This window comes from Chiloscyllium plagiosum, unplaced genomic scaffold (assembly GCF_037043375.1).
Source record: "Chiloscyllium plagiosum isolate Xiang-an unplaced genomic scaffold, Cpla_swu_hap1 HiC_scaffold_7, whole genome shotgun sequence".
Taxonomy (NCBI): Eukaryota; Metazoa; Chordata; class Chondrichthyes; order Orectolobiformes; family Hemiscylliidae; genus Chiloscyllium; species Chiloscyllium plagiosum.
The window spans coordinates 41072784-41214007 of record NW_028270145.1 but is presented as its reverse complement, the minus strand read 5'-3'; the positions used below and the strand labels follow the sequence as shown (position 1 = coordinate 41214007).

The 141224-nt window shown below is 42.4% G+C and overlaps 1 long non-coding RNA gene across 4 annotated transcripts; it reads right to left on the bottom strand.

Annotated features, from left to right (window-relative positions):
• Window positions 1–31376: 31376 nt before the first annotated feature.
• Window positions 31377–98220, bottom strand: LOC148149596 (uncharacterized). 4 transcript variants are annotated; one of them, XR_015757642.1, is made up of 7 exons: window positions 97050–98220; window positions 95685–95752; window positions 74276–74454; window positions 69283–69417; window positions 61651–61793; window positions 45587–45677; window positions 31377–31860 (listed from the first exon to the last, which is right to left on the bottom strand). It is a non-coding gene; the product is annotated as an uncharacterized LOC148149596 (long non-coding RNA). The 4 variants fall into 4 exon arrangements; XR_015757643.1 differs by lacking the exon at window positions 45587–45677; XR_015757641.1 differs by lacking the exon at window positions 31377–31860 and having other exon boundaries at window positions 43926–45677.
• Window positions 98221–141224: the final 43004 nt, after the last annotated feature.

The following is a 141224-nucleotide window of genomic DNA, read 5'->3' as shown; positions in this document are numbered from 1 at the left end:
AAGCTAAAACGTGGACTAAAAAGATGTTTTTTTTAAAGAAATCAATCATTTTGGGAGGGCGGTTGAAGTCCAATAATTGTAAACTCTTTTAGTGTTTTCTAACCTTTTGCAAGAAGACTACTTTAAGGGATATATTGAGGGGAAAATCCAACCTGTTCCAAACTGGGAATCACACACCAAACTCCAATTCGATATTAGCGAGAATACTCGGTTAATATTTAACTGAGATGTGGAAGGGCCGGTGTTGGACTGTGTGACATTGAGTGAGAGTCAAAACAGGTTTATGTGAAACCGCAAGTTTTGGGAGACCCCGCTCCTTCCTCAGGCAGATGTGATTATTATGAGAGTTAGTGTCGGGAAGCTCCGAGGAGGCTCTCCCATCTGTCGGTCACAAGCTTGATGGTTGTCATAATGTGGAAGTGCCGGTGTTGGACTGGGCTGGACAAAGTTACAAATCACACAACGCCAGGTTATAGTCCAGCGGGTTTATTTAGAAGCTAATGCTTAACACGGTCACTGGCGGTTTAACAATACGGTGACTGGATCCAGCTGACTGATCCGAGACCCGGAGCCCAGTGGAGAGACTGACTGCTCACCCTGAACACATGGTCAGAACTCCACTAAAGAAAACCATCTCTCACTGAACAGCGACAGAAATTCTAGCAAAGCAAAAAGAAAGTATTTCAGTATCCCATCTCACCCATCATCCATCTCCCCAGTATCCCATCTCCCAAAGTATCCATCTCTCCCAGTATCCCATCTCCGACAATGTCCATCTCTCCCAGTATCCCATCTCCCACAGTGTCCATCTCCTCCAGTATCCATCTCTCTCAGTGCCCATCTCCCCAGTATCATCTTCCCCATCGCCCCCAGTATCCTATGTCCCCCAGTATACATCTTCCGCAGTGTCCATCACCCCCAGTATCAGTCTCTCCCAGTGTCCATCTCCCCCAGTATCCGTCTCACCCAATATCCATCTCCTGCAGTGTCCATCTCCCCCAGTATCCATGTCTCCCAGTGTCCAACTCTCCCAGTGTCCTCTCCCTCAGTGTCCGTCTCCCCAGTATCCCATCTTACCAGTATCCATCTCTCCCAGTATCCCATCTCCCACAGTGTCCATCTCCCCCAGTATCCATGTCTCCCAGTGTCCAACTCTCCCAGTGTCCTCTCCCTCAGTGTCCGTCTCCCCAGTATCCCATCTTCCCCAGTATCCATCTCTCCCAGTATCCCATCTCCCACAGTGTCCATCTCCTCCAGTATCCATCTCTCTCAGTGCCCATCTCCCCAGTATCATCTTCCCCATCGCCTCCAGTATCCTATGCCCCCCAGTATACATCTTCTGCAGTGTCCATCACCCCCAGTATCAGTCTCTCCCAGTGTCCATCTCCCCCAGTATCCATCTCCTGCAGTGTCCATCTCCCCCAGTATCCATGTCTCCCAGTGTCCAACTCTCCCAGTGTCCTCTCCCCCAGTGTCCATCTCCCCCAGTGTCCCATCTTCCCCAGTATCCATATCTCCCAGTGTCCCTCTCGCTGATGTCCGTCTCGCCAGCGTCCCTCTCTATTTTTGCACATCTCTCTCAATGTTCATTTCTCTCGACATCCATCTTCAAAAATCCGTCTATTTCGATGTCCATCTCTCTCAATGTCCATCTCTCCCTCTCTTTCTCCCAGTGTATTCCCCCCGCCCCCGCTATCCCCCTAGTATCCATGCAGTGGCTACAACCCCCCCCCCCCCTCCCCCCACCATGTCTATGCTGCCTATCCTCCTGGTATCCATGTCTCCTGCATTCACTCGCGCCAGTCTCTGTCCCTTTGGCTTATGAATTTTGAATTCGTATTTTGAATTTTGAATTTGAATTTTGAACTCGTATTGAACTCGCTGGTTCGCTGTTTCCAGTCGGATCTTTCTGAGCATCCAATTCAATTCCACTAAGAACGTCCAAGAGAATGTTGACTAAAGTTGGAAAACGTTGCTGTTCCTGAACCTCGCGTTCTTGAGGTCACCGTGGTTTTCGACTTGGGTCAGGAGTGGCGATCGATCAGACAAACAGTGGCATGATTATGGCTGGAATTTAAGGAGACGCTCAGGAAAATGGCCTGCACCATTTGAAAACAGACCGAAAAGGAGCCCATTCAGATATGACAGCACAGAAACAGGACCAGGGACAATATCAAAAGGTCACAACCTAAAAGGTTCCCACATTTACAGTGTGTGCCACCGAACAGTTTGAAGTTTATCTGAGTTACTTTCAGATGTTGTCTCCATGCTAAACTACATTTCAGTGTAAAAATCGAGTATGTGAAGCAATATGACGTGTCCGTACATTTCCCTCTCCTCCAGATTATTAAAACGAAGGTTGTCACTGAGAGAAAGCCTGTTGTTTTCCATGGCTCTCCACTTGCGGTACTGTCTGTATGGGTTCACATACCAGTGGCTTAAAGGATGCTAAGTTCAGCTCGATACATTTGCGGTCTGATTGAACCACAATTTAGTGCTAGCTCACCAGCGTCTCCCGGGTCGCTGTTCTCAAACATTCCCTCGCCTTTTACAAACAAGCGGGAGCAGTTCTGCAGCAACACTGATTGAAAAAAATGTCAAACAACATTTTGGACTATGCTAAAGTGAATGAATGCAAATCTATAAATCCTTCACTGGGGCATTTTTTAAAAAATTAAAAGTACTGTACTTTTTAAGTAAACGGGTGAAACGTTAAATAACATCTAATATGGGAAAGCTAACACATTTCAGAATAATCCAATCAGAAAGTGACGATTTTGTAGTTTTGTTAAGAAGTCGGAAAATCACAAAACTGCTGGGATCCGTTCTGGGCTGAGGATTTATAGTACAGGTAACTAGCGCCTCCTACTGTTCCCCTCAATAAACGCGAGAAGTCAGACTGATTTGCTGATTTATTCTTGGAAGCTGAATCCGTTTGTGAACAGCATGCTTATTTCTTTTTTTCCAAAAAAAAATTCTCTAGCACTTGAATATCAAATTTACTAAGTTGTTCTTCACTTCTTTAACTTTGTCATGGGAATTCCAGTTTCTCCTGTAGATTCTAAATACCACTTGCTAAGTTATATCAAAGTAATTTGTTGTTTTTGGTGTGTTTTATAAATAGGACAAGAATTGAGAAAAGTAAATGAAGTATGAAAAGTTGTTATATTCATTTACATTCATTTTCATTTCTAAAAGAAAATCAAGCAAAGGAAAAGGAACATGAGTGAGAAAATGCCAAGAAACACTAACCAAAAAGGTGATCAACTCCATTTTGATCTAGGTTTTCCCAGCACTAAGTCTCTTTAAAGAATCCTATGCATATTCAATTTCTACGCTTTCTGCCATAAGTGCAGTGTTTTACAAAGTACCTTCCATCCTGGTCTTTGCTGACAGCTGGAACTCTATAAGGTATGGTTGACTTAGAGTCATAGTCATAGTTCAACATTTCATAGTATCAAACGGATCCTCTCTCCCTTTTTAATTGCTGGACAAATGTTTGGTAGGCAATTAATCATCTCCATGAAGCGGCTGTAAAATCCGTGGGATGGATCATTGATTAATTTTTATTTATAGGTAGATGCCACTGACGACAATATGCAAAGATATTAAACTATTTGCATATTATAAACTTGGGTAGAATGCAAAACTCGACATCAAAGTTTGTGAGAAGATTTGTAGCTCGGATGGCTGTTGGTTTGTGTGCTGTTAGGCATCAACAGACGCCTAAGGGAAAGACAACGGAACAAGGACATGCCGCAACCCAAAGGACTAGCCACACTACCATACATCAAGAGCATTTCCGAACTGACAGCCAGACTACTGCGACCACTAGGACTCATAACAGCGCACAAACCAACAGCCACTCTCAGACAACAACTGACCAGAACGAAGGACCCGATACCCAGCATGAGCAAAACCAATGTAGTGTACAAAATCCCATGCAAGGACTGCACAAAACACTACATAGGACAAACAGGAAGACAGCTAACGATCCGCATCCATGAACACCAACTAGCCACGAAACGACACGACCAGCTATCCTTAGTAGCCACATAGGCAGATGACAAGCAACATGAATTCGACTGGGACAACACTACTATTATAGGATAAGCCAAACAGAGAACAGCCAGGGAATTCCTAGAGGCATGGCACTCATCCACAGATTCAATCAATAGGCACATCGACCTGGACCCAATATACCGACTACTGCAACGTACAGCTGGAACTGACAATCGGAAGTGGCAGATTCAAGCCACTATAATTGCCGGAGGAAACTTCACAGAAGCGCTTCACAGGAGGCTCCCAAGCACTGAGGATGTCACCTAGACAGGGGACAAAACGTCAGCAACACAAATTCCCAGCTCGGCAAACAGAACCACAACAACTGGACATCATTTATTTGAAATTTATTTTTTAATAACTTCATCTATACTTAATACAAGGTCTTTCATATTCTAATAACCACCACCCGTGCAATCTTCCATAGAGAAGCTTACAATATATTTACTTCATTGTCCCTTGTCAGTTAAAGATTTGTTCCAGTTTAACTTGTTTAATGGAGACATTTTGCCAAATTTTATCTCAAGACACCCATGCACTATAAGAAACTCAGAGTAATAGAGTTATTAGGTTAGATTACATTACAGTGTGGAAACAGGCCCTTCAGCCCAACAAGTCCACACCGACCCACCGAAGCGCAACCCCCTACATTTACCCCTTACCTAACACTGCAGGCAATTTAGCATGGCCAATTCACCTGACCTGCACATCTTTGGACTGTGGGAGGAAACCCGAGCAAATCCACGCAGACACGGGGAGAACGTGCAAACTCCACACAGTCAGTCGCCTGAGGCGGGAATTGAACCCAGGTCTCCGGCGCTGTGAGGCAGCAGTGCTAACCACTGTGCCACCGTGCCACCCATAATGTTATAGAGATATACAGCATGGAAACAGACCTTTCAGTCCAACTCGTCAATGCTGACCAGATATCCTAATCTAATCTAGTCCCATTTGCCAGCACTTGGCCCATATCCCTCTAAACCCTTTCTATTCATGTACCCATCCAGATGCCTTTTGATTGCTGCAATTGTACTAACGTCCATAATTCCCTCTGGCAGCTCATTCCATACACGCATCACCCTCACTGTGAAAAAGTTGCCTCTTGGGTCCCTTTTATATCTTTCCCCTCTCACCCTAAACCTATGGCCTCTAGTTCTGGACTCCCTCAGCCTAGGGAAAAGACTTTGTCTATTTATCCTATTCAAATCCCTCATGACTTTATAAACCTCTATAAGGTCATCCCTCAGCCTCCTACACTCCAGGGAAAACAGCCCAATCTGTTCAGCCTCTCCCTATAGCTCAAATCCTCCAGCCCTAGCAACATCCTCATAAATCCTTTCTGAACCCTTTCAAGTTTCACAACATCCTTCCAATAGGAAGGAGACCAGAGTTGCATGCAATATTCCAAAAATGGCCTATCCAATGTCATGTACAGCCACAACATTACCTCCGAACTCCTATAGTCACTGCTGTGACCAATAAAGAAAAGCATACCAAAAACTTTCGTCACTATCCTACCTACCTGCGACTCTACTTTGAAGGATCTATAGACTTACATTCCAAGGTGTCTTTGTTCAGTGATATTCTCTAGGAACTTACCATTAAGTGTATAAATCCAGGTCTGATTTGCTTTCCTAAAATGCAGCACCTTGCATTTGTCTAAATTAAACTCATCTGCCACTCCTCAGCCCATTGGCCCATCCGATCAAGATCCCATTGTATTCTGAGATAACCGTCTTCGCTGTCCACTACTCCTCCAATTTTAGTGTCATCTGAAAATCTGCTAATTATTCCTCTTATTTTCACATAGAAATAATTTATATAAATGATGACAAGTGGTGGATCCAGCACCAACCCTTGTGACTGGTCACAGGCCTCCAGTCTGAAAAACAAGTCTCCACCATCACCCACCGTCTTCTACCTTTGAGCCAGTTCTGTATCCAAATGGCTAGCTCTTCCTGTATTCCATGAAATCTAACCTTGCTAATCAGTCTCCCATGGGGAAACTTGTCAAGCATGTTACTGAAGTCCATATAGATCACATCTACCATGCTACCCTCATCAATCCTCTTTGTTACTTCTTATCCAAAGACATTTGCATCTCCCAGTCTTACTGTCCCAACACAAACCTTGCCCCAAATATATTTGCCATTATTCTCATCTTGACAGCAAAAGCTAACTAATTAACTGTAAGTGACATTAATTGATTACCTCTTCTGCGATTCAAAGAATTTTGTACTCTTGATTGAGGTTTTGACCCCACTGTGTGTTCATAGTGGAGATCCATTCATCACAGCTTGTCACCAGTTAGTTCTCTTCCCAAAAAATGGCAATCTTTATTTCAGCAAAAAGATGATGAAATTTTGACTTATATGCATGAATATAGGAAATGTTATTATAACTAGACTAGTAATCCAGAAACCCAGATTCCATTCCCATCACAGCAAATCATGGAATTTCAATCCAATAAAAATCTAGAATTAAAAATCTAATAACAATTGCAGTAAAAACCCATTCACTTCACTCACATTCTTCAGGGAAGGAAAACTGCCATTCTTACCTGATCTGGACTACACGTGACTCCAGACACATAGGAATGTGATTGATTCTTAACTACTGTCTGAAATAGCCTAGCAGATCATTGAATCAACCCTAAACAACCCCAGTGGAATGAAATGAAGTGAACCACCAAGGCGCCAAAAATGACAACAGCAAACGCAACTCCGTCAACCTTCTTCCCTCCAAATCTCTGGGATTAGCACTAAAAATTGGGTGAGAAGTCTCACAGACTAGTCAGGCAACAGCCTGATACAGTCATAACCACAAAGTCATTCCTTACGCGGAATGTGTAAACAACATCATCATCATGCCCATGTGTGTCCAGTCCCACAGGATTGGTAACACAATGGTATATAGTTTGGAGGGAGTTGCCCTGGGAATCCTCAACATTGACACCCTGGCCCATAGAGTCTCATGGCATCAAATTAAACATGGGGATGGCAAGGGCACAGTGTATTCTGGGTGGATGATTTCAATGTCCATTTAATTTTATTTTAATTTATTTTCCATAATAAACTTCTATTTTGTTGATAAAACCAAATCTTCAGCATTTTGCACCTGTATTTCAGTGAAAGACTGCCTTGTTAAATTAAATTTTTAAAAAATCAAAATGAGATCTATGAAGCTAGACTTCAGTCTATGATTGAACTTGTTGTGTAAGAATATCAGCTGGGAATATAACAAGAGAAAATGATACAACTATATCGTTCATCTTTTACACTATCCTCAGATCATCTTCTGCTGCAATATTAATCCATGCTTTTATTACACACAGCCTCACCAATGCAGTGCTGCCAGGCCTGGACTCTAGCCACCTTAAGTAAACTTGAGCTCATCCAAACCTCTAATTTCAGAATGCTAACTTGCGTCTTTCTGTTCACCTTCTACACCCATGTGTACTGACCCACATAGACTCCAGGAATTGCAAACATTCAATTTTAGGTTTCATAACTCTGTGTTTCAATCCCACATTGCACAATTCCCAATTTTGTTACCTCCATCAATCCTACAAGCCTCAAAGAATTTACCCCATTTCTGGGCTCTTCTGCATCCCTGATTTCCTTTCTCCCATTATTGACAGCCACATCTTCAGCTCTCTAAACCCTAAGCTTTGAAATTCTATCCCTCAACTTCACTATTCTGCCAAATCAGATGGTCTTTATGGAGGGAACTAAGCCAGGGCCCAGTATTATCCATATGTGTGCAGCTTCTTTGATCCTTCTTCAATCTGTGTATATACATTATCTCCAATCTTTTTGTTTTCTGTTTATCAACCAACAGTTTTTGTTGTTTATTCCATTCGCATAAATTTTCTTAACATATCATCAATCAACTTTTAAAACTCATATACAATAGTTGTGTTTTAAATTTATAAATTATTCAGTCATCAAAATACTGTATTGAATTTATCAAATGAAATTGCCTTTAATAAATATTTATGAGAGTAGCTCTAAATGAACGCCAATTTGCAAAGAAAACTAGAAACTATGAGCAGGACTAGGCTAATTGGCTCTTCAAGGCTGCTTTGCCATTCAATATGATCATAGCTGATCATCCAATTGACCCTGAATGATGTATTTCAAGAGTTTACTCTTCCACTAATTGATCAGCTTTTCTTTGATCTTTCTTTGAACTTGAAGTAATTGAGACCATCATATATTTCTCTATGGTAATTTGAATATAGATCTGAAAACACAGAAGTTTAAATTCATTCATTAGCATCCTTGTCTCTTTTCCAACTCAGTAAAATGATACAATTACCTGATGCTACTGCACCGCTGTAAGGGATAATTGAAACCCATCCTAGAATTTATAAACAATAAGTTCTGATATGTTTAATGTGTGGCACTCTTGGAAAATGTAAATATGGCTAGACTTTCAATTGTATGTTATGGTGTAAAAGTGAACTCCACTTAAGTATGTGCAAGAATGAGATGAAAGTGCAGAAAGGTTGTATGAGGGCAGTAATGGTGGGATGAGTTGAGAAGCCAATTTGGGAGCCCTGTGAATACTGGATACCAGGAATGATGCAAATCCAGTAAAGAACATCAGTGGAAGGCTCACAGCAACTTGCAACATTTTAGTTTTATTGAAGCTAATAGCAGAATGGTATAAATCATTCAACAACTTATGGAAACTCAGAACCAGTTGCACAACTCTCCACTGCCCAAATTGATGTTATTCTTTATGAGCTAGCATCATAAATGCCATTAATTCACCCAGCACTTTCTGTGCTTAACGTTTATTACCTTATAGCTCCGCCATACAACTTTTATTCATTACAATATGTAGAAGGTAATGGTTTTATTTATTTTGTTTGCCTCAGTTGCTTGCTGCTTTATTTGCATTGTATTGGTCTTCAACCATGAGGCAAGCAATTTATAAAGGACACAGCTAATCAGATTATATGATGAGAATAATATCAGATTTTAGCATATATCACATCAGTTAATGATAATGCAACCGTACTGATTTGTTTGTGATATATGAATAATATACAAATATATGTAGATAATAGAATGCATTGCAAATTGAATTCTGACACATGCATATTACTAATCCATATTATTAAAATTGGTGTAGTAGGTAAAAGTGTTGAAGCTGTTTGGAGAGAATTATTTACAAGCGGGAGCCTTAACCTTATTCCAAAATATTATTGCTCTCACAGTAGATTTGGAAATGTATTAATTTAAATAACTGAACATATGCATGCACTGTTTAAAATCTAATGTTGCTTGACTATCCCTAGATTCTGTCTAATTTTCACTTCACGTATTGCTGAATTTCAAGCTGAGAGCATTATTTAATTTTCCAACGTTTGTTTCCTAATTTTTCTGCACTCAGTCCTTTTCCCTTTGCATGTTTGGAACTGTATCTAACATTCAAACCTTTTTCCACACATAAACCCTAAGTCACAAGATAGTTCTGTGCACAAATCCATCTCCTTGCAACAGAATGTTGAACAAAATAAACAAATGTTATTTTAAAAGCATCCATTTTCCTCACGTCAGTTCTCTGACTATTTTTGCTACATCTTTTTATTTTTCCTTGTTTTCATATTCTCTTCCTCAGTTCTCTAAGTTCCGCAAATCCAATGAGGAGAAAGTGAGGTCTGCAGATGCTGGAGATCAGAGCTGAAAATGTGTTGCTGGAAAAGCGCAGCAGGTCAGGCAGCATCCAGGGAACAGGAGAATCGACGTTTCGGGCATAAGCCCTTCTTCAGGAATGAGGAAAGTTTGTCCAGCAGGCTAAGATAAAAGGTAGGGAGGAGAGACTTGGGGGAGGGGAGTCGGAAATGTGATAGGTGGAAAGAGGTCAAGGTGAGGGTGTTAGGTCAGACTGGGGTGGGGGCGGAGAGGTCGGGAAGAAGATTGCAGGTTCGCACCGCCTTCCCTGGAAAGTCGACCAACAGTTAAATTGCTTAACAACATCCAAATTAGAAAATAAACATCTGGTTAAATGGTCACACAGTTTTAATGGAGGTCAATACCAGTGCGACTGTTGCAGTGATCACAGAACCAGTCTTCAACAAAATTTGATCCAAACTCCAACCCTTAAGTTTGTGCAAGACCTTGGCTAGCCTGAGAACCTATACTGGAGAACCTTTATAAATTAAGGGTACAACTTTGGTTTCAGTCTCTTACGTGAAGCAGCTGATTCAGTTTCCACTAACTGTAGTAAAAGACTTGGGCCCAAGATTGATGGAGTGGAATTGTTTGAGAAAGATTCATCTAGATTGGCTGAACATTCTTCAATTACAAAATGGCTGCCTGAATGAAGTCCTCTTTAAATACCTGGATGTTTTTCAGGAAGGTCTAAGGATTATCAAAGGAGCCAAGGCCACGTTGCATGTTGACCAGGAAGCAACTCCACGATTCTGCAAGGCCTGCCCAGTGCCATTTGCCTTACGGGCAAAAGTAGAAGCAGAAATCAGAAGGCAGTAAAGCAAAGGAATAATCAAACCAGTCCAGTTTATGGAATGGATAGCACTGGTCATATCGATTGTGAAGCCCAACAGTTCAGTTTGCTTTTGTGGGGATTTTAAACCAACAGTAAGTCACTTTTCGCAGCTGGGTAAATACCAATTCCTTGCATAGAGGATTTATATGCTGTTGTGGGGCTGTCCTTCACGAAACTGGACATGAGCCATGTGTACTTCCAATTGCAGTTAGATGAGGATTCCTAGAAGCATCCTACAAAGTAGTTTGTACCAATATACAAGACTATCATTTGGAGTGTCATCAGCCTGTGCAATGTTTCAATGGACGATGGAAAATATTTTACAAAGTCTACCCCAGGTCACCATTTATCTCGATGACATTCAAACAACAGGGAAGATCAATAAGGAGTACTTAGAGAACTTGGACATAGTCCTTAGATATTTTTCCCACATTGGTCATGGAATCATAGAATCCCTATAGTGTGGAAACAGGCCCTTCAGCCCAACCAGTCCACACCAACCCTCCAAAAAGTAACCCACTCAGACCTTATGCATCTAACCTACACATCCCTGAACACTGAGGGCAATTTAGCATGGCTAATTCACCTAACCTACACATCTTTGGATTGTGAGAAGAAACTGGAGCACCCAGAGGAAACCCACGTAGCCACAGGGAGAATGTGCAGACTCCACACAGACGTTTGCCCGAGGTTGGAATTGAACCCGGGTCCCTGGTGCTACGAGGCAGCAGTTCTAACCACTGAGCTACCATGTGACCTTCTAAGGTGTACACCTTAGAAGGGAAAAACGTGTCTTCCAGGCACCCCAATTGACTTACATGGGCTACAGCGTTGACAAGACTGGGCTACACCTATTGGAAGATAAAGTGAAGGTGATCAAAGGTGCCTCAGCTCCCACATCTGTACGGGAGCTAAGATCTTTCCTCGGGCTAGTGAATTTAACAGAAACTTCAGACATAACCTGGCCTCTATCCTGGCACCTTTGCATCAACTTTTAAAGAAGGGTCAGCCTTGGAAATGGTCATGAAGCCAAGCCACAGCTATCAGGTAAGTGAAGGAACAGCTCTCATCCTCTCAGGTGTTGGCACTCTACGGTTCCAAGCAAGATCTGGTATTGACATACAATGCCTCCCTGTAAAGCATCGGGATAGTATTGGCTCATAGATGGCCCAATGGAGAGGAACGCTCAATAGCGTATGTGAACCATAAGTATGCCCAGAAAGAGGAGGAAAGTTTGGTGGCCACATTTGGGGTTAGGATGTTCCACTAATACCTATACAGGCCTAGATTTATAATAATAATGGACCACAAATTCTTGCTCGGTCTATGTAAAGAGGACAAACAGTATCACCAATAGTTTCAGGCTGGGTTCTAACACTAATTATAAGTTGGAACATCTCCCGGGAGACCATGTAGCAGATACAGATGCCTCAAGGTGCCACCTAGTGGCAGATACACTACCAGTGGTACCTCCATTGGAAGAGTCCATAATGGTTTTTAATTTTCTGTACACACTTCCAGTCACAGCTGACAATACCAGACATTGGACACAGAAAGATCCGGTCTTGGCAAAACTGAAACAGCTGCTGGTGATGGGGGAAACCAAACGGCTGTCACAATGAGAATTCACATCAGTTTGAATCCAGAGAGACCCAGGTCACAGTAATGGATGGCATATTATTATGGGGAACATGTGATTGTTATTGAAAATGTGTTGATGGAAAGGTGCAGCAGGTCAGGCAGCATCCAAGGAGCAGGCGAATCAACGTTTTGGGCATGAGCCCTTCTTCAGGAATCTGGGAACATGTGATTGTTCCCAGCAAAAACCGCTGCCAGATACTGAACACCACCAGGGTCATCCAAGGGCTTCTACAATGAAGAATTTGGCAAGACGTTATGTCTGGCAGCTAGGATTGGATGGAAACATAGCTGCATTGGTGACACAGTACCCAAAGTGTCAACAAGAACTAAAATTACCACCAGCAGCTCCCTCACATTCATTGGAATGGCTAGGTAAACTCTGGAACTATTGGTAAACATCAACTGTGCAGGACCTTTCATAGGCTCATATGTTCTTAATCATTGTAGATGTCCACTCAAAGTGGGGACAATGATTGAAAAACTGCATGCATCTTTTGCCATACACAGATTCCCAGAAGTGTTGGTTACATAATGGGCCATTGTTTACCAGCAGGTAATTTAAGTATTTCCTAAAGTTGAAAGGTATTCAACATATAAGGACAGGTCCATACCATCCATCATCTGGCTGAAACACCATAAGTTGAAGAAGATTTACAGAAACAGCCTACACCTTCATTTGATATCAACCTGTCTTGGTTCCTATTTGATTATAGGTCCATTCTTCATGCAATTACAGGGACAGCTCCAACTTCTCCAGTAGCTAATGGGGAGAAGACTCCACACCAGATTACTTCAGATCTTCCTGAACGTGGAGGGAAAGGTTAAATGCCATCGGGAACTCCAGTACTTGACACAAGACTCCGCTATGCGAGAGAGACAGTTTACTTCAGAGGATGGTTTGGTGTAGGAACCATGGGAATGGCCCTGCATGGGTAAGAGGCAGGGTCGATGAGAGATCAGGTCCAGTGATGTTCAAAGTTTGTGTAGGTGCGATAGTCCTGAACACGCACAAGGATCATATGAAAGCTGCAAACTCACAAACGGTACAGGAGCAAAATGTACCCGGCTCTTCGACTGCCTTTCCGACTGCTCTGGAACCTCTGTCTTCTCTCTCATGCCTTGAAGATATCTCAGAAACTGAGATGGACATGGCAAATGTCAATGCCTTGATGCCTTTACCACCTGAAGAGGAGAATGAATGACTTCCGAGATGCTCCAGGCGCAAGAGGTGAGCTACTATGCGTTACACGGCGCTGTACTGGGGCAGGGTTGGAGGAACCTGACCCGGTCTAAATGCCCCAGGAGAGATTACAGGAAAAAGAACTGGCCCACATCCAGGTGGACCACATAGAATATGAGATCTGTGATTGAGACTGTTCATCTGGTCCAATCAGGGAGCTCAAACTGACAGAAATAAACAGGAGTGTTAAAAAAATAAGCACTACCGCAGTTCGGCGGATGTCAGACATCCTGTTGACTCTGAGAGCTGGCTCTGACGGAGGTGGATCAGTGTCAAGGCCTCGCCACGTGTAAATAAAGGGTGTCTTCGTTTCGGGATATTGGCCTCTGTGAAATTATTTCATCAACGATTTTTGTTTTCTCTCTGCAAGCCTTCTGCGAGTGATTGTGTAACTATGTACAAACAGGAGTATATTCAGTGTCTTATCAGAGCATACTTAATGGGCATTTTGTTTTACTTACATTTATTATAGTCAAACATTCATGATAGAGAGCACCCTCTGCTGTCTAACTGCACACTTAACATTTAACAGGAAATGTAAAATATCCCTGGATTTAGTAAGCAAGAGTTTTTAATCCAACAAGTTTAGAACATGTGCATAAGAAGCTACCAGAGCGTAAACATTTTGGTATTAGCATGGAATTTTTGTTCATTTCAATGTCGTAACATTCAGAACGGGGCGGCATGGTGGCTCAGTGGTTAGCACTGCTGCCTCACAATGCCAGGGTCCTGAGTTTGATTCCAGCCTTGGGTGACTGTCTGTGTGGAGTTTGCACGTTGTCTGTGTGGGTTTCCTCCCACAGTTCAAAGATGAATTGGTCATGCTAAATTGCCTGTAGTGTTCGGTGCATTAGTTAGGGGGAATGCGTCTGGGTGGGTTACTCTTTGGAGGGTTGGTGTGGACTGGTTGGGCCAAAGGGCCTGTTTCCACACTGTAGGGAATCTAATTTAATCAAATCTTAGTGAAACATAATTAAGTTGCAAAAAATCGATACAGTACTTTGAAGTTAATATTTCTTTCTGATTTGTAATTATTTTATCTCACTAGTGCACAGGCTTAGTGAGCATATTTCAACATTTTACATCCTTCTGTTGAGGCTTGCATTCAAATCATTGTAAAAAATCACATTTTATTTGTGATGTTTATTTTTAAAAGCTTAACTTGATCAGCTGTTTTCATTGATGAGATATAAATTCCTATTAAGAGAGGTGTTTTCTTTATTAACTTGTTGTGATGTGGCATAGATAAACCAGTCTTTGTTTAGTCAGTAGAAAGGGAAACAAGCTATCAGGTATGAGAGATCAGGATTTGAATCTTCTCGTTTAACTCATTAAATTCACTGAAAAGAGAACTTGCAATTAGGGAAGGTGCAATGACAGAAGGTGCAATTATTCTGGTGTGTACATTGAGACTATTACAGTTGCAACCACATTTGTACAATTCTTTACAGCTACAAGCAGCAATGACAAAATTGTTTGTATTTTTAGAGAAATAGTTTGTTGAGTGGAGAAATAATTATGGAGTCTGCTGAGTGCACAGAAAAGAGGTCAATGTAAGTGGCCATTCTTGTGTCTATGTGACTTAGTGACTGGTATGAATGGCATCTTTCCCCCAAGTTAGGAAAGCTGATGCTAAGGTATGAGTATGGTTCTGAATGGGGAATAGTAGCTCATTAACAAGGGTTACAAATAACACAGATTCTGGACCTGGTACAGAGGATTCTGGGTAATCCAAGATGGAGGACAGGAAAAGATTCTGGCTGTAACAGCTGCTCCTATTGTTTTTGAGGTATTTTAGGTGCTGGAGGTGATTTCCTCAAATTCCAGGAGCAGCAATTACTGTTTTATACGCTGTTGCATTGTTTTGGAACTTTGGAAAATAAATGTCAAATCAACAGCAGTTTTAAAAGGGAGAAGAACAGACAAAGGAAGCACATGGTGAGGACAGTGCGAGAGAGAGTGAGAGTGAACATCTGTACAGTTACTGCCTTTGCTGTTTTGAATTTATGTATCGCTGGACATTGGAGTACATCTGGGAAAATTAACAAACAGTGAATTTCACAACTAATCTTGGAGGAACCTGGTTGGGCGAAGTTCACAACACAGAATCAGATAAGTTAATCGTTGTTTTTAAGTGTGTCCAATAGAAAGGCAGAGGTAGTGAATAGAGTGGGTTCTTTCTTGATTATATGTTTTTGGAAATATGTCTCTTGATTAAACTTAAAATATAAGCCATAACTATTAACTTAACCTGGGGCAGTGTTTTGTAGAGGAATAAGACAGTGTTATTTTCTGGGTCTGTAGATTGTGAAGGAGCAAAAATGGCCTTTGCAGTGATATGTACTTCTTGTCAGATGTGGGAGTTGAAAGAGTTTAAGGGTTACTGCGGATTATATCTGCCATAAATGCTGTTGGATGCGAATCTTATTCGATCGAATGGATCAGTTGGAGAGACAGTTAGAAGCGAAGAGGAATTTGAAACAACAACAGATGGATGGCAGTTATAGGAGGGGGGTGAAGTCTCATACAGACACATAGATGGGTTAACTCCAGGAAGGGTAAGAGAGGTAGGCAACTAGTGCAAGAGTCTTTTGTGAATATACCCATTTCAAACAAGTATGCTGTTTTGGAAAATGTAGGGGGTGATGGATTCTCAGGGGAACGTAGCACAAACAGCCAAGTTTCTGGTATTGAGACTGGCTCTAATGCAACGAGAGGTACGTCAGCTTCCAAGAGATCAATTGTGTTAGGGGATTCTGTAGTCCGAGGTACAGACAGACGTTTCTGTGGCCAGCAAAGAAAAAGCAGAATGGTGTGTTGTTTCCCTGGTGCCAGGATCAAGGATGTCTCAGAGAAGGTGCAGAATGTTCTCACGGGGGAAGAGGGGCCAGCAAGAGGTCATTGACCACATTGGAACCAATGATATAGGAATGAAAAAGGTTGAGATTCTGAAGGGAGATTACAGAGAGTTAGGCAGAAATTTAAAAAGGAGGTCCTCAAGGGTAGTAATTGCTCCCAGAGCTATGAGCTAGTGAGGGCAGGAATAGGAAGATAGAGCAGATGACTGCATGCCTGAGGAGCTGGTGTATGGGAGAAGGGTTCACATTTTTGGATCATTGGAATGTCTTTTGGGGTACAAGTGCCTGTACAAGAAGGACGGATTGCACCTAAATTGGAAGGGGACTAATATACTGTCAGGGAAATTTGCTAGAACTGCTCAGGAGGATTTAAACTAGTAAGGAGGGATGTGACCCAGGGAGATAGTGAGGAAAGAGCTCAATCTGAGACTGGTACAGTTGAGAACAGAAGCAAGTCAAACAGTCAGGGCAGGCAGGGACAAGGTAGGACGAATAAATTAAACTGCATTTATTTCAATGCAAGGGAAGGCAGATGAACTCAGGGCATGGTTAGGAACATGGGACTGGGATATCATAGCAATTACAGAAACATGGCTCAGGGATGGGCAGGATTGGCAATTTAATGTTCCAGGATACAAATGCTACAGGAAGGATAGAAAGGGAGGTAAGAGAGGAGGGGGAGTAGCCTTGTTGATAAGGGATAGCATTACAGCTGGGCTGAGGGAGGATATTCCCGGAAATACATCCAGGGAAATTATTTGGATTGAACTGAGAAATAAGAAAGGGATGATCACCTTATTGGGATTGTATTGTAGACCCCCCTAATAGTCAGAGGGAAATTGAGAAACAAACTTGTAAGGAGATCTCAGCTATATGTAAGAATAATAGGGTGGTTATAGTAGGGGATTTTAACTTTCCAAACATAGACTGGGACTGCCATAGTGTTAAAGGTTTAGATGAAGAGGAATTTAAGTGCGTACAAGACAATTTTCTGATTCAGTATGTGGATGTACCTACTAGAGAAGGTGCAAAACCTGACCTACTCTTGGGAAGTAAGGCAGGGCAGGTGACTGAGGTGTCAGTGAGGGAGCACTTTGGGGCCAATGACCATAATTCTATTAGATTTAAAATAGTGATGGAAAAGGATAGACCAGATCTAAAACTTGAAGTTCTAAATTGGAGAAAGGCCAATTTTGATGGTATTAGGCAGGAACTTTCGAAAGCTGATTGCAGGCAGATGTTCGCAGGTAAAGGGATGGCTGGAAAAATGGGAAGCCTTCAGAAATGAGAGAATGAGAATCCAGCAAAAGTATATTCCTGTTAGGGTGAAAGGAAAGGCTGGTAAGTATAGGGATTGCTGGCTGACGAAAGAAATTGAGGGTTTGGTTAAGAAAAAGAAGGAAGCATACGTAAGATATAGACAGGATAGATCGAGTGAATCCTTAGAGTATAAAGGAAGTAGGAGTATACTTAAGAGGGAAATCAGGAGGGCAAAAAGGGGACATGAGATAGCTTTGGCAAATAGAATTAAGGATAATCCAAAGAGTTTTTACAAATACATTAAGGACAAAAGGGTAACTAGGGAGAGAATAGGGCCCCTCAAAGATCAGCAAGGCGGCCTTTGTGTGGAGCCGCAAAAATTGGGGGAGATACTAAATGAATATTTTGCATCAATATTTACTGTGGAAAAGGATATGGAAGATTTAGACTGTAGGGAAAGAGATGGTGACATCTTGCAAAATGTCCATATTACAGAGGAGGAAGTGCTGGCTGTCTTGAAATGGGTAAAGATGGATACATCCCCAAGACCTGATCAGGTGTACCCGAGAACTCTGTGGGAAACTAGAGAAGTGATTGCTGGGCTTCTTGCTGAGATATTTGTATCATCGATAGTCACAGGTGAGGTGCTAGAAGACTGGAGGTCGGCAAACGTGGTGGCACTGTTTAAAAAGGGTGGTAAGAACAAGCCAGGGAATTATAGACCGGTGAGCCTCATGTCGGTGGTGGGCAAGTTGATGGAGGGAATCCTGAGGTACATGTATTTGGAAAGGCAAGGACTGATTAGGGATAGTCAACATGGCTTTGTGCGTGGGAAATCATGTCTCACAAACTTGATTGAGATTTTTGAAAAAGTAACAAAGAGGATTGATGAGGGCAGAGCAGTAGATGTGATCTGTATGGACTTCAGTAACATGTTTGACAAGGTTCCCCATGGGAGACTGATTAGCAAGGTTAGATCTCATGGAATACAGGAAGAACTAGCCATTTGGATACAGAACTGGCTCAAAGGTAGAAGACAGGGGGTGGTGGTGGAGGGTTGTTTTTCAGACTGGAGGCCTGTGACCAGTGGAGTGCCACAAGGATTGGTGCTGGTTCTCTACTTTTTGTCATTTACGTAAATGATTTGGATGCGAGCATAAGAGGTACAGTTAGTAAGTTTGCAGATGACACCAAAATTGGAGGTGTAGTGGACAGCGAAGAGCTTTACCTTAGATTACAACAGGATCTTGACCAGATGGGCCAATGGGCTAAGAAGTGGCAGACGGAGTTTAATTCAGATAAATGCGAGGTGCTGCATTTTGGGAAAGCAAATCTTAGCAGGACTTATACACTTAATGGTAAGGTCCTAGGCAGTGTTGCTGAACAAAGAGACCTTGGAGTGCAGGTTCATAGCTCCTTGAAAGTGGAGTCGCAGATAGATAGGATAGTGAAGGCGGCGATTGGTATGCTTTCTTTTATTGGTCAGAGTATTGAGTACATGTTGCAGCTGTCACAACATTGGTTAGGCCATTGTTGGAATATTGCATGCAATTCTGGTCTCCTTTCTATTGGAAAGGATGTTGTGAAACTTGAAAGGGTTCAGAAATGATTTACAAGGATGTTGCCAGGATTGGAGGATTTGAGCTAAAGGCAGAGGCTGATCAGACTGGGGCTGTTTTCCCTGGAGCGTCAGAGGCTGAGAAGTGACCTTATAGAGGTTTACAAAATTATGAGGGGCATGGATAGGATAAATAGACAAAGTCTTTTCCCTGGGGTCGGGGAGTTCAGAACTAGAGGGCATAGGTTTAGGGTGAGAGGGGAAAGATAAAAAAGAGACCTAAGGGGCAACTTTTTCACACAGAGGGTGGTATGTGTATGGAATGAGCTGCCAGAGGAAGTGGTGGAGGCTGGTACAATTGCAACATTTAAGAGGCATTTGGATGGGTATATGAATAGGAAGGGTTTAGAGGGATATGGGCCAGGTGCTGGCAGGTGGGAATGGATTGGGTTGGGATATCTGCTTGGCATGGACATGTTGGACTGAAGGTGTCCATGCTGTACACCTCTTTGACTCTATGACCTCCTCGTGGGTCTGCTCCTGGGCCTGGCCAAACTGAGCCCAGGTGTCTGTGGAGAAGGAGCACATGATGTCCACCAACACCCTTGAGCTGTTCAGGGAGAGGTGGGCACCACAAGGAGTGGATTGTATTTCAATTCTATTTTAATTTAATTTGATTTAATCCCTGCTCTCCCCTTCACTGTTTGATCACGCAGCATTGCCCTTTGATGTGATGGGCACTGCTTGTCATTGACCACTTGAGTGTTTCTTTTCTTCCTGGTGGTGGAAACTGAATAAAGATTTGTACACTTTGTTTCTTTCACTGTGTGTCACACCTGCACACACACAACATGGGTGCTGGGGAAAAAATTAACACTACCGCAGTTAGGCGATAGTGTGTGGGTTTTAAAAAAAAAAAGAAATACAGATTCTGCCCAGTTCCACTTATAGTTTGTATTACACTCCTTGCTTAACAAATACACAGCAGGGACTTTACTCTTGCATATTTCCTTTCTGACAGGAGCACTGGCCTACAATACATTATATTAAAAATCTAGTAGAAAGGGAATATATTTTCATTTTCACATCCCCACTTCTTGCACTACTCCTGCCACATCTATGAGATTCTGACCACGATCAATACATCAGAGACATTTCCAGTCTTTTAGCCATATACAGATCGTTCTCCTAGAAGGCTGTAGTTGCATTCCAGCAAAACTTTGCTTAATAGAAAATTACTTGATATAAATAATTCGGCCAATGGGAAAAGTGATGTTAGGGGCAGACCAACAACAAAAAATCACTCAGAATCACTTAAAAATCACCCAGAAGTTTAACACAAAGTTTTGCGCAACCTGAATGAAGGTATCAATTATATTTATCATTGAAACAAACATAAAATTAACACAGCACATTTAGAGAATATTGTTAATGCTGGGATAGAGGGTCATCATGGTGTGTAAGGTTGACTCCCTCATTCCTGTTAAGCGAGCTATGTCACATATTCTCTCCTTACACTCAAAACACTTCTCTTCACTTGTTATAGCCTTTCTTTTGTGTTCACCACCTACAATTTTATCACCAGGATGCTTCCTGCGAATACTCTTGTCACTGTGCCCCTCCGTTTTATCAAAGCAAAAAGATAATATCGGAGTAGCGTACCTTTCACAGGAAGCTGCTGAATATATCTCTCTCAGAAAGCTGCTCTCTGTACAATACCTCTCACAGGAAGCTGCTGTGTTGGTAGCTGACACCAGCGCATGTGCAGAGCAGCATGTAGATCACTAACTGACATCGGCACATACATAAAACGAAGCGTGTGAACCGATCACCGCTGGAATTGCACTATTGCCAACAGAGGCAAGCATTCTCAAAAATAACATTCCTTAATTCCGCAGCGACATTTAAGCAAATTACATTGCCAGAACACACATTATCCAAGACTGATGAGCCTGACATTGGTGGTGGGCAGGTTGGAGGGAATCCTGAGGGATAGGATTTACATGTATTTTGAAACACAAGGACTGATGAGGGATAGTCAGCATAGCTTTGTGCGTGGGAAATCATGTCTCACAAACTTGATTGAGTTTTTGAAGAAGTAACAAAGAGGATTGATGAGGGCAGAGCAGTAGATGTAATCTATATGGACTTCAGTTACGTGTTCGACAAGGTTCCCCATGATGGACTTGTTAGGAAGGTTAGGCCTCATGGAATACAGGGAGAACTAGCCATTTGGATACAGATCTGGCTCGAAAGTGGAAGACGGAGGATAATGGTGGAAGATTGCTTTTCAGACTGGAGGCCTGTAACCAGTGGAGTACCACAAGGAGCAATGCTGGGTCCACTATGTTTTGTCATTTATATAAATAATTTGGATTGAACAAAGGCGGTATAGTTAGTAAGTTTGCAAATGACACCAAAATTGGAGGTGTAGTGGACAGTGAATAAGGATATGGGCCAATGGGCTGAGGAGTGGCAGATGGAGTTTAATTTAGATAAATGCGAGGTGCTGCATTTTGGAAAAGCAAAACTTAGCAGGACCTGTACAATAAATGGTAAGGTCCTAGGGAGTATTGCTGAACAAAGAGCCCTTGGAGTGCAGGTTCATACTTCCTTGAAAGTAGAGTCGAAGGTCGATAGGATACTGAAGAAGGCATTTGGTATGCTTTCCTTTATTGTTCAGAGCAGTGAGTATAGGGGTTGAAAGGTCATGTTGCAGCTGTACAGGACATTGGTTAGGCCACTTTTGGAATATTGAGTGCAATTCTGGTCTCCTTCTATCGGAAGGATGTTGCACAACTTTAAAGGGCTCAGAAAAGATTTACAAGGATGTTGCCAGGGTTGGAGGATTTGAGCGATAGGGAGAGGCTGAATAGGCTGGTGTTGTTTTTCCTGGAGCATCAGAGGCTGAGGCCTGACCTTATAGAGGTTTATAAAGTCATGGGGAGGGCATGGATAGGATTAGATTAGATTAGATTACTTACAGTGTGGAAATAGGCCCTTTGGCCCAACAAGTCCACACCGACCCGCCGCAGCGCAACCCACCGATACCCCTACATTTACCCCTTACCTAACACCACGGGCAATTTAGCATAGCCAATTCACCTGACCTGCACATCTTTTGGACTGTGGTAGGAAACCGGAGCACCCGGAGGAAACCCACGCAGACACGGGGAAAACGTGCAAACTCCACACAGTAAGTCGCCTGAGGCGGGAATTGAACCTGGGTCTCTGGCCCTGTGAGGCAGCAGTGCTAACTACTGTGCCACCGTGCCGCCCTCTACAATGTTTTTCCCTGGGGTGGGGGAATCCAGAACTAGAGGGCATAGGTTCAGGGTGAGAGGGGAAAAGTATAAAAACGACCTAAGGGGAAATGTTTTCAGAGGGTGGTACATGTATGGAATGAGCTGCCAGAGGAAGTAGTGGAGGCTGGTACAATTACAACATTTAAAAAGGATCTGTATGGGTATGTGAACAGGAAGGGTTTAGGGGGATATGAGCTAAGTGCTGGCAAATGGGACTAGATTAATTTAGGATATCTGGTCGGCGTGGACGAGTTGGACCGAAGGGTCTGTTTCTGTGCTGTACATCTCTATGATTCTATAACTACTTGTACAGTAAGAGACTAGCCAAACATTGGATTTATGCCAACTTTCATTCCGAAGTTAGGGCTGATGTTGCTGAAGCGAAATTTACATTTAAACTGGGAGTTTATTTAGTGCAACTACAATTATCCAACATCACAATCTTGCCCTTCTCTTCAACTGAAGTACACCTTAATACTATAATTTTATCAGTTAAAGCATTATTCTCAATCTCACCATCATCTCAGTCCTTTTTATACCTATATTTTACAGCTAGTGTTGTTTTAATTGCCCATTTAGTTTCTATTGGGGAATTATTTCATCAATATATTTCTAAACTGCTCAGAATTTAAGATTCATTTTCTATTCAGTTTAGAGTATGTCATCATAACCACTTGTGTTCAAGTTAGTGACTTGAAAATTATTCTCTGTGAAGAAACCCACTATGAATATTAGCCTAGAATTTGCATTCAGTGACAAAGGAATGATGCTTGTCAATCACTATGTTGACAATCAGCTAACCACAGAATTGATTCAGGTTCTTGAGTGGACAAATCTCAGTGGACATACAAACATTCAAACTTACGAAACAGATGTAGAAGTAGACCATTCAGCCCCTTGAGCCTATCCCACCATTCAATAAAATCATTCAATAAAAATTTGTGTTTTGAATTTTGCATTCGCCTTTTGCAGACCCCTTGGCAACATGGTAGCGCACAAACCCATCAACACACTAAAACAGCAGCTAACAAACTTGAAAGACCCTATACAGACAACAAGCAAAACTAATGTCATTTACAAAATACCATGCAAGAACTGTAACAAACACTACATTGGACAAACAGGTAGAAACCTAGCCACCAGGATACATGAACACCAACTAGCCACAAAAAGACATGACTCTCTCTCACTAGTATCTTTACATACAGATAAGGAAGGACACCACTTCGAATGGGGCAACACATCCATCTTAGGACAGGCCAAACAGAGACATGCACAAGAATTCCTAGAAGTGTGGCATTCCAACTGGAACTCTATCAACAAACACATCGAGATAGGCCCCATCTACCACGCCCTGAGAAAAAGAACTGGAAATGACATCACCAACCCAAAGAAACCCAAACATATAAATAGAAAGCAGGAATCCTGTACACTGCTTCACCTGATGAAACATCTGGAAATAAACCTCCCAGTTCAGTGAGCAAATCTACCCCCAGTATTTTAGTGTGTGTATATGTGAGAGAGAGAGAGAGAGAGCTATGTGTGTCTCCGTTTGCCTCTGTGTGTATACACACTGGAAAATATTTAATTATTTTTCTTGTATCGGATTAAATTTAGTAGCGCTAAACTCTTTCTTTGTTAAACTCAAGGAAAGCTGTCTGATTGGTCCTTTAAAAATCACAGTGTGTTAACATTTAAGCACTCACTAAATTGGCAAGTATATTCTTTGAGAAGTAAAATAACCTGTTGTTGTCAGACAAGAAGAGAGAAACATTGGAGTGATTCATCCTCTCCACATCTTGTTGTAACACACACACCCTTACTTGGCAGATGTACCCATTCCTCATGTTTATGAACTTTCTCACATTCCATCCATACATTGAACACTCCCACTTACTCTCATTCTTGTAATTTCATGCCTTTCCCAATGGTCAAGGAGAAAGTGAGGACTGCAGATGCTGGAGATCAGAGCTGAAAATGTGTTGCTGGAAAAGCGCAGCAGGTCAGGCAGCAACCAAGGAACAGGAGAATCGACGTTTCGGGCATAAGCCCTTCTTCATTCCTGAAGAAGGGCTTATGCCCGAAACGTTGATTCTCCTTTCCCAATGGTCACCCTCAGCATCTATCAGATGAATCATTTACACTTACACATATATCTCTCCTTTCCCTCCTTGTTGCAGGGAACAGCAGGAAGAAGGAGCAAACTGGAGGTGACCATAAGAACATAAGATATATGAGCACAATTAGGGCATTTGACTAATTGAATCTACTCCACCAGAGGATCATGGCTGATATAATTCTCAACCCCATTTCACTGCCTTCTCCTTGTAACCCTTGATTCCCTTATTAATCAAGAACCTGTAATACACTCAATGCCTTGGCCTCCACAGTCCTCTGCGGCCATTAGAACTGTATGCAATACTCCAAATATGGCCACACCAGAGTTTTGTCAGCTACAGCATAACCTCGTGGCTCCAAAACTCAAACCCTCTACCTAGTAGCATGACGAAACAAAACTCAATCCCTCTACCAATAAAAGCTAACACACTGTATGCCTTCTTAACAACATTATTAACCTGGGTGGCAACTTTCAAGGATCTATGTGTGTGGACACCGAGATCTCTCTGTTCATCTACACTACCAAGAATATTATCATTAGCTCAGTACTCTTTATTGCTGTTGCTCCTTCCAAAGTGAATCACTTCACAATTTTTCACATTAAACTCCATTTGCCACCTCTCAGCCCAGCCTTGCAGCTTATCTATATCTCTATATAACCTGCAACATCCTTCAACACTATCCACAACTCCATCAACCTTAGTGTCATCAAAACAATTTACAAGACCATCCTTCTCCACCCTCATCTAGGTCATTTATATGAATGATAAACAGCAGTGGCACCAAAACAGATCCTTGTGGTACACCACAAGTAACTAAACTCCAGGATGAACATTTCCCATCAAGCACCACCCTCTATCTCCTTTCAGCTAGCCAATTTCTGATCTAAACCGTTAAATCACCCTCAATCCCATGTCTCCATATTTTGTGCAATTGGGGAACATTATCAAATGCCTTACTGAAATCCATATACACCACATCAACCAGTTTACTCTCATCCACATGTTTGGTCATCACCTCAAAGAATTCAATAAGGTTTGTGAGGCATGACCTATCCTTCACAAAACAGTGTTGACTATCCCGAATCAACTTATTCTTCTCTAGAAGATTATAAATCTTATCTCTTATAACCTTTTACAACACTTTATCCACATCCGAAGTAAGGCTCATTGGTTTATGATTGCCAGGGTTGTCTCTACTCCCCTTCTTGAACAAGGGGACAACATTTGCTATCCCACCATTCTTCTGGCACTATTCCTGTAGGCAATGATGACATAAAGATCAAAGTCAAAGGCTCTGCAATCTCCTCCCGGCTTCCCAGAGAATCCTGGGAAAAATCCCATCAGCTCAGGGGGCTTATCTTTTCTTACACTTTCCAGAATTGCTATCATCTCTTCCTTGTGAACCTCAATCCCATCTAGTCTAGTAGCCTGTATCTCAGTATTTTCCTCAACAACATTGTCTTTTTCCAGTGTGAATACTGATGAAAAATATTTATTTAGCATTTCCCCTATCTCCTCAGACTCCACGCACAACTTCCCACTGCTATCCTTGATTGGCCCTAATCTTTCTCTAGTTTCTTTTATTCCTGATATACCTACAGAAAGCCTTAGGGTTTTCCTGGATCCTATCTGCCAATGATTTCTCATGTCCCCTCCTGGCTGTTCTTAGTTCTCTCTTTAGGTCTTTCCTGGTTAACTTGTAACTTTCATGCGCCCTAACTGAGCCTTCACATCTCATCCTAACACAAGTCTTCTTCTTCCTCTTGACATGAGATTCAACTTCTTTAATAAACCAAAGTTCTCTCACTCAACTACTGCCTGACAGATATATACTTATCAAGGACACGCAGTATCTGTTCCTTGAATAAGCTCCACATTTCAATTGTGCCCATCCCCTGCAGTTTCCTTCCCAGTCCTATGCGTCCTAAATCTTGCCTAATTGCATCTTGCCTTTCTCCCAGCAATAAATCTTGCCCTACATTATATATCTATCTCTTTTCATCGCTAAAGTAAACATAACGAAACTGTGGTCACTATCACCAAAGTGCTCACCTACCTCTAAATCTAACACCTGGCCAGGTTTATTACCCAATACTAAATCTACTGTGGCCTCTCCTCTTGTTGGCTTGTCTACATACTAAGTCAAGAAACCATCCTGTATACATTGGACAAAAACTGACCCATCTAAAGTACTCAAACTATAGTATTTCCAGTCGATATTTGGAAAGTTAAAGGCTCCAATAACAACTACTTTGCTACTCTTGCTCCTATCCAGAATTATCTTTGCTCTCCTTTCCTCTACATCTCTGGAACAATTCAGAGGCCTATGGAAAACTCCCAACAGGATCACCTCTCCTTTCCTGTTTCTAACCTCAGCCCATACTACCTCAGTAGACGAGTCCTCAAACGCCCTTTCTGCTACTGTACTACTGTCCTTGATTAACAATGCCACACAACCCACTCTTTTACCATCTTCTCTGTTCTTACTGAAACATCTAAATCCCAGAACATGCAACAACCATTCCTGTCCCTGCTCTAACCACGCCTCTGAAATGACCAAAATATCAAAATCCCAGGTACCAACCCATGCTGCAAGTTATTCCGGATGCTCCTGGCATTGAAGTAGACGCACTTCAACCCACTTTTCTGTTTGCCAGTGCACTCTTGTCACCTTGAAACCTCATTTCTGACCTCACTACTCTCAACCTCCTGGACACTGGAACTACAATTAAGGTTCCCATCCTGCTGAATTAGTTTAAACCCTCCTGAGGAGCGTTAGCAAATATCCCCCCCAGGATATTGGTACTCCTCTGGTTCAGGTACAGACCACCCTGTTTGTAGAGGTCCCATCTACCGTAGAAAGAGCCCCAATTTTCCAGATATCCAAAGCCCTCCCTCCTGTACTATCCCGGTAGCCATGTGTTCAACTCCTCTCTCTCCCTATTCCACACCTCGCTAGCATATGGCACAGGCAGCAAACCAGAGACCGGAGTACTACCTCTAAGCTTCCACCCTAGCTCCCTGAATTTTTGCCTTAAATCCCCATCCCTTTTACTACCTATGTTGTTGGTGCCTATGTGAACAACGACTTGGGGCTGTTTCGCCTCCCCCTCCAGGATCCCAAAAGCACGATCCAACTCAACACAATCCCTGGCACTTGGAAAGCAACACACCAACCGTGAATCTCTTTCGTTCCTACAGAACCTCCTATCTGTCCCCTAACTATGCAGTCCCCAATGACTCATGTTCTGCTCATCTCCCCGTTCCCTTCTGAGCAACAGGGACACACTCTGTGCTAGAGACCTGCACCCCATGGCTGACCCCTGGTAAGTTGTCCCCCCTACCAATATCCAAAATGGTATACTTGTTATTGAGGGGTTCCCTTTCCATGCCCTGTCTGTAACCCATCTGCCTCTTTCTTGCACCTGAGTGTGACTACTGCCCTGTAACTCCCCTCAATAAACCCCACCCCTACCTCCTGAATGATCCAAAGTTCATCCAATGTTGGCTACAATGCCAAATATAATCTTTTTAATGGTTGTATAGATGCTGATTAACAGAGTAACAGATTAACATGCTGATTGACACTTCACCCCCTTTAATATAAAGGGGGTGAAGTGTCATGTATGTAGTTCGTGTGCTGTCCCTTCAAGAGAGCTGGTCAGGTGACCCATGAGGAGAGGTTGGGGCTGAGTGAAGGGATGAGTGTGGAGGTGTGACCACTTAAAATGAAGTGTTCCCGTTCAGGGTTTTTGCCTGTGCCTCTCTTGTGCATAATTCCCGACAACTTACAAACTTAACACAAACATAAAATACGTATTTTCAAATTCACGAGCAGTTAATGGTGTGTGTAATGGATGAGGTAGTCTTTCTGCTAAGATTTGGAATAAATGGGAGCTGCTTTTCTTGTGTCGGGAATTATATTTGCGACAGAGAGGAGCAACTGAGCTGTTGCATTGTACTGAGTTGTTGGATGTCTTGGGAGGTCAGTATCAGTGTGAAAGAGGCATTTATCTAGACTATGCCCCAGGATTTCACTCTGTGTATTGAGGGGCTGAGTTGTGTGTATGTTGGATGGGGACGAGGTGCTAATAGTTGTACTGAATATGGTTGGGGGAGAGGGGCTGGTTCCAGTGTGTGGGGGTAACGGATAGTATTTCCCTAATAACCCAATTGTTGGAAGGTTTGGAAGACACACCCACTCCCTGTCTCTCTCTGTCCCTCACACTGCCAGGACCCACTCTCCCTCACACTGCTGGGTTACACTCACTCTCTCCCTTACACTGCCCGCTCCCACTCCCTCTCTCTCCTACACACTGCCAGGTCCCACTCTCTCCCTCACACTGCCAGCTCCCACTCCCTCTCTCCCTCATACTGCCCGGTCCCTCTCTCTTTCTCTCCTTCATACTACCAGGTTCCACTCTCTCTCCCTCACACTGCCCGCTCCCTGTCTCTCTCTCTCTCCCTCACACTGCCAGGTCCCACTCTCCCTCACACTGCCCGCTCCAACTCACTCTCTCCCTCACACTGCCCGGTCCCTCTCTCTCTCCTTCACACTGCCAGGTTCCACTCTCTCTCCCTCACACTGCCGGCTCCCACTCTCTCTCTCCCTCACACTACCCGCTCCCAATCTCTCTCTCCCTCACACTGCTGGGTCCCACTCTCTCTCCCTCACACTGCCGGGTCCCACTCTCTCTCTCCCTCACACTGCCAGGTCCCACTCTCCCTCACACTGCCCGCTGCCACTCTCACTCTCCCTCACACTGCCCGCTCCCACTCTCTCTCTCCCTCACTCTGCCGGCTCCCACTCTCACTACCTCACACTGCCCGCTCCCACTCTCTCTCTCCCTCACACTGCAGGGTCCCACTCTCTCTCCCCCACACTGCCCACTCCAACTCTCTCTCCCTTACACTGCCCGCTGCCACTCTCTCTCTCCCTCACACTGCCCGCTCCCACTCTCTGTCCCTCACACTGCCAGCTCCCACTCTCTCCCTCACACTGCCCGCTGCCACTCTCTCTTCCTCACATTGCCCACTCCCCGACTCTCTCTGTCCCTCACACTGCCAGATCCCACTCTCCCTCACACTGCTGGGTCACACTCACTCTCTCCCTTACACTGCCCGCTCCCACTCCCTCTCTCTCCTTCACACTGCCAGGTCCCACTCTCTCCCTCTCACTGCCGGGTCCCACTCACTCTCTCCCTCACACTGCTCAATCCAACTCTCTCTCCCTTACACTGCCCGCTGCCACTCTCTCTCCCTCACACTACACGCTGCCACTCTCTCTCTCCCTCACACTGCCCGCTCCCATTCTCTCACTCCCTCACACTGCCGGGTCCCACTCTCTTTCTCTCACACTGTCGGCTCCCACTCTCTCTCCGTCATACTGCCCGCTCCCACTCTCTCTCCCTCACATTGCCCGCTCCCACTCTCTCTGCCTCACACTGCCCGCTCCCACTCACTCTCTCCCTCACAAATGCCCGTTCCCACTCTCTCTCCCTCACACTGCCCGTTCCCACTCACTCTCTCCCTCACACTGCCCGCTCCCACTCTCTCTCCCTCACACTGCCCGTTGCCACTCTCTCTCCCTCACACTGCCGGGTCCCACTCTCTCTCTCCCTCACACCGCCCATTCCCACTCTCTGCCCCTCACAGTTCCAGCTCCCACTCTCTCTCTCCCTCACACTGCCTGCTCCCACACTCTCTCCCTCACACTGCCGGCTCCCACTCTCTCTCTCCCTCACACTGCCTATTCCCACTCACTCTCTCCCTCACACTGCCCACTCCCACTCTCTGCCCCTCACAGTTCCGGCTCCCACTCTCTCTCTCCCTCACACTGCCTGCTCCCACTCTCTCTCTCCCTCACACTGTCGGCTCCCACTCTCTCTTCCTCACACTGCCCGCTCCAATTCCCTCTCCCTCACACTGGCCGCTGTCACTCTCTCTCTACCTCTCACTGCCCACTCCCACTCTCTGTCCCTCACACTGCCAGCTCACACTCTCTCTCTCCCTCACATTGCCCACTCCCACTCTCTCTCTCCCTCACACTGCCTGCTCCCACTCTCTCTCTCTCCCCCTCACACTGAGTGGGAACTGAGAGCAAAACATTCATTGTATCATATTTAACGAACCTCTTTAGCACACAAGAACCCAGTGAGAGGAAGAGCAAATCAGGAATTGATGTTCTGAAATGAAGCTGGTCTTCTGGATGAACTGAGAGAGAGGGCCTCTTTATGAGCTGCTGACATTAATACATTTACATTTAGCATAAATATGGAACAAGGCAAAGTAAACAAGTCTAAAACATGATGTCTGGTGTGAATAAATCTTATTATCTCAGAGATTATCTGGCGAAGTTGGACTGGATGCAGATATTTGACAAATCAGTGTGAGGATTTCAAAAGTGAGATTCTAGACACACAGTGTAAACATGATCCAACAACAGAAATAATTATCCTTCCAGACCTAGGCTCCCATTGGTGTCCCCAAGCAAACAGGGTGACAGGAAACAGTAAAAGAAAGATACTGATCCTGACAAAACAATTCAAAAACTGTGGGAAGCTTAGCTTAGAATCTAAATGGGTGAACTGTAAACTAAAACAAACTTGGAAAGGGCAAGGAAGCACAGGGCAATGTTAGTGGGTAAGATCAACAAGAAAAACATGTTTATCAGGAGATTAAGAGCAAAAAGATAACTATGAAAATTATAGAACTGTCAAGTGCAAGATGATTAATGTTGTCACTGCACATTCACACACTAATGCACACATACAAATGATAATCCAATGCATTGTTTCGTATTTTATTACTTTAATCACAGTGAATCATGTAACTATGTGATTTATTCCATGTTAATGAATATAAACCTGATGTGGCGAAGATCTGTGGGAAAGATTTGTCTGAGGCATCATCTCATGAATTGGTTTTGAAGTAGAAATGTTTCCCTGACCAAGGAACTGCATCAAAGATAGTCAAGACATAACCACTGTATTGGAGAACTGTGTCCCATTGTTACAATGACGATGAAGATACGGCAGTTGGAAATAACATCCCAGACAGCTGCACATATTTCTTCAACCGTAATCTTGACGAGAGGAGCAGAGAGATGACATCTGGGGATGGGCTTGAAACAGGACAGAGATGTCATTGAAACCAATTAAATGGCCAATACCAGGACATCCCGAGCATGACAGTCACAGCAGGAGAAAGGGGAATGAAGAAATAACTTGGAATTTGACTTGCTGCTGAAGCTGGGTAAACCACAACTGCTGGAGAAATTCAGCAGGTCTGGCAACACCTGTGGAGAGAAAATAGTTAACACTTCAAGTCAGTGACCCTTCATCAGAAGTAGTAAGATCGGGTGCTCCAAAATTGAGCTCAAATGAACTGTTCATAGGAAGGATTAAAGGGGAGGCAACAAGGGAGGGGGGGGGGCTATTTTGATTAGGGAAAAATCACAGCAGTACGTAGATTAGATTACATTTCAGTGTGGAAACAGGCCCTTCGGCCCAACAAGTCCACACCGACCCGCCGAAGCGCAACCCACCCATACTCCTACATTTACCCCTTACCTAACACTACAGGCAATTTAGCATGGCCAATTCACCTGACCTGCACATCTTTGGACTGTGGGAGGAAACCGGAGTACCCGGAGGAAACCCACGCAGACACGGGGACAATGTGCAAACCCACACGGTCAGTCGCCTGAGGTGGGAATTGGGTCTCTGGCGCTGTGAGGCAGCAGTACTAACCACTGTGCCACCGTGCCGCCCACTAGAGAAGATATTCCTGATGGATTGTCCATGAAGCGATACGAATTGTGAAAAAAGGGTGTTATTACTTTGATGGGATTCTACTATAGATTTCCCAGTAGTCAGCGGGATATTGAGGAGCAAATATGTAGGGAGGTCACTGATAGCTGTAAGAATAATAAGGGGATCTTAACTTTCCAAACACAGATTGGTAATGGCTGGGAGGAATTTGTTAAGTGTATTCAATAAATCTTTCTCAATCAATATGTAGACGGCCCTCTGAGAGAAGGGTCAAAATCCAACCTTCTCTTGGGAAATAAGGCAGGGCAAGTCACTGAGGTATTAGTGGGGAAACACTTACCACAATTCTATCAGTTTTAAAATAGCTATGGAAAAGGATTGGCCTGATCCAAAGGTTAAAAACTTTGGAACTGACAGTGGGATTAATTCAGTTTCTGGATATTACAGCCTGTAAGGATGATTTGTAGAGTTTGTTTCCCAACCTTTGATATTGTACATAGGAGTGAGGTCACTCAGCACTCAGATCTGTTATTCTTTATATGTCTGATAGACTATGATCACATATTTAATGTTTATCTCCATATTTTTGTTTGTAATTATATCTTTAATATTGTAATGTACAAATAGTTTTCTATGTGGTATATCAATTATAAATAACCTGAACTCTATGGGAATATCTGTTTTAATTAAATAACTTGTGTGCCTTCTGAACATGGAGTAAACTTACATAATGTAAACAGAAAGTGCTGTAAATACTCAGCAGATCAGACAGCATCTGTGGAGAGGCAAACATAATGAATGTTTCTGGTCAATGACCTTTCATCAGAGAAAGTGACTGAGTATTTCCAATAGTCTCTGTTTTTATTTAATGTTCACAGCATCTGGAGTATATAGTTTTTCAAATTATAAATCTGCTTAAACATACTCTTCAATTGGTTGTTGTAGGTTACTATTGAGAGATTAACACAGTTCTTATTGATCTTATAGTCGCTGTGATTTGGAGGCTGGGATTTGTTTCCAGACCAATTAGGAGAGAAATATAAATCATTTCTTTCTCTCTCACTCTGTTTGAGTGTTAGAATAAAAATATATCACCAGAACATGGGATCAGCGTGAGACTGAACATTGTCTCTGTCTGAGCCTGTGGAATTGATGACCCTTCTTTGTCACTGTATCTCTGTCAGTGATCATGTGAGTGTGTGTGAGAGGGAACTACATGCATTGTTACTTGAGTCTCAGCTGGAAGGTGGGAAGAAGAGCAGAAGGGAAAGGCTGTGATGGGCTGGAGGGCAGGAGAGGCTGAAATGACAGAGTAACAATATTGACCAAAATGGTACAAGGAACAGGTGGAATGGGAAAAGAGAAAAAGCAGAAGATGGGGATGTAAATTACAGGATCCTTACCAACTGTCATCTGAAAGGAATCAAAACAAAAGAAAACTGTGACAGCGATAACAAAGGGAGGTACTCTGTCATGTCCCCTTCACTGTTTACAGGATGCATGATTACTGTCAGATTCTGAATAAATTCTCATTGTTAACTCAAATATGGCCATTTACTCTCAGTTTTCAGGAAACGGACCTGTAGTCAAGTGACCAATTCATTGGTTTTACAGAAAGTCTGTTCCAACCCAGTTTCAGTGGGAGGACACAGGGAAATGTCCTCTGGCTGTTGGTGCAATGGGCCTGTCTTCTCAGGGCACTGTTACATCCTGAGAATTCTGTATTAACCAAAAACCCACTCTGTCACTGATGAGCAATCTTTGTTGACATGACATATCTCCGACATATGCACTGGACAATACAGATATAGCTGGTTGTGAATAAAGAACAAAGAAAATTTACAGCCCAGGAACAGGCCCTTCAGCCCTCCAAGCCTGAGCCGATCCAAATCAACTGTCTAAACCTGTCGCCCAATTCCTAAGTATCCCTCTGCTTCCCATCTACTCATGCATCTGTCAGGACGCATCTTAAATTGATCTCCTTTACCTGCCTCCACTACCTCTGCTGGCAACATGTTCCAGGCACCTACCACCCTCTGTGTAAAGTACTTACTGTGTGCACCCCCCTTTGTGTGGGCGGCACGGTGGCACAGTGGTTAGCACTGCTGCCTCACAGCGCCAGAGACCCAGGTTCATTTCCCGACTCAGGCGACTGACTGTGTGGAGTTTGCACATTCTCCCCGTGTCTGCGTGGGTTTCCTCCGGGTGCTCCGGTTTCCTCCCACAGTCCAAAGATGTGCAGGTCAGGTGAATTGGCCATGCTAAATTGACCGTAGTGTTAGGTTAAAGGGGTAAATGTAGGGGTATGGGTGGGTTGCGCTTCGGCGGGTCGGTGTGTGGACTTGTTGGGCCGAAGGGCCTGTTTCCACACTGTAAGTAATCTAATCTAATCTAAACTTTTCACCTCTCATCTTGAAAGCATGACCTCTCGTTAATGAATCCTTCACCCTGTGAAAAAGCTTATCTCTATCCACCGTGTCTATACTCTTCATGATTTTGTAAACCTCAATCAGATTCCCCCCGCAATCTCCTTTTTTCAAATGAAAACAAACGTAACCTATTCAACCTCTCTTCATAGCTAGCACCTTCCATACCATACAACATCCTCATAAACCTTCTCTGTACCCTCTCCAAAGTGTCCACATCCTTTTGGTCATGTGGTGACCAGAAATATATGCAGTATTCCAAATATGGCCAAACGTAAGTCCTGTGCAACTGTAACATGATCTGCCAGCTCTTATAGTCAATACCCCGTCCGATTAAGGCCTTCTCGACCACTCTATCTACCTATGCAGCAAACTTCAGGGTACAATGGACCTGCACTCCCAGGTCTCTCTGCTCATCAACTTTCCGCGAGGCTCTTCAATTAATTGTATAATTCACTCTAGAATCAGACTTCCCAAAATGCATCACCTCACATTTACCTGGATTGAACTCTATCTGCCACTTCTCCACCCAACTCTCCAGTCTATCTATATTCTCATGTATTCTTTGACAATCCGCTATGCTTTCTGCTACTCCACCAATCTTCGTGTCATCTGCAAACTTGCTGATCATACCAACAGTGCCCTCTTCCAGATCATTTATGTATATCACAAACAACACTGATCCCTGTGGAACACCACTGGTCACCTTTCTCCATTTCAAGAAACTCCCTTCAACTACTACTCTCTGTCTCCTGTTGCTCAACCAGTTCTTTATCCACACACATCATATGACTTCATTTTCTCTATTGATTTGCCATGGGGAACCTTATCAAATGCCTTACTAAAGTTCATGTGTAAGACATCTTCCTTCATCTATCAACTTAGTCACTTCCTCAAAGAACTCTACTAAGTTGGTAAGGCACGATCTCCCCCGCACAAAACCATGATGCCTATCACTAATAAGCGCATTCTTTTCTAAATATAAATAGATTCTATCCTCAGTACCTTCTCCTACAAATTTCCCAACACTGACATCAGACTCACTGGTCTGTAGTTACCCAGAATATCCCCAATAACCTCTTGACAGGGGGACAACATGAGCAACCCTCCAGTCGTCTGGCACCTCACCTGTGTTTAAGGATGCCACAACGATATCTGCCAGGGCACCAGCTATTTCCTCTCTCGCCTCTCTCAGCAACCTGGGATAGATCCCGTCCGGTTCTGGGGATTTGTCCACCTTAATAACCTCTAGCCTACCCAACACATCTTCCCAACTGATGTTAACGTGATCCAGACTAATCAAACGTATATCTCTAATCTCAACATACATCATGTCCCTCTCCTCAGTGAATACTGATGTAAAGGACTCATTCAGAATCTCACCCATTCTCTCAGGTTTGACACTCAGCCTTCCTTCATTATCCTTTAGTGGACCAATCCTTTCTCTAGTTATCCTCTTGCTTCTTATATAAGAATAAAATGCTTTGGGATTCTCCTTAATTCTGCTCATTAAAGCTATTTCATGACTCCTTTTAGCCCGCTTGATTCCTTGTTTAAGACTGGTCCTACTCTCCCAATATTCCTCCAGGGCCTGTTCTGTTCTTAGCTGCCTGGACCTTATGTATGCTTCCCTTTTCCTCTTGGCTAGTCATACAATTTCTCCTGTCATCCACAGTTCACGAATCTTACCCTTCCTATCCTTTGCCTTCAACAGGACATGCCTATTCTGCACTATCTTTAACCTATCTTTGAAAGCCTCCCACATATCAAATGTGGACTTCCTTTCAAATAGCTGTGTCCAATCCACATTCCCAGCTCCTGCCTAATTTTGATATAATTGGCCTTGGCCTAGTTTAGTACTCTTCCCTTCGGATCACTCTCATCTTTGTCTATAAGTATTCTAAAGCTTACGGAATTGTGGTCACTGTTCCCAAAGAAATCCCCCACTGCAACTTCCACCACCTGGCCTGGCTCATTCTCCAACACCAGGTGCAATACGGCCCCATCCCTCATCGGACTATTGAGATTCTGCTCTAGAAAACTCTCCTGGATGCTTTTTACAAGTTATGCCCCATCCAGACCTCTGACCATATGTGTATCCCAGTCAGTGTTGGGAAAAATAAAATCTCCCATCATCTCTACCCTTTGACAAAGGGTCCGTTAGACTCGAAACGTCAGCTCTTTTCTCTCCTTACAGATGCTGCCAGACCTGCTGAGATTTTCCAGCATTTTCTCTTTTGGTTTCAGATTCCAGCATCCGCAGTAATTTGCTTTTATCATCTCTACCCTGCATCTACATCATTCCATAATCTGTTTACCTATTCATTTTTCTACCTCACGCTCACTGTTGGGAGGCCTGTAATACAGCCCCAACAACGTAACTGCGCCCTTCTTTGTTCTCAGCTCCACCCATAATGCCTCACTATTCAAGCCCTCCATAGTGCCTCCTTCAGCACAGCCGTGCTATCATCCCTGACCAGCAATGCAACTCCTCTCCCCCTTTTACTTCCCTCCCTGTCCTGTCTGAAGCGTCTATGTCCTGTAGGGATAGTGAAGGGGCTGGAGGAAGATAAGGAGATAAGGAGGGTTTAGGTGCTGGAGGAGATTACAGAGATAACGGGGGGTAGTGGAGCTGGAGGGGTTTACAGAGGTAGGGAGTGGTATAGGGGTTGGAGGCTGTTGGAGAGATATGGAATAATGTCAATAGTCAAGATGGCTTCTCATACAGGGAGGGATGTAACCGCTGGATGGTGACACAGAAAGAGGAAGGGATGTTGGGGCTGGAACAGATAGGGATAGGTACAGATACAGTGTCTGGAAGATGTTACAAAGATAGGGATGAGTTTTGATGGATGGTGGAAGATTGACAGAGATAGGAAGGTTTGTAGTTTCTCAAGGACATTAGAGATGAGGGGTGTATGGATGGAGCAGGTTTACAGATATAGGGAGGCTTGTTGTGGCTAAAGGAGGTAACAGAGATGGGAGGGTTGTAGGTGCTCTGGGAGGTGACTGACCTAGGGAGGTGTGCAGGAGCTGGAGCATGTTATAAAGGTAGGGAGGAGTTTAGGGGCTGGCAGAATTTACAGAGATAGGGAGGTTTATAGAGATTAATGAAAGTGACAGAGATGGAAGGATTCTAGGTGCTATAGGAGGGGACAGAGATAGGGAGGGGTGCTGGGGCTGAGGGATGTTATAGTGAGGGTTTCAGTAACTCCCTGTTTGATCGCAGTGAGGCCTCTTGAACTGGACAGGTCAAAGTGTGACCTCACTGTGTACATCACAGAGAGAGCTCAGACATCACAATTGATTTGTAGACTGGCTTCATTTGAGACATGAGGTTGCTCCAGTAAACACAGGGAAGGCTAGATCACTGCACTGACCATGTCTCTGGCTGATCTGTCTGAGAGTGAATGTGATCAGCAAGAAGATCAAAACAGCTTCACAGAGACCACATTGTGTTGTGTAAATCCCATTAGCGAGGTGATCAGACAGAAGGTAGTGAGATTTGAAAGGTCCCTCAAAAAAATCTTTCTCTTGCACTGACTGAGGTTTTGGTGGGAATGGGGATTAAATGCTCAGAGATTTATTCTGAGGAATTTTAGAACTTAGTTAAACTGGTTAAAATATCCAGAATTGATTCTTAACATGGGTCAGAAACTTAAATTCCAAATATTATTCCTCTCCTCTGACCGAACCAATCCTGACATCACTGGTGGAAATCACGGTTTTAGGGAGGGATGCACTTGCTGTGATAGGTTACAGCGACAGGGAGCAGTGCATGGGCTGGAGGATGACACAGCGTTAGGAAGAGTTGGAGGGACTGGAGGAAATAACAATGATAGGAAAGAGTATAGGGGCTGGAGCAAGTTCCAGAGATATCGAGAAGTGCAGGGTTGAGTGGAGGTTACAGAGATAGAGAGAGCTGTATGGTCTGGAGGAGATAACAGAGATAGGGAGATGTGTAGCAGCTGCAGGAGTTTTCAGAGATAGCGAGGTTTGTAAGTGTTGGAGGAGGTAACAGAAACAGGAAGTTGTGTAGAGGCTGGAGGAGGCAACAGTGATAGGGAGGGCTGCAGAGACTGGAGGGGCTGACGGAGATAGAGCACAGTTTAGGGGATGGAGGATGTTACAGCAATAGGGAGGGATGTCAGGGCTGGAGCAGATTTCAGAGATAGGGAGGGTGTAGATCTGAAGGAGCTTAGAGTACTCGGGAACGGTGTCGATTCTTGAGGAAGTTAGAGAGATATGCCGAGTGTATGTGCTTGAAGGGGCTCTGAGACAGGATGGTGAGTTGGGGGTGGATGAAGTTATAGACAAATGGAAAGATACTGGTTTTACAGAGATATGGAAGTCTGTAAGGGTTGGAGAAGGTTACTGAGATTGGGACGAGTGGAGGGGCTGGAGGATTTTAGAGAGTGGGGACATTCTGTCGACCCATGGAGAATATTACAGACAAGGAGGAGAGTCGGGGCTGACAGAGATAGGGATGTGTGTTGGGCTGGAGCTCATTACAGATCTGGGAGGCAAGTAGATGCTGGAGGATATTATAGAGATAGTTGGAGGGATTGGAGGAGATTACAGAGATAGTAGTGTAGGGGCTGGAGGAAGTTACAGAGATATTGAGGGGTGTAAGGCCTGGAGTCATTTAGAGGCAAGGAGGGGTGTAGGGGCTGGAGGAGTTTACATGCTGTTAGAGTTTATCAAATTGGGGGAGGGGTGTGGGGGGGGGGGGGGGGGTGTCGTGGGGGCTCAGGGGGCTGGATTGCAGATTAATCCAGAACCTCAGCAAATGCTCTGCGACTCAGGTACAAATCCCATCACAGCAGCTGGTGAAATCTGAATTCATTAATAAAGATTTGGAATTAAGAATGTACTAATGGCCATTAAACCATTGTTAATTGTCAGAAAAATCCATCTGGCTCACTGATCTCCTTTAAGAAAGGAAATCTACCATTCTCACCTAGTCTGGCCTACATGTGGCTCCACACTCACAGCAACACAATTGACTCTTAGCTACTCTCTGAAATAGCAAGTTGTATCAATGGCTAACAAGGTCTCAATGAAGAAATGAAACCACATAAATAACCTGGCATGGTCTCGGCACCAGAAAAGACAATGCCAGAATCAGCCTTGTGGACCCTGCAAATCTCCTGGGGCTTGTGCCAAAGTCAGGAGTATGGTCTCACAGACTTATCAAGTAAGTCTCTATCTCTCTCTCTCTCTGTGCCCGCCCTCCTCTCACTGTGTTTCTGTCTGTCCTTATCTTTGTTTCCTCTCTCTTGACCTCGATGTAAGAACGTTTGACTTCATCTGTCTCTTCGTCCTTGTACCTGACTTTACCCTTTATCTCTTTCTCCCTCTTTCTCTAGCTGTCTCTCTCTCTCTCTAGCTGTCTCTATTTCTCTGCTTGTCTCTGTCTATTATACACAGTGCCTGCCCAAAAATCATCTTGCACTGCCCCACGATGTTGTGCTTTGCTGTTCTTGCACAGGCTCAACATTCCCTTCCCAAACAAATGACTTCACCCTTCTTCAGTTTGAGTTTGATTTGTCACTTTTCTGCCCAACTGAGCACTTTGTAGAACCATAGACTCCCGAAAGTGTGGAAGCAGGCCATTCGGCCCATCGGGTCCTTGCTGACCTTCCGAAAAGTATCAAGCCAGACCCACCTTCTTGCAATATCCCTGTAACCCAGCATTTCCCATGTCTAATCCACCGAGCCTGCACATTCCTGGGTACTCTGCAATAATCAGAGAGCTCTGTCACTATTGATCCTCTGATTGTATCCCACACCCTCAATGCCACTCCCTGAATTGTAAGTTTGCATAAATTGTGCAATGTTGCTGAGTTACAAAGGTGGAGATCCTGCACAAATTCACAAAGATCATACCCAGTTATATATCACGTTGACCATCAGATCATGTTGTATTAAAATGTCTCAAGTTTTGACGAGAATTGAGAATCAAGAAGTTATTAATTAGATTTGTAGGTGCCAGTGTTGGACTGGGGTGTACAAAGGTAAAAATCACACAACACCAGGTTATAGTCCAACAGGTTTATTTGGAAGCACTAGCTTTTGGAGTGACACTCCTTCAACCACCTGATGAAGGAGCAGCGCTCTGAAAGCTAGTGTTTCCAAATAAACCTGTTGGACCAAAATCTGGTAATATGTGATTTTTACCTTATTGAGGTATCAAGATCATCCAAGTGATTTGGAAGTGCAGGTAGTGAACAATCAATCTGCAGTGAGTGTTCAGAAACAAGTTGGGGTGGTGATGGCAATGAAATTGGAGAGGTTTTTAAGTATTCTTTGTTACAGGTTTGAGCAGGGACACATATTGTATACAACACTTCCCAATAAAGCAATCTTACATCAGGTAGAGTATAGTCTGGTTACAGAATAAAAACCCCTGCACTATCACTATCAGACATTCCCAGGACAGGTACAACACAGGGTTGCATAAAGTGTCAGACTCTTCTGGTTTGAAATCTCCAACCTTCCCAAGGCAGGCACCTGCATTCAACTTTCCAAATTTCAAGCAGTGTATGTTTCTGAAGCAAAATGAAGCCTGTACACTGTGTCATTGAAGCAGTTACAATGTAGGGACAGTAAGAGATTGACAGAGCTCAAAGCTGTGATCTCACAGAGAGTGAATTTGGTGAATGATGGATTGGGTGAAAAAGGGAACAGAATACTCTTCTCCACTTTTCATTTGCTTTCATTGAGAAGCAATGCCAAGTGCTTGGTTCCTCATACAGTGCAGAGGAAGGAAATTTTTGGGACTAACTGGTAAGCCATTTAACATGTTATAACTGGTCAGTAACTACAAAATAAGATTAGACAGCTCTGCTGCAAGGAAATGGTAGACAAGCAGGAAGCTAGAAGAACACAACAAGCCAGGCAGCATCAGGAGGTGGAGAAGGCAATGTTTCGGGTGTAACCCTCCTTCAGGACTGGGGGTGGGTGTAAGGGGACTGCAGATAAAGAGGGTGGGGGGAGCAGGGTGGTGAGGTGGGGATAGGTCAAGCTGTTTGGTCGATGGGAGGAATGAATACAGTTGGTGGCTAGAAGGGAGAGGGGAGAGGGGAAAGGCTGGGAATGGAGTCAGGGGAAGGAAAGGGAGGCTGTTTGAAATTGGAGAACTCAATGTTGAGTACTCCGGACTGCAGGCTGCCCAGGCGGAAGATGAAGTGTTGTTCCTCCAATTTGTAGTGGCAATGGAGGAGGCCGAGGATGGTCATGTCAGAAAGGAAGTGGGAAGTGGAATTAAAATGGGCTGTGACTGGGAGGTCCGCTTGGCCTCTGTGAGCCTGGCCGAGATGCTCAGCAAACTGTTCACTAAGTTTATGTTTGGTCTCCCTGTTGTAGAAAAGACCACACCGGGAGCACCGGATACAGTAAATTAGGTTGGAGGAGAGGCATGTGAACCTCTGTCTCACCAATGATGCAAAATCTACCAGCACACCACCCCCTTCACCTCCATCCAGTGCCCCAAACAGTCCTTACAGGTGAGACAATTTCAAATAATCCCCTTTCCCATCCCCTGATTCCCTTCCTAGACCCTCCCCCTCCCTTCCATTCTTCTCATCGACCCTTCCTCCCAGCCACCAACCGGATTCACTCCTCCCATTGACCAACCAGGTCATACCCTCTACCTGTCTTCACCTATCCCCACCCACACCCTGCCCCTGCCACCCCCTTTATCTGCAGCTCCCCACAAACACATCCCCAGTCCTGAAGAAGAGTTACCCCCAAAATATTGCCTTCTCCACCTCCTGATGCTGCCTGGCTTGCTGTGTTCTTCCAGCCTCCTGCTTGTTTCCCTTGGAATTCAACATCTGCAGTTTTTTTTGTCTCTGAGCAAGGAAATGGTCAGCATGTGGAATGTGGGATTCTGGGAGGTTCGATATGTCAGAGATAAACATATCTCCTGGAAATGTCACAGTGTGCATAAACTGAAGCTCTGTTTTCCAGAATGAGAGTAACTGTGGGCCATCCACGGGGCTGAGGATTAGGGGGATAATACATTTATGGAGATGGCTCCACCACAGTTTAGTGTGTATGGGTAAATAAGGAATGAGTGACAATCAGGTATCTCAGGGGTCCCCTGAGATGATCAAGATCACACACCAGTTTCCTGCTTTGGAAGCTTGTGATGGAAAGGATTCATTAGAGGAATGCAGACAGAGTCATGTCAGGAAGGTAGGAACAGTGGGTACATAGTACTGATAATGAGCTCTTTAGTTAGAGGAACAGAGTGGAGTTTCTACAGCTATAAACATACCTTCAGCATGCGATAACCTCCCTCCAACAGGGATATCACAGAACTGCAGGAAATTCTGCTGCTGCAGGAGGATCAAACGACAGAGGTAGTGCTCCATGTTGGTGACAAAGACCTCGGTGGGAATGCAGGGATGTAGCCCATATAACAGATTTGAAGCAGCAAGGAATGAGATTGAAAAGCAGGATGTGGAACACAGTATTCTCAGAATCACTGCCAGTCCCACGTGTTGATCAGAATCCGAGCAGAATAATTGGATGGTTGAATATGTGTCTGGAAAACGGGTTCAGAAGGTCAGGCAGCATGTTTCAAGGCATTAGGACCAGCTCTGGAGCAGGCTAGAACTCAATAAGATGGACAGTTTACATCTTGGTAGAACTGGAATGAACATCCATACAATTCCTCCAAATAGGTTTGTGAGTGCTGTTGGGAGGTGATAATCGAGATTAGAAATGGCTTGGGAATGTAAGTGGCATCTTGGCTTCAAGGGAAGGCTGCATTCATATTCTGTCCCTCCCCGACCAGTCTCTTGGTCATGTGCTGCAGGATCCTAAATTGCTCCCAATCATCAGACTTACTATTGTTTCTGGGATTGTTATCCGCCATTTCATTTGATTTTCTGCAACAAAACCTGTAATTTTTTTTAAGCCATCACACCAGCTGGTAACATTTACAGCATAGCAGAACATCGAACACTTTCATATTGAGTTTATGCAACAAGACTCTCACAATCCAAAAAAAAAAATGAAATCAGTGGAAGAACATGGAACATTTTGAATACACGAGTGAGAATATAAAATCGAGAATTTGGAGGACAATATGCCTGTGTTGGTTTTTGCAGTCACTGGATGATCAGGGAATATTGGGATTTGCTGGAATTTGCAAGGATGGCGGAAGACACTTGGACAAAGTAAAGGTATGGAGTTTCTAATCTGGTCTCCAGCCAATATGGTGCATGTAACAAAGGTCCAGATATAACAACGAAATACATTACGGGTTTCACCAAATATGAACTGAGGCAGGGATATAGGAGCTGTTCTGCAGATGGAAACAATTCTTCATGATGATGTAAATATCATTTTGAATTTATCACACCCTTCAATATGAAGCCACAAGCAAACAGGGTTCATCCAGAGTCAGTTCACAGTGAGCTAAATGGAGACAGTGAGAGCCACAAAATGTTTTCATGATGAGATGTTGCCTCATTTGCCATATCCGCCCCCATTCCCAAGTTTCGGATCACATCTGCCACCAAGCCCTCTAATTGGGCCTTGGAGTTTCCCAACGACTTTCCCAAAGACTGTGTAAAGAAATGCATAATGAAATGGAGTGATATCAGTCTCAGAGCAGGGCAGACAGTGTGGAAATGGGCAAAGTAAATTATCGCTAAAAATATATTTGCAATAAAAAGACAGACTTTTTTTCTGTTTACACATCTCATTGTTTAGTTTTTATAACAGGAACTTTTCTTTCACCTTTTCCAGATGTATATATCAGAGACTTCAGTGCGGAAGAAGATTTAATTCCTTTTTTGGTTTGGCTTTTGTTGCTCCACTTCCTACTAACTGTTGCTGATTGCTAACAGCACTTTACACTGGCTTTACACCTCCAATCTCATTCACTTTGCCCCTCAGATGGAGTCATTCCTTGCCCATTAGGAAAGGAGTGTTATCATGTCGCTGCTCCTCCTTCTCCTTTCAGTCCATCCCTCACTTGGACTCCTCGTTCTTTTATCTGCCGCATCCAATGTTGACTCTCAGCTCCGTGGATTTATTCATCAATTTAATTATTTTTATAAGGGGATATTTCACTGCATACTTTAACTGGTCTCTGAAACTATTCTGCATCACCACATAAATAAATGCATTTGTGCAGCAACTTAAGTCCCGCAGCATAAATGTGATTAGTTCGAAGAGATAAAAATCATCCAAATAATAACCAACATTGAAGAAATATAAAATATACCCCAACCAGAGAAGTATGAAGCTGGCAGATACAGCAAAGAGTAAAGTCACAGATTTCTTTCTGCTCTCTATCTCGGGGTCATTCTCTGTTTTCCTTTGACCCCTCAGTCCCTTACGTGTCTTAACTGCTTCGAAAATGTGTCTGACAGTCAGGATGTTCAGAAAGAGAATAAAAGTGAATGTGAGAAGTGGTGTTAAAAATGTTTCAATATATCTATAACTCAGCCAATGAGCATCATTATAATATCTGTAGGTGGTGTAACAGTACCATGGAACATTGTTAATGATCCTTCCGGCTTCAAATCGAAAATAGTTGGGAATACTCTTTAAAGAAAGGAAAATGCAGATTGTTGCTAGAACCCTCATTGCAGTTTTCTCTGTGCAATACTGAGATTTCATCTGATGAATACAAATGGCAACAAATCGATCAAAAGAAAAAACGACAGTGAACCAGACAGAACAATCAACGGTCAAGCGGTTCAGGGCATAGATGGCTCTACAAACAGGAGTGATGTCCAGGAAACACCATGGATAATAATAGTAAGTAAACTTATGAAGCATGATATCAAAAGTAACGTACAGTAGATCAGACACTGCCATGGTTACCAGATAACGAGTGGTGCATGTCGAAAGACCACACTTGCCCAAGAATAGAATTGCTGTTAGACTAACTATAAGAGAGAGAGAGAGAAAAAAAGACAAAGTTACTGATCAAATATTCTCTGTGCATGATGGATTTTAGCACAAACGTATTTGTTGTCTGTGTCTTATCATCAGAACCACTATAGTAACACCTCTCAAATGAATCAATTGCACTTTTAGAGACACAAAGGGAATCACATGATTAGCAAATTACTCCCAGAAAGACATTAATGTACTCAATATTTTTGGGGGAAGGCAGAAGTTGTTTCTTCTCCTTTATAGGTTACTGTGACTGGCAGGAGTTTCCCATAAGACCAGAACATCCCCAAGAAGACGCCTGGGATCAAGAAAATAAAGAATAGGAGACACCTGACATGGACATTGACTGCAAAATGTTTGCATTCAGCTTTGGAGTTTCCGTAGCTCAGATTGCCTCCAGAATTGTATGTCCACACTATATGACAGATAGTGCAAGATATTGAATCACTCCACAGTATCTAGGAATGGATGCCCTCCACAATATGGACAAATGAAAGATTGGACATTGAGTCACTCCCTCATGCACAGGACTGAACATACTGACAATCTGAATTATGAAGGTATTCAGCAGTGAATCCAACCATCATGTCCCAGGTTAGATAGCATCATATACAAGAGTTTTTTTTTAATCTGTACAGTGTGGAAACAAGCTCTTTAGCCCAACAGGTCTGCACCAACTATCTGAAGAGCATCCCACTCAAACAGCTGCCTACCCAATCCCAGTAACCGTGTGTTTCCCATGGCCAATCCACCGACCCTGCACATTTTTGGACTGTGTAAGGAGACCAGAGTACCCAGAACAGACTGAGAGAAAATATATAAATGGCACACAGTCACCAGAGGCTGGGAATGAAACTGTCTTCCTGGTGCTACGAGACAGCAGTGCTAATCACCGAGCAACCATGCCATCCAGCTTCCAATATTTGTGATGGAATTCCCCCACACATTCAAGCCTGTAAACCATAGTCTTCACATAAATAAAATCTGAATCCATGCAGCATCATTCATTGCATCTTTAGAAATCAGACACTTTATGTGGGATTAAGCAAAGCTTCTTGCCTGATGTCTAGGCTCACGCTCCAAAACCCCTCTCCTAGGCTCTCTCCTTGTGAATGGAGATCCCCCTCCCAGATTTGGAGCATACACTAGGGCTAGGAATCTTCACGGTTTAACCAGCACTCTCTGTGGAGATCACCAGAATTGCATCACAACTTGTTCGAGGAGACCAAACACAGAATAGCCTTTATTGTCCCATAAACTCAATGAGTACAGTGAGAAGTTTATACCTCACCAATTACAGTGCCAACTGAGATACAAAAGTAAAAATTCAGGACAGCAGACCATGCTGGAAGCTAGTTTTCAGTCTGCGCCAATGACACACCATGCCAAGAAGCCGCTATGCAAGGAAGCTGCTACACTAGACTAGGACATTGCCATGTCACCCTGGGAGACTGCTGCACCAGGCGGGGAGGTCACTGTGCTGTAAGGCCACTGTACCAGGTCAGGAGGTTGCCACACTGGGAGGTCACTGCGGCAAGAATAGAGGATGGTACACCACACTGGAAAGCTGCTGTGCTAGGCTGGGAGACCCCTACAACAGGCCAGGAGGATACCGTGCCTCACCGGAATGCTGCTATGGGAAGCTAGAAGGCTGCCACAACATGCCAGGAATCTGTTGTGCCAGGCCAGGAGACCGTGAGCGGAGGCTGCTGTGCTAGGCCAGGAGTCATCACCAAAGGCCGGGAATCATCTCTGCAGGCAAAGAATCGTCGCTTCCCAGAGGCCAGGAGTCGTCACCAAAGGCTGGGAATCATCTCTGCAGGCAAGGAATCATTGCTCACCAGCGGCCAGGAAGAAAAAGAGCAGGAAAAGAGAAAGAAGAACACGTGGAGTGGATGAGTTCTGGCTGGAACATCCTACTCCGCTGCCTTCTTGGAGCTTGGTATCAGGAACTGCTGCTGTGGATCCAGTCCAATGTCAAAGATTAGGGGAGATGATGGCGTTTTGGTCTTATGAGATAATGATTTCAGAGATCAAGGGGAGCTGGGTTCGATATCCACAACGGCAGATGGTGAATTCTATACAAATCTATACTTAACAGGTGACCACCAAACTGTTATCAGTTGTCAGGAAAATGAATCCCATCTCCTCAGAGGAGGTAAGCTTTCATTCTAACATGGTCTGGGCCACATGGGGCTTCAGTGTGACGGAAATATGCCTTTAAGAGGGATTTATTTTGTCCTGTTCTCTTGAAGAGAGCTATTGTCAACTAATGGTGAGGAGTCTGCTCATGGAAAGCAGATTAAATAGCTTTGTTATTTTTTAATTTTACATGAAAAACACCTGAGTGGATGGAGTTAGGCTCACGAACTCCCAGGGTTTTAGTTTCTGCTTTCTGTTGTTGAACTTCGTGTTTTGGAGTTGAAACTGGTCAATACAGCTCTCTCTCTGCTGCTGCAGAAAATCTTGAGGGCTCTCTCAGTTGTTGAAAGGGTTCTTTCAGTATTTTATTCTGCCGCGTTAGAATGAGAAGACTGCAATGAGAATCACACTATTTTGTTGAATTTGCTTTCGCCAAGGGTGTGTTTATGGATGAGGTTAAAATACAAATTACTTTGTCTCTGGTCAATAATATAGAATAGAATGTATCTGCAAATACAATTCTGCAAATGCAAATTCACCTCATTGACATATGTGTGTGTGTGCATGCATGTGGGAAGGAGAGAGAGAGAGAGAGTGCGTGTGTTGGGGCGGTGGGGGAGAGGGACAGAGTGTGAGTGTGTGCATGCTTAGTGGAGTGCGTATAGGTGGAGTGGTCAATAGCCACATTTGATACCCAGAGGATGGCCTCAACTGGGATCTGGGGTTTATGTCACACTACAGTTGACTCCACTACACCATACACACTCACACACACATATATGCTCATACACTCACACTGATTCTTTCACATACATATTCTCTCAGCCACACACACACACAACCCTCACAAGCACACCCTCTCACAGGCTTATACTCCATCACACTCACACTCTACCAAGCACATGGTCTCGCTCGCACGCACACTCCTCTCCCTCACATGCACACACACAGACATTTAAGTCAAGTTCTGAATTTGCATTGGCAGAATTGTATTTATAGATACAATCTATTTTGCTCAAGAAGCACACAATCTGCAGGCAGTGAATGCAGGCAGTCAATCCATGTAACATTTTATAAATTCCTACGTTGGAACTAGAACCAGTCTGACTCAAGGATGGAATAGATACAGTCTCTCACCTCACACATTTAATGCATTGTCTGAGCAGGAATGTCACTTGTTTTTATAAAACCTTAAGTTATCTCGGGAATATGACTTGAAAGAAATTCTGGGATTCACATATTAGTGAATCAAAACCCGCAACCAATTCTAAAAGAAAGACTTAACAACAATCTAGATTTCTTCAATATATTGTATCAGTTGCATGACACTATGCTCTTGTGCTCTCAATTCAGTGTCTTATGAATCTGCCCCACCAGCTACCTGACGAAGGAGCAGTGCTCCGAAAGCTACTACAGGTACACAATCCTTTATCTGAACCCTTGGGAACAGTTGGTTTTTGAAATTCTGAAGTTTTCGCATTTCAGAATAAGTGACAGTTTAATGGTGATTTTTAAAAAAATTGTACCGAACAGCGGACTCATTGGTGAGTATTACAGGCCCTGAGACAGAATTGCTGGGTGCTGGGTCATGCCCCCATCGTCACATCTGATGTGAGTCGAGTGGGTGTGGAGTTGGGTTAACTGTTTGCACGCCAAACAACTTTGTGAATGAGAAAAAACTTCACAAAAGGAACTTCAGATTTGGGAGCTTTTCAGATTTCAGGATTTTGAATAAAGGATTGACTGCCTGTACTTCCAAATAAACCTGTTGAACTATAACTTGGTGTTCTATGATGTGATTAAGATCTGATTAAGGAACAGATATTCTGTAAATGCAAGTCAAACAGTCCTGAGTTTGTCACACTTTAGAGTTAACACTTGCTTCTTTGGAAGATCAGCGGCTGGGAATAAAAAATGGGCAATGTGTGACAGTCTGGACACCCAGCAGAGTCAGAATATTTGTCATTATCATATGAAAAGAAGAGAAATGCCCACAACTCGAGAAATTGGATTTGTGAGCTCTGTTCGTGACATTAAATGTGGTGGGCAGGATTGAGTTGTAAAGTCTTAAGTCAAATGTCTCATTCATGATTTTCTCTACTTAATGGCCTAGATTCTGCATTCTGTACTGTTAATTCTCTGTAATGCTCTCAAACTCAATTCTTAATCAGAGTCACAATATTGCAGATACTAAAGTCAGTTATTTGTTGAAACAGACACTTTTATTCCAAATAATTTTAATATTCCTGTATGACCATCCTCCTATTCACCTGTCCACTCCACCCCTCCCCATGAACCAATCACGATTACCTCCTACCTGCATCCACCTATCACCATCCTACCTGCCCTTCCCCCAGCCCTATCCACTTCCCTCTATTTATTTCTTTGCTCCCCTCCCGTCCCCTGCCTTGATGAAGGATCCCAGCCCCAAACATCATTGACTTCCCTGCTCCTCCAATGCAGACTGACCTGCTGTGCTTCTCCAGCTCCACATCTATTGACTTATATTTGTTTATCTCCAACGGATCATTTAACTTTGGAAACTTTGGACTAAACATCTTCACCCAACTGAGAAGATTTTCCCACATGCAATCCATCATATTTCCAAGCTACATTCACAGCTCCATTTGTGAACAGATCAGAAATGAGAAATGTAATACAAATAAAGCATCACATGGTTTCAATCAAGTTATCATTCTATTTCCCACTGCAGTCAGATATTCCATTGCATTCAATTCCTCACAAACAATTAAAGTTTGTAGTCTGGGTTACTCCTCCCTGCGCAAAACTACAGGGGTAAGTTGTTCCCCTCCAGTCAGTAACCCCTACTCAGTGTAATTTTACTCTGAGAGATTCTCCCAGTAACACTTGGACACTGGGGTTAGTTGTTCCCCTTTGGCTAGGAACCCACGCTCGGTAAAATTCTAACTGAAAGATGCTGACTGAATCACATTGCCACTGGAACCTGGTGTTCCTATTAACCCACATGTAATACAGTTCCACAGTTAAAGACGTTCCCTGTAACACTTGCAATTGAGGTCACAGGTATTCTGCTATTTGTGCTCCCCATTTACTCCAATGCTGCGTTTACAGATACCCATAGAAAAGCAAGAATACTGGCTCAGAAGTTCATATCTGAGCAATTACCCCACTCTGTACAATTCTACAATGACACATCCTCCCAGCAACATGAGGGTCCAGCCTGAGGTTTGTGATCCCCATTCAGTACAATTCCATGATCAGGAATACCTTCATTCAGAGTGATTCCTGGAGATCTGGATCAACAGTACACAACATTCCAATCAATCTCTGGATAATGCAGAATGTCTGTGAGCTACAGATAGAGTTTCTTTCCTCAGCTGAGGAATTACACCACATAGTAAGTTTGGAAATGTTAACTGCAGAAGTTGATCTCACAGTGGAAACTTGCATTAACCCAGTGATCTGTCCTCACCAACGTCATGACCCCACACATCCACTGACTGATAAAAACCCACAAGATGGTCAAAGCCATCTCTGCTGACCCTCACTTTTTACTCCATAATAACCTGCTGAACCCACCCATTGCCCTGTTTTATCTAGGCTCCCATTTGGAGCAAGCTGACTGAGCAAGGTCCACCAACACAATCCCTTTCCATCAAGGAATGGGAAAAACCAGGTGTCACTGAGAGGTGGGTTGTTACAAAACCCATCTGACCGATAGCAGGCTGTGAACTACCACAGAGAGAGGGTGGTCTTCCAAAACACTTTCTAGACCAGCCAGGGCCAGTGCTCAGCCAAACTCCATCAATATGGCCTCAGTGTAAACCCATTCTGCACAGTATAGGGAAACACACAATGCCGAACATTACTGAGGAACCTCCGAACTGACAAACTATTCGCTTTAAACTCAATAAGTGAGGACACTACTGTCTGACATCAGGATTTGCTTTGCTAAATGGAAATATAACAATTATCAGTTGTAAGTAGAAATAACTATGTTTCAATGCAGCGATTTATACAACTTAAAGTGATAACAATGCCTACCAGGAACACCAGCAAGGGTGGTGTAGTATACTGTAGTCTTAGAAAATACATTCTGTTGTCTGTGAAACAACCTCTCCCTTCCTGCTGCTGACAATCTGTCCAAATTGGAGAATCCTCTCAGAATTGGAGATGAGACATTTATTTTATCCAGAGACTTTATTTTATATTGTGTTGCATCTCCACTGGGAAACTGTGATTGCACCTTCAGGCTTCTTATAATTTTGAACAATAGCTTTATTTTAATGATGTGATGTCATTGAGATTTAATCTGTAATTGAATACCCCAAAGACTGCACTAATCTGATCCTGGTCTCAACCGTTAATTCCAATTTGTCTTCAAACAACAATACTTAAATTATTTCAAGCACTATTAGCCACATCAATATCTCAATACCTTTTGATATCCTTTTCAGTGATGACCTTCATTCTGCTGAGGCTATTCAGACATTCAATACCTCATGTTGGAGAGCTCCTTGAGAGCTGTTCTACTGCACGCTGTTATCCCCCAGCTTTCCTTGTTCATTCAGTTTTATAACTCATTTGGAAAATTCTATCTTGCCTAATACTGTCAAAATTTGCCTTCCTTAACTTTGAGATCAGGTTTATCCTTTTCCATCACTACTTTAAAACTACAAAGGACAAAGACAAAGAAAATCACAGCACAAAAACAGGCCTTTCAGCCCTCCAAGCCTGCGCCGATCCAGATCCTCTATCTAAACCTGTCGCCTATTTTCTAAGGATCTGTATCCCTCTGCTCCCTGCCCATTCATGTATCTGTCTAGATACATCTTAAATGATGCTATTGTGCCCACCTTCGCTGGCAACTCTTTCCAGGCATCAACCATCCTCTGCATAAATAACTTTCCACGCATACCTCCCTTAAACATTTCCCCTCTTACCTTGAACTCGTTACCCCTAGTAATTGAGACCCCCACTCTGGGAAAAAGCTTCTTGCTATTCATCCTATCAATACCTTTCATGATTTTGTAGACCTCAATCAGGTAACTCCTCAACCTCCATCTTTCTGATGAAAATAATCCTAATCTACTCAACCTTCCTTCATCGCGAGTGCCCTCCATACCAGGCAACATCCTGGTGAACCTCCTTTGCACACTCTCCAAACCATCCACATGCTTTTGGTAATGTGGCAATCAGAACTGTACGCAACATTCCAAATGTAGCTGAACCAAAGTCTTACATAACTGTAACATGACTTGCCAATTCTTGTACTCAATACGCCGTCCAATGAAGGAAAGCATGCCGTATGCCTTCTTGACCATTCTATAGACCTGCATTGCCACCTCCAGGGTACAATGGACCTGAACACCCTGATCTCTCTGCACATCAATTTTCCCCAGGGCTTTTCCATTCACTGTAAAGTTGACTCTAGAATTGGATTTTCTAAAATGCATCACCTCGGATTTTCCCAGATTGAACTCCATCTGTCATTTCTCTGCCCAACTGTCCAATCTATCTATATTCTGCTGCATTCTCTAACAGTCCCTTTCACTATCTGCTACTTCACCAATCTTAGTGTCATCTGCAAACTTGCTAATCAGACAATCCATACCTTTGTCCAGATCATTTATGTATATCACAAACAATAGTGGTCCCAACACCGATCCCTGTGGAACACCACTGACCACAGTTCTCCATTTTGAGAAACTTCCTTCCACCACTACTCTATCTCCTGCTGCCCAGCCAATTCTCTATCCATCTAGTTTACACACCCTGGACCACATGCGACCTACCATTGGGAACCTTACCAAACGTCTGACTGAAGTCCATGTATATGACAGCTACAGCCCTTTCCTCATCAATCAACGTTGTGACTTTCTCAAGGAATGCTATTAAGTCATGCTGGTAAGGCATGACTTTCCCTGCAAAAAGACATGATACCTATCACTGATAAACCAATTTTCTTCCAAATGGGTATATATCCTATCCCTCAGTATCTTCTCCAGCAGCTTCCCAATCACTGATGTCAGGCTCTTTGGTCTATAATTATGTGGATAATCCCTGCTACCCTTCTTAAACAAGGGGACAACATTTGCAATTCTCCAGTTCTCTGGGACCTCATCCATGTTCAAGGATGCTGCAAAGATATTTGTTAAGGCCCCAGTTATTTCCTCTCTCACATCCCTCAGTAACCTGGGATAGATCCCATCCAGACCTGGGGACTTGTCCACCTTAATTCCTTTTAGAATATCCAACACTTGCTCCCTCCTTCTGCCAACTTGACGGGGAGTAATCAAGCATCTATTTCTAACCTCAACATCTGTCATGTCACTCTCCTTGGTGAATACTGACGTAAAGTACCCATAGAGTCATAGAGATGTACAGCATGGAAACAGACCCTTCGGTCCAACCCATCCATGCCGACCAGATATCCCAACCCAATCTAGTCCCACCTGCCAGCACCCGGCCCATATCCCTCCAAACCCTTTCTGTTCATATACCCATCCAAATGCCTCTTAAATGTTGCAATTTTACCAGCCTTCACCACATCCTCTGGCAGCTCATTCCATACATGTACCACCCTCTGTGTGAAAACGTTGCCCCTTAGGTCTCTTTTATATCTTTCCCCTCTCACCCTAAACCTATGCCCTCTAGTTCTGGACTCCCTGATCCCAGGGAAAAGACTTTGTCTATTTATCCTATCCATGCCCCTCATAATTTTGTAAACTTCTATAAGGTCTCCCTTCAGGCTCCGATGCTCCAGGAAAAACAGCCCCAGCCTGTTCAGCCTCTCCCTGTAGCTCAGATCCTCCAACCCTGGCAACATCCTTGTAAATCTTTTCTGAACCCTTTCAAGTTTCACAACATCTTTCTGATAGGAAGGAGACCAGAATTGCACGCAATATTCCAACAGTGGTCGAACCAATGTCCTGTACAGCCGCAACATGACCTCCCAACTCCTGTACTCAATACTCTGATCAATAAAGGAAAGCATACCAAACCCCTTCTTCACTATCCTATCTACCTGCGAGTCCACTTTGAAGGAGCTATGAACCTGCACTCCAAGGTCTCTTTGTTCAGAAACACTCCCTAGGACCTTACCATTAAGTGTATAAGTCCTGCTAAGATTTGCTTTCCCAAAATGGAGCACCTCGCATTTATCTGAATTAAACTCCACCTGCCACTTCTCAGCCCATTGGCCCATCTGGCCCAGATCCTGTTGTAATCTGAAGTAACCCTCTTCACTGTCCACTACACCTCCAATTTTGGTGTCATTTGCAGACTTACTAACTGTATCTCTAATGCTCGCATCCAAATCATTTATGGAAATGACAAAAAGTAGAGGACCCAGCACCAATCCTTGTGGCACTCCACTGGCCACAGGCCTCCAGTCTGAAAAACAACCCTCCACCACCACCCTCTGTCTTCTACCTTTGAGTCAGTTCTGTATCCAAATAGCTAGTTCTCCCTGTATTCCATGAGATCTAACCTTGCGAATCAATCTCCCATGGGGAACCTTGTTGAATGCTTTACTGAAGTCCATATAGATCACATCTACTGATCTGCCCTCATCAATCTTCTTTGTTACTTCTTCAAAAAACTCAATCAAGTTTGTGAGACATGATTTCCCACGCACAAAGCTATGTTGACTATCCCGAATCAGTCCTTGCCTTTCCAAATACATGTACATCCTATCCCTCAGGATTCCCTCCAACAACTTGCCCACCACTGAGGTCAGGCTCACTGGTCTATAATTCCCTGGCTTGTCTTTACCGCCCTTCTTAAACAGTGGCACCATGTTTGCCAACCTCCAGTCTTCCGGCACTTCACCTGTGACTATTGATAATACAAATATCTCAGCAAGAGACCAAGCAATCACTTCTCTAGCTTCCCACAGAGTTCTCGGGTATACCTGATCAAGTTCTGGGGATTTATCCACTTTTAACCATTTCAAGACATCCAGCACTTCCTCCTCTGTAATATGGACATTTTGCAAGATGTCACCATCTATTTCCCTATAGTCTCTATCTTCCACATCCTTTTCCACAGTAAATACTGATGCAAAATATTCATTTAGTATCTCCCCCATTTTCTGTGGCTCCACACAAAGGCCGCCTTGCTGATCTTTGAGGGACCCTATTCTCTCCCTAGTTACCCTTTTGTCCTTAATATATTTGTAAAAACTCTTTGGATTCTTCTTAATTCTATTTGCCAAAGCTATCTCATGTCCCCTTTTTGCCCTCCTGATTTCCCTCTTAAGTGTACTCCTACTTCCTTTATACTCTTCTAAGGATTCACTCGATCTACCTGACATATGCTTCCTTCTTTTTCTTAACCAAACTCTCAATTTCTTTAGTCATCCAGCATTCCTTATACCTACCAGCCTTCCCTTTCACCCTGACAAGAATATATTTTCTCTGGAAACTTGTTATCTCATTTCTGAAGGCTTCCCATTTTCCAGCTGTCCCTTTACCTGAGAATATCTGCCTGCAATCAGCTTTCGATAGTTCTTGCCTAAAACCATCAAAATTGGCCTTTCCCCAATTTAGAACTTCAACTTTTAGATCTGGTCTATTCTTTTCCACCACTATTTTAAAACAAATAAAACTATGGTCGCTGGCCCCAAAGTGCTCCCTCACTGACACCTCAATCACCTGCCCTGCCTTATTTCCCAAGAGCAGGTCAAGTTTTCACCTTCTCTAATAGGTGCATCTACATACTGAATTAGAAAATTGTCTTGTACGCACTTAAGAAATTCCTCTCCATCTAAACCTTTCACACTATGGCAGTCCTAGTCGATGTTTGGAAAGTTCAAATCCCCTATTTTTCTTACAGATTTGAAGCTGAGATATCTTTACAAGTTTGATTCTCAATTTCCCTCTGACTATTAGGGGGTCTATATACAATCCCAATAAAGTGATCATCCCTTTCTTATTTCTCAGTTCCACCCAAATAACTTCCCTGGATGTATTTCTGGGAATATCCTCCCTCAGCACAACTTTAATGCTATCCCTTATCAAAAATGTCTCTCCCCCTCTTCTCTTGCCTCCCTTTCTACCCTTCCTGTAGCATTTGTATCCTGAAACATTAAGCTGCCAGTCCTGCCCATCGCTGAGCCATGTGTCTGTAATTGCTATGATATCCCAGTCCCATGTTCCTAACGATGCCCTGAGTTCATCTGCCTTCCCTGTTAGGCCCCTTGCATTGAAATAGTTTGATTTATTAGTCCTACCTTGTCCCTGCCTGCCCTGAGTGTTTGACTCACTTCTGTTCTCAACTGTACCAGTCTCAGATTGATCTGTTTCCTCATTATCTCCCTGGGCTCTCCCACTCCCACCCCCACCCCACCTTACTAGTTTAAATTCTCCCAAGCAGTTCTAGCAAATTTCCCTGCCAGTTTATTAGTCCCCTTCCAATTTAGGTGCAATCCGTCCTTCTTGTACAGGTCACTTCTACCCCAAAACAGATTCTAATGATCCAAAAATGTGAATCCTTCTCCCATATATCAGCTCCTCAGCCATGCATTCATCTGCTCTATCCTCCTATTCCTGCCCTCACTAGCTAGTAGCACTGGGAGTAATCCAGATATTGCAACCCCTGAGGACCTCCTTTTTAAATTTCTGCCTAACTCTCTGTAATCTCCCTTCAGAATCTCAACCTTTTCCCTTCCTATATCATTGGTTTCAATGTGGACAATGACCTCTTGCTGGTCCATCTCCCCTGTGAGAACATTCTGCACCTTCTCTGAGACATCCTTGATCCTGGCACCAGGGAAACAACACACCATTCTGCTTTTTCTTTGCTGGCCACAGAAACGTCTGTCTGTACCTCGGACTACAGAATCCCCTAATACAATTGATCTCTTGGAAGCCGACGTACCCCTCCTTGCATTAGAGCCAGTCTCAATACCAGAAACTTGGCTGTTCATGCTACGTTCCCCTGAGAATCCATCGCCCCCTACATTTTCCAAAACAGCATACCTGTTTGAAATGGGTATATCCACAAAAGACTCCTGCCCTAGGTGCCTACCTCTCTTACCCTTCCTGGAGTTAACCTATCTATGTGACTGTATCTGAGACTTTCCCCCCTTCCTATAACTGCCATCCATCACATACTGTTGCTGTTGCAAATTCCTCATCGCTTCTATCTGTCTCTCCAACCAATCCACTCAATCTGGTAAGATTCGCATCCAACTGCATTTATGGCAGATGTAATCCGCAGTAACCCTTAAACTTTCAATAAACTCCCACATCTGACAAGAAGTACATATCATTGCAAAGGCTATTTTTGCTCCATCGCAATCTACAGACCCAGAAAATAACACCGTCATATTCCTGTGCAAAACACTGCACCAGGTTGAATAGCTATGGCTTATATTTTAAGTTTAATCAAGAGACTTATCTCCAAAAAACATACAATCAAGAAATAATCCACTGTACTCACTAATACAGCCTTTCTCTTGGACAGACTTAAAACAACAATTAACTTATCTGATTCTGTGTTGTGAACTTCACCCAATCCAGTTCCTCCAAGATTAGTTGTGAAATTCACTGTTTGTTAATTTTCCCAGATGCACTCCGATGTCCAGCGACACATGAATTCAAAAACAGCAAAGGCAGTAACTGTGCAGGTTCTCTCTCTCTCTCTTTCTCTCCTGCACAGCCCTCACAATGTGCTTCCTTTGTCTGTTCTTCTCCCTTTCAAAACTGCTGTTGTTTTGACTTTTTTTTCCAAAGTTCCAAAACAATGCAACAGCATATAAAACAGTAATTGCTGCTCCTGGAATTCGAGGAAATCACCTCCAGCACTTAAAATACCTCAAAAAAAGGAGCAGCTGTTACAGCCAGAAATTTTTCCCATCCTCCATCTTGGATTACCCAGAATGCTGGATGACGGGAGAAATTGAGATTTTAGTTAAGGAAAAGAAGGAAGCATATGCCAGGTACAGACAGCAGAGAGTGAGTGAATCACGAGAAGAGTATAAATGCAGTAGATTAGATTTCCTACAGTGTGGAAACAGGCTCTTTGGCCCAACAAGTCCACACCGACTCTCCGAAGAGCAACCCACCCAGACCCATTCCCCTATATTTACCCCTGACTAATGCATCTAACACTACGGGCAATTTAGCATGGCCAATTCACCTGACCTGCACATCTTTGGACTGTGGGAGGAAACCGGAGCATCCGGAGAAAACCCACGCAGACACAGGGAGAATGTGCAAACTCCACACAGACAGTTGCCCGAGGTGGAAATTAAGCCCGGGTCCCTGGTGCTGTGAGGCAGCAGTGCTAACCACTGAGCCACCGTGCCACCCCGGTGAATACTTAAGAGGCCCGGTAGGAGTATACTTAAAAGGGAAATCAGGAGGGCTGAAAGGGGACATGATGTAACACTGGCAAATAAGATTAGGGAAGATCCAAAGGGATTTTATAAATAGATTAAGGACAAAAGGGTAACTGGGGAGAGAATAGGGCACCTCAAAGATCAGCAAGGCAGCCTATGTTTAAAACCACAGGAGACTGGGGAGATACTAAATGAATATTTCGCATCAATGTTTACTGTGGAGAAGGACATGAAAGACAATACAATGTGGGGAAAGAAATGGTGACATCTTAAAAATATTCATATTACGGAGGAGGAGGAGCTGGGCTTAAAATGTATAAAGGTGGATAAATGCCCAGAATGTGATCAAGTGTACCCTCAAGCTCTGTGGGAAACTCGGGAAGTGATTGCTGGGCCCCTTGCTGAGACATTTATGTCATTGATAGTCACAGGTGAAGTGCTGGAAGACTGAGGGTTGGCTAATGTAATGGCACTATTTAGGAAAGATGGTAAGGAAAAGCCAGGAAACTATAGACCGGTGAACCTGACATCGATGACGGGCAGGTTGTTGGAGGGAATATATTTGAAAAGACAAGGATTGTTTAGGGATAGTCAGCATGACTTTGTGCTTGTGAAGAAGATTGATGAGGGCAGAGTAGTGGGTGTGATCTACATGAACATCAGTAAGGCGTTCAACATGGTTGGCTGGTGAGCAAGATTAGATATCGTGGAATTCAGGGAAAACCAGCCACTTGGATACAGTATTGGCTCAAAAGGTAGAAGACAGAGGGTATTGGTGGAGGGTTGCTTTTCAGACTGGAGGCCTTTGATCAGTGGTGTGCCACAAGAATTGGTGCTGGGTCCATTTCTTTTCGTCATGTATATAAATGATTTAGATGTGAACACCGGAGGTATAGTTCAGAGGTTTTCAGATGACATCAAAATGGAGGTTACCTCAGAATATACAGGATCATGTCCAGATGGGCCAGTGGGCCGAAGAGTGGCAGATGGAGTTTAATTTAAAGAAATGTGAGGTGCTGCATTTTGGAAAGGCAAATCAGAGCAGGACTTATACACTAATGGTAAATCTTGGGGAGTGTTGCTGAACAAAGAGACCTTGGAGTGCAGGTTCATAGTTCCTTGAAAGTCGAGTCGCAGGTAGATAGGATAGTGAAGAAGGCGTTTGGTATACTTTCTTTTATTGGTCAATGAATTGAGTAAAGTAGTTGGGAGGTCATGTTACGGCTGTACAGGACATTGTTTAGGCCACTTTTGGAATACTGTGTGCAAATCTGGTCTCCCTCCTATCGGAAGGATGTTGTGAAACTTGAAAGTGTTCAGAAAAGATTTACAAGAATGTTGCCAGGGTTGGAGGATTTGAGTTGTAGAGAGAGGCTGAAAAGTCTGAGGTTGTTTTTCCTGGAGCTTTGGGGGCTGAGTGGTGACCTTATAGAGGTTTATATGGAGGGGCATGGATAGGATAAGTAGACAAGGATTTTTTCCTGGGGTGGGGAAGAAAGTTAAAAGGGACCTAAGGGGCAACTTTTCATGCAGAGGGTGGTGCGTGTGTGGAATAAACAGAGGAAGTGGTGGAGGCTGGTACAATTACAACATTTAAAAGGCATCTGGATGGATATGTGAACAATGAGGGTTTAGAGGGATATTAGCCAAATGCTGGCAAATGGGACGAGATTAATTTAGGATATCTGGATGAAATTGACCAAATGGTCTGTTCCTGTGTTGTACATCTCTACGATTCTATCTCTCTCTCTCTGTCTCTCTCTCTCTCACTCACACACACACGATATACAGCACACACAATCACGTAATACCTTCCTTTCCATGGAAAACCAACTCACTCTGCTCACCTATAGTGCATTTAAACTTTGTACTGAGTGAATTCATTAACCGATTTCAACTTTGGTCATCTCACAATTGTTCAGATAGGATTCAAGTTCATGTAGTTGACAGCCCTCACTCACTCTGTCTGTATTCCCATTTTCAAGGGACCAAATAGAGACAAAATAATATTACACTCAATGAGAAATAATAAAACTTGAACTTTTATTTTGTAATTGGGACAGAAATGTCAAGTTGGATTCTAAATCAGCCAGGAAGCCAGCCATCGAATTGACTCATATTCAGATACCTCCCAACTATTATCCTGAACCTGGGTCAAATCCTGTCAATGACAGATGTCAGAAATTCAATTTAATAAACATGTGGAATTACGACTCTAATGTTGACCACAAAACCCTTGTCAATTGTTGTTAAAGCCCATCTAGTTCTCTAATGCCTTTAGGGATTAGGGCTGTCCTTGTCTTGTCTGGGCTACATGTGACTCCAGACCCACAGCAATTGGTGCGGTTGGTGGAAGTCAGCCATCTCAGCTCCAGGCCCTCACAGCAGGAGGTCCTCAAGATTGTGTCCTAGCCCTAACTATTTTCAGTGACTGTATAACTGACCTTCCCTCAGGCAGAATGTCATGGGTCCGAGGGTTTGCTAATACTCACACAACGTTAAGCAGCATTCTTCCCTCCTCAGATATTGAAGCACTCCACGTGGCTCTGCAGCAAGATCCTGGCAACTTCAGCTCCTCAGAAATGGCGTTTGGGTACTGGAGTCAGAGTGGATGAACTTCGGATCATTCAGGAGGCTGAGGGAGTAATTGAGAGGAGTTACAGGGAGGTAGTCACATCTCAGGTACAGGGGAAAGGTGGATGGATTACAGTCAGGAGACAGAAAGGGAACCGGCAGACAGTGCAGGGACCCCCTGTAGCCGTTCCCCTCAGTTTTGGATACTATTGAGGAGGTTGACTTATCAGTGATAAGCCATCGGGTACAGGTCTCTGGCACAGAGTATGTCCCTGGTGCTCAGAAGGGAAGGGGGAAGAGGAGCAGAACATTAGTCACTGGGGACTCCATAGTTAGGGGGACAGATAGAAGGTTCTGTGGGAACGAGAGAGACTCACGGTTGATGTGTTGCCTCCCAGGTGCCAGGGTTCATGACGTTTCTGATTGTGTTTTCGGTATCCTTAAGGGGGAGGGGTGTAGTCCCAAGTAATGTTCCACATAGGCACCAACGACATAGGTAGGAAAAGGGCTGGGGATTTAAGGCAGAAATTTAGGGAGCTAGGGTGAAAACTTAAGAGTGGGGGTAAAAGGTGGGGGTAAAAGAGGGGGAGGTGTGGCATTGCTTGTCAAAGATAGTATTACAGTGGTGGAAAGGACGATGGATGAGGACTTGCCATCTGAGGTAGTTTGGGCTGAGGTTCGGAATAGGAAAGGTGAGGTCACCCTGTTAGGAGTCTTTTACAAGCCTCCCAATAGTCCTAGAAACGTAGAAGAAAGGATAGGGAAGGTGATTCAGGAGATGAGTGACAGTAATAGGGTGGTTGTGATGGGGGACTTTAACTTTCCTGATATTGATTGGGAAAGCTATAGCTCAAGTTCGTTAGATGGGTCAGTGTTTGTTCAATGTGTGCAGGAGAGTTTCCTGACACAATATGTCGACAGGCCAACAAGAGGTGAGGCCATACTGGATTTGGTTCTGGGTAACGAACCAGGCCAGGTGTTAGAATTAGAGGTAGGTGAGCACTTTGGGGATAGTGACCATAATTCGGTGATTTTTACTCTCGTGATGGAGAGGGATAAGTGTGTACTACAGGGCAAGAGATATAGCTGGGGTCAGGGAAATTATGATGCGGTGAGGCATGACTTAGGATGTGTGGCTTGGAAAAGTAGACTCCAAGGCAAGAGTGTAAATGATATGTGGAGCTTGTTCAAGGAGCAACTATTGAGTGTCCTTGATAATTATGTACCTGTCAGGCAGGGAGGAAAGGGTCGTGCGAGGGAGCCGTGGTTTAATAAGGAATTGGAATCCCTTGTTAAATGGAAGAGGGCGGCCTATCTCAAGATGAGACGTGAAGGTTCAATTGGGGCGATTGAGGGTTATAGGGTAGCCAGGAAGGACCTGAAGAGAGAGCTAAGAGCAGCAAGGAGGGGACATGAAAGGTCCTTAGTCGGTAGGATTAGGGAAAACCCTAAGGCTTTCTATAGGTATGTTAGGAATAAAAGAATGACTAGGGTAGGAATAGGTCCAGTCAAGGATAGTAGTGGGAAGTTGCGTGTGGAGGCGGAAGAGATTGGGGAGACACTGAATGAATACTTTTCTTCAGTATTTACTCAGGAACAGGGCATTGTCGTCGATGTGAATACTGAGTCACAAATAAGTAGAATGGATGGCTTTGAGGTATGTAGAGAAGAGGTGTTGGAAATCCTGGAAAAGGTGAAAATAGATAAGTCCCCTGGGCCTGATGGCATTTGTCCTAGGATTCTCTGGGAAGCAAGGGAGGAGATTGCAGAGCCATTGGCCTTGATTTTTATGTCCTCTTTGTCTACAGGAGTAGTGCCAGAAGACTGGAGGATAGCAAATGTGGTTCCCTTGTTCAAAAAGGGGAGTAGGGATAACCCTAGTAACTATAGGCCGGTGAGTCTCACTTCTGTTGTGGGCAAAGTCTTAGAGAGAATTGTAAGGGATAGGATTTATGCACATCTGGATAGGAATAATGTGATCAAGGATAGTCAGCATGGTTTTGTGAAGGGCAGGTCGTGCCTCACAAACCTTATTGAATTCTTTGAAAAGGTGACGAAGGAGGTTGATGAGGGGAAAGCGGTAGATGTGGTATATATGGATTTTAGTAAGGCGTTTGATAAGGTTCCCCATGGTAGGCTACTGCAGAAAATACGGAGATATGGCATTGAGGGTGAGTTGGAGGTTTGGATTAGGAATTAGCTGGATGGAAGAAGACAGAGGGTAGTAGTTGATGGCAAAGTTTCTTCATGGAGTGCCGTCACTAGTGGTGTTCCGCAAGGATCTGTTTTGGGACCATTGCTGTTTGTCATTTTTATAAATGACCTGGAAGAGGGGTTAGAAGGTTGGGTGAGCAAGTTTGCGGATGATACGAAAGTCGGAGGAGTTGTTGACAGTGAGGAAGGATGTGGCAGGTTACAGCAGGATATAGAGCTGGGCAGAAAGGTGGGCAGAAAGGTGGCAAATGGAATTCAATGTAGCTAAGTGTGAGGTGATTCACTTTGGGAAGAATAACAAAAAGATGGGGTACTGGGCTAATGGTCGGATACTTGGTAGTGTGGATGAGCAGAGGGATCTTGGTGTCCATGTACACAGATCTCTGAAAGTTGCCACCCAGGTAAATAGTGCGGTGAGGAAGGCCTATGGCGTACTGGCTTTTATTGGTAGAGGAATTGAGTTCCGGAGTCCTGAGGTCATGATGCAGTTGTATAAGACTCTGGTGCGGCCGCATCTGGAATATTGTGTGCAGTTTTGGTCGCCATACTATAGGAAGGATGTGGAGGCACTGGAACGGGTGCAGAGGAGGTTTACCAGGATGTTGCCTGGTATGGAAGGAAGATCGTATGAGGAAAGACTGAGACACTTGGGGCTGTTTTCATTAGAGAAAAGAAGGTTTAGGGGTGACTTGATTGAGGTGTACAAGATGATTAGGGGGTTAGATAGGGTTGACAGTGTGAACCTTTTCCCGCGTATGGAGTCGGGTATTACAAGGGGGCATAGCTTTAAATTAAGGGGGGGTAGATATAGGACTGAAGTTAGGGGTAGGTTCTTCACTCAGCGAGTCGTAAGTTCATGGAATGCCCTGCCAGCAGCAGTGGTGGACTCTCCCTCTTTATGGGCATTTAAGCGGGCATTGGATAGGTATATGGAGGATAGTGGGTTAGTATAGGTTAGGTGGGCTTGGATCGGCGCAACATCGAGGGCCAAAGGGCCTGTACTGCGCTGTATTCTTCTATGTTCTATGTTCTAGTTGTTATCTCTGGTTTGTTACTCATGTCACTTGCTAGCGAGGTGAGGAATAGGGAGAGAGAGCAGTTGAACACGTGGCTACAGGAATGATTCAGATATCTGGATAATTGGAGCTCATTCTGGGGTAGATGGGTCCACTACAAACAGGATGGTCGACACTGAACCAGAGGGGTATCAATATCCTTGGGAGGCAATTTGTTTATGCTCTTCAGGAATGTTGAAGTTAATTCAACAAAAGATGGGAACCTGAATTGTAGCTCCAATGTACAGAAGGTTGAGAGTAGTGAGGTCATAAATAAGGTTTCAAGGTCACAGGAGTGTAGCGGCAGGCAAGAAGGTGGTTTGAAGTGTGTCTACTTCAATGCCAGGAGATTCTGGAATAAGGTGAGTGAACTTGCAGCATGGGTTGGTACCTAAGACTTCAATGTTCTGGCCATTTAAGAGACATGCAGAGAGCAGGGACAGGAACGATTGTTGCAGGTTCCGGGGTTTAGATTTTTCGGTATGAACACAGAAGGGAGTAAAAGAGGGGGAGGTGTGGCATTGTTAGTCAAGGAGCCGTGAGGACTGCAGATGCTGGAGATCAGAGCTGAAAATGTGTTGCTGGAAAAGCGCAGCAGGCCAGGCAGCATCCAAGGAGCAGGGGAATCGACGTTTCGGACATGAGCCCTTCTTCAGGAGAAGGGCTCATGCCCGAAACATCGATTCTCCTGCTCCTTGGATGCTGCCTGACCTGCTGCGCTTTTCCAGCAACACATTTTCAGCATTGTTAGTCAAGGACTGTATTACAGGTGGCAGAAAGGATGTTTGATGAGGACTCATCTCCTGAGGTAGAACAGGCGAAGTTTAGAAACAGGAAAGGAGAGGTTACCCTGTTGGGAGTTTTGTATAGGCTTCCAAAAAGTTCCAGAGATGTAGTGTAAAGGATTGCAAGAATTATTCTGGATAGGAGAGAAAGTAACTGGGTAATAGTTATGATGTCTTTCACTTTCCAAATATTGAGTGGAAACGCTATAGCTTGTGTACTTTAGATGGATCAGTTTTTGTCCAATGTCTGCAGGACGGTTTCCTGACACATTATGCAAATTGGTCAACAAGAGGCAAGGACAATTGGATTTGGTACTGGCTAATGAACTGGGTAAGGTGTTAGATTTAGAGGTAGGTGAGCACTTTGGTGATAGTGACCACAATTCAGTTACATTCACTTCAGTGATGGAAATGGAAAAGTATATCCTGCAGGGCAAGAGATATAGTTGGGAGAAAGGCAATTATGATGCGATTAGGCAAAAGTTAAGATGCATAGGATGGGAAGAAAACTGCAGGGAATGGGCACAATTGAAATGTGGAGCTTGTTCAAGGAACAGCTACTGTATGTCCTTGATAAGTATGTACCTGTCAGGCAGGGAGGGAAGGGAACCGTGGTTTACTAAAGAAGTTGTGTCTCTTGTCCAGAACAAGAAGAACGCTTAAGATGAGATGTGAAGGCTCAGTTGGAGTGCTTGAGATTTAAAAATTATCCAGGAAAGATCGAAAGAGAAAGCTAATAAGAGCCAGGAGAGGACATGAGAAGGCTTTGGCAGGTGGGAACAAGGCAACCCGAAAGCTTTTGGAGGGATGTTAGGAACAAAAAATACTGGAATAAGATTAGGACCAGTCAAGGACAGTAACGGGAAGTTGTGTGTGGAGTCCGAGGAAGTGGGAAAAGTACAAAATGAATATTTTTCATCAGTATTCACACAGGAAAAATACAATGTTGTTAAGGAGAATACTGAGGTACAAACTATTAGACTAGATAGTGGGCGGCACGGTGGTACAGTGGTTAGCACTGCTGCCTCACAGCGCCTGAGACCCGGGTTCAATTCCCGCCTCAGGCGACTTACTGTGTGGAGTTTGCACGTTCTCCCCGTGTCTGCGTGGGTTTCCTCCGGGTGCTCCGGTTTCCTCCCACAATCCAAAGATGTGCAGGGTCAGGTGAATTGGCCATACTAAATTACCTGTAGTGTTAGGTAAGGGGTAAATGTAGGGGTATGGGTGGGTTTCGCTTCGGCGGGGCAGTGTGGACTTGTTGGGCCGAAGGGCCTGTTTCCACACTGTAATCTAATCTAATCTAATCTAATCTAGATGGGATTGAGGTTCATAAGGAGAAACTGTTAGCAATTCTGGAAAGTGTGAAAATAGATATGTCCCCTGGGCAAGATGGGATTTATCCGAGGACTCTATGGAAAGTTAGGGAGGAGATTGCAGTGCCTTTGACTTTGATCTTTATTTTGTCATTGTCTACAGGAATAGTGCTAGAAGACTGGAGGATAGTAAATGTTGTTCCCTTGTTCAAGAAGGGGAGTAGAGACAACCCTGTAATTATAGGCCAGTGAGCCTTACTTCAATTGTGGGTAAAGTGTTGGCAAAGGCTAGAAGAGTTAGAATTTATAATCATCTAGAAAGGACCAAGTTGATTAGGGATAGTCAACATGGTTTTGTGAAGGGTAGGTCGTGCCTGATTAACCTAATTGAGAAGGTGACCAAGCAGGTGGATGAGGGTAAAGCTGTTGATGTGGTGTATATGAATTTCAGTCAAATATTTGATAAGGGTCTCCACGGTAGGCCATTGCACAAAATAAGGAGGCATGGGTTTGAGGGTGTTTTTATGGTTTGGATCAGAAATTCGCTAGGTCTAAGAAGACAGAGGGTGGTGGTTGATGGGAAATGTTTATCCTGGAGTTCAGTTACTAGTGGTGTACAGCAAGGATCTGTTTTGGGTCCACTGCTGTTTGTCATTTTTATAAATGACTTGGTTGAGTGTGTAGAACGATAGATTCATTAAATGTGCAGATAATACTAAGATTGGTGGAGTTTTGGATAGTGTGGAAAGATGCTGCAGGTTACAGAGGGACATAGATAAGCTGCAGAACTGGGCTGAGAGGTGGCAAATGGAGTTTAACACAAAAAGTATGAGGTGATTCACTTTGAAAGGTGCAACAAGAACACAGAGTACTGGATTAATGGGAAGATTCTTGGTAGTGTGGATGAGCAGAGAGATATCTGTGTCCATGTGCATTGATCCCTGAAAGTTGCCACCTCGGCTAATAGGGTCGTTAAGAAGGCGTACAGTTCCTTAGCTTTTATTGGGAGAGGGACTGAGTTTCAGAGCCATGTGGCCATGTTGCAGCTGTACAAAACTCTAGTGAGGCCGCAGTTGAAGTGTTGCGTACAGTTCTAGTCGCTGTATTATGGGAAGGACATGGAAGCATTGGAAAGGATGCAGACGAGATTTCCCAGGATGTTGCCTGGTATGGAGCTGGTCTTATGAGGAAAGGTTCAGGGACTTGAGGCTGTTTTTGTTGGAAAAAAGGTTAAGAGGTGACTTAAAAGAGACATACAAGATGATCAGAAGATTAGATAGGGAGGACAGTGAGAGCCTTTTTCCCTGGATGGAGATGGCTAGCATGAGGAGACATAGTTTAAATTGAGGGGTGACAGATATAGGACAGATGTCAGAGGTAGTTTATTTTCTCAGAGATATTAGGGCCATGGAAATGTCCTTAAAGGTCACGTGTCTACAGTAGTAGACACGTGACCTTTAAGGACATTTAAATGGTCATTGAATAAACACATGGATGACAATGGAATAGTGCATGTTCAATGGGCTTCAGATTGGATTCACAGCTCAGTGCAACATCGAGGGCTGAAGGGCCTGTACTGCGCTGTCATGTTCTATGTTCCAGGCCTGGGCTGACAAATGGCAATTAACATCTGTGCCAAACAAATGTGAAACAATTACTACCTCCAATAATAAATCACATAAATAATGCCTTTTGACATTCAATGGCTTTTCTGTTGCTGAATCCACTAAGATCAACAACCTGGGAGTTAACACTGAGCTGAAAATGAAATGGATTTACAATGTAAGTACTGTGGCTATAAGAGCAGGTCAGGGGGCAAGAACACTGCAGTGAGGGATGTACCTCATGGCTCCAAAAGCCTCTCCACCATCTCCAAGGCATATGTCAGAAGTGTGATGGAATATTCCCCACTTGTGTGGATGGAAATATCTCCAAGATCTCCCAAGAATTGGGATCCCAGCATGACCAAGCAGCCATATAAAAGCACAATGTTGCAGACATTCAAAATCCGAAATGAAATCAGAAAGTGCGAGAGAAATTCAGCAAACCTGGCAGCATCTGTGAAGAGAAACATGAAGTTAATATTTTGAGTCCAATATAACTATTCTTCAGAACAGTGCTGACGAGGAGTCATGTCGGACTAGAAATATTCATTCTCTTTCTCTTTTGACAGTTACACCAACCTGCTGAGTTTCTCCAACATTTTCTCTTTTACGACGAAGTAACCAGTTTGTTTGGCACCACACCTCCAAATATTCATTCCATCCACCACCAGTGCTCCGTTGACAGCGTCTTCAACATCTATGACCACTCCTTTCCTAAAGAAATAGGCAGTAGATGCATGAGAACACCTCAACCTGCATGTTCCCTTCAAGCCACTCACCATCCTGATTTTGATATATATTCCTTCAGTAAAGTCACTATAGTCCCATTAGACCATAGGGCTGATCTCTCAGAGACATGACTGGTCGTGTGTTTAACCTGAGTGTCACCATGCCTCAGGGGAGCGGGGGTTTGAGAAGGTAGGATTTTCATGGTGATCTCAACCAGCGTGGTTTGGAGGAGCTGGTGTTGGTCTGTGGTGGACAAGGTTAAAAATCACACAACAATAGGTTATAGTCCAACAGGTTTATTTGGAAGCACTAGATTTCGAAGCACTGATAAAGAAGCAGCACCTCAAAAGTTCGTGCTTCCAAATAAACCTGTTGGACTATAACCTGATGTTCTGTGATTTTTAACTTCAACCAGTGTGGAAATTGAACCTGTGCTGTTAACGTAGAACATTGAACAGGAAAGCACAGTACAGGCCCTCACAGTTCTGCTGACCTTTTATCCTCCTCCAAGATCGAAGGAATTTATATGCCCTTCATTGTTCCACCTTCCATGTGTCTATCCAAGAGTCACTTTAATATCCCTCATGTATTTGACTCTACTCCCACTGCTGGCAGTGCATTCCACACACCCACCACTGCCTGTGTAAAGAACCTACCTCTGACATCCCCTCAAATCTTCCTCCAATCACCTTAAAATGTATGCTGTCTCGTGATAGCCATTTCTAGCTGAGGAAAAAGGTCTCTGGCTATACACTCTCTCTGTACCTCATCATCATGGACACATCTATCAAGTCACCTCGCATCTATCTTCGCTCAAATGAGAAAACCCTGACTTTCCTCAACTTATCTTCATAAGACATGTGCTCCAGTCCAGGCAGCATCTGGGTAAATCTCCTCTGCCCCAGCTCTGAAGCTACCACATCCTTCCTATAATGAGGTGACCAGAACTGAATACAATATTTCAACCGTGGTCTAACTAGGACTCTATAGAGCTGCCGCATAACCTCATGGCTCTGAAACTCAATTGCCATGCTCATGAAAGCCAACATACCCTACACCTTCTTAACAGCCCTATCAACTTGGGTAGCAACTTTGAGGGATCTATGGACAAGATCCCTCTGTTCCTCCACACTGCCAAGAATCTTGCCTTTAACCCTATATTCTGCATTTAAATTCAAGTATCCAAAATTAATCATTTCACACTTTTCCAGGCTGAATTACATCTGACACTTATTGGTCCAGTTCTGCATCCTGTCAATGTCCTGTTGCAACCTACAGCAGTCCTCCACACTATTCACCACTCCAACAACATTCACCCAATCGGCAAACTTACTTACCAACTCTTCCACTTCCTCATCATTTGTAAAAATCACAAAACCGATCCCCAAGGAACACCACTGGTCACTGAGCTCCAGGCTGAATATTTTACATCTACTACCACCCTCTGTCTTCTATGGGTCAGTCAATTCTATATCTGGAAGCCAAGTTTCCCTGTATCCCATAACTGCTTACTTTCTAATGAGCCTACCATGGGGTACCTTATCAAATGCCTTGCAAAAATTTAATTACACCACATCCATTGCTCTTACTTCAGCAATGTGTTTTGTCACATCCTCAAAGAATTCAATAAAGTTTGTGAGGCATGACCTGCCCCTCACAAAGCTATGCTGACTATCTCTAATCAAGCTTCAATTTTCCAAGTAATCAAAAATCCTGTCTCTCAGAATCCTCTCCAATAACTTTCTCACCACAAACTTAAGACTGATTGGTTTGTAATTCCCAGGATTATCCATATTCCCTTTCTTGAACAAGGGAATAACATTTGCCATGCTTCAATCATTTGGCATTACTCCAGTGAACAGTGAGGACACAAAGATCATCATCAAGGGTGCAGCAATCTCTTCCCTCGCTTCCTGTAGTATCCTAGTGTATATTCCATCTGACCCTGGGGATTTATCTATCCTTATGTTTTTCAAAATTTTCAGCACATCCTCCTTCTTAACATCAGCCTGTTTGAGTAGATCAGCCTATTTCACGCTGTCCTCACAAATGTCAAGGTCCCTCACCCTCGTGAATAATGATTAATAAAGGACTTTCCTACCTCCTCCGACTCCAGGCACAAGTTCCCTCTGCTGTCCTTGATTAGCCCTACCCTCACTCTGGCCATCTGTTCCTCACATAAGTGTAGAACACCTTATGGTTTTCCTTAATCCTACGGGCTAAAGATATTTCATGCACCCTCCTAGATCTCCTAAGTCCATTCTTCAGTTCCTTCCTGGCTACCTTGTAACCCTCTCGAGCCCTGTCTGATCCTTGCCCTCCTCAACCTTAAGTAAGCTTCCTTTTTTATCTTGACTAGATGCTCCACATCCCTTGACACCCAAGGTTCTTTCAACCTACCATCCCTTCTTTGCCTCAGTGGGACAAACCTGTCCAGCACTATCAGCAAGTGCTCCCTAAAAAATCTCCACATTTCTGTCGTGCATTTCCCTGAGAAAATCTGTTCCCAATTTAGATGCCCCAGTTCATGTCTAATAGCATTGTAATCCCCCTCCCCAATTAAATGCTCTCTTATACCATCTGCTCCCATCCCTCTCCATGAGTATTGTCAAGCTGGGGGAGTTGTGATCACTATCACCTAAATGCTCTCCCACCGAGAGATCTGACACCTGACCTGGTTCGTTGCCAAGCACCAAATCCAAAATAGGATGTTGGTGTCACTCTCCATCGCAAACTAGCCGTCCAGTCCCCACTGTTGCAGGGGGTAAGTTAGCACAGTTGGCTGGATGGCTGGTGTGAGATGTAGAGAGGCGAAGTGGTACTTTGGTTAAACTCACCATCAGTTGTCTCTCTACCTCTCTCCAAGACAGAATAACCATTTGAATAGGGCAATTCCTTCGGTGTCCCTCTGTCACAATCCTGGAACATCCCTCTCCCCCCCATTCCCTTCACACCACTGACCAATTGTTCCCACATCATCAGGACTGTAGTGGCACAAGAAAGCAGCTACCACCATAATCTCAAGGGCAGTAAATTCTGACCCAGCCATCGGAGTCAAAGTCCCCTTGATTAATTCTGAAACACATCTGAACAAAACATGTTGACAGACAAGCTTTTGGCTGCCAGAAAATTCAGACAGTTTATTTCAGATTGTGTGTGTGTCTGTGTGTGTGTATGTGTCTGTGTGTGTCTGTGAAATGTTCCTGAATTATCGTCTGGTATTTGATCTGTTCTTGTGACTAGGATGGTCCTGTCCCCCTGGTGATCCCATAGTGGTCAATGTTTGTGTCTGAGTGGAATAAAACATACTGCCTGTGCCAACAGTGCAGCAAATCAGTGACTGTCATTGTAACAAGAGTGTGTTCTGTGATCAGCTTTGAAGGTGTAGTTGTCTTTGAAGAATATTGTTATCTCTCATGTAATTGTGGGTTAACACAAGTATCAGAAGAGCACAGTAACTTCCAGAGTGAGCAGTTTCACATTCAAACTGACAATGACTGATTCCTGTTAGTGTAAGGGTATAATATCAAAAGAACTGATCTGAAGGAGATGGGGATCAAGACCTGGGTCAAGAGCAGGCTCAGGGTGATCTGTCAGAGAAGAGTTCCTATCACCTATCCTGTGGGGATTGGCTCACTGCCATCAATTCAACCCCTCACTTTCCATGTGGAAATATTGTCTTAATGAATTATCTAATGTCATTGCCCATCATTGTTTTCAATCTAAATGTACACAATACAAATCACACGTCAGTACATTTGTTAAATGACTGGAAGTAATGTAACTTATGACACTAAAGTCGGTGGAGTAGTGGACAGTTTGGAAGAATGTTGCAGGTTGCAGGGGGACTTGGATAAACTGCAGAATTGGGCTGAGAGGTGGCAAATGGAGTTCAATGCAGGCTAAATGTGAGGTGATGCATATTGGGAAGAATAACAGGAAGGCAGAGTACTGGGTCAATGGAAAGATTCTTGGGAGTGTGGATGTGCAGAGGGATCTTGGAGTCCATGTACATAGATCCCTGAAAGTTGTCACCCAGGTTGATAGTGCTGGTAAGAAGGCATACGGTGGGTTAGGTTTCATTGGTAGAGGGATTAAGTTCCAGAGCTGCAATATCATGCTGCAACTATACAAAATGCTAGTGTGGCCACACTTGAAATATTGTATATAGTTCTGGTCGCCATATTTTGGGAAGGATGTGGAAGCATTGGAAAAGATGCAGAGGAGATTTACCAGGATGTTGCCTGGTCTGGAGGGATGGTCTTATGAAGAAAGGCTGAGAGACTTGAGTATGTTCTCATTGGAAAAAAGAAGGCTAAGATGGGATTTGATAGAGACATACAAGATGATCAGAGGATTAGATAGGGTAGACAGTGAAAGTTTTTTTCATAGGATGATGATGTCAGCTTGTATGAGGGGGCATAACTACAAATTGAGGGGTGATAGATTTAAGACAGGTGTCAGAGGCAGGTTCTTGATTCAGAGAGTGGTAAGGATGTGGAGTGTCCTGCCTGCCAATGTAGTTAACCCTGCCATATTAGGGAGATTTAAACAATCCTTGGATAAGCACATGGATGATGATGGGAGAGTGTAGGGGGACGAGCTGAGAATAGTTCACAGGTCGGTGCAACATTGAGGGCCGAAGGGCCTGTTCTGCACTGTATTGTTCGATGTTCTAACTATTTAGTTAACCGAATTGATTCCCTGGGGTTTGAGTCTAGAACTAGAATTAAATTCTATTGTCACGTGTGTTCACATATAGGAACACATGAGGACAGTGAAAAGTGTACAGAGTCACCATTCTCCACTACCATCTGCAACAAGATAGATTCACTGTCATTACCTTGGCCATACACCAGTCAGAATCTGTCAGCTCCTAAGGAAATCATCCACTCTGATGGAGAATGGGGCAACTGCTATTTAGCGAGTGAAACAGTTTTACTATCCCATTCTTGAAACTGTTGCTGTTCCTGGTGATTCATGGTTCAGCCCCAGTGTATTGGAAGATAGCGGGTGGAAGCCCTGCATTAAAAAAGGGAGGCAGAAAACAGGAAGCACAGGCCGGTTAGCTTAACATATCACAGGAAAACTGCTGGAAGGTATTATTCAACCAGATACAGCAGCTCACATTGATCAGTTGAAATTCATCTGGCAGAGTTGACATTATTGTGTGCATCCATTGAATTTCTTTGAGGATGTAACATGTGTCATTGATAAAGGGGATTGCCCTGAGCTGAGCTTTTATCCCATAACATGACACAGCAAATGTCATGGCAGGAAGGTGTGGGGTGGTGTTGGGTGGGGGTAATGATTACACGGGAGCGCTGCAGTTTACTGAAATGGAAAGCAATTGGAAGCAGCACTTACAAAAGACAATAGACAGTAGACAGTAGACAATAGGTGCAGGAGTAGGCCATTTGGCCCTTCAAGCCAGCACCACCATTCATTATGATCATGGCTAATCATCCACAGTCAGTATCCTGTTCCTGTCTTATCCCCATAACCCTTGATTCCACTGTCTTTAAGAGCTCTATCCATCTCTTTCTTGAAAGTATCTGGAGACTTGGCTTCCACTGCTTTCTAGGGCAGAACATTCCATATATCCACCACTCTCTGGGTGAAGAAGTTTCTCCTGAACTCTGTTCTAAATGGCCTACCCCTTATTTTTAAACTGTGTCCTCTAGTTCTGGACACACCATCAGCAGAAACTTGCTTCCTGCCTCCAGACTGTCCAACCCTTTAATAATCTTATACTTCTCAATCAGATCCCCTCTCATCCTTCTAAGCTCAAGTGTATACAAGCCCAGTTGCTCCAATCTTTCAACATATGATAGTCCCGCCATTCCAAGAATTGACCTCGTGAACCTACACTGCACTCCCTTAATAGCTAGAATGTCCTTCCTCAAACTTGGGAGACCAAAACTGAAATAACAATACTCCAGGTGCTGTCTCACCAGGCCCTGTACAGCTGCAGGATCTCTTTGCTCCTATACTTAATTCCTCTTGTTATGAAGGCCAGCATGCCATTAGCTTTCTTCACTGCCTGCTGTACTTGCATGCTTGCTTTCATTGACCGATGTACAAGTACACCTAGATCTCGCTGTACATCCCCTTTACTGAACTTGACTCCATTTAGATAATCTGTCTTCCTGTTCTTGCCACCAAAGTGGATAACCACGCATTTATCCACATTAAAGTGAATCTGCCAAGCAAATTTGCTAATATTATGTTTAATACCCTCATCTATATCATTAATGTATATTGTAAACAGCTGCGGTCCCAGCACCGAACCGTGTGGTACCCCACTGGTCACCGCCTGCCATTCCAAAAGGGACCCGTTTATCACTACTCTTTACTCCCTGTCAGCTAGCCAATTTTCAGTCCAAGTCAGTATTTTGCCCTCAATACCACGTGTCCTAATTTTACTCACTAATCTCCTATGTGGGACTTTATCAAAGGTTTCTGAAAGCCCAAGTACACGACATCCACTGGATCTCCCTTGTCAATCTTCATTGTTACATCCTCAAAATATTCCAGAAGATTAGTCAAGCATGATTTCCCCTTGGTAAATCCATGATTGCTCTGACCTCTCCTGGGGGTTACTGCTATCCAAATGAGTCATAATTTCATCTTTTATAGTTGACTCCAGCATCTTTCCCACCCCTGATGTCAGGCTAGCTGATCTAAATAATGGATTCTGAAATGGATTAAGTCTAAATAATAATATTTATTATTAATTATATATATATTATTTATATTATTAATATTTACAATAAATCAATTGTATTAGCATGAATCAATATTAATTGGCAGGATTCCTTCATACATTCTCAGTGACCTGTCATATCGATTCATGGCTAATTTAACACATGACTGCATTAATTCATTGTTAATTAAAGAACGGAAAACTACATTACTGGCCAGTTAAAGAAATTTTGCATATGATTGGGGGATAGGGGTAGGTATATATATGGCAGATGAAACTCCCAAAAGCTGGGGAGGTGACTGTGAATGGCTGTGTATATGTATAAAAAAAATTAGAAATGACATGAGAAAACAATGTAAGGCCACTATGGTTGAGGAATATATAAAAAGATTAAGGCAACAATACTGCAAAATAAAGAACTTAAATTCTACTCGGAATCCCGAGCCTATGTCTGGCATACCGATCCTTTTGGAGGATTGGGAATTTGTTACTGTATACATGCCCTGTGGTTATATGGTTGATATTGCTGTCGCGTGGTGCCAGGGTCCTGGGTTTAATGCCAGCCTTGGATGGCTGTCTGTGTGGAATTTGCACAGTCTCCCTGTGTCTGTGTGGGTTTCCTCCGGGTGCTCCGGTTTCTTCCCACAGTCCAAAAATGTGCATGTCAGGTGAATTGGCCATGCTAAATTGCCCATTGTGTTAGGTGCATTAGTCAGAGGGAAACGGATCTAGGTGGTTTATTCTTCGTAGGATCGGTGTGGACTTGTTGGGCCTGTTTCCACACTGTAGGGAATTCAATCATCTTCTGATTGTCTCCAGCCTTAATTTAAAGCATCCACTTGTTGAAACATTTCCTTTTGAAAATGAAGCATTCAGTCTTCATAGTCGATGTCATAGGTATGAGCGAATTGAGCCAGCCTAAACCAGGTCCCATCCCAGGGACTAGAGTAATGTTAATGAAGCATGGCTCTAACTGTAATACCAAATGGCCAAATTTGCTCAGTATGTCCAAGTGCGATACAGATGCAAATGCAGTAAAATTCTAGGAGTAACCTGAATACGAATGGCTTGTGTTACAAGACTGAAAGATGCGCCTATCTGTCTGATGGAAGTGACAAACAATTTAACAATAAACAAGAAGCTCAATTACCTTTATTTAACCTTATGCTTTTGCAATGTTTTCTGGCTGGAGTCACTGACATGATCCAGACCAACAGTACAAACCAGTCCAGGAATTTCCAGTTTCAAATGAGATGAGCGGTGGTTTTCTATTGGGATGGCTAGAACCAGACTGAACCATGATGCAAGCTACAAGTAAAACAAATTATATTCAGCTTCCTCGCGATCCCAAATGTTGGATGCCATCACTGATAGGGTTGATTGGAACCAGGTTACCCACTGGGGGTGAAACCTACCCCAGTTCCCTCGGAACTGACGTTGGGAATCAACAGGCGTTCATCCTATTAAAAGTATGCGCAAGTATATGCAGCTGCCAAGCAGGCAGCCATACGCCCCAACCTTCTGGATCCCATTGGATCGCCAGCAAAACTCATTTGGACACAGTATTTGCACCTTACCCAGGTCTGGCATCCAGGTAAATAGTGCGATAATGAAGGCATATGGCGTACTGGCTTTTATTGGTAGAGACGTGGGCGGCACGGTGGTACAGTGGTTAGCATTGCTGCCTCGCAGCGTCAGAGACCCGGGTTCAATTCCCGCCTCAGGCGACTGACTGTGTGGAGTTTGCACGTTCTCCCCGTGTCTGCGTGGGTTTTCTCCGGGTGCTCCGGTTTCCTCCCACAGTCCAAAGATGTGCAGGTCAGGTGAATTGGCCATGCTGAATTGCCCGTAGTGTTAGGTAAGGGGTAAATGTAGGGGTATGGGTGGGTTGCGCTTCGGCGGGTCGGTGTGGACTTGTTGGGCCGAAGGGCCTGTTTCCACACTGTAAGTAATCTAATCTAATGTGTTGGCAGGAATTGAGTTCCAGAGCCCTGAAGTCATGTTGCAGTTGTATAAGACTCTGGTGCGGCCGCATCTGGAGTATTGTGTGCAGTTTTGGTCGCCATACTATCGGAAGGATGTGGAGGCACTGGAACGGGTGCAGAGGAGGTTTACCAGAATGTTGCCTGGTATGGTAGGAAGATCGTATGAGGAAAGGCTGAGACACTTGGGGCTGTTTTCATTGGAGAAAAGAAGGTTTAGGGGTGACTTGATAGAGGTGTACAAGATGATTAGGGGTTTAGATAGGGTTGACCATGAGAACCTTTTTCCACGTATGGAGTCAGCTATTACGAGGGGGCATAGCTTTAAATTAAGGGGTGGTAGGTATAGGACAGATGTTAAGGATAGATTCTTTACTCAGCGAGTCGTGAGTTCATGGAATGCCCTGCCAGTAGCAGTGGTGGACTCTCCCTCTTTATGGGCATTTAAACGGGCATTGGATAGGCATATGGAGGATAGTGGGCTAGTGTAGGTTAGGTGGGCTTGGATCGGCGCAACATCGAGGGCCAAAGGGCCTGTACTGCGCTGTAGTTTTCTATGTTCTAGTATAAGGATGGGTATGCCAGACCTGGGTAAGGTGCAAAAATAATGGAGGAATGATACTGTCTGTTCAGTGCCAATTCACAACGTAGAGGTTGATGTCTCTATTGCTTATTGACTGTAGTCATCCGGGTTTAGTGTTTGGATTGTTTCAATATTGTTTTGAAATTTGGAAGTAATTTGTAAATTTCCATTTCTGAAATAATTACAGGCACTTTATACTAAAATATACTGCTGACTGAATTATCAAGTGATTTGATTTCATACATAGTCGCTAAGCCTAAATATCATTGCTTTGTGTATGGAGCTTGTAAGAATACACACTAGTTGATATGATTTATTTTTGCATTGGGCTGTTAGATCTAAGAAGGAGTGTCTGGCTGAGCTATTATCTTCATGTAGATATTTATACTGAACAGTGATGGTTTATAATTTTAAGATTGTACCAATATCTAAATTCTAGGGTTAGCTCAATATTAGAAAAAAATCAGTGTGGTTTGAAAACTTTGTGTCATGTTATCATAATTTGGGGACAGCTTTGCCCTCCAGCCAATATTTATTACCAACTCTTCTGCTCAAAATCATCATCAGATTTCTACATTTAATTCTAACTACTGTTAACCAAAGCTGTAGATCGGGCCATTTAATTGGGCATAATGTTCATGTTTTTTTTCAAAAAAGAGACTACAATATATTGCAGAACTAATCTAAATTTTAGATAATAGATTTTTTTTAGTAGCAAGACTTCAAAGAGTATTATATCCCAGCAAAGCTGGATTTATAAAAATAGATTTGCTTAATTCACCCATATGGTTATATGGCTTTTCCATATAAAATAAGAAAATAATGGGTAGGAAGGGAATCTCTAGTGCATAATTTAAAATGAACGAGCTTTTTGCCAGTATGGGCAATATATTTACTCCAGTGAGCTATTTGAGTTTGATTAATTTGAGAATTATTTATTTCAAAGTTGCTCTTAGGGCTTCTAGCCTGCTGAAGAGCAAACATTATGGCCTCAAATAAGGTACACCCGCAATACTCAGACCAGAATATGGGTAACCTCCATCAGAGTAGTTTGTGCTACTTCTTTACTGATGCCTATTTTAATTGAATATATGTATACTGCATATACTTATAGCTGATAAATGTGTTGCTGGAAAAGCGCAGCAGGTCAGGCAGCATCCAAGGAACAGGAGAATCGATATTTCGGGTATATGCCCTTCTTCAGGAATGAGGAAAGTGTGTCCAACAGGCTAAGATAAAAGGTAGGGAGGAGGGACTTGGGGGACGGGCGTTGGAAATACGATAGGTGGAAAGAGGTCAAGGTGAGGGTGATAGGCCGGAGTGGGGTGGGGGCGGAGAGGTCAGGAAGAAGGTTGCAGGTTGGGAAGGTGGTGCTGAGTTCGAGGGATTTGACTGAGACAAGGTGGGGGGAGGGGAGATGAGGAAACTGGAGAAATCTGAGTTCATCCCTTGTGGTTGGAGGGTTCCTAGGCGGAAATTGAGGCACTCTTCCTCCAACCGTCATGTTGCTATGGTCTGGCGATGGAGGAGTCCAAGGACCTGCATGTCCTTGGTGGAGTGGGAGGGGGAGTTGAAGTGTTGAATCACGGGGTGGTTAGGTTGGTTTGTCCGGGTGTCCCAGAGGTGTTCTCTGAACCGTTCTGCAAGTAGGCGGCCTGTCTCCCCAATATAGAGGAGGCCACATCGGGTGCAGTGGATGCAATAAATGATGTGTGTGGAGATATGGAAGTATCCCTTGGGGCCTTGGAGGGAAGTAAGGGGGGAGGTGTGGACGTAAGTTTTACATTTCTTGCGGTTGCAGGGGAAGGTGCCGGGATTGGAGGTTGGATTGGTGGGGGGTGTGGACCTGACGAGGGAGTCACGGAGGGAGTGGTCTTTTCAGAACGCTGATAGGGGAGGGGAGGGAAATATATCCTTGGTGGTGGGGTCCGTTTGGAGGTGGCGGAAATGACGGCGGATGATATGCTGTATATGGAGGTTGGTGGGGTGGTAGGTGAGGACCAGTGGGGTTCTGTCCTGGTGGTGGTTGGAGGGGCGGGGCTCAAGGGCGGACGAGCGGGAAGTGGAGGGGATGCGGTGGAGGGCATTGTCGACCATGTCTGGGGGGAAATTGCGGTCTTTGAAGAAGGAGGCCATCTGTGTTGTACGGTTTTGGAACTGGTCCTCCTGGGAGCAGATGCGGCAGAGATGCAGGAATTGGGAATATGGGATGGCGTTTTTACAGGGGGCAGGGTGGGAGGAGGTGTAGTCTAAGTAGCTGTGGGAGTTAGTCGGTTTATATTAAATGTCCGTGTTGATTCGGTCGCCCGAGATAGAAATGGAAAGGTCTAGGAACGGGAGGGTGGAGTCTGAGATGGTCCTGGTGAATTTGAGGTCGGGGTGGAAGGTGTTGGTAAAGTGGATGAACTGTTCAACCTCCTCGTGGGAGCACGAGGCAGCGCCAATTCAGTCATCTATGTAGCGGAGGAAAAGGTGGGGGGTGGTGCCAGTGTAGTTGCGGAAGATGGACTGTTCCACATATCCTATGAAGAGGCAGGCATAGCTGGGCCCATGTGGGTGCCCATGGCTACTCCTTTGGTTTGGAGGAAGTGAGAGGATTGGAAAGAGAAGTTGTTCAGGGTGAGGACCAGTTCAGTCAGTCGAAGGAGGGTGTCATTGGAAGGGTATTGATTGGTACGGCGGGAAAGGAAGAAGCGGAGGGCTTTGAGTACTTCGTGATGAGAGATGGAGGTGTACAGGGACTGGATGTCCATGGTGAAGATAAGGCGTTGGGGACCGGGGAAGCGAAAATCATGGAGGAGGTGGAGGGCGTGGGTGGTGTCCCGAATGTAGGTGGGGAGTTCTTGGACTAAGGGGAACAGGACCGTGTCAAGGTATGCAGAGATGAGTTCGGTGGGGCAGGAGCAGGCTGAGACAATGGGTCGGTCGGGGCAGTCAGGTTTGTGGATTTTGGGCAGGAGGTAGAAACGGGCGGTGCGGGGTTGTGGGACTATGAGGTTGGAGGCGGTGGATGGGAGATCCCCTGAGGTGATGAGGTTATGAATGGTCTGGGAGGTGATGGTTTGTTGGTGGGAGGTGGGGTCATGGCCAAGGGGACAGTAGGAGGAGGTGTCCGCGAGCTGGCGTTGAGCCTCAGCGGTGTAAAGGTCGTTGCGCCAAACTACTACTGCTCCTCCCTTGTCTGCCGGTTTGATAGTGAGGTTGGGGTTGGAACGGAGGGCTGCACGTTCCGAGGGTGAGAAGTTGGAGTGGGTGAGAGTGGTGGAGAAGTTGAGGTGGTTAATGTCGCGGCGGCAGTTGGCTATGAAGAGATCGAGGGTGGGTAAGAGGCCAGCACGGGGTGTCCAGGTGGATGGGGTGTGTTGGAGACAGGAGAAGGGGTCGTCAGAGAGTGGGCGAGAATCTTGGTTGAAGAAGTAGGCACGGAGGCGAAGGTGGCGGAAGAATTGTTCGACGTCACGCCGCGTGTTGAACTCGTTAATCCGAGAGCGTAGGGAATGAAGGTGAGGCCTCTGCGGAGGACTGATCTTTCATCCTCAGAGAGGGGTAGTTCTGGAGGGATGGTGAAAACACGGCAGGGGTGGGAGCTAGGAGCTGGTGTGGGGCTGGAGCTGGGAGTGGGGGCAGGGACGGAGATCGGCATGGGGGCAGAGTTGGGCGTGGTGATGGAGATCGGTGTGGGGGGCGGGGTTAGGCCCACCGTGACCACTCCCTCCGTGACTCCCTCGTCAGGTCCACACCCCCCACCAACCCAACCTCCAATCCCGGCACCTTCCCCTGCAACCGCAAGAAATGTAAAACTTGCGCCCACACCTCCCCCCTTACTTCCCTCCTATGCCCCAAGGGATACTTCCATATCCGCCACAAATTCACCTGCACCTCCACACACATCATTTATTGCATCCGCTGCACCCGATGTGGCCACCTCTATATTGGGGAGACAGGCCACCTACTTGTGGAACAGTTCAGACAACACTCTGGGACACCCAGACAAACCAACCCAACCACCCCGTGGTTCAACACTTCAACTCCCCCTCCCACTCCACCAAGGACATGCAGGTCCTTGGACCCCTCCATCGCCAGACCATAGCAACACGACGGTTGGAGGAAGAGCGCCTCATCTTCCGCCTAGGAACCCTCCAACCACAAGGGATGAACTCAGATTTCTCCAGTTTCCTCATCTCCCCTCCCCCCACCTTGTCTCAGTCAAATCCCTCAAACTCAGCACCACCTTCCTAACCTGCAATCTTCTTCCTGATCTCTCCGCCCCAGCCCACTCCGTCCTATCACCATCACCTTGACCTCCTTCCATCTATTGCATTTCCAAAGCCTGTCCCCCAAGTCCCTCCTCCCTACCTTTCATCTTAGCCTGCTGGACACACTTTCCTCATTCCTGAAGAAGGGCTTATGCCCGAAACGTCGATTCTCCTGTTCCTTGGATGCTGCCTGACCTGCTGCGCTTTTTCAGCAACACATTTTCAGCTCTGATCTCCAGCATCTGCAGTCCTCCTTATATACAAGGAGGAAATGGTTTATACTTAATTACAATGGACACTTTCCGGTCCCAACCTTGCAAGAGGGGAGATGATAAAGATCGAACTTGACCTGCTGTGTGGACTTGCATTACCAGCATTGGTGCACAAGAAGGGACAGTTTACCTGTGCGATCTTGAGTAAACAGAGACGTGTACCAACTACGCCAGAAAGATGTCCTTGTGTGCCGAAAGACTGAATGTTGCCAAGAATGACTTTTGCAGTGGTCAGCTGCATAAAAAATTAACAGTTCATTTACAGAACAAGTCTAAATGGTCTTTACCATGTAAAGGTGTTGTGTGTCAGTTTGATTACATTTGTGCTATGAGCATCCCTGATGAGCCTAATCCCCTTTCAGATAGATCACGTAGTAAAAGAGACAAAGGGGGGTGTTTCTAGAAACCCATAATAAAATTTTTGGAGAGGATGAAGTAATTTGTTACATCCTTGCTTCAGTAAGAGACTCCCTGACCCCTTTTTATCCTTCTAAATCCTAACATGGGGCTATGGAATAGTACTGAAAATGTGTTGCTGGAAAAGCGCAGCATCCAAGGAGCAGGAGAATCGACATTTCAGGCATGAGCCCTTCTTCAGGAATAGTACTAAATATTTACAGGACGTAATATCATTTTAGTTATTACCTATCCCCACCTGCTACTTCTTTATGGACTTCCTCCAATGAAGCCGCAATATCCTATCCAAGTTGCTACAAAGGTAAGGCATGGGGGTGCGCTTATGTAAGAGTGCCCACTTTTTTTTCTATGATTATACGTATTAGTCGCCACTGCTTTTCTGAAAGACCATGCATCTCATGTGTTTGCCTTAAAGAAAAATGTATCCCTATTATTACTGGAATTCCAACTCTATGTGGAGAGGGTAACAATATCCACCTTCATGACGATGCCCCTAACGGCACTAATATTTTCCCAGTTATTGGAAGGGAAGTACCATTTTTGGGATGTTGACCATGTTTCTTATCTAGAAACTCACCTCATTAGTACTGGATGATTTTCAAACTCAGCACCCAGGGCCAACACCTGTTCCCTGTCCAATTACCTGGAAATGAAATCATAATTCCCCTTTTAAACATACAGTTTCGCCTGACTTCTGTGCAGAATGGAAGAATCCAAAGACCATATCAAGAAGTAAAACACACTCATTGGCATATGCAGCTCTTAGTGTTCTTTCATTATGAAAGTCCTTAAGTATTATTAGTCATCAAAACCACTTGTGAACTCACAATTTTGAGAAATGAGACAACTGCTGCCTTAATAGAAATTAGGGATATGCTTTCAGAATTCCGCCTATTTGCCCATCAAAACCAATTACATACTTGCGAAATCAGGTGGATTTTGCAGTATAGTTAAAGGAAAATGCATTATGAGGGTCACTGACATTTTTGAAAATGTTACTAGACATATTGATAATATTCACACTTTTGTCAACCAAATGAATGAAGGTGCGGGATGCGAAGATTGGGGTTTTGGCTCATGGTAAAACTGATTAGTTAATATGTCTTTGTATGGTGCTATTGTTTTAATTAGTCTTTTTTGGTATTGTGATACTTAAGTGTATTATTGATAAATATTAACTTACAGTCATAGAGATGTACAGCATGGAAACAGACCCTCTGGTCCAACCCGTCCATGCTGACCAGATATCCCAACCTAATCTATCCCACCGGCCAGCACCCGGCCCATATCCCTCCAAACCCTTCCTATTCATATACCCATTCAAATGCCTCTTAAATGTTGCAATTGTACCAACCTCCACCACTTCCTCTGGCAGCTCATTCCATACCCATACCGCCCTCTGCATGAAAAAGCTGTCCCTTAGGTCTCTTTTATATCTTTTCCCTCTCACTCTAAACCTATGGCTTCTAGTTCTGGACTCCCAGATCCCCGGGAAAAGACTTTGCCTATTTACCCTATCCATGCCACTCATAATTTTGTAAACCTTTATAAGGTCAACCCTCAGCCTCCGACGCTCCAGCGAAAACAGCCCCAGCCTCTTCAGCCTCTCCCTATAGCTCAAATCCTCCAACCCTGGCAACATCCTTGTAAATCTTTTCTGAACCCTTTCAAGTTTCACAACATCCTTCCGATAGGAAGGAGATCAGAATTGCATGCAATATTCCATCAATGGCCTAACCAATGTCCTGTACAGCCGCAACATGACCTCCCAACTCCTGCACTCAATACTCTGACCAATAAAGGAAAGCAAACCAAACGCCTTCTTCACTATCCTATCTACCTGCGATTGCTTCTTCTTTACTTAAATCATGATGAGGAAACATCATTGGCTGCCCTTGATTCCCCTTCGGCAGAAGAGGAAGTATGGCAGTCTTTTAGAACATAGAATAGAACATAGAACAGTACAGCACAGAACAGGCCCTTCAGCTCACAATGTTGTGCCGACCACTGATCCTCATGTATGCACCCTCAAATTTCTGTGACCATATGTATGTCGAGGAGTCTCTTAAATGTCCCCAATGACCTTGCCTCCACAACTGCTGCTGGCAACGCATTCCATGCTCTCACAACTCTCTGTGTAAAGAACCCGCCTCTGACATCCCCTCTATACTTTCCTCCAACCACTTTAAAACTATGACCCCTTGTGTTAGCCATTTCTGCCCTGGGAAATAGTCTCTGGCTATCGACTCTATCTATGCCTCTCATTACCTTGTATACCTCAATTAGGTCCCCTCTTCTCCTCCTTTTCTCCAATGAAGGATTCTAGATAAGCTACTAGAATAGATAAGCTACTTAGTGTTCTTGTTTTGGAGACTAAGTGTAGAGTTATGGCAGCGCAGGCAGTGGAATGTTCCTCCTGCAGGATGTTTGAGGTAGGGGTGACCACCGATGCTCCTGCCAACTTCACCTGCAGGAAGTGCAGCCAGCTCCAGCTCCTCACAGACCGCGTTAGGGAACTGGAGCTGGATGAACTGAGGATTATTCGAGAGGTTGAGGGTGATAGATAGAAGCTACAGGGACATAGTTACGCCAGAGAACAGAGGTAGCTGGGTAACAGTTAGAGGTGGGAAGGGGAGGAAGCAGGCAGTGCAGGAATCCCCTGTGATCGTTCCCCTCAACAATAAGTATTTGGATAAGCTTTGGATACTGTTGGGGGGGAACGGCCTAGTAGTGGTAAGCTGCAGTGATTGGGTCTCTGGCACGAGGTCCGGCTCTGAGGCACAGAAGGGAAAGGGGGAGAGGAGGAGAGCGCTAGTTATAGGATACTCTATAGTTAGAGGGACAGACAGGCGGTTCTGTGGGCATGGGCGAGACTCTCGGATGGTTTGTTGCCTCCCGGGTGCCAGGGTCCGAGATGTCTCGGACTGTGTCTTCAGAATCCTTAAGGGGGAGGGTGTGCAGCCAGAAGTCGTGGTGCACATTGGCACCAACGACATAGGTAGGAAGGGGGGTGGGGAGGTCATTTAGGCTGGAAGCTAAAAGCTAGGACGGACAGAGTCGTCATCTCTGGGTTGTTGCCAATGCAGCGTGACAGTGAGGCAAGGAATAGGGAGAGAGTGCAGTTGAACACGTGGCTGCAAGGATGGTGTAGGAGGGAGGGCTTCAGGTATTTGGACAATTGGATTGCATTCTGGGGAAGGAGGGACCTGTACAAGCAGGACGGGTTGCACCTGAACCAGAAGGGCACCAATATCCTGGGAGGTAAGTTTGCTAGCACTCTTCGGGGGGGGGGGGTTAAACTAATTTGGCAGGGGGATGGGATCCGGACTTGTAGTCCAGCAAGTAGGTTAGCTGTTTTTCAGGATGTCCAAGAACGTAGGGAGGCTGTGGAGAAGGTAGCACTGACAGGGAATACTTGCAGACACAGAGATGGGCTCAAGTGTGTATACTTCAACGCAAGGAATATCAGAAATAAGGTGGGTGAACTTAACGCATGGATCGGTACTTGGGACTACGATGTTGTGGCCATCACGGAAATGTGGATAGAAGAGGGACAGGAATAGTTGTTGGAGGTTCCTGGTTATAGATGCTTCAGTAAGATTGGGAGGGGTGGTAAAAAAGGAGGGGGGGGGTGGCGTTGCTAATTAGAAATGGTATAACGGCTGCAGAAAGGCAGTTCGAAGGGGATTTGCCTTTGGAGGTAGTATGGGCTGAAGTCAGAAATAGGAAAGGAGCAGTCACCTTGTTGGGTGTTTACTATAAGCCCCCCCAATAGCAGTAGAGATGCGGAAAAGCAGATTGGGAAACAGATTTTGGAAAGGTGCAGAAGCCACAGGGTAGTAGTCATGGGCGATTTCAACTTCCCAAATATTGATTGGAAGCTCTTTAGATCAAGTAGATTGGACAGGGCGGTGTTTGTGCAGTGTGTCCAGGAAGCTTTTCTAACTCAATATGTCGATTGTCTGACCAGAGGGGAGGCCATATTGGATTTGGTACTTGGTAACGAATGAGGACAAGCGATGGGCTTGTTAGTGGGTGAGCATTTAGGTGATGGTGACCACAATTCTGTGACTTTCACCTTGGTTATGGAGAGAGATAGGTGCGTGCAACAGGGCAGGCTTTACAATTGGGGGAAGGGTAAATACGATGCTGCAAGACAGGATCTGAGGAGCATAATTTGGGAGCACAGGCTGTCAGGGAAGGATGTTGTTGAAATGTGGAACTTTTTCAAGGAACAGATACGATGTGTCCTTGATATGTAAGTACCTGTCAGGCAGGAAAGAGATGGTCGTGTGAGGGAACCTTGGTTGACGAGGGAGGTTGAATGTCTTGTAAGGAGGAAGAAGGAGGCTTATATAAGGTTGAGGAAATAAGGTTCAGACAGAGCGTTGGAGGTATACAGGATAGCCAGAAGGGAGCTGAAGAAAGGGATTAGGAGAGCTAAGAGAGGGCATGAAAAATCTTTGGCGGATAGGATCAAGGATAACCCCAAGGCATTTTATGCGTATGTGAGAAACATGAGAATGACAAGAACGAGGGTAGGTCCAATCAAGGACAGTAGTGGGAGACTGTGTATTGAGTTGGAAGAGATAGGAGAGGTCTTGAATGAGTACTTTTCTTCAGTATTTACAAATGAGAAGGACCGTATTGTTGAAGAGGAGAGTATGAAACGGACTGGTAAGCTAGAGGAGATACTTGTTAGGAAGGAAGATGTGTTGATCAATTTGAAAAACTTGAGGATAGACAAGTCCCCCGGGCCTGACAGGATATATCCTAGGATTATGTGGGAAGCAAGAGAGGAAATTGCAGAACCGTTGGCAATGACTGGAGAGTGGCGAATGTTGTGCCCCTGTTCAAAAAAGGGAATAGGGATAACCCCGGGAATTATAGGCCAGTTAGTCTTACTTCGGTGGTAGGCAAAGTAATGGAAAGGGTACTGAGGGATAGGATTTATGAGTATCTGGAAAGACACTGCTTGATTAGGGACAGCAAGCACGGATTTGTGAGGAGAAGGTCTTACCTTACAAGTCTTATTGAATTCTTTGAGGAGGTGACCAAGCATGTGGATGAGGGTAGAGCAGTGGATGTAGTGTACATGGATTTTAGTAAGGCATTTGATAAGGTTCCCCATGGTAGGCTTATGCGGAAAATCAGGAGGCATGGGATAGTGGGAAGTTTGGCCAGTTGGATAGAGAACTGGCTAACCGGTCGAAGTCAGAGAGTGGTGGTAGATGGCAAATATTCAGTCTGGAGCCCAGTTACAAGTGGAGTTCCGCACGGATCAGTTCTGGGTCCTCTGCTGTTTGTAATTTTTATTAATGACTTGGAAGAGGGAGTTGAACGGTGGGTCAGTAAATTTGCAGATGATACAAAGATTGGTGGAGTTGTGGATAGTGAGGAAGGCTGTTGTCGGCTGCAAAGGGACTTAGATATGATGCAGAGATGGGCTGAGGAGTGGCAGATGGAGTTCAATCCTGTCAAGTATGAGGTTGTCCATTTTGGAAGGACAAATAAGAATGCGGAATACAGGGTTAACGGTAGGGTTCTTAGTAAGGTGGAGGAGCAGAGGGATCTTGGGGTCTATGTTCATAGACCTTTGAAAGTTGCCACTCAGGTGGATAGAGCTTGTAAGAAGGCCTATGGTGTATTAGCGTTCATTAGCAGAAGGATTGAATTCAAGAGTCATAAGGTGATGTTGCAGCTGTATAGGACCTTAGTAAGGCCACATTTGAAGTACTGTGTGCAGTTCTGGTCGCCTCATTTTAGGAAAGATGTGGAAGCTTTGGAGAGGGTGCAGAGGAGATTTACCAGGATGTTGCCTAGAATGGAGAATAGGTCATACAAGGATAGGTTGAGAGTGCTAGGCCTTTTCTCATTGGAACGGCGAAGGATGAGGGGTGACTTGATAGAGGTTTATAAGATGATCAGGGGAATAGATAGAGTAGACAATCAGAGACTTTTTCCCGGGTACAACAGAGTGTTACAAGGGGACATAAATTTAAGGTGAAGGGTGGAAGGTATAGGGGGGATGTCACGGATAGGTTCTTTACCCAGAGAGTGGTGGGGGCATGGAATGCGCTGCCTGTGGGAGTGGCAGAGTCAGAATCATTGGTGACCTTTAAGCGGCAATTGGATAGGTACATGGATAGGTGCTGAAGCTAGGACAAATGTTCGGCACGACATCATGGGCCGAAGGGCCTATTCTGTGCTGTATTGTTCTATGTTCTATGAGGGAGCATAATCTGGGGTGGCATGGTGGCTCATGGTTAGCCCTGCTGCCTCACAGCATCAGAGTCCCAGGTTCAATTCCAGCCTTGGGTGACTATCTGTGTGGAGTCTGCACATTTTGTCTGGGTTTTCTCCCACAGTCCAAAGAAGTGCCACGCTAAATTGCCTGTAGTGTTAGATGCATTAGTCAGAGGGAAATGGGTCTGGGTTGGTTACTCTTCGGAGGGTCGGTGTGGACTTGTTGTGCCTAAGTGCCTGTTTCCACACTGTAGGTAATCTATTAAATTCCAGTGCGTTCAGGAGGGATGTTCGGAAGCACTTCCACATAAAAAGGGTGGGAGAGGATTAGAAATCTCTTCCACACACAGCAGTGCATAAATAAATGTGTTTGTGCAACAACTTAGAGTCTGCAGCATATAACTAACCTTATTGAGGTGAAGTTGAAAAGGCGGGTATTCGTCAATATTCATTCCTTGAATGACATAATACAAGAAATCCACAACATTGATTAACCACAGGAGGATGAAGCTCCCCGATATGGAGAAGAGCAAAATCACAGACTTCCTTCTGCTCTCCATCTCTGGGTCTCTTCAGTTCTCTCCTTTGCTCTCACCCTTCAGCCTCTTTCAGACTTGACTGGTCACTAAAATGTGTCTGACTGTCAGAGCATTGAGCAACAGAATTAAAGCGAATGGCAGTAAAGGGGTTAAAAACATATCAAGACAATCCAATGCCACCCACCAAGTCTCAGTGCAGTAACTTGATTTTATTTTACAGTAGAATGGCACATTGTTGATCATCGTCCAAGATTCATATTGAAAATAGAAAGGGATTTTTTTCAGACAGAACAGGATGCAGGTTGTTGCTAGAACCATTGTCGCAGTTTTCTCAGTGCAATATTTTGTTCTCAGCTTCTGACAACAAACCGGTCAAAGGAGAAAGTGACGGTGAACCAGACAGAGCAGTCCATGGCTGCACGAAACAGAGCCCCAATAACACTACACACAGGGGTGATGTCCAGAAAAGACTGTGGGTAATAAAAATAGGGACTTCTCCTCATCATAACATCAGTGAAAATAACATCAGATCGGCAGCTGTCATAACCACCAGGTAACGAGTCAAGCAAGAGGAAACACCACACTTATGCTGGGAAAGAATGCAAATTGCCAGCAAATTAACTGTGGAAGGCAAATGGGAAAAGAAATAGCAAATTACCGAACAGAAGTTCCCCCTGCCTGTTTCAGAGAGCAAAAATAAGATTTTACCACCAATGACCTGCCCATTGTGTCTGTAGAATTGTTTTGGATTGAGTGAGTTTGAATTTTAAGATTGTCCTCCAGCCCATTCACTCCAGAGATTATGGAGCTAGGATGGGGTCTGAGTACACAGTCCTCCTCAGGGAGCAGAAAGAAATCTCTGATTTTGTTTGGTTACAAGATAACTATTTGAATAACTGTAAAAGATTCTTAAAGGTATCAGCTCCAACTCTGCTGGAGGCAGAACCCCATTGGAAACCTTGCTCCTAACCCTGTCATAGGACTGGAGATTGGACTGTCAACAAAACAAATTCTCCCCTTTCCCTTGGGTCAGGTTATCCCTAGCTCTTGGCATTGGACAAAATCCTGATTGGAGCCACTACAGGACCAGAAAACAGGTCATCAGAACTTATGTAAGATTTCAACCAAGCTACTCCATGTGTCTTGCACTTACAGAGAATGCAAGGCTTCCTTAGTGACAATGTGTGAGTGTTGGAACTGCTGTGATATTCACACTGTAATTCTACACATCTGTGCATGACAAATGTCTCGACGTGCAGGGATCAGGAGGGCAATCCGTTAATGTTTGATTTTCCTGACCAGAGGCAGTGGGGAGAAGAGAATTTCCAAAAAGGATGATAGATTAAGCTTTACAAATCAAAACAGCTGCATTATCTTTAAATTCTTTGCTTAACAAACCAAAGAACTGTCTCAGATTTAAAGTTAACAAATCATCCAGTATCCACTGCTGCGTGTGGAAGAGATTTCTAATCCTCTCCCACCCTTTTTATGTGGAAGTGCTTCCGAACATCCCTCCTGAACGCACTGGAATTTAATAGATTACCTACAGTGTGGAAACAGGCACTTAGGCACAACAAGTCCACACCGACCCTCCGAAGAGTAACCAACCCAGACCCATTTCCCTCTGACTAATGCATCTAACACTACAGGCAATTTAGCGTGGCACTTCTTTGGACTGTGGGAGAAAACCCAGACAAAATGTGCAGACTCCACACAGATAGTCACCCAAGGCTGGAATTGAACCTGGGACTCTGATGCTGTGAGGCAGCAGGGCTAACCATGAGCCACCATGCCACCCCAGATTATGCTCCCTCATAGAACATAGAACAATACAGCACAGAATAGGCCCTTCGGCCCATGATGTCGTGCCGAACATTTGTCCTAGCTTCAGCACCTATCCATGTACCTATCCAATTGCCGCTTAAAGGTCACCAATGATTCTGACTCTGCCACTCCCACAGGCAGCGCATTCCATGCCCCCACCACTCTTTGGGTAAAGAACCTATCCGTGACATCCCCCCTATACCTTCCACCCTTCACCTTAAATTTATGTCCCCTTGTAACACTCTGTTGTACCCGGGAAAAAGTCTCTGATTGTCTACTCTATCTATTCCCCTGATCATCTTATAAACCTCTATCAAGTCACCCCTCATCCTTCGCCGTTCCAATGAGAAAAGGCCTAGCACTCTCAACCTATCCTCGTATGACCTATTCTCCATTCTAGGCAACATCCTGGTAAATCTCCTCTGCACCCTCTCCAAAGCTTCCACATCTTTCCTAAAATGAGGCGACCAGAACTGCACACAGTACTTCAAATGTGGCCTTACTAAGGTCCTATACAGCTGCAACATCACCTTATGACTCTTGAATTCAATCCTTCTGCTAATGAACGCTAATACACCATAGGCCTTCTTACAAGCTCTATCCACCTGAGTGGCAACTTTCAAAGGTCTATGAACATAGACTCCAAGAACCCTCTGCTCCTCCACCTTACTAAGAACCCTACCGTTAACCCTGTATTCCGCATTCTTATTTGTCCTTCCAAAATGGACAACTTTTTCTCGGTTCAGAGCAAAGTTCAGTAACACAGCAAAATACCTGGTTATAATTCTTTGTGTTATAAATAAATAAAACTCCTCGGTGAAGCACATAGGAGGGACTTGTTGTTCCTGGGCTTGAATGATTTTTGTTTCATTAATTTGTGCAACATGGGCACAACATCGTGGGCCGAAGGGCCTGTTCTGTGCTGTATTGTTCTATGTTCTATGGACATCATTGGCTGGGTCAGCATTTACTCCCTGTCCCTAGTTGTCCTTTGAAAAGGTGGTGGTCTCCTTCCTTCTTGAATCGCTGCAGTCCATGTGCTTTGGTTCACCTACAATGTTGTTAGGGAAGGAGTTCTTGGATTTTGATGCAGCAATACTGAAGGAGCGGTGACATATTTCCAAGTCAGGATGATGAGTAGCTTAAAGGTAAACTTGGAGGTGCTGGTGTTCCCATGTATCTGCTGACCTTCTCCATCCAGGTTGAAGTGGTTGTGGGTTTGGAAGGAATTGTACAGGGCTGTGAATTTCTGCAGTGCATCTTGTAGATGCTACACACTGGCCTACTGAGCATCGGTGGAGGCAAGAGTGAAAATTTGTGGATGTGGTACCAATCAAGCGGACTGTTTTGTCCTGGATGGTGTCAAGCTTCTTGAGTGTTTGTTGGAGCAACACCATCCAGGCAAGTGGGGAGTATTCTATGACACCCTGATAAGAAGCCTTATCCCAGTGCAGGAAGAGAGTCGAGCTGCAAACCTGCGGATTCCTCATCATTGCATAATCCAAAGGAATTGTCTGGGAAAGTTAAATTTCCTATTGGGTTATTCCAAATGGAATCTCCTATTGGGTAATTCCTATCAGCTTGGAATCATCTATTCATTTCCATCAAATTCAAATACTTCAGAGGGTTCTGATACAATTTCATAGAATAATTCTTCAGAAAATGTTTGACCATTCAACAGACCCCATACTAATGGCAAAAACAGCCAACTATGAGATGTTTCGATGCAAGAAAATGTGGCAGGTATTATATGACATTATCAGTTCCCACCCACCGAACAAATTTCTGGCTCCCGATTTTTCAGCATCAGACAGGTGTGGAGGCTGAAAAACCTCAAGGATTCAGTCAAGGGTTAGAGAGGGAGGGCAACAGCTCACAGTACTATCCAAACTGACAGCACACACAAACACATGCACAGATACACATACACACACACACATACACGCATACATACAAATGCACACCATTGCGGTGTGGAAATTGTTGCAATTGGACTGAGGTCCCTCGGTGAAGATGCTCAAGTGGAGAAATGTTGTGCACCCCCTGCAATGTGGAAATGATTTATCTTTGAGTAGTATTCCTGACGTGTTTCTAGTGCAATTATATCCAGGCAACTCCATGTGAACCTATTTGTGAGGAGACAGTGTGAATTTTATTATACTTTCTGCTGCTTACAGTGTTTTCTGAAGTACTCTCACAAATTCTAAGTGAGAAAGGATTCAAAAATGGTAGCAGTGAGACCAGCACTGGGTATGTTCACCTCCTTCTCCTCATATTTCAAGGACAGTATCACAAGTCATCCAGCAAAACTGTTCTTTTTTTAGATTAGATTAGATTAGATTAGATTACAGTGTAGAAACAGGCCCTTCGGCCCAACAAGTCCACACCGACCCGCCGAAGCGAAACCCACCCATACCCCTACATTTACCCCTTACCTAACACTACGGGCAATTTAGTATTGCCAATTCACCTAATCTGCACATCTTTGGACTGTGGGAGGAAACCGGAGCACCCGGAGGAAACCCACGCAGACACGGGGAGAACGTGCAAACTCCACACAGTCAGTCGCCTGAGTCGGGAATTGAACCCGGGTCTCTGGCGCTGCGAGGCAGCAGTGCTAACCACTGTGCCACTGTGCCGCCCACAGTTCTGTGTCTCCAAAGGTATTCTTTGAAGAACAAAACAAATGCGCAATATGAGAGATTCACAGACTTAAATGTTTTCTCCAAAAATAAATCTGATTCTTGTGGAAAGCATTGTATCACTTTAGACACAAGATGGGCAGACAGAGAGAAAGACAGAGACTCGAGCCTTTGATTCACCATATTTTAATTCATTCATCCAAAATTCCATCAGGACAAAGTGAGTACCATTGCAGGCAGAGACAGACAGACACATACACACACGCATGTCAACATTGTATTATCTTAAATACAAAAGGGACAGACAGAGAGAGAGGTGGCTTCATCCCGAAAACAACAGAGACCCCATTGCAGGGATACACATAAACATAGATTCCTGCAGTAACATGAACACACACTAGACACAAACGCATAGATAGGTACAAAGACAGACACAGATACACGTAATCAAAAAAGTACTGTAATACATACATGAACACACACACATGTACCTTGAGAAACACACAGTCATGATAGAGACCTACACAGATTGACACAGAAACACACACACATACTTACAGACACACCGACACGTACATACAGAAACAAACACACACAGGCATACACATTCAGACTCAGATATTGTCAAGGACAGCAAAAGTGAAGCCACTAATAAAATTCCTCATTCCAAAAACTAAATGAGAAATCAGTAGATTTTTTGGAATGTGAGAGTTTACTGGAAATGTGTGCATAATTTCAAATAAAGAGCTGTGCCTTTGTTATGAAGGTGTTAAAGTGTACTGTACCTTTAGGAAAGTATCTGACTGCACCAAGTGTTCTGAACAAGATACAATGAAACCTTTTAATCCAGCAGCTAGAATAGTCGGTTGGAGACAAAAAACAAATGTGAATTAGGCCAATCAGTTTAAATTATACACCAAAAAAACCCAAACTCCAATCAAGTTTGAATCTAGTATATCGACAATATTAAAAGCTGATGACAAAATCTGGTGCTTGGGGATATAAAACCAGGAAAACGTGAACAGTTGAGAGAGAACTGCCAAGCCACCAATAAATGCAGACTGCCCACACAATAGGTCTCTTAAAGGTACATTTATCTATCAACGACCTGTGAAAGAGAAATTCTAAGAAGAAGAAAATCTACAGAGGAAGATATAAATGGCAGATTTGACAGCTGCCTGGTTTTGAAATTTGGATTTTTGTAAATCTTAATCAGAGGTTTTATTGGACTAGTATTATAAAAGGGAAAGTAACAATAGGAGATGTAAATGGTTATTAGTTAATTATTTTCTGTTATACTTTCAGAAATAAAGTTGTTACTTTTTACTTTAACTAGTTCTTGGCCTCTCAAATTTTCACAGATTACCGCACTGAGTAAATCATTTTGTATTACAGGTTTAAATTAGCAGAGGGTTCACCCCGTGTTGTAACACCTTTAACAAATCTGTGAAGGAAACTAACAAAAAAAGTAGTCTGGTTAACAAAATTCGAAGCATCCTTTGTAAGGATGAAAGCAATTTGAATGAATGAACCAGTGTTGGCCATCCCTGATTTTTCCAGCCTTTTCAAAATGGCATTTGATGCTGATAACTTGGAGTTGTGTGCTGTCTTGTTCCAGTACGATGAATCAGGAGAAGAGAAACCCATAGGGTACTTCTCTTAGGAACAATATCAATTATAGGAAAAATACTGTCCTCGAGAAGAAAAGGCTGTGGGATTGCTGTTGGCTTTTCAATACTTTGAAGTCTACATCTGACAAGGATTAATGAAATGCAAAGTTACACTGATCAAGACCAATTAGCCTTCATTGAGAAGTTTAAAATGAAGAAAGCAAGGCTAATCCAATGGAGTCTTTTGCTGCAACCATTTAATGTAAAGATCGTACACATTGCTGGAAAACTTAACGTAATTGCTGATGTATTGTTCCAAGGTGAGAAATAATAAATGGATTGCAGTCAGTGAAGTAGCACCACCCAGAAAGTTTGTGATTTCTAATAAACCTGTTGGACTATTGTGCGCATTCTAACTTTGTTCACCCAAGTCCAACACTGGCAACTTCATGTCACAATGAACCAAAGACATCTCTTTACGTACAATTATATTTACAAGCATTTAAGGTGGATTCGATAACTGAAATGACTTCCATTTACCTTCAGAAGGAAGATGTCAGACAGTGATCTTGCCCCACTGAGCCTTGGTAGCAGCTATCCCAAGCTTTAGTGTGCTCTTCAGCAAGTAGTCCTGGACCTTAAGACGTGTCAGTCTGCAACATGGAGTCAAGGTCACCTCCTTGTTCTGGAAGACCAACAATTTTCAGGCAGACAAAAAGAGCCTCTTTTACTGAATTGATGGTCCTCCAGGCGCAATCAATGTTTGTCTCGGAGTGTGTCCTGGACAACACACAGTAGGACACAGAGTCCCGCATCACACAACTGCTGGGAACACACCTAAACAGACACACTGCGTCTTGCCCCGGAATTCTTTTGCAAAGACACGTTCCAGGAGATGTTTACAGTCTGTACTCAACTTGCAGCTGCTTCCAGGGCAGAATGTTTACTGGACAGAGTCCAACTCCAATGTTTGTTTTGTTTTCTTCATATGCTGTTGTACTGAATTGAAATTCTTTATTAACTATAGATGTATATATACTTGTTTTTATGAGTAAAGTATATTCTTGAAATAAAAAAAAACATTGCTTCGGTATGGGATCTAAAACTGCTCACAATATTTCAAATGCCTTAAACAGCCTGAGCAGTACATTTTGCTCTTCTATTCTAACATTCTCAAACAAACCCTAACATTGTATTTTCGTTCCTAACTGCCAACTGAAGCTGCGTTTTAACATGAAGAGAATCCTGAACACGGACTAACAAGTCCCGTTGTGCTTCAGTTTTCCGAAGCCTTTCCCCATTTATAAAACCGTCTCTCCTTCTAATCCCAGTACATTACCTCACACACTTTCCCACATTGTGTTCCGCCTGTCAACTGAACTGTAAGAAAGTCCTGAACGAGGACTCCCCCCGAGTACCCTCAGGTCTGGCAGTATCTGCCCAGAGAGAGACAAAGCTGAGACAACGTTTGGGGTCCGGGGGCGGCCGTCATTTGGAAGATCGCGCTTTGGGACTTGATGCGGCGACACACAATTTCTTCATCACTTTCACCTCCCTGCCTGTGGGAAGGAGTATTTTTCATTCTAAAACGTATTATTTTGTTTGGCGACAGCGAAGTCGGCCCTTTTGTGTTTCTGTTTTCTCTCCTGAAAGAGTTGTTTTTCTTTAAAGAGTTTATCTTCTGAAGCCGCTGCTAACGGTCACTCGGGGCCTTTAACCGCCAGCTCACGCGCGGCGGGGAAGGGGGCGGGGCCTGGAGCTAAAATGGCGGCGGTCCCACCCAGAAAGGAAAAGGGTCAGAGGGAGAGCGGACTGTGTCAACAAACTACCGTTCCTGAAGGTAATGATGGTGGATATTGGGGGTGGAGGGGGAAGTGGAGAGATTCCGCTTTGGCCCCACTCCTTTCCCTGAACATGTCATCTTGCCGGTAAGTGGGGCTGGGCGGCCGTTACTGATTTTATTTTATATTTTCCTCTCTCACGCAGCCCAGAGGTTTGTATTTAAATTGGACGGGATTCTTAACGAATGCATTGATTCTCCTGGATTAATTAGCATGTTATGGTTGATAATACCTTTTAGGAATGACCAGGAGACGCAGAGAATTCCTCAAGATTCTCCTAAAACAAGTAACTGGTGTACCTTCCACATTTGCCATTATTTGTAAACAAAAGCTGTAGCTATCAGAGCCACTAACCCTGAAAGCCCACGAACAGTGAGAGTACTCAGTGAGCCAGCACCACTAATCCAGAGTACTCAGTGAGTTATGTTCTAAAAGCCAGGCTCTACCCCCGTTATATTTACATAACCAATCGCACTGAGCCTACATTAACTAATCAGATTCTGCCACAATTGTCTTCTGGATTGCTGCTGACCCCCACATTGTGCTGTGGTCATCTTTTCGCCTTTTGTCACCTGACAGGCCGCAGTCGGGCAAGGCTGGCTCGAGCATGCAATCCAGACCTTGCACTTATGTAACATCTCAACATCTATTAATTTGTAGTTATATATTCATTTTAACCATAGACGCTGTCCATATGGCCATTTCTACTATCTTTCAGACGTTTCCAGTCCCTTTCCTACCCCTAAAACTGTAATAGTAGTGGTCCCCACCCTTATTATTTCTCCTGCACACCATCCAACACAAGTGGAAATAATTACTGCCTGTTGTTTTTAATCTCTCTGATCCGGGAACTTCACTGTCCAAAGGTTAGTGACAGCTACTGGCCGCAAGCGGGAACTGCAACCAACTCACGGAAATGTTCAGGGTCTGTCGGGGTAATGAAGCAGCTCATGTGAGCAAACGGACTCTCTCTGTACACAAAGCACTCAGATTGATGCACACGATTGAGAAATAAAACAGGAAAATCGACGTTTCAGACAAAAAGTCGATTTTTCCTGTTCCTCGGATGCTGCCTGACTTGCTGGGCTTTTCCAGCACCACTCTGATCTAAACTCTGGTTTCCAGCATCTGCAGTCCTCACTTTTGCCCCGAGAAATAAAACAACCGACTGTACAAAATAAAGAATATTGTTTGGATACGTTTTGTTCAAAATTGAGCAGAATTTCGTAAAGAAAGAGCATTAGTGTGAAAGGGTTGGAATAAAGAAAGTGTTAATTTATGTAAAAAGGTAAAACTCAGGATCTCTGGTTTGAGTTTATTTTAACCTTGAATAGATCTGACACATTAATCCTCCCGCCCCTTCTCAATAGACGCTATTGGAACTGTTCAATGTTTCTAGCAGCTTGTGTGATTATTTGAGGTTCCCAACAGGAGCAGTGTCTCACTTATCGAAAAAAACTGCTGTGCTGCAATTAACATTTAAATAAGAATTGGGAAGCTGCAGAGGGGTAAACTTCAGAGCTGCTGAGTTTTGTTGCCCACTTCCACGCTGCAATTCATAGAAACCATCGTCATGACAAGTGAGGAGCAATCTGGATGGTTTTGTTTTCTCACAGAATAAAACATTCATGTACTTTCAGAGAAAGTAAGGTGACAATGCCAGTTCATCTTCAAGTTCTTCTGTGCAAAATGGCTTTGAATGCACAACCCTGTGATGTCTGGGAATCAAACGGGGGTTAACTGCTTGGAAGAGAGCTATACTTACCACTATACCACCATCGCTGTGCGACTGAATGGCTCTCAATTCTCAAACGCATTTAACAAGACAGTGATCATAAGTAATTGAACGTGACGAAAATAAAAACACACATTTCTGGCGAAACTCAACAGGCCAGCCATCATTAGCATCAGAAATCTTCAGTTCTGAAAAAGAATCATTACACCCAAAAGTTTGACTCTGCTTTCTCCCCACAGATGACAGACCTGCCGAATTTCACCAACATTTTCTGTATTAGTTTTGAAATCTCCACTATGGACAGTTCTTTCCTTCTAATAGACCTGATGATGCATTGAGTATAGGAGTTGCAAAGACACGTTGCAGCTATACAGGACATTGGTTAGGCCACTTTTTGAATATTGTGTGCAATTCCAGTCTCCCTGTCAAAAGGATACTGTAAAACTTGAAAAGTTTCAGAAAAGATTTACCAGGATGTTGCCAGGGTTGGAGGGTTTGAGCCATATGGAGAGGCTTAATAGGTTGGGACTGAGGGGTGACTTTAGAAGTTTATAAAATCGTGAAGGGCATTAATAGGGTGAATAATTTTCTTGCATTTTGGGATTCAGAACTAGAGGTTATAGGTTTAAGAAGAGGGAAAAAGTTTAAAAGGGAACTTAGGGGCAACCTTTTCATGCAGAGGGTGGCGTGTGTATGAAATGAGCTGCCAGAGGAAGTGGTGGAAGCTGGTACAATAGCAACATTTAAAAGGCATCTGGATAGGTAAATGGATTGGGAGGATTTAAAAGGATATTGGCCAAACTGCTGGCAAATTAACTTAGGATGTCTGGTAGGCATGGACGTGTTGGACCGAAGGTCTGTTTCCGTGCTGTACATCTCTCTGGCTCTATGACCCATTGAAGGGGATACTGGGGCAGGTGATCGTCTACCTCAGAGGCAGAGGTGAAGCAGCATAGAATTGATGTGGAAACTTGATTTGGCCCAACAAGTCCACACTGATTCTTCGAACAGCATCCCGCCTAGACTCACCCCCTTACCCTGTAATCCTGCATTTCCCATGTATGATTCATTTTACCTACAGGTCCCTGAATATTATGGGTAATTTAGTATGGCCAAGGTACCTAATCTGCACATCTTTGGACTGTGTGAGGATACCGGAGAAATGGATTCAGATGAGTATCCTCAGGGATTGACAATATTAAAGGTTCACTGACGTTAGAATGAAGTGCTGTCTTCTCATCTGTCCCAAATAATCTGCCCCTTTCTCTGACGTTCTATCTTTGTGTTTCAGATTCCCAAATATACCTAAAAGGGAAATCAGGAGGGCAAAAAGGGGACGTGAGAGAGCTCTGGCAAATAGGGTTAGGGAGAATCCAAAGGAATTCTATAAATGCATCAAGGACAAAAGAGTAACCAAGGAGAGAATAGGGCCCCTCAAAGATCACAAAAGCAACCTTTGTGTGCACCTGCAGGCGATGAGGGGAGATATTGAAGGACTATGTTACATCAGTGTTTACTGTGCAGAAGGACATGAAACATATATAATGTGGGAAAATAGACTTCGGTATCTTAAAAAAATGTTCATATTACAGAGGAAGAGAAGCTGGATGTCTTAAAACGCATAAAGATGGATAAATCCCCAGGACCTGGTCAAGTATACCCTAGAACTCTCTAAGAAAGGGAAGTAATTGCTGGGCCTCTTGCTGAGATATTTGAATAGGATATATAATTAAGGTGTTTGGTATGTTTTCTTTTATTGGTCAGAGTATTGAGTCCAAGAGTTGGGAGGTCATGTTGTGGCTGTACAGGACATTGGTTAGGCCACTGTTGGAATATTGTGTGCAATTTTGGTCTACATCCTATTGGAAAGATGTTGTGAAACTTGCAAGGGTTCAGAAAAGATTCACAAAGATGTTGCCAAGGGAGAAGCTGATCAGTCTGAGGCTGTTTTCCCTGGAGCGATGGAGGCTGAGAGGTGACCTTTTCCAGGTTTACAAAATTTATGAAGGGCATGGATAGGATAAATAGACAAAGTTTTTTTTTCCCCTGGTTTCGGGGAGTCCAGAACTAGAGGGCATAGGTTTAGGGTGAAAGGGGAAAGATATAAATGAGACCTAAGGGGCAACTTTTTTCACACAGAGGGTGCTACATGTATGGAATGAGCTGCTAGAGGAAGTGGTGGAGGCTGATACAATTGCAACATTTAAGAGGCATTTGGATGGGTATATGAATAGGAAGGGTTTGGAGAGATATGGGCCGGTTGCTGGCAGGTGGGACTCTATTGGGTTGGGATATCTGGTCGGCATGGACGGTTTGAACCGAAGAGTCTGTTTCTATGCTGTACATGTCTCTGACTCTATGACTCTACCTAATTGAAAGTCTGGTGATGTATAATGGATCATAAGCATTCAGATTCAGTAAGCATTAGTTGCATACTGCAAGGAGAATTGTTCACTGCTTTGGGTTGCTCAGTTCAACCTCTGAAGTAAATGCGATACCTCAGCAAGTACGAATTGGACTTTTGCAACCAGTTTGTCAATTACCTAAAATACCAAGTTTACCAAATGTTTCAAACTGAATCTCACTGTGGAATCCTGCATTGGATAACTTAAAGGCTCTGACAATGAAACAGTTCAGTTTCTTTTGCAGAAAGAGAGCTAACAGCACAAAGGGAACAGTAATTCACTGACAAAGTACATCGATCAATTCAGCATATCCTAAAAATAATCCATACGATTCTCCCTGTGGTTGGTGTTTCAGGTACGTGGCTAAATACACTGAGTCGTTCTTAAAAGTCTTGATTTAAATTGACAAAAGAATTGACTCTATGGTGAACACTTGCTCAGGTTGAGGGAAATTTCCCGAATTCCATCTTTGAGAGCGTTTGTTTTATTGACTCAGTTGAAAACATGATCCTTTTTGTAAGCCAAGAGTTCTACAAAATATCAAGCTAAGATCCTCACAGGAGTAACGTGTTGCTTCCGAGCACAGTACAGTATTGGCACGTTTTTGAAGAATATGCAGTACTGAAACGAGCTATCACTGCAGAACTATACTGTCTCTCACTAAGTGGGGGGGGGGGGGGGAGAAAATTGGTTCTTCTTTGAAATTGTTGGTTCGAGTAAATAAGGAATCTTTTCTCAATGTTTGTGGTTTGTTATTTAATTAGTGGCAAAGTGAAAAAGTGTTATCATTTGAAATATTTTCAAACAGTTGGCACAGTGTGATATGTTTCACAGAAGTAGATTGTAATGTTTTTATGGTGAGTAAAAATCTGACAGCAGGTTTATTGTGTTCAATCTCCAGTATTAAGGTGTGTTCTAATCTATATGGAGTTACGATACACCCTTTTTAGCGGTGATCAATCTTCTTTTCACAGCTTAGATTGGAGTTTGTTGTTCATGAAGTTATACATAATATTACACTAGGCGCTCAATGAATGTCTGGTACTGAGGATGTTGTGTGCTGCACAAAGTCCCAGTTCTGGAAATAGGAGCGAGGGACTCCATTAGTCATCGCAAAGATATCAACTCCCAGCACAAGGAGATCTCTGAAACAAAAGTAGAAAATGCTGCAGATATTCATCAGGTCTGGCATCATCTGGAGAGCGAGAAACAGAATTAACATTGAGACAAAACAAAAACCGAATGAACTTGATAGAGGTGTACAAGATGATTAGGGGTTTAAATAGGGTCGACAGTGAGAATCTTTTTCCACGTATGGAGTCAGCTATTACAAGGGGGCATAGCTTTAAATTAAGGGGGGGTAGGTATAGGACAGATGTTAGGGGTAGATTCTTTACTCAGCGAGTCGTGAGTTCATGGAATGCCCTGCCAGTAGCATTGGTGGACTCTCCTTCATTATGGGCATTTAAACGTGCATTGGATAGGCATATGGAGGATAGTGGGCTAGTGTAGGTTAGGTGGGCTTGGATCGGCGCAACATCGAGGGCCGAAGGGCCTGTACTGCGCTGTATTCTTCTATGTTCTATGTTCTAACTATGGATGCTGGAAATCAGTTCCCATACTGCCTGAGATTACCAAGAGGGTCCCACCTTCGCAACCTTGCCCTTCCCCTAAGGCAAGTTGACCCTTAGGTCTCTCTAATGAGAGAGCGGCTTTATGGTCCACTGGGACTATGGCACAGTGTCATAATACAATTCAGGATGGTGAGTGGCTTGGAAGGGAGCATGCAAGTGTGGTGTTCCAAAACATCAACTGTTTTTGCCTTTAGGATGGTGATGGTCTTGGATTTGGAAGATGCTGTGTAAGGAGCATTGGCAAATTTCTGCAGTGCGTACTGTCAGTGATACATAATGCTGCTACTGAACAACAGTGTTGGATGTACTGCATATTTGTAGGTATGGTGCCAATCAAACAGGCTACTTTGCCATTAAATAGAAAGTTAATGTTACTCTTCTGAACTGTTTTATAAGAGAGTTATACTGGATGCAAAAGGGATTTCTCTCCCCACATGCTGCCAGGCTTGCTGAATTTCTCCAGCACTTTCTGCTTTCATCTCTGATTTCAAATGTTCGCAGCATTGTACTTTTACATTCCTGCTTTTTCAAGGTGCTATCCATTTTCTAGAGTTTGTGTTCTATCACAGTACTGATGTGTGCCTTGCAAATAGTGGAGAGGCTTTCAGAATCTGTGATGTATTCTGTCTTCTGACCTGCTCTTGTATCCATAGTACTTTTATTGTGAATCCAATTCATTTCCAGCTCAGGTTATTGATTGTAAGGGATTTAGCAATGGCGAAGCCGTTGACTGCCAAGAGGTATCATTTAGGCAGTCTCTTATTGGAAGCACTAATTGCTTTGTATTTGTATGGAGCGAATGTTAATTCCCTTTTGTCATCCCAAGCCTGGATGTTGCTGGGATTTTGCTGGGATTTTGCTGCAGATCGACATGGTGTGTTTTAGTATCTCAAGAGTTAAGAATGCTGCTGAACCTTGTACAATTATTAGTGAATACTCTGACTTATGACACAATGATGAGGGAATGCCAGTTACACAGTCACTTAGGATAGTTATTCCTTGGGCACAATATTGAAGAACTCCTGCTGTAAAGTCCTGAAGCTTAGATGGCTCACCTCTAACAACCGCACCAATTTCTGTGGGTCTGGAGTCACAAGTGGGCAGCACGGTGGCACAGTGGTTAGCACTGCTGCCTCACAGCGCCAGAGACCCGAGTTCAGTTCCCGCCTCAGGCAACTGACTATGTGGAGTTTGCACATTCTCCCTGTGTCTGCGTGGGTTTCCTCCAGGTGCTCCGGTTTCCTCCCACAGTCCAAAAATGTGCAGGTTAGGTGAATTGGCCACGCTAAATTGCCCGTAGCGTTAGGTGAAGGGGTAAATGTAGGGGAATGGGTCTGGGTGGGTTGCGCGTCGGTGTGGACTTGTTGGGCCAAAGGGCCTGTTTCCACACTGTAAGTAATCTAATCTAAAGTGGCCCCGACTAGGTAAGGATAGCAGTTTTCTCTTCCTAAAGGCCACAAGACAACCAGATGGGCTTTTACTACAATTGGCAATAGTTTTATGGTCAACATTAGAGTAATAATTCCATATATTTCATGAATTGAAGTTCTGGCACCTGTCATGACAGGATTTCATCTGGGACCATGGTAATAGTTCTGAACTATCTGAATATGACCTAATTCAATGACTGGCTTCCAGGTTGATTCAGAACCACAACTTGATATTTCTGTTCCGATTTCAAAAATTGCAAGTTTAAGTTTTGTTATTGATCATTGAGTGTCATGTTAATTTGACCTATTTAGATAACAAGAATGCAGACAGATTAAATGGTGGCTGTCAACTGCATTAACTTGAATCTATCGTGAACCGTTCTGAGACCATCCAGTTTGTCTCTGATCAAAATGGGCTCATTTATTTGCTCAGTTAGATGTTTGAAATAAATTATGGATGAGCAGACTGAATTGTTTTCCTATGCAAAGGAAGGTGCTGAGTAGAAAGTAGAAGAATAATTTCCATATGCATGAAGTATTTATTGTGTGTGTGTGTGTGTGTGTGTGTGTGTGTGTGTGTTGTGGATAGGTTATGGCAGGATGCACTGGTTGATTTTAAAAGACAAGTAGGTTTGTGAATGACACAAATGTTGATTGGGTGGATGAGTGTGAGGAAAATAGTTTTGGGTTAAACATAGATATTGACAGGTTTCTCAGAAGGGCAGATCAGTGGCAGATAAAATGTAACCCTGATGAATGTGAGGTGATGCACTTTGAAAGAAATTACAAGACAAGGTAATAGTCAATGAATGGTAATACACTAGGATGCTTCGAGGAACAAAAAGCTTGAAGTGATTTTTATTTTTATCGAAAATTTTAACATGTTTTAACAAATTTACAAAAGAAAACTAAAAAAAAGACCCAAGTATAAACATTGATATACAGTTAAATCTTAACCAAAATCTATCAAACAAGAAAAAAGAAATACCAAGAAAAAAAGACAAAACTCAACTAACTACTCATCTAACTTACAATCTTGTTAGTTGTATCATTAAAATTCTTACATTATTCAAAAGAGGAAAAAAAAATCCAACGGATAACACAAATTGAGCAGTGATATACATGCTCGGAATGTGTTAACATCAGATCACAACAAAAACCGTATTTATCCAAAACATCCCGAGCATAGAGCATATAAAATTCACAAAAATAAAAAAAGCTCTTTAGTACATTCAGATCAATATAATAAAAGAAACTATTTCTAAATAGTAAAAAAAGTATAAAACGTATTTAAATGGAGATCTTCCCCCTTATTCCCAGGGGGCATCACTTCCTTTCCAAAAAACCCATCATAACCTCTCCCAACCAGTGCCCCACCCTTGACCCAGGCACCCAATGATAGGATAAAGAAAATTAAAGTAAACTACTGAACTAGAACTAACAGTGAGTACCCTATCTCTTCCCCCCCCCCCCCCCCCACCCACACCAACACCTGGATATATTAGGTAATGTTAATACCATATATGAACATATGACTAAAATTACAGTCTCAGCAAATAATAATTAAATATATTAATACAAAATAACAGGGGAAAACAACCCCACCCCCCGGAGATAATATTAAACAGTAAGATAATGAAAGGGGAAAAAAAAGGGGGTGTAAACTGGGGTGGGGGTAGGGCAAAACAACATCAATTAACTCTTATAATTTGTTTAAGAGAGTCCAAAAGTTCCTTGGCCTTCTCCGGTGATCCAAAGTTATACACAGATCCTTCATGGCTAAAGCTGGGTAGCGCAAGGAGTATTGAATGTTTAAATCCCTTAAACGCTTCTTTGCTTCATCAAACACCTTCCTCTTTCGGACCAAAGCTGGGGAAAAAGTCCTGAAATAACATAATCTTGGATACTTTATAAGTCATGGCTTGGGGATCTTTCCCAAGATTTCTGGAGGCTTCCAAGAGCATCTGCCTCATCTTATAGCTCTGCAGCCGGAACAGGGCCGGGCGGGGGCGCTGGTTCAAGCCGGGCCCACGTATTGCAACCCAGTAGGCCCATTCTACCCTTATCTGGCCTGATCCAGCCTCCAGATTCAACAACTGCGGAAGCCACTGTTCAAGGAACCCTGAAAGCTGACCGCCTTCTTCCCGTTCAGGAAGCCAAGCAAATGAATATTTTTTCGACGACCTCGATTCTTGAGGTCGTCAATGTGATTCTCTAAGGTCCGGATTCGCTGCTCGAGAGTCCGGACCCGATCCACGGCCGATTCTGCAATGGCCTCGGAGGTCGCAGCCTTTCGCTCCGCCCTCCAACTCGGCATTCAATTTCTTCGATGTCTTAGCTGAGCTACAAAAGTACGGCCAACAGTGAATTCCACCGACTTCAGGATTCTTCTATGAACGCATCGATCTTCGCATTGAGTTTGGAGATTATTTCCGCAAGGCTCGCCACCGTAGGCAAGTCCCCCGGGGCAGCTGTGGATGCCTCTGCTGCAGCTGGGGAGGGTGTGGGAGGGGCTCCTGCCCGCTGAGAACTGCGGGCTCCTTTCCCCCTAGTCATTTTTACAGGTGACTGAACTCTATAAATTTAGTACTAAACCACTAATTGCATTAAGTAAAAACTATTTTTAATTGACTTGGTGAGTGTAGTGGAGGAGGGTGGCCCACTTTGCATAGGTCTTGGAAGGAGCACTATAGACTCAGACTTGCTGAGTCGCCGCCATCTTGGATCTCGGTGATTTTTAAGAGATACCTGAAGGCAACAGGCAGGACAGGTTTTTAGGACATTTATGAAGACATTCAGGATACATGCCTTTACCAGTCGAGTTATGTTATAGCTGTACAAGAGTCATCGAGTCATAAAGGTCTACGGCATGGAAATAGGCCCTTTGGTCCAACTTGCCCATGCAACCCAGTTTTAACAATAAAACTATTCCCACTTGCCTGTGTTTGGTCCATATACTTCAACATCCACCACATCCATGTACCTGTCAAAATTTTATTTGCTTCCACCACTACCTCTGGCTTCCCTTTCCAGACATTCTTGTGTGAAAAATAATATCTGCTTTGTACCCTTTTGTATCTCTTCCCTTGAACCTATACTCTCTTGTTTTTGATTCACCCACTGTGGGGGAATATCTGTTGGCTATTTACTTTGTCTAGGACTCTCATGTTTTTATGGACCTTTTTAAAGGCGACCCCTCAGTGTCCTTTGCTCCAGAAGTCAGTCTCAGCATGTTCATCTTCTCCCCATAACTCAAACCTCCCAGTCTAGTAGCATCCCAGTAAATCGTTCCTGCATTTTTTCTAGTTTTCTAATATCCTTTCTCTAGCATGGTGACCAGAACTGCATGTAGTACCCAATTGTAGCTTCACCAAAGTCTTGAACAGCTGCAGAGAGTTATCCCAACTCCTAGACTCAATGCTCTGACCAATGAAAGAAAGTGCAGATCTCTCTATTCTGCAACACTCCCCAGGAGGTACAATTGACTGTCTAAATTCTACGCTGGTTTGACCCACCAAAATACAACACTTCGCTTTTATCAAATTAAAATCCATTCCCAGTTGGTTAAGATCTTGCAGGATTCTCAGACAACCTTCTTCACCATGCCACAAATCTTGGTGTCATGTGCCAACTTCTTCACCGTACTTCCTAAATTCTCATGCAAATCATTTATACAAGTAACGAATAATCATGAACCCAGCACTGATCCCTGTGGCACACAGCTCGTTACAGGCCTCCAGTCTGAAAGACAACACACTACCAGCACCCTCTATGTTCTACTGTCAGGCCAATGTTATATCCAACTGGCTAGCTGTTCCTGGATTTCATGAGATACTACCATTCTCAACAACCTACCACGTGATACATTGTCAAAGGCTTTGCTGTAGATGGCGTATACCACACTACCCTTATTTACGCTCTTGTTCGCTACTTCAAAAACTCAATCAATCAGGATATTGTTTAGCCCACGGTTGGAGTACTGTGAGCAGTTCTGGTCATTGTGCCATAGGATGTGATTGCATTGGAAGGAGTGTAAAGGACATTCACCAGAATGTTGCTTGGACTGCAGTGATTTAGCTGTGCACAAGAGGCTAGATCAGCTTGAGTTACTTTGTTTAGAGCAGACACCAGGATATATCAAATTGTGAGAGGCATGGACAGGGTGAACAGAAACCAGTTATTTTCCTTAGTCAAAGGGCCAAGAGCAATTGTAATATCAAAGGCTGGAAGCTTTGAGGGGACATGACACCCAGAGGATGGTAGGGGTCAGCACTATTTTGCCTGGGAGGGTAACTGTTACGGACCATGCCAAACTTCAAAATATTTTGAGAAGGTAGCCTAGACCCTAACTTTTGTTTTAATTTGAAAGGCAGATGTGAAGTGGGTGCTCCAGGTGTGATGTCATTGGTCAAATTATTTGGTTTTAGCAAAACAGAATGTATGTAAACACTGCAGCTGAGACACGAACAAATGAAAGCAGAATTTCGAAAACATAACTATTGGAAAGCTTAAGTGACCTGATACAGTAACTATTACTAATTACCTGTTCCAATACAGGAACATCACATAAATACACTCCGGGGAAATAAAGGTTAATTCAAACACAGATTTGAACAGGAAGGAGGGAATAACATCCAGAAAGTGGTTTCAGAGTAAGTCAGAGGATTGTTTTACTGAAACATGCCACTCTCCTGGAATCACACATCTTGTGACTGCTACAGTTAATTTAAAACTAGAAAATTACTGAACTGAGAAAACTGGCCACTCCCCTTCCATTGTTAAACTAAACCTCTTCAGAACCTCTGCCTTTATGACCTCTCTTCTCAAAAAAGAATGACAGCATCATAACAGTAACTAAGGTGGGAAAACTCAAAACCTTTTAAGATGCACTTGGATGAAAACTGAAAATTCAAGATAAAATGTTGGGAAGTGAGATTTGTTGTAGCTTTTTTTTGTGTAATTTTACAAGCCGAGTGGATCTATGGGCCAGCTCTGTTCTGTATGATGCAATTATTCTATGATTCTGAGATTAAGGTTCTGAATTCTTTTTTGTCTTCGAGTTGAGGAAATGTGACCCGGTGTTCACTCCAGTTATTGGTGTGGTCAGTATCAGCTTCACGCTCTGAGTGCTTATTCACACATAGGATTTCCCAAATGAGATGTAAAACTGAATTAACGAGGAAAGCAATGCTATAACAGTGCAACAATTCTCAAGGAGCTCTACACCATGAGGTATTGAGGGCTGAATAGCCTCAGCAAAATGAATGTCATCATTGAAAAGAATATCAAATAAATTAGATATTCATTGAGCTGATAGCACATGAAATGATGCAAGTATTGTCGTTTTAAGACAAATTGCAATTAATGTTTTAGACCTCATAGGATCCAGTCTTTGGAGTATTCAATCACAGACATAAATCTCAATGACATCATGTCATTAAAATAAACCTGTTCTCATAACCAGGTGTACTCAAAGTTTCCCCTTCGGAGATACCACCCAATATAAAGTCCAATTCCTCAATATTTTTCTGATTCCAACAATTTGCCAGCAGCAGGAAGGGAAGGTTGTTTCACAAAGTACAAAATGTATCCTGTAAGACAAGTAATTGAAAAATATACTATACCATTCTTGCCATTGTTTGCATTCCTGGTAAGTCCTGTAACAACTTCATTGTATGAATCCCTGGACTAAACCATGCTGATTTCCATTGTACAATTGCTAATTATTTTATTTCCATTTAGCAAGGCAAATCTCAATGACAGATGATATTTCCCTCGCTCACGGAGTTTAAAGTGAATATTTTGCTGTTTAGGAGGCTCCTCAGTAATGTGCAGCGTTGTGTGTTTCTCTGTACTGCGCAGAATCGGTTTGCATTGATGTCACATTGATAGAGTTTTGCTGAGCTTCAGTCCTGACTGCTCGAGAAAGTGTTTAGCAAGACCACGCTCCTCTCTCTGTTAGTTTAATGCCCGTTATTGGTCAGATGGGTTTTGTAACAACCCACTTCCTAGTGACACCTGGTGTTTCCTATTCCTTGATGGAAAAGGATTGTGTTGGTGGATCTTGCTTAGGCAGCTTGCTCCAAATAGGAGCCCAGATACAACAGGGTTCAGCAGGTTATGGAGTGATAAGCGAGGATCAGCACGGTGGCTTCAATGATCTTGCGTGTTTGCAGCAGTCAGTAGATGTGAGGAGGTGTGATATTTGTAAGAACAGTTCACTCAGAGGGGTACTGAGTGCAGAGTTCCAACTGTGATGTGTTTTTTTGAAATTATTTGATTGTCAAAAAATCATGTAAACTGCACCATTTGTCAAAAGATGCACAATACTGTGGTGCAGACTTTAAAAGTACAAACGCTGAGATCTGGAGCGCTGTGTCAGTAGCTGTCCCAAAGAAAATCAAATAACTTTCACGAACAGAATGTTTCTCACTTTGCCCTTTGCTGTTGTCCTTTTATGTTGTCCAACTGATAATTCTGTTGTGTCCAATAATGGAGCTGACAATTGTCATGACATCTGCCTTGAAGAGAAATTTTTTCTGTCCGGGTTCTTTTGAAGAAGTGTTCGGAAATTTGGTGCCAAGGTGACTGCTCCATGGAAAACAGTAAATAAATGTTTTTTTTTCAAGTAGGCAAAAGAAGAATGAGTGGGTGGAATCGGACTCTCACAAACCCAGGGCTGACAATTATTGAAGTTTGAGCTTTGGATTGAAACTGCTGGACACAGCTTTCACTCCGCTGCTGCTGCAAAAAGCTTGCAGTCACTCTCTCTGCTGCTAGATTCATTCCGTTAGCGTTGCTTCTGAGATTGGAGGAGATAGCAAATGAGGGAAATCTATTTTGATGAACTTGCCTTCACCAACTATGTTTGTGGGAATGCTGCTGTGTTGGTACAATTGAAGAGTCATAATTAAATAATATAACAATTTAAGAATTTCGACAGAGTTAAAGTTATATCAATTCTTTTTTTGGTTTCTACTTTAACTATGGTGGAAGAATAAATTGAGCTTTTGCTTAAAGCCGAGTGTTTGACCAATCAAGTCACATCTGGAATACAATGCCTTATACTTGCCTTTAAATAAGATAAAAAGTTATTTCCTGATATTGTTTGAGAAATTGTGGTCTGGTCCAGAACACGGAAACATCGTGGAGTACAAATGGGAAATTCTTCCCCTGTGTTTCGTAAAAGTTTCCAAAATGGAGATAAACTGATGTGATTAATTTCAGAAAGGGAAAATGGCAGAGCAGCAATGTTAATTCCGTGAAATGTCCCATAGACATGTTAACTATTGTCCAAATAGTTGGGACTGATTAATCTTCAAGCAAAATTAGGGCAAGCTGTGGGACCTAGTATCTCTAATTTATTGGCTTGACATTAGTAAGGATGGATATAGAGCTGGATGTGTTCACACTATTTCAAGTCTGATCCTAATTAGGTTTTGATAAACAGTTTCTCAATCAATAATTCACAATCTTTCCACACCTAAAATTTCAGTGAGTTCTGCTCTTTGTTTTGTGATATATATCCTTCATGGGAGGACGATGTTTCAATGAGAAATGTGCGCCAACCAGTTTTAAGGCAATGTATCAAAATGAAAATACTAATAATAAGTCGATTAAAATAGTTTCAACAATTTATGACTGACTTATGACTATGATTAATAATTGAGTTGGAGAGTATTACATAGGATTAACAGTCCAGAATTCTGAAAGTTTTAAATATTAATCTATCAACCAAGCCTCTTCTATTGCCACATTTTCGGTTCCTGAATGAGCATTCCATGTTAATGGCGCCAGTATGGTCTCTCTCATTCATGGAAGTAACATTTCCATGTTTTGCATCCAAAAATCCTTTGACATTTCACATACCCAACTTTAGTACAGTATTCAAATTTCTCTCAGCAAAATTCAAGATATGTGGCAAACTAAATATAGAAAATCATGAATGAATTATTTTACCTTCATCATAAATATTCGATTCAGCCTGCAATCTGTATTCTCTATGTCACTAATTCAGCTCACAATGTTCATTTCCAGAATTGTGAGCAGTTCTCTTTGTGATAATGGCAAACATTCTCTTCTCTACAAAGAAGTCAATATTCTGTCTCTCGTTGTTATTTTTATTGTACTAAAGCCTCTGACTTTCCAACATAATGACATGTTAACTCTGTCGTGCCCCAATCTCAGGATTGTTTGATTGCATTCACAGAAACATTGATCTGTTCCTCAACCAGATGCACCTACTTTTACCGTTACATTTTAATGACTGGAAAAATATTCAGCTCTTAAAATGAACACATTCACAATAATGAGCCCTCAAAAAAGAGTCAATGAGATTTCATTGTTTTCATACGGACTGTAAATGAAGATGGTTCAGTCTGTTAGAGTGCCATCACCTCAGCCATTGTACATCTCCATCGGAATTCTTCAGCGTCATGTCCTAGGCCCCAAAATCTGCAGCTGCCTCACCAGTGCCCTTCCCCGCATTGTCATTTCCAAAGTGGAGATGTTTGCTCATAATTGCACAATGTTCAGCATCATTTACTTTCTTAAATAATGAAGAGGTCTCTGTCCATATACAGTGTTGTGAAGGTGCCGGTGTTGGACTGGGATGGACAAACTGAAGTCCCACAATACAAGATTATTGTTCAACAGGTTTATTTGCAATCCCAAGAATTTCGAGAGTTGCTCCTTTTTCAGGTGAAGTGGAGGAAAGCTACTCTGCTTCACGTGATGAAGGAGTAGTGCTCTGAAAACTTGTGAAAGCCTGTTATACTATAACCCGATGTTGTTTGACGTTTGAATTTGTTCATATACAGTGAGATAAGATCTGATAATAGACAGTAACATTCGCATCCCACAAGTGGTAGGCAATGATTGTCTCCAAACAGTGAGAATTTACTAATCTCTCATTGGATTACTATCTCTGAATGCATGATGACCAATACAAGAGCTGTGGTAACAGAAGTATGTTAGACACTCTAATTACAATGGCAATAAGCTCCCTACCTGTCTCACCAATCCATGTCTTCCACCCAGAATACATAGCTCAGTGGTGGAATGGAATGCTGTCCATGTATCTGGCTGACAGCAGCTCAATTGTAACAATGGGTGCAACATTCACAAAGTACCACACTGTGTAGGACAAACAGTCGATTCATTGGCATGTCAATCACCACATTCAGTAGTCACTGTCTTCACCAATGACACCATGATCAACAATGAATACCACCTACAAAATTCAAAATATTTAGGGTTTAAGTCTCAACTCCCAAATGTATGATCTCCAGTACCCAGTCAAACAAGTGTAGCATAGAACCGCCATCGCATGCCAGTTAGCTTTCATTCTGAATTCAGAATGTATCGTTGTTCCATCACCTTTGCTGGGCAAAAATTCTGCAACTCCCTCCAAGAACACTGGGTTGTCCTGCACCCAGGATGTAATGCAGACGTTCAAAAAGGCAGATCTGCAGCACCCACAGAAAGGCAAATAGAGCTGGATAATGAACATTTGGCCAGATTATAGGCCATGACGTGATCAGCCTTATGTGCTCTAAATCTGGGAGGGGGATCTCCATTCACAAGGTGACGCCTAGCAGAGGAGCTTTGGTGTGTGAGATTGGACATCAGGCAGAAAGCTTTGCTTAATCTCCGACATAGAGTGCGATTTCTAAACTGGGAAGTTGCAATGACCAATACTACATAAAATCATATTTTATTTGAACGAGGGCTATGGTGTACAGTCTTCGACGTGTGGGAGGGGTGGCGAGGGAAGGCCATAGCAAATATTGAAGCACTTCTGATTGTGCTGGGTATCCAATCTGGGCTATGGTGGTGGTATTCACTGCTGAATACTTGTAGTTCAGATTGTCAGGATATTCTGAAGGAAGAACTCAATGTCTCGTCATTTGTTTCTTCATATTGCAGAGGCTATGCATTTCTGGACACTGCAGTGTGTTTCAATGGCCCATGCTTTTAGTTCCTACAGTGCAGATATACAATTCTGGAGGCAATCTGAGCTGTGGATGCTCCAAAACTGAATGCAGAAATTTCGCAGTCAATATCTGCATGAGGTGTCACCCCTTCTTTATTTTACAGATCCAAGTGTTTTTGTGTGGACGGTAGTGTAAAGGAAATCTCCAGCCATTCTGAGTCACCTCATAGTGGATGAAATCAGCCACTGCTGATTCCAATAAAACCTCCAGTACATGACCGTGTTTCTGGGATTGATCTGCTGCCCATGGTAAAGAATTGTAGGAGGCCATTTCACCCACCTTGTCTGTACTGGCTACCTAATGAGCTCCCCTGCACGTCCCATTATCCATCTGTATCTCTGTAGCAATCCAATTTCATCACTTTCACAAATATATTCTGCACCTTTTTGAAAGCTCCAATGGAATCCACTTCCGTCACTCTCCCAGACAGGTCTTTCCAATTCCTATCAACTCTTTGGGTAAAGAACTTTCTCCTAATCTTACTCCCATCTCTCTTGTTGATAATCCTGAAGATGTAATCCCTAGTTATTTACACACCAATGATTGAAATATCATTGTCAAAATTGTTCAGAATTATGAACTCCTCTGTAAGGTCATCTCTTAATCTTCTCTAACACAAAGAATAAACCTAATCTCTCTCAATTTTCCTTTTTATCTGAAATCCGTCATTCAGAGGTTTATTGTTGCAAATGTTCTTCCCTATCTATTTTGTAAGTGCATTTGATTCATTTTCAGAAGCTTTGATGTTGTGGTTATAATTCTTTATCTTGATGTGGCATGGAACAACAATTATCATTGTGTGAAAACCATTCCTTACAGTCTGTACTCAACCAAAGAATATTTGATCAGTAACTTCAAGTCTCTATTGTTTCCTTTATCTCCCTAACAGTTAGTCTAGTGGTGATTATATTCCTGTGTCGGGACAAGTGTGGTCTTTCTAAATGCAGCACTTGCTATCTGGTAGCCATGGCAGTGTCTGACCTACTGTTCATTTTCTTTGAAATCATAATTAGTTGGTTTCGCTACTATTATTATCCACAATTGTTTCCTGGACATTGTTCCTGTTTGTCGTGTTACCTTTGTCCTGAACTTCATAGCAACTGCTTGTTCTGTCTGGTTCACTGTCGCTTTTTCTTTTGATCGATTTGTCACCATTTGTTTTCATCAGATGAAAACTACGTATTGCACAGAGAAAACTGCAACGAGAGTTCTAGCAACAATGTGCTTTTTTTTTTCTTTGAAGAACATTCCCAACTATTTTTGATATGAACCTCTAACAATCATCAACAATGTTTCATGGTACTGTTATTCCAGCTACAGTTATTATAACAACCCTCGGTGGGCAAGTTTTAAATACCTTGAATGTTTTTTAACACCATTGTTCCCATTCACTTTTATTCTTTTTATTAACATGCTGACTGTCAGACATATCCTTGAGGCCATTAAAGTACGTAAGGAACTGAGGGGTCAAAGAAAAACAGAGAATGATCCAGAGGTTGACAACAAATGCAATTCTGTCTTTTTACTCATTGCTATATCCGCCAGTTTTATCCTTCTCTGGTCGGTGTATGTTACATATGCATTTAATGCTGGCTTTTCCTTGAATTGGAATGATTTTTATCTCTTTGAACAATTTTCATAAATGCTGCGGAGCTTAAGCTGCTGCACAAATGCATGTATTTATGTGATGATGCAGAAAAAATTCAGAGAGCAATTAAAGTATGTCATGAATTATCCAGTGATAAAAATAATTCAATTGATGAATGAATCCAAGTAACTGACAGCCGATAATGGAACAAGGAGTCAATGTGAGGAAGGGACCGAAAAGAGGAAAAGGATAAGCAACATGATAACACTCCTTTTCGAATGGGCAAGGAATAACCCTAAGATCCAACAAGAAAAAGATTGAGTGCAAAGTAAAGTGCTGTTACAATGAGCAACAGTGTGAAGAAAGTTGAACAAAAAAAAACATAACCGAAAGAGAAATTAGATGAGCCTGAGAAAAGAAATTCATTCCAAATAATTTCTTCTCAGACAGTGAACCAATACCAAACAAAAATCTGAAGGAAAGTCTCATCATTCACTGCATGGCACTGTGGGAACAGCAATGATATGCTCCTGTGAACTCCTGCTCATGGAATTCTCCGATACACTCATCTGGACACAATTTAAAATTGAGAAGTTTCCTATTTTAAAGATTAAATAACATACTGTGAAATAAATCTGTGTACTTTGGTTATAAGCGTTTTTTCAGCAAGACTGTGTGTTTCTCCCGGCCTGATGCTGATATCACTTCCTTTTGTCATTCATTTCTTTCCACGAATCAGCTGCTGTGTTGATCGGGAGAATACAAGCTCCAATCAGAAAGCATAGTGACAGATGCGATCCCATGCTCGGGAATGGGGTCGGATATCGTGGACAAGCCAACATCCTCAGTGCTTCCATGGAAATGTTTTGTGGCTCTCAGTGAGCTCGATGGAGTCAATGAGAACTTCTCTGATTTCTGTTTGCATGTGGCTTCCGAATTGAGCCTGAGATCAATTCAAACACATGTCCGCATCGTCACCAAGAGTCATTGTTTCCATCTGTGAAATGGCTCCTACATCCATCCCTGCCTCAGCTCTTATTTGGTAAATCAGTCATTCCTTCCATTGTGACCTCGGGATCCTCATATCCACCATTTTGCTCTGAAAGCAGATTATTAACTCCACACATTTGCTTTATCCAGATTTCTTCCTCTATTCTGATTTACTTTCACAACAAATCCTATTTCCTCATCATCCAGTTAACGTAATAACCGACACAGGCATATTGTCCTCCAAATTATCGATGTTGAATTCTCATCTGTCTTGCTTGGATTGGTGTGATTATTGTTATAAACTCGATCTGAAAGTGTTAGATATTCAGCTGTGATATAAATGTTACCAGCTGGTGAAATGTTAGACGAAATTACCGATTTCATTGAATTAAGTCAAATGAAATGGAAGGTAAGCATTCCAGAAACAAAAGTACATTTGACATTTGGGAACAATCCTGTGTTACTGAACTGTCTCAACGTCTGGATTTCATCTCTACTCTTTCTGATTAAAGAGCTCCTTTTTAAAATGCTCCTTAAAATCTTCCTTATGCACAAGTTATTGTCATCTGACCTAGTATCACCTGCTATGGATCAACATTAACTCTATTTAGTTTGGCATGATAAAAGTATGTTTATGCTGTGATAGAGTTGTACAGAATGGAAATAGCCCCTTCACTGTGGCATAGATGAGTCAATCAGATATCTAACATTAATCTAGTCCCATATGCCAGCTTTTGGCACTTATCCCTTTAAAATTGTCCTGTTTATGCACCTTTCTGGAAACTTTTTAAATATTGTAATTGCACCAACTCCACCACTTGCTCTGACATTTAATTCCAAACTTGCACCATTCTGTGTGTGAAAAAGTTGCCCCTTTGTTCCCTTTTAAATATTTTCCCCTTCACTTTAAACTTATGTCCTCTAGTTTAAGACTCTCCTACCTGGGTGAAAATGTTCACTACTCACCCTGTCCATGTCCCTCATGATCTTATAAACCTCCATACAGTCACAATTCAGCTTCCAACACTCCAGGCAAAATCAGCTCAGCCTATTCAGCCTCTCCCTATAGCTTAAACTGTCCAACTGTGGCAAATTCTTCATCCAAATTTTCTGATCACTTTCAAGTCACACAACATCATTTCTATAGCAGGGAGACCAGAATTAGAGTCATGGAGACGTAGATGTACAGCATGGAAACAGACCGTTTGTCCAACCCATCCATGCCGTCCAGATATCCCGACCCAATCTAGTCCCACCTGCCAGCACCCAGCTCATATCCTTCCAAACCCTTCCTATTCATATACCCATCCGAATGCCTCTTAAATGTTGCATTTGTACCAGCCTCCACCACTTCCTCTGGCAGCTCATTCCATACACGTACCACCCTCTGTGTGAAAAAGTTTCCCCCAGGTCTCTTTTATATCTTTCCCTCACCAATGGATCAACATTATCATGCCAAATTCAATAGAGTTAAAGGTCCTTTTAAGTATGTTTATGAGGTGGTAGAGTTGTATATAATGGAAATAGCCCTTTCAGTATGACTCATCCATGTCAATCAGATATCTTCTATTAACGTAGTCCCATATGCCAGCATTTGGCACTTATCTCTCTGAAATTGCCCTGTTTATGTACCTTTCCGGAAGCTTTTTAAATATTGTAATTGCACCTACTCTGCCACTTGCTCTGGCATTTCATTCCAAACTTGCATCACCCTCGGTACAAAAGTTGCCCCTTTGTTCTCTAAATATTTTCTCCCTCACCTTAAACTTATGTCCTCTAGTTTTAGAATCCCCTGCGCTGGACGAAGACCTACACGATTTACCCAATCCATGTCCCTCATGATCTTATAAACTTTCATACAGTCACAACTCAGACACTCCAGCGAAAATTAGCCCATCCCATTCAGCTTCTCCCTCTCGCTCAAACTATCCAAACGTGGAAATTCCTTATCAATATTTTCTGAACACTTTCAAGTCACACATCTTTTCCATAGCAGGAAGACTAGAATTGAATGCATTTGTCATTAACTATCAAGCAGCACCTGCTTATCAATAACCTGCTCAGTGACATTCTGTTTGGATGCTGCTGGAGCCATTGAGCTCCTGAACTCATTACAGCCTGGGTTCAAACATGGACAAAATAACCCAATCCAGAGGAACATCAAGGCTGCTTTTGACTGAGTGTAACATCAAGGATCCCGAGCAAAACTGGAATCAATGGGTATCAGGGGGCAATCTCCCCGGTAGTCAGAGTCATACCTGACACATGGGAAAATGGTAATGTTAGTTGGAGGTCAGTCAACTCCGCTCCAGGCTATCCCTGCAGAAATTCCTAGACCCAAACACCTTCAGCTGCTTCATCAATGACCTTCCCTCTATCATAAGGTGAGGAATAGGTATGTTCACCAACGATTGTGCAATGTTCAACACTATTACGATTCCTCAGACACAGACATTCCACATCGTATAAAAAGCTTACCTTGTGAATCTGCAGTCACCATTTTTGCAGCAGGTGCAGTGACAGCGAAGACCAGGGGCTGCTGGGCATTAAATAAATTTTGTAAAAACTTAGCTCATGAACAGGTAGAGTTCATGCTGAACAGGAGGAAAATGGGATGGCTCAATAAGGGAATTATACATTTGGGTGGTTGCTTAACTAGAAACATAGAGTCATAGTCAGAGATGTACAGCATGGAAACAGACCCTTCGGTCCAACTCATCCATACAGACCAGATATCCCAATCCAATCTCGTCCCACCTACCAGCACCCGGCCCATGTCCCTCCAAACCCTTCCTATTCATATACCGATCCAAATGCCTCTTAAATGTTGCAATTGTACCAGCCTCCACCACTTCCTCTGGCAGCTCATTCCATACTCGTACCATCACCTGCGCAAAAATGTTGTCCCTTAGGGCTCTTTTATATCTTTTCCCCTCTCGCCCTAAAACTATCCCCTCTAGTTCTGGACTCCACGATCCCAGGGAAAAGACTTTGCCTATTTATCCTATCCGTGCCCCTCATAATTTTGTAAACCTCTATAAGATCACCCCTCAGCCTCCGACGCTCCAGCAAAAACATCTCCAGCCTGTTCAGCCTCCCTATAGCTCAAAACCTCCAACCCTGGCACCATCCTTGTAAATCTTTTCTGAACTCTTTCAAGTTTCACAACATCTTTCCAATAGAAAGGAGACCAGAATTGCATGCAATATTCCAACAGTGGTCTAACTAATGTCCTGTACAGCCGCAACATGACCTCCCAACTCCAGTACTTGTCTCCCATCCTCCTCCTCCTCAAAACAGAAAAAGTATTGTGCACCGTTTTGGTAAGTTTATTAGTTTTATTTTTCAATACTCTCTTTGGGAATTTAGAATGGTGGGAATGGAGGTCAGGGCAGCTGAATGCTGCCCCTCCATAATGTGAGAGATAAGGGTCACCATGAGTATCCCTGCTGACTGCATCTACAGGAAGTGCACCCAACTCCAGCTTTTCGGAAACCGCGTTAGATTAGATGACATATAGTGTGGAAACAGGCCCTTCAGCCCAACAAGTCCACACCGACCCACCAAAGCGAACCCACCCAGACCCATTCCCCTACACCTAACACTATGGGCAATTTAGCATAGCCAATTCACCTAACCTGCACATTTTTGGACTGTGGGAGGAAACCGGAGCACCCAGAGGAAACCCACACAGACACGGGGAGGATGTGCAAACTCCACAGTCAGTCACCTGAGGCAGGAATTGAACCCGGGTCTCTGGCGCTGTGAGGCAGCAGTGCTAACCACTGTGCCACCGTGCCACCCACAGAACCTGACCATGATATCTGCATGATAACATGGCTTTTACCGATTAATATTTGGAATCATTTTACTATGTGTGAAGTATCTCAGATTAGATTACTAGCAGTGTGGAAACAGGCCCTTCGGCCCAACAAGTCCACACCAACTCACAACCCATCCATACCACTACATTTACCCCTTCACCTAACACTACGGCCAATTCACCTGACCTGCACATCTTTGGATTATGGCCACCGTGCTGCCCAGTTAAGGAACTGAAGCTTGAGCTAGATGAAATTCAGATGATTTGGGAGGCTGAGGGGAATATTGAGAGGAGTTACAGGGGAGGTAGTCACATCTCAGATACAGGAAAAAGGTAGATGGGTTACAGTCAGAGGATGGAAAGGGAACAGGTAGACAGTGAAGTGATCTCCTGTGGTTGGTTCCTGTAATCAGTTGAGGGGGAATGAATTAGCACATGTAAGCCATGGGGCACAGTTCTCTGGCACAGAGTCTGTCCCTGTTGCTCAGAAATGAAGGGGGAAGAGGAGCAGAACATCAATCATTGGGGATTCCATCGTTAGGGGGAATAGATAGGATGTTCTGTGGGAACGAGAGAGACTCATGTTTGATGTGTTGCCTCCCAGGTGCCAGAGTTCGTGATTTTTTTTTAGATTAGATTACAGTGTGGAAACAGGCCCTTCGGCCCAACAAGTCCACACCGACCCGCCGAAGCGAAACCCACCCATACCCCTACATTTACCCCTTACCTAACACTATGGGCATTTTAGTATGGCCAATTCACCTGACTCTGCACATCTTTGGACTGTGGGAGGAAACCGGAGCACCCGGAGGAAACCCACGCAGACACGGGGAGAACGTGCAAACTCCACACAGTCAGTCGCCTGAGGCGGGAATTGAACCCGGGTCTCTGGCGCTGTGAGGCAGCAGTGCTAACCACTGTGCCACCGTGCTGCCCACGTGATGTACAGTATCATGGTTTTGGGATCCTAAACAGGGGGGTGGATGTGGAGCAGCTCCATGTCATGGCACATATAGGCACCAACAACATTAGTGAGAAACAGAATGGGGATGTCAGGTAGAAATTCAAGAAGCTAGTGTGGAAGCTGAGAGCTAGAACAAACAGATTTGTTATCTCTGGTTTGTTACTCGTGCTGAAAATGTGTTGCTGGAAAAGCGCAGCAGGTCAGGCAGCATCCAAGGAGCCGGAGAATTGACATTTCGGGCATGAGCCTCATTCAGGAATGAGGAAAGTGTGTCAAGCAGGCTAAGATAAAAGGTAGGGAGGAGGGACTTGGGGGAGGGGTGTTGGAAATGCAATAGGTGGAAGGAGGTTAAGGTGAGGGTGATAAGGTGAGGGTGATAGGCCGGAGTGGGGGCGGAGAGGTCAGGAAGAAGATTGCAGGTTAGGAAGGTGGTGCTGAGTTCGAGGGTTGGGACTGAGACAAGGTGGGGGGAGGGGAAATGAGAAAACTGGAAAAATCTGAGTTCATCCCTTGTGGATGGAGGGTTCCGAGGTGGAAGATGAGGCGCTCTTCCTCCAGCCGTTGTGTTGCTATGGTCTGGCGATGGAGGAGTCCAAGAACCTGCATGTCCTTGGTGGAGTGGGAGGGGGAGTTGAAGTGTTGAGCCACAGGGTGGTTGGGTTCGTTGGTCCGGGTGTCCCAGAGGTGTTCTCAAAAACGTTCCGCAAGTAGGCGGCCTGTCTCCCCAATATAGAGGAGGCCACATTGGGTGCAGCGGATGCAGTAAATGATGTGTGTGGAGGTGCAGATGAATTTGTGGCGGATATGGAAGGATCCCTTGGGGCCTTGGAGGGAAGTAAAGGGGGAGGTGTGGGCGCAGGTTTTGCATTTCTTGCGGTTGCAGGGGAAGGTTCCGGGAGTGGAGGTTGGATTGGTGGGGGGTGTGGATCTGACGAGGGAGTCACGGAGGGAGTGGTCTTTTCGGAATGCTGATAGGGGAGGGGAGGGAAATATATCCCTGGTGGTGGGGTCCGTTGGAGGTGGCGGAAATGATGACGGATGATACGCTGTATATGGAGGTTGGTAGGGTGGTAGGTGAGGACCAGTGGGGTTCTGTCCTGGTGGCAATTGGAGGGGCGGGGCTCAAGGGCGGAGGAGATGCAGTGGAGAGCATCGTCGATCACGTCTGGGGGGAAATTGTGGTCTTTGAAGAAGGAGGCCATCTGGGTTGTTCGATATTCGAACTGGTCCTCCTATGAGCAGATGCAGCGGAGATGAAGGAATTGGGAATATGGGATGGTCTGAACGTAGTCCAGAGTCCGTGTGGGGTCAGTCGGTTCCGTAGGCAGGTGCTGAGGAAGGAGATGTGGTTGTGGTAACGAGTCTGTTTGAGAATGTGGCTGAAGAGCTTCTGGGCAGAGGAGATGACTTGACGGTCTGAACGTAGTCCGGAGTCCGTGCGGGGTCAGTAACTGAACATAGTCCGAAGTCCATGCGGGGTCAGTTAACCTTTGTTACTCATGCCACATGTTTGCAAGGCGAGGAATAGGGAGAGAGAGAGGAGTTGAACACATGGCGACAGGGATGGTGCAGCAGGGAGGGATTCAAATACCTGAATAATTGGGGCTCATTCTGGGGTAGGTGGGACCTCTACAAACAGAATGGTCTACACCTGAAACAGGACAGTAACAATATCTGTGGGTTTTTTTGTTCATGCTCTTTGGCAGGATTTAAACTAATTCATCAGGGGAATGGGAACTAGAATTGTAGCTCCAGTGTCCAGGAGGTTGAGAGTAGTGAAGTCATAAATAAGGTTTCAGGAGTGTAGCAGCAGGCAGGAAGGTGCTTTGAAGTGTGTCTACTTCAACACCAGGATCATCCAGAAAGAGGTGGGTGAACTTGCAGCATGGATTGGCACCTGGGACTGATTTTGTGGCTAATTTGGAGACATGGATGGAGTAGGGACAGAAATGGTTGTTGCAGATTTTGGGGTTTAGATATTTCAGTAAGAACAGGGAAGGTTATAAACGAGAGGGAGGCATGGCATTTTTAGTCAAGGGCAGTATTACAGTGGCAAAAAGGATGTTTGATGAGTACTCATCTACTAAGGTAGTATGGACTGAGGTTAGTTACAGGGAAAAAGAGGTCATCCTGTTGGGTGTTTTCTGTATGCCTCCAAATATTTACAGAGATGTAGAGGAAAGGATTGCAAAGATGATTCTGGATAGGAGTGAAAGTCACAGGGTATTTGTTAAGGGGTCTTTAACATTCCGAATATTGCTTCAAAATGCTGTAGTTTGAGAAACTTTGATGGATCAATTTTGACCAATGTGTGCAGGAGGGTTTCCTGACACAGTATGTAAACAGGCCAACAAAGAGGCGATGCCACATTGGATTTGGTATTGGGTAATGAACCGAGCCAGGTGTTAGTTTTGGAGGGAGGTGAGCACTTTGGTGATAGTGACCGCAATTTGGTTATGTTTACTTTAGCGATAGATAGGGACAGGTATACACCACAGGGAAAGAGTTACAACTGGGGCAAAGATTTTTATGATGCAATTAGGCAACAGTTAGAATCCATCGGATGGGAAAGGAAATTGAGGGGGATGAGCACAATTGAAAGTCGAGCTTGTTCAAGGGAGAGCTACTGCGTGTCCTTGATAAGTATGTACCTGTCAGGTAGGGAGGAGGTTGTCAAGCGAGGCAACTGTGGTTTACTAAAGAAGTTGAATCTCTTTTCAAGGGAAGGAGGAGGCTTATGAAAAGATTACTGGCGTGAATTAGTTAATACTGAGACATTCAACGAATGAGAGACTCAAAGATTTTAAACGTGCAGTTTATTTAATTGAATGACTGCGTGATGTTTGAAAACTGCCGTGAATGAATGCATTCAGATTCATTAAACGTATGTGTTAAGTTTGTTTCATTGAACTAAAGAATACCGTTTGAATCATTGAATGTATGAATGGATAAATGATTGCAGTTTGTTTCATTGAATGAACGTGTTCAGCTCGAGCCATCGAAAAAATTTGATATTAACACGTGTGGTTTGTTTCATTGAATGAATGAGTGCAGTTGATTCAATGAAGTAATGAATGAATGCAGTTTGTTTCAGTAAATAAATGAGTGCAGTTTGATTAAATCCATGAGCTAAATGTCTTTCATTGAATCTAATGAATAACGTTTGATTCATTGAATGAATGATTGAAGATTGAGTCTTTGAGTGAATGAATTAAGCTTGATATATTCAATGAATGAGAAGCTCTATTCAATGCATTTAAACGTGTAGTTTGTTTCATTGAACGAATGAATGCCGTTGTATTCACAAAAGGAGAAAAGAGATAGAAAAAGAGAGAGAAAAAGAGATAAAAAAGGAGAGAAAGAGAGAGAGAAAAGGAGAAAAATAGAAAATGAGAGAGAAAAAGAGAGAGAAAAAGAGAAAAAGAGAGAAAGAGAAAAGGAGAGAGAAAAAGATAGAAAAATAGATAAAAAGAGGTAAATAGAGAGAAAAAGAAAGAAAAAGAGTAAAGGAGAGAGAAAAAGAGAGAGAAACAGATAGAAAAATAGAGAAAAAGTGAGAGAAAAAGAGAAAAAAGAGAGGGGATAAGACAGAGAAGAAGAGAGAAAAAAGTGAAAAAAGTGAGAGAAAATGAGAAAAAGGAAGAAAAAAAGTGAAAAAGAGAGAGAAAAAGAGACAGAAAAAGAGTGAAAAGAGAAAAATAGAGACAAAACGTCAGAGCAAAAGAGATAAAAAATGAGAGAAAGAAAGAGAGAAAAAGAGAGAAAAATAGTGAGAGAAAGAGAAAAAGAGAGAAAATAGAGAAAAAGCCTGAGAAAAGGAGAGAGAAAAAGAGAGACAAAAAGAGAGAAAAAAGTGATGAAAAGAGAGCGAAAGAGAGAGTGAAAAAGAGAAATAGAGAGAGAAAAAGAGAAAAAGGGAGTGAAAAAGAAAGGAAATGAGAGAAATGGAGAAAAATTGAAAACGTGAAAATGAGAGAGAAAAAGAGCAAAAGATAGAACAAGACCTAAAAAGAGGTAAATAGAGAGAAAAAGAGAGAAAAAGAGTAAAGGAGAGAGGAAAAGAGAGAGCAACAGAAAAAATATATAGAAAAAGTGAGAGAAAAAGAGAAAAAAGAGAGGGGATAAGACAGAGAAGAAGAGAGAAAAAAGTGAAAAAAGGTGAGAGAAAATGAGAAAACGTGTGAAAAAATAAGAGAAAAAGAGAGAGAAAAAGAGAGAGAAAAAGAGAAAAAGAGAGAAAGAGAAAAAGAGAGAGAAAAGAGAAAAGGAGACAGAAAAAGCGAGAGAAAGGAGAGAAAATGATAAAACGAGAAAAAGAGAGAGAAAAAGAGAAAGAAGAAGAGAGTAAAACGAGAGAGAACAAGAGAAAAGAGAGTGACAAAGAGAGAGAAAAAGCGACAAAACGAGACAGAAAAGAGATAGAAACAGGGAGAAAAAAGAGAGAAAAAGAGAGAAAGAATGAGACAGAAAGAGAGAGAGAAAAAGAGAGAGAAAAAGAGAGAAAAGAGAAAGAAAAATGGAGAGAAAAATAGACAGAAAAAGAGAGAGAGGAAGAGAAAAAGGGAAAAAAAGAGTGAAAAAGAGAGAGAAAAAGAGACAGAAAAAGAGTGAAAAGAGAAAAACAGAGAAAAGCAGAGATAAATAGAGACAAAAAGTCAGAGCAAAAGAGATAAAAAATGAGAGAAAGAAAGAGAGAAAAAGAGAGAAAAATAGTGAGAGAAAGAGAAAAAGAGAGAAAATAGAGAAAAAGCCTGAGAAAAGGAGAGAGAAAAAGAGAGACAAAAAGAGAGAAAAAAGTGATGAAAATAGAGAGAAAGAGAGAGTGAAAAAGAGAAATAGAGAGAGAAAAAGAGAAAAAGGGAGTGAAAAAGAAAGGAAATGAGAGAAATGGAGAAAAATTGAAAACGTGAAAATGAGAGAGAAAAAGAGCAAAAGATAGAACAAGAGATAAAAAGAGGTAAATAGAGAGAAAAAGAGAGAAAAAGAGTAAAGGAGAGAGGAAAAGAGAGAGCAACAGAAAAAATATACAGAAAAAGTGAGAGAAAAAGAGAAAAAAGAGAGGGGATAAGACAGAGAAGAAGAGAGAAAAAAGTGAAAAAAGGTGAGAGAAAATGAGAAAACATGTGAAAAAATAAGAGAAAAAGAGAGAGAAAAAGAGAAAAAGAGAGAAAGAGAAAAAGAGAGAGAAAAGAGAAAAGGAGACAGAAAAAGCGAGAGAAAGGGGAGAAAATGATAAAACGAGAAAAAGAGAGAGAAAACGCGAAAGAAGAAGAGAGTAAAACGAGAGAGAACAAGAGAAAAGAGAGTGAAAAGGAGAGAGAAAAAGCGACAAAACGAGACAGAAAAGAGATAGAAACAGGGAGAAAAAGAGAGAAAAAGAGAGAAAGAATGAGACAGAAAGAGAGGGAGAAAAGGAGAGAAAAAAAGAGAGAAAAGAGAAAGAAAAGTGGAGAGAAAAATAGACAGAAAAAGAGAGAGAGGAAGAGAAAAAGGGAAAAAAAGAGTGAAAAAGAGAGAGAAAAAGAGACAGAAAAAGAGTGAAAAGAGAAAAACAGAGAAAAACAGAGAAAAATAGAGACAAAAAGTCAGAGCAAAAGAGATAAAAAATGAGAGAAAGAAAGAGAGAAAAAGAGAAAAATAGTGAGAGAAAGAGAAAAAGAGAGAAAATAGAGAAAAAGCCTGAGAAAAGGAGAGAGAAAAAGAGAGACAAAAAGAGAGAAAAAAGTGATGAAAAGAGAGAGAAAAAGTGAGTGAAAAACAGAAATAGAGAGAGAAAAAGAGAACAAGGGATAAAAAGCGGTAAATAGAGAGAGAAAGAGAGAAAAAGTGGAAAGGAGAGAGAAACAGAAAGAAAAATAGAGAAAAAGTGAGAGAAAAAGAGAAAAAAGAGAGGGGATAAGACAGAGAAGAAGAGAGAAAAAAGTGAAAAAAGGTGAGAGAAAATGAGAAAAAGTGTGAAAAAATAAGAGAAAAAGAGAAAGAAAAAGAGAGAAAGAGAGAAAAAGAGAGAGAAAAAGAGAGAAAGAGAAAAAGAGAGAGAATAGAGAAAAGGAGACAGAAAAAGCAAGAGAAAAGAGAGAAAATGATAAAACGATAAAAAGAGAGAGAAAAAGAGAAAGAAGAAGAGAGTAAAACGAGAGAGAACAAGAGAAAAGAGAGTGAAAAAGAGAAAGGAAAAGAGAGTAAAACGAGAGAGAACAAGCGAAACGAGAGTGAAAAAGAGAGAGAAAAAGCGACAAAACGAGACAGAAAAGAGATAGAAACAGGGAGAAAAAAGAGAGAAAAAGAGAGAAAGAATGAAACAGAAAGAGAGAGAGAAAAAGTGAGAAAAAAAGAGAGAAAAGAGAAAGAAAAATGGAGAGAAAAATAGACAGAAAAAGAGAGAGAGGAAGAGAAAAAGGGAGAAAAAAGAGTGAAAAAGTGACAGAAAAAGAGTGAAAAGATAAAAATAGAGACAAAACGTCAGAGCAAAAGAGATAAAAAATGAGAGAAAGAAAGAGAGAAAAAGAGAGAAAAATAGTGAGAGAAAGAGAAAAAGAGAGAAAATAGAGAAAAAGCCTGAGAAAAGGAGAGAGAAAAAGAGAGACAAAAAGAGAGAAAAAAGTGATGAAAAGAGAGAGAAAGAGAGAGTGAAAAAGAGAAATAGAGAGAGAAAAAGAGAAAAAGGGAGTGAAAAAGAAAGGAAATGAGAGAAATGGAGAAAAATTGAAAACGTGAAAATGAGAGAGAAAAAGAGCAAAAGATAGAACAAGAGATAAAAAGAGGTAAATAGAGAGAAAAAGAGAGAAAAAGAGTAAAGGAGAGAGGAAAAGAGAGAGCAACAGAAAAAATATATAGAAAAAGTGAGAGAAAAAGAGAAAAAAGAGAGGGGATAAGACAGAGAAGAAGAGAGAAAAAAGTGAAAAAAGGTGAGAGAAAATGAGAAAACGTGTGAAAAAATAAGAGAAAAAGAGAGAGAAAAAGAGAAAAAGAGAGAAAGAGAAAAAGAGAGAGAAAAGAGAAAAGGAGACAGAAAAAGCGAGAGAAAGGAGAGAAAATGATAAAACGAGAAAAAGAGAGAGAAAAAGCGAAAGAAGAAGAGAGTAAAACGAGAGAGAACAAGAGAAAAGAGAGTGAAAAGGAGAGAGAAAAAGCGACAAAACGAGACAGAAAAGAGATAGAAACAGGGAGAAAAAGAGAGAAAAAGAGAGAAAGAATGAGACAGAAAGAGAGGGAGAAAAGGAGAGAAAAAAAGAGAGAAAAGAGAAAGAAAAATGGAGAGAAAAATAGACAGAAAAAGAGAGAGAGGAAGAGAAAAAGGGAAAAAAAGAGTGAAAAAGAGAGAGAAAAAGAGACAGAAAAAGAGTGAAAAGAGAAAAACAGAGAAAAACAGAGAAAAATAGAGACAAAAAGTCAGAGCAAAAGAGATAAAAAATGAGAGAAAGAAAGAGAGAAAAAGAGAAAAATAGTGAGAGAAAGAGAAAAAGAGAGAAAATAGAGAAAAAGCCTGAGAAAAGGAGAGAGAAAAAGAGAGACAAAAAGAGAGAAAAAAGTGATGAAAAGAGAGAGAAAAAGAGAGTGAAAAACAGAAATAGAGAGAGAAAAAGAGAACAAGGGATAAAAAGCGGTAAATAGAGAGAGAAAGAGAGAAAAAGTGGAAAGGAGAGAGAAACAGAAAGAAAAATAGAGAAAAAGTGAGAGAAAAAGAGAAAAAAGAGAGGGGATAAGACAGAGAAGAAGAGAGAAAAAAGTGAAAAAAGGTGAGAGAAAATGAGAAAAAGTGTGAAAAAATAAGAGAAAAAGAGAGAGAAAAAGAGAGAAAGAGAGAAAAAGAGAGAGAAAAAGAGAGAAAGAGAAAAAGAGAGAGAATAGAGAAAAGGAGACAGAAAAAGCAAGAGAAAAGAGAGAAAATGATAAAACGATAAAAAGAGAGAGAAAAAGAGAAAGAAGAAGAGAGTAAAACGAGAGAGAACAAGAGAAAAGAGAGTGAAAAAGAGAAAGAAAAAGAGAGTAAAACGAGAGAGAACAAGCGAAACGAGAGTGAAAAAGAGAGAGAAAAAGCGACAAAACGAGACAGAAAAGAGATAGAAACAGGGAGAAAAAAGAGAGAAAAAGAGAGAAAGAATGAAACAGAAAGAGAGAGAGAAAAAGTGAGAAAAAAAGAGAGAAAAGAGAAAGAAAAATGGAGAGAAAAATAGACAGAAAAAGAGAGAGAGGAAGAGAAAAAGGGAGAAAAAAGAGTGAAAAAGAGACAGAAAAAGAGTGAAAAGATAAAAATAGAGACAAAACGTCAGAGCAAAAGAGATAAAAAATGAGAGAAAGAAAGAGAGAAAAAGAGAAAAATAGTGAGAGAAAGAGAAAAAGAGAGAAAATAGAGAAAAAGCCTGAGAAAAGGAGAGAGAAAAAGAGAGACAAAAAGAGAGAAAAAAGTGATGAAAAGAGAGAGAAAAAGAGAGTGAAAAAGAGAAATAGAGAGAGAAAAAGAGAAAAAGGGAGTGAAAAAGAAAGGAAATGAGAGAAATGGAGAAAAATTGAAAACGTGAAAATGAGAGAGAAAAAGAGCAAAAGATAGAACAAGAGATAAAAAGCGGTAAATAGAGAGAGAAAGAGAGAAAAAGAGTAAAGGAGAGAGAAACAGAAAGAAAAATAGAGAAAATGTGAGAGAAAAAGAGAAAAAAGAGAGGGGATAAGACAGAGAAGAAGAGAGAAAAAAGTGAAAAAAGTGAGAGAAAATGAGAAAAAGTGTGAAAAAATAAGAGAAAAAGAGAGAGAAAAAGAGAGAGAGAAAAAGAGAGAGAAAAAGAGAAAAAGAGAGAAAGAGAAAAAGATTGAGAAAAGAGAAAAGGGGACAGAAAAAGCGAGAGAAAAGAGAGAAAATGATAAAACGAGAAAAAGAGAGAGAAAAAGAGAAAGAAGAAGAGAGTAAAACGAGAGAGAACAAGAGAAAAGAGAGTGAAAAAGAGAGAGAAAAAGCGACAAAACGAGGCAGAAAAGAGATAGAAACAGGGAGAAAAAAGAGAGACAAAGAGAGAAAGAATGAGACAGAAAGAGAGAGAGAAAAAGAGAGAAAAAAGAGAGAAAAGAGAAAGAAAATGGAGAGAAAAATAGACAGAAAAAGAGAGAGAGGAAGAGAAAAAGGGAGAAAAAAGAGTGAAAAAGAGAGAGGAAAAGAGACAGAAAAAGAGTGAAAAGAGAAAAACAGAGAAAAACAGAAAAATAGAGTAAAAATCAGAGCAAAAGAGATATAAAGTGAGAAAGAAAGAGAGAAAATAAGAGAAAAATAGTGAGAGAAAGAGAAAAAGAGAATAAAGGACTGAGTAAAGGAGAGAGAAAAAGAGAGACAAAAAGAGAGAAAAAAGTGATGAAAAGAGAGAGAAAAAGAGAGTGAAAAACAGAAATAGAGAGAGAAAAAGGGAAAAAGGGAGAGAAAAAGAAAGGAAATGAAGGAAATGGAGAAAAATTGAAAACGAGAAAATGAGAGAGAAAAAGAGCAAAAGATAGAACAAGAGATAAAAAGCGGTAAATAGAGAGAGAAAGAGAGAAAAAGTGGAAAGGAGAGGGAAAATGAGAGCGAAACAGGAAGAAAATAGAGAAAAAGTGAGAGAAAAAGAGAAAAAAGATAAGGGATAAGACAGAGAAGAAGAGAGAAAAAAGTGAAAAAAGGTGAGTGTAAATGAGAAAAAGCGTGAAAAAAGAGAAAAGAGAGAGAAAAAGAGAGAGAAAGAGAAAAGGAGAGAGAAAAGAGAAAAGGAGACAGAAAAAGCGAGAGAAAAAGAGAGAATATGATAAAACGAGAAAATGTGAGAGAAAAAGCGAAAGCAGAAGAGAGTAAAAAGAGAGAGAAAAACAGAAAAAGAGAAAAAAGAGTGATCTTTGATTCTTTGAGAGATGGAATTTAGCTTAAGACGTTCAATGAATGAGACAAGGTGTGCCCAATGTATTTAAACGTGCAGTTTGTTTCTTTGAATGAGTGGATGCGGTTGGATTCATTAACTGCAGGTCTTACGTTTGAGATTAGCTCTACTCTTTGAATTATCATGTGCGGTTTGATTCACTGCATGAAACAGCTAAGCTTGAGACAAACGGATGCAAATCAATGAAACAAACTGCAATCATTCTTTCATTGAAGCAAACTTCGATCGCACAATTAATGAATCAAACGTTATTCTTTGATCCAATCAAACAAACTTAACACGTATTTAATGAATGCAAATGAGGTAAACTGCACGTGTTAATGCAATGAGTAGAGCTTGTCTCATTATTTCAATATAGTGAACCTAACGCGTTTACTCAAATGGTCAATTTTCAATAATTCATTCAATCAATCCAATGTCAATCATTCATTCAATAATTCCAAAATAACTCATATTTTTAACGAATCAAATAGTATTCATTCATTCAATGAATCAAACTTCAATCATTCATTCATTGAATCAAACGTTATCCATTGATTCAATAATTGCAAACTGTCATTCAAAAATCAAACGATCTTTTTTGATTCAATGGAAGACATTTACCTCATACGTTTAATGAAGCAAGCTGAATGAAGCATTTACTCACAGAGACAAAGCGCATTCAGTGAATCAAACTGTACTCGTTCATTCAGCGCAACAAACCACACACGTTAAAACAATGCATAGAGCTTATCTCATTATTTCAATCTCTCGAGCTTAAATCAATTCATTCAATGAAACAAACTGCAATCACTCATTCATTGAAATTAACTTCATCGTACATTCAATGAATCAAACGTTATTCTTTGATTCAATGAAAATAACGAAACACACACATTTAATTAATCCAACTCCATTTATTTATTCGTTGAATCAAACTGCATTCTGAACTTAAACTTACAGATTGTTTCATTAAATGACTGTGTGTAGATCTTCTCTCATTCATAGAATGTCGCAAGCTTACCTCATCACTCAAATAAGCAAACGTCAAATATTTGCAAATAAGCAAACGTCAAACGTGATTCATTGATTCAATAAAACAAACGTAACTCATACTTTTAATGAATCAAACAGCATTCATTCATTCATTAAATAAATCTAACTTCCATCGTACATTCACTGAATCTAACGTTAGTTAATGATTCAAACAAGGCCGTTTAACTCATACAAGTTAATGAACCAAACTGCACTCCTTCATTCAAAGATTAAAGCTTCTCTCGTTATTTCAATGTCTCGAGCATAAGGCATTCATTCATTCAAGGAAACAATCTGCAAACATTCATTCATTGATAAATGCCTGAGTGCTGTTTTAAATCATTGAATGAATGAATGCAGTTCGAGTCATTCAATCAATGTTTCATTGAGTCAATAAAAGATTTGATAAATTGAATGTACGATTGAAGTTTGCTTCATTGAATGAATGAATGCTTGCAGTTTGTTAAATTGAATGAATCCGTTAACTTCGAGATATTAAAAGGATGATATAAGCTCTAGTCATTGAATTAACACGTGCGGTTTGTTACATTGAATTAATGAGTGCAGTTTGAATCATTGAATGATTGAATACAGTTGGATTTATTAAATGGCTTTTGAAGACTGTTCCTGAATTCAATGAATTACGTTTGATTCATTGACTGAACGGTTGAAGTTTGATTCGTTGAATGAATGAATCCTGTTTGATTTGTTTAAAGCAGCAGTTACGTTTGTTGCGTTGGATCAATGAATAACGTTTAATTCATTGAATGAATGACTGAATGTTGATTATTAGAGTGAATGAATTAAGCTTCACTGAATGAGCGAATGAATGCAGTTGGATTGAGTAGATAAATGCTTTGTTTCATTGAATCATAAAATAACGTTGAATGAATGATTGACGCTTCATTATTTGAATGAAAGAATGCAGTTTGATTCGTTAAAAGTAAGAGTTACGTTTGTTTCTTTGAATCAATGAGTAACGTTTGATTCATTGACTGAATGATTGAAGTTTGATTCATTGAATGAATGAGTGAAGCTTGAGACACGGAATGAATGGGACAAGCTCAACATCATGAATTTAAATGTACAGTTTGTTTCATTGAATGAACGAGCGCACGTCAATCTAATGAATGAGCGAACGATGCAGATTGTTTCAGTACATCAATGAGTGCAGTTTTATTCTTTTAATGTATGAGTTAAGTATTTTTCATTGAAACAATAAATACAGTTTGATTGATTGAATGACTGAGTGCAGTTTTGAATCTTTAAAAGAATGAATGCAGTTAGACTCATGAAATCAATGCATTGAATGACATTCGAGTCATTGAATTTACGATTGAAGTTTGCTTCAATCAATGAATGTTTCAATGAATGCATGTGTTAACCTCGAGACATTGCAAAGATGACATAAACTCTACTCTTTGAATTAACACGTGCGGTTTATTTTATTGAATGAATGAGTTCAGTTTGAATCATTGAATGAATGAATGCAGTTGTATTTATTTAGTCAATGTGTTAAGACTGTTGCTGGATTCAATGAATAACGTTTGATTCATTGAATGTACGATTGATGTTTGATTAATTGAATGAATGATTGAAGTTTGGTTCATTGAATGAACGAAGTTTGATTCTTTGAATGAATGAATGAAATAACAAGTGCACTTTGTATCATATAATGACTGAGTCCACTTTGATTCATTGAATAAATTAATGCAGTTGGAATCATTAAATGAATGGTCGTAAGCTTGTTTCTGGATTCAATGGATAAGTATTTTTTTCATTGAATGAATGATTGAAATATGATTACTGGCGTGAATTAGTTAATACTGAGACATTCAACGAATGAGAGACTCAAAGATTTTAAACGTGCAGTTTATTTAAATGAATGACTGCGTGATGTTTGAAAACTGCCGTGAATGAATGCATTCAGATTCATTAAACGTATGTGTTAAGTTTGTTTCATTGAACTAAAGAATACCGTTTGAATCATTGAATGTATGAATGGATAAATGATTGCAGTTTGTTTCATTGAATGAACGTGTTCAGCTCGAGCCATCGAAAAAATTTGATATTAACACGTGTGGTTTGTTTCATTGAATGAATGAGTGCAGTTGATTCAATGAAGTAATGAATGAATGCAGTTTGTTTCAGTAAATAAATGAGTGCAGTTTGATTAAATCCATGAGCTAAATGTCTTTCATTGAATCTAAAGAATAACGTTTGATTCATTGAATTGAATGATTGAAGATTGAGTCTTTGAGTGAATGAATTAAGCTTGATATATTCAATGAATGAGAAGCTCTATTCAATGCATTTAAACGTGTAGTTTGTTTCATTGAACGAATGAATGCTGTTGTATTCACAAAAGGAGAAAAGAGAGAGAAAGAGAGAGAGAAAAGGAGAAAAATAGAAAATGAGAGAGAAAAAGAGAGAGAAAAAGAGAAAAAGAGAGAGAAAAAGAGAGAAAGAGAAAAGGAGAGAGAAAAAGATAGAAAAGTAGATAAAAAGAGGTAAATAGAGAGAAAAAGAAAGAAAAAGAGTAAAGGAGAGAGAAAAAGAGAGAGAAACAGATAGAAAAATAGAGAAAAGGTGAGAGAAAAAGAGAAAAAAGAGAGGGGATAAGTCAGAGAAGAAGAGTGAAAAAAGTGAAATAAGGTGAGAGAAAATGAGAAAAAGTGTGAAAAAATAAGAGAAAAAGAGAGAGAAAAAGAGAAAAAGAGAGAAAGAGAAAAAGAGAGAGAAAAGAGAAAAGGAGACAGAAAAAGCGGGAGAAAAGAGAGAAAATGATAAAACGAGAAAAAGAGAGAGAGAAAGAGAAAGAAGAAGAGAGTAAAACGAGAGAGAACAAGAGAAAAGAGAGTGAAAAAGAGAGAGAAAAAGCGACAAAACGAGACAGAACAGAGATAGAAACAGGGAGAAAAAAGAGAGAAAAAGAGAGAAAGAATGAGACAGAAAGAGAGAGAGAAAAAGAGAGAAAAAAGAGAGAAAAGAGAAAGAAAAATGGAGAGAAAAATAGACAGAAAAAGAGAGAGAGGAAGAGAAAAAGGGAAAAAAAGAGTGAAAAAGAGAGAGAAAAAGAGACAGAAAAAGAGTGAAAAGAGAAAAACAGAGAAAAATAGAGACAAAAAGTCAGAGCAAAAGAGATAAAAAATGAGAGAAAGAAAGAGAGAAAAAGAGAAAAATAGTGAGAGAATGAGAAAAAGAGAGAAAATAGAGAAAAAGCCTGAGAAAAGGAGAGAGAAAAAGAGAGACAAAAAGAGAGAAAAAAGTGATGAAAAGAGAGAGAAAAAGAGAGTGAAAAAGAGAAATAGAGAGAGAAAAAGAGAAAAAGGGAGTGAAAAAGAAAGGAAATGAGAAAACTGGAGAAAAATTGAAAACGTGAAAATGAGAGAGAAAAAGAGCAAAAGATAGAACAAGAGATAAAAAGCGGTAAATAGAGAGAAAAAGAGAGAAAAACACTGAAGGAGAGAGAAACAGAAAGAAAAATAGAGAAAATGTGAGAGAAAAAGAGAAAAAAGAGAGGGGATAAGACAGAGATGAAGAGAGAAAAAAGTGAAAAAGGTGAGAGTAAATGAGAAAAAGTGTGAAAATATAAGAGAAAAAGAGAGAGAAAAAGAGAGAGAAAAAGAAAGAAAGAGAAAAAGAGAGAGAAAAAGAGAAAAAGAGAGAAAGAGAAAAAGAGAGAGAGAAGAGAAAAGGAGACAGAAAAAGCAAGAGAAAAGAGAGAAAATGATAAAACGAGAAAAAGAGAGAAAAATAGAAAGAAGAAGAGAGTAAAACGAGAGAGAACAAGAGAAAAGAGAGTGAAAAAGAGAGAGAAAAAGTGACAAAACGAGACAGAAAAGAGATAGAAACATGGAGAAAAAAGAGAGAACAAGAGAGAAAGAATGAAACAGAAAGAGAGAGAGAAAAAGAGAGAAAAAAGAGAGAGAAGAGAAAGAAAAATGGAGAGAAAAATAGACAGAAAAAGAGAGAGAGGAAGAGAAAAAGGAAGAAAAAAGTGAAAAAGAGAGAGAAAAAGAGACAGAAAAAGAGTGAAAAGAGAAAAATAGAGACAAAAGGTCACAGCAAAAGAGATAAAAAATGAGAGAAAGAAAGAGAGAAAAAGAGAGAAAAATAGTGAAAGAGAAAAAGAGAGAAAATAGAGAAAAAGCCTGAGAAAAGGAGAGAGAAAAAGAGAGACAAAAAGAGAGAAAAAAGTGATGAAAAGAGAGAGAAAGAGAGAGTGAAAAAGAGAAATAGGGACAGAAAAAGAGAAAAAGGGAGTGAAAAAGAAAGGAAATGAGAGAAATTGAGAAAAATTGAAAACGTGAAGATGAGAGAGGATAAGAGCAAAAGATAGAACAAGAGATAAAAAGAGGTAAATAGAGAGAAAAAGAGTAAAGGAGAGAGGAAAAGGGAGCAACAGAAAAAATAGATAGAAAAAGTGAGAGAAAAAGAGAAAAAAGGGAGGGGATAAGACAGAGAAGAAGAGAGAAAAAAGTGAAAAAAGGTGAGAGAAAATGAGAAAACGTGTGAAAAAATAAGTGAAAAAGAGAGAGAAAAAGAGAAAAAGAGAGAAAGAGAAAAAGAGAGAGAAAAGAGAAAAGGAGACAGAAAAAGCGAGAGAACGGAGAGAAAATGATAAAACGAGAAAAAGAGAGAGAAAAAGAGAAAGAAGAAGAGAGTAAAACGAGAGAGAACAAGTGAAAAAGAGAGAGAAAAAGCGACAAAACGAGACAGAAAAGAGATAGAAACAGGGAGAAAAAAGAGAGAAAAAGAGAGAAAGAATGAGACAGAAAGAGAGAGAGAAAAAGAGAGAGAAAAAGAGAGAAAAGAGAAAGAAAAATGGAGAGAAAAATAGACAGAAAAAGAGAGAGGAAGAGAAAAAGGGAGAAAAAAGAGTGAAAAAGAGAGAGAAAAAGAGACAGAAAAAGAGTGAAAAGAGAAAAATAGAGACAAAACGTCAGAGCAAAAGAGATAAAAAATGAGAGAAAGAAAGAGAGAAAAAGAGAAAAATAGTGAGAGAAAGAGAAAAAGAGAGAAAATAGAGAAAAAGCCTGAGAAAAGGAGAGAGAAAAAGAGAGACAAAAAGAGAGAAAAAAGTGATGAAAAGAGAGAGAAAGAGAGAGTGAAAAAGAGAAATAGAGACAGAAAAAGAGAAAAAGGGAGTGAAAAAGAAAGGAAATGAGAGAAATTGAGAAAAATTGAAAACGTGAAGATGAGAGAGGATAAGAGCAAAAGATAGAACAAGAGATAAAAAGAGGTAAATAGAGAGAAAAAGAGTAAAGGAGAGAGGAAAAGGGAGCAACAGAAAAAATAGATAGAAAAAGTGAGAGAAAAAGAGAAAAAAGGGAGGGGATAAGACAGAGAAGAAGAGAGAAAAAAGTGAAAAAAGGTGAGAGAAAATGAGAAAACGTGTGAAAAAATAAGTGAAAAAGAGAGAGAAAAAGAGAGAGAAAAAGAGAAAAAGAGAGAAAGAGAAAAAGAGAGAGAAAAGAGAAAAGGAGACAGAAAAAGCGAGAGAAAGGAGAGAAAATGATAAAACGAGAAAAAGAGAGAGAAAAAGAGAAAGAAGAAGAGAGTAAAACGAGAGAGAACAAGTGAAAAAGAGAGAGAAAAAGCGACAAAACGAGACAGAAAAGAGATAGAAACAGGGAGAAAAAAGAGAGAAAAAGAGAGAAAGAATGAGACAGAAAGAGAGAGAGAAAAAGAGAGAGAAAAAGAGAGAAAAGAGAAAGAAAAATGGAGAGAAAAATAGACAGAAAAAGAGAGAGAGGAAGAGAAAAAGGGAGAAAAAAGAGTGAAAAAGAGAGAGAAAAAGAGACAGAAAAAGAGTGAAAAGATAAAAATAGAGACAAAACGTCAGAGCAAAAGAGATAAAAAATGAGAGAAAGAAAGAGAGAAAAAGAGAAAAATAGTGAGAGAAAGAGAAAAAGAGAGAAAATAGAGAAAAAGCCTGAGAAAAGGAGAGAGAAAAAGAGAGACAAAAAGAGAGAAAAAAGTGATGAAAAGAGAGAGAAAAAGAGAGTGAAAAAGAGAAATAGAGAGAGAAAAAGAGAAAAAGGGAGTGAAAAAGAAAGGAAATGAGAGAAATGGAGAAAAATTGAAAACGTGAAAATGAGAGAGAAAAAGAGCAAAAGATAGAACAAGAGATAAAAAGCGGTAAATAGAGAGAGAAAGAGAGAAAAAGAGAGAAAGAGAAAAAGAGAGAGAAAAGAGAAAAGGAGACAGAAAAAGCGGGAGAAAAGAGAGAAAATGATAAAACGAGAAAAAGAGAGAGAGAAAGAGAAAGAAGAAGAGAGTAAAACGAGAGAGAACAAGAGAAAAGAGAGTGAAAAAGAGAGAGAAAAAGCGACAAAACGAGACAGAACAGAGATAGAAACAGGGAGAAAAAAGAGAGAAAAAGAGAGAAAGAATGAGACAGAAAGAGAGAGAGAAAAAGAGAGAAAAAAGAGAGAAAAGAGAAAGAAAAATGGAGAGAAAAATAGACAGAAAAAGAGAGAGAGGAAGAGAAAAAGGGAAAAAAAGAGTGAAAAAGAGAGAGAAAAAGAGACAGAAAAAGAGTGAAAAGAGAAAAACAGAGAAAAATAGAGACAAAAAGTCAGAGCAAAAGAGATAAAAAATGAGAGAAAGAAAGAGAGAAAAAGAGAAAAATAGTGAGAGAATGAGAAAAAGAGAGAAAATAGAGAAAAAGCCTGAGAAAAGGAGAGAGAAAAAGAGAGACAAAAAGAGAGAAAAAAGTGATGAAAAGAGAGAGAAAAAGAGAGTGAAAAAGAGAAATAGAGAGAGAAAAAGAGAAAAAGGGAGTGAAAAAGAAAGGAAATGAGAAAAATGGAGAAAAATTGAAAACGTGAAAATGAGAGAGAAAAAGAGAGAAAAACACTGAAGGAGAGAGAAACAGAAAGAAAAATAGAGAAAATGTGAGAGAAAAAGAGAAAAAAGAGAGGGGATAAGACAGAGATGAAGAGAGAAAAAAGTGAAAAAGGTGAGAGTAAATGAGAAAAAGTGTGAAAATATAAGAGAAAAAGAGAGAGAAAAAGAGAGAGAAAAAGAAAGAAAGAGAAAAAGAGAGAGAAAAAGAGAAAAAGAGAGAAAGAGAAAAAGAGAGAGAGAAGAGAAAAGGAGACAGAAAAAGCAAGAGAAAAGAGAGAAAATGATAAAACGAGAAAAAGAGAGAAAAATAGAAAGAAGAAGAGAGTAAAACGAGAGAGAACAAGAGAAAAGAGAGTGAAAAAGAGAGAGAAAAAGTGACAAAACGAGACAGAAAAGAGATAGAAACATGGAGAAAAAAGAGAGAAAAAGAGAGAAAGAATGAAACAGAAAGAGAGAGAGAAAAAGAGAGAAAAAAGAGAGAGAAGAGAAAGAAAAATGGAGAGAAAAATAGACAGAAAAAGAGAGAGAGGAAGAGAAAAAGGAAGAAA